General features: G+C 35.4%; 1 long non-coding RNA gene across 1 annotated transcript; it reads right to left on the minus strand.

Annotated features, from left to right (window-relative positions):
* Window positions 1-22,069: 22,069 nt before the first annotated feature.
* LOC309843587 lies at window positions 22,070-98,051 on the minus strand. Its single transcript, XR_014300231.1, has 4 exons — window positions 97,970-98,051; window positions 57,614-57,739; window positions 32,813-32,884; window positions 22,070-22,275 (listed from the first exon to the last, which is right to left on the minus strand). It is a non-coding gene; the product is annotated as an uncharacterized lncRNA (long non-coding RNA).
* Window positions 98,052-144,179: the final 46,128 nt, after the last annotated feature.

Here is a 144,179-nt window from a genome sequence, read left to right on the forward strand (position 1 = left end):
AGAAATCACAAGTCTCAATTGTTAATAAGCTCTATGTTTTCTATGAAAAGAAACAGTTCCCCAAACAGATGGTTGATGGCAAGATTTTGCCACATTTCTCAAATATTCTTTGTAAAGTACTAGCAGCCAGATTTAATTCTGTCTATGAGAAAGGAGCAATGAGTGCATCATGAAATCAGACATCATTAAGTACAATTTTAAAAAAATCAAATGGAACAATGTCTTGAATAATAATTATAAGATATTATAAAAGCTCTCTTTTGAAAAGATTCTTCAAATGTGCAAAGGATTGTCAAGAAAGTGTTAGAACATGACAATAAAGAATATTAAGGTGGGTGACAAAAATTGAAATTGTGTGTGCATGTGACAGGGGGCGGGGGAGAATTTGTATGTGGAACATACTAGGTATTCAGTAAGTACTTGCTGTGCATGATTTTTCTACTCTTGCTGATCACAGATTTGTCCTGAATTTCTTCTTCTGGCAGCCATCTGTAGAGCCCGAGAGACTTGATTACCAACTTTTTCTCTTCCCATTAATCCCCTCTATTCTGGTAGACCCTAGAGCCTTACGGTTTTCCTTTCCTGGTCTATTATTAATTATTTCCTTATAACTCTTTGTTTATTTGTTTGGTTGGTTGGTTTTTGTCTCCTTGACTTACAAACAACCTCAAACTTTCTTCATGATTTAATAAACATTTTTTTTCTAGTTATCTGCTGCTATTTATTAAACAGTACCAGTCAAAAATTAGAAACCTAAACATCAACCATTTTATTCTGCTGTTGGATTTCATGAGTCAGGAATTAGGCAGAGCACAGCAGACATGACTTGCTGCTCAAAGGTGTCAGGGCCTCTGCAAGGAAGTCCTAATATCTGAGGGTAGCTTGAAACTCTAGAGCTAGAATTAATTGGAAGGCTTTTCTTCCCCGCTCCCATGACTGGTGCCGTCTTGGCTCAAAGCCTGGGCTTAGCCGAAACTTTCAAATGAAACATGAATACTTGTCATTCTTATGGACTTGCGCTTCTCATAACATAGCAGCTGGGTTCTGAGAATGAGTGTCTAGAAAATGACAGTCCGAGAGACCCAGGCAGAGGCTACATGATTTTTTAAATATATAGAAGTATTTATTTATTTAAGAAATTGTGAGAGAGAAAGAGAAAGCACAGGGAGGGACAGAGGGAGAGAGATAATCCTCAACAGGCTCCCTACTGAGCAGGGAACCCCACACAGGGCTCAGGCCCAGGACCCTGAGGTCATGAACTGAGCCAAAATCAAGAGTTGGCTGCTTAATCAACTGAGCCACCCAGGTGCTCTGAGGCTGCATGATATTTGACGACCCAGCCTTGAGTCACAGGTTGTCATTTTCATCATCTTCTATTGGTTGTAGCAGTCACCACCCAGATTCAAGGCTAGAGACATAGATTACATGTCCTAATGGGAGATGTGTCAAAAATTATAATCATTTTTAACTGATCATTCAAAACACTATAACCATTATAGCCATATTTTAAACCAATTTTTGTCTGTCTGACTTTCCATTAATTCAAACATATATTTCCTTTAAATAAATTTCCTGAAAAATCAGCTTAGAGTTGCTATCCACATATTCTCACTACAACTCTTCCATAATCCCTAGGGATTTTCCTCTTGTCAGTATTATCCCACTGAACTCCTTTCTAAAAGTCACAGACAGCTTTCCAAATACCAAATCACCATCTCTTCAGTTTGCTCCTTGATACCCGATCAAACTCAGTAAGGTTTTACTATATGCAATATACTCTTTCTTCAGTTCTTATAATAACATCATGAAGCAGGTAACACTCCCTTTTCCTAGGCCATAAAAATAAGACATGAGAAGTTCAATAATTTTTTATAAATTTATTCAAATGATAAATATATGAGACAAGCTGGACCACCTTAGGTTATAAATATTTAGCTATCTCTATCTACTGTAACTAAACAAGAGAAAATTTAACACTCACAATATGAATGAGGACTCACAGCATGAGAAGATAATTCAGTTCTGTTTGTTCTATCTACCGACGGCTCTAAATTTATTATGTATGTATGTATGTATGTATGTATGTAAACTATGTGGATTTTGCCTTTCTGGCTTCTTTATTTTTTCTCTTTCATTTCTTCTTTTTATTTGAATATAATTGACACACAATATTTCATTAGTTTCAGGTGTACAACTTAGTGATTTGACAAGTTTGTATTTTATAGTATGTTCACAACTGTAGCTACTATCTGGCCTATTATGTGACTATTACAATATCATTGCCTGTATGATCTGCCTTTTATTCATAAAACTTACTCATTCCACAACAGGAGGGTCCCTATCCCCTCCACCCATTTTACCTAATCTCCTACCCACCTCCCCCCGGTAAGCCTCAGTTTGTTATCTGTTATTTATAGATCTGATTCTACTTTTTATTTATTCTTTTTTTTAAGATTCTAATTTATGAGTGGAATCCTATGGTATTTGTCTTTCTCAGTCTGACTTGTTTCACTTAGCATAATACCATCTAGGTCTCTGTTGTCTCAAATGGCACAGTTTCATCCTTTTTATGGCTATGTAATATTCCACATTTTGTTTATTTGTGTGTGTGTGTGTATTTTTTTCTTTTGTCTTTTCTTCTGTTGATGGACACTTAGATCACGTCCATAATGCTTCCATAATGCTGTAAATATTGTTGAAATAAAAGAAATATATGTATCTTTTTGAGTTAGTGTTTTTGTTTTCTCTGGATAAATACCCAATAGTGGAATTATTGGATCATATGATATTTCTATTTTTAACACTTTTAGAAACCTTCATACTGCTTTCCACATTCCTACCAACAGTGCATGCGGGTTTCTTTTTCTCTACATCCTTGCCAACACTTGACCTTTCTCATATTTTTGATTTTAGCCATTCTAACAGGTGATATCTCATCATGGTTTTGATTTGCGTTTCCCTGATGATTAGTGATGCTGAGCATCTTTATGTGTGTCTCTTGGCCGTCTGTGTGTCTTCTTTGGGAAACAAAAACAAAAACAAAAAGGTCTATTCAGGTCCTCTGCCCATTTTTTTTTTTAAATAGAATTTTTTTTTTTTTGGTGTTGTGTTGTTTAAGTTCTTTATATATTTTGGATATTAGCCTCTTATCAGATATATCATTTACAAATATCTTCTCCCATTCACTAGGTTGTCTTTTTATTTTGTCAATGGTTTCTTTTGCTATGCAAAAGATTTTTATTTTGATTTAGTCCCAATAGTTTATTTTTGCTGCTATTTCCCTTGCCTTAGGCGACATATGTAGAAAAATGTTTTTATGGCTGATATCAGAGAAATTACTCTCTTTTTTTTTGTTTTTTGTTTTGTTTTGTTTTTTATTTATTTATGTATTTATTTGACAGAGAGAGAGATCACAAGTAGGCAAAGAGAGAGGTGGAAGCAGGCTCCCCGCCGAGCAGAGAGCCCGAATGTGGGACTCGATCCCAGGACCCCGAGATCATGACCCGAGCCGAAGGCAGAGGCTCAACCCACTGAGCCACACAGGCGTCCCGAGAAATTACTCTCTATGTTCTCTTCTAGGATTTTTTTATGGTTTCATGTCTGAATCTTTAATTCATTATGAGTTAATTTTTGTGTATGGTGTTAGAAAGTAATCCAGTTTCATTCTTTTACATGTAGTTGTCTAGTTTTCCCAGTACCATTTATTAAAAAGGATGTCTTTTCCCCCATTATATATTCTCTTTTTATTGATTTTATTTCTGTATACTTACCATACAGTGTTATATTGGTTCCAGGTGTACAATATAGTGATTCAACAATTCTAGGCATTACTCAGTGCTCATCATGGTAAGTATACTCTTCATCCCTCTTTACCTACTTCATTCACCCATCCCCTTACCCACCTCCTGTCTGGTAAACATCAGTTTGTTTTCTACAGTTAAGTGTCTGGTTTTTGTTTATCTTTTTTTTTTCTTTGTTTTGTTTCTTAAGTTCCATATATGACTGAAATCACATGGTATTTGTTTTTCTATGACTGATTTATTTCACTGAGCATTTTACTCTCTGGATCTGTCTATACTGTTGGAAATGGCAAGATTCATCCTTTTTTCCCCCCTAGTATATATTCTTTCCTCCTTTATCATGGGTTCATTGACCATATTGATCATGGTTTATTTCTGGGGTCTCTATGCTGTTCCATTTACCTATATGTCTGTTTTTGTGCCAGTACCATACTGTTTTGATTATTGCAGCTTTATGGTATATCTTCAAATCTGGTATTGTGATACCTCCAGTTTTGTTTTTCATTCTCAGGATTGTTTTGGGTATTTAGGGTCTTCTGTGGTTCTTTACAAAGTTTAGTATTATCTGTTCTAGTTTTGTGAAAAATGCCATTGGTGTTTTGACAGGGATTGCACTGGATCTGTAGATTCTTTTGGGTAATATGGATATTTTAATAACATTACTTCTTCTAATTCATGAACATGAGATATGTTTCCATTTGCTTGTGTCATCTTCATTCCATTTTCTTTCATTATTGTTAGGTTTTTGGAACATAGGTCTTTCACCTCTTTGGTTAAGTTTATTCCTAAGTATTTTATTATTTTGGTGCATTTGTAATTTTTTTTAATTTCTCCCAAAAACAGACATTATTTTTTAAGTTAATGCTATGCACTCATCAGAGTTACTTAATTCTACCTCTGGATACACCTAGGAAAAAAGCAATCAGCGTCTTGTGTTCTACTAACTTCAATGCAAAAGGATCTTGCCTGACTCTTTTTAACCTGGTAAAGTCATCATTATCTTTAGTGTCATTTTCCAAGTCTTGCAAAACTAAGTGGTTACTATTCAAAATGTGCATAAACTTCAAACTTCTACCCCAACATAAACACAGACTCAGCCCCATTTGCTGCTGGCTATTTGATATACTTGACATACTGTTGCAGTTTCTAGAAAGCATTTGGGGGCACAGGTAATGACTTAGATATTTGGTTGATTTTTATTTAGTGGAAAGAGAGTTTTATTTGGATGCCATGGCAGCAAAAAGGATGACTGGCCAAACTCATTTGGAATGACCAATTACAAGTCCTCACTGGTTAGACTTACCAATCATCAGCTGGCTAAGGAGGGGCCACAAGGAAAAATTACATGCTAGCTTTGGCTAAGAATGACAGTTCTTTGTTTTCTGAGATCAATCCTGCAAGTGTCTTTTAGGACTAAAACTCGGGAACATTTCTCTAGTTTTGATCCCCTGTCAAAGGAAAGAGAGAATATAAAAATTTTAAAGTATATTCAGAAAGGAAAAGTTCTTCTGTGCATATGTATATATGCATATCAATTGATAAGAACAAATGAAAAGGTGAAGGAAAGTGAGATTGAAGTTAGGAATGGTGTCCAAAATTATATTCTGAAGTAGACTCCACACAGAAGTACACTTTCCCTCCTTTAAGCTCTTACAATACATACTTGATACAACTTTGTATCTATTTTATTATTTAATTATATAAATAGATGTCTTCTCTGCTAGATAGTAAGGCCCTGCGTGTTTTATTAACCTTCGAAAGAAATGATTATTTTATTTATGTTAACTCCCTAGAATATAACAAATTGTCTTTCACATGGATGATGCACAATAATTCTTCTTCAATTTAATTGGATTCTGTTTTCATGTTTGAAAATTCAGTGCACAATATGATGCCTAAGTAATCAAAATGAACATTGCAAAATCTCTTAAGATTTCCTATGAAAGCTGACATATGGATATTTCAGATAGGTCCAGACATTTCAGATAGGTCAAGGACCTGTTATAGTATTTGCATGAAACAATTTTGTTCTAAGATAGTTTAAGACTCAGTAAAGGTGGTGTTCTCCCTTACTGCATTGAGTATCATAAACATAAGCATAGCTTTCCTAAAACAATTGGTTTGTCTGGTGGTGTTTCACGGGAGTAAACTGTTCACACATTGTTTCTGCCTTTAAGGAACTTAGAAGTTAGTATCTTAACATTTACCTAGATAGCAGTTTATCAGACTTAAAGTGATGGAAAATTATATCCAGTATTATCCTTCTACTATGACTCTCAGGGGCTCCACATCCACTCAGTTATTCAACTACTTGGAATAGATGACTGTGTAAATTAAGGACACATTGTATGTACGGGACTCTATCTGAGTCATATATATGATAATTTATATTTTCTGACCTCAAAGAGATTATAGCCTACTAGAGAGGCTCACATGCACACAATTATAAGAAAAAATGAAACTAATACTTACACTTCAGTATGTTCAGGTAGCAAGGGAAGTATAGAGCATGCCAATGTGTGCATAGACAAATCATGAAAAATGCCATGGAAGGGCTTCTTGAGTCAGAGGTAAGTTAGTAAGAAAGCATTTGAAAAGGAAAAAATAAAACAGTTGATCCTTGAATAATGCAGGGATTAGGGCCCTAATGCCCCCAACACAAATGAAAATTCCTGTATAACATCTGACTCCCCCAAAACTTTACTACTAATCACCTCCTGTTGACTGGAAGTCTTACCGATAACATGAAGAATTGATTAAACCATATTTTGTATCTAATATATCTTAAATATTATATTCTTACAATAAAGTAAATTTGAGAAAAGAAAATGTTAAGAAAATCACAAGATAAAATACATTTATAGTACTGTATTTATTTAAAAAAATCCATGTATAAATGGACCCTTGCAGTTCAAACCCGTGTTGTTCAAGGGTCAACCATATATGCAAGAGATGTAAATGAGCATGCCATGTTTGCAGATTGCAATAGTCTAGATTGTTGGACCATGTTGTATAAAATGTGTGAAAACAGTAGATTCTGGAGGACAACTTTATGCCATGTTAGTAAATTACTATGGTACCCATTAGATAATAGCAATCACCGAAGAGTATTGTGCATGGGACAGACTTGTTCCTCTGCGAGCCCTGTTTTTGTGGCAGCACTCTGGAGGATGATTTATTAAGGGATGAAAGTACAGGTAGAGTGACTAGAAAGCTACCGCAGCAATTCAGAGGAGCACGAAGACAGCCTGACCTCCTAATAGAAAGGGAAGGATTAGAAGAAGAGAAATTGAGGAAGTTGAATTAAGACAGTTTAAAAATTGATTAATCGTTAAGATAAAAATGGTAAAAGTGAAGGAGCAATTATCACATCACTATCAATAGGTGGTTGGTTGATGATTATTGTGCTATTTAGCCGAAGTAATGATGATAGGCAATTATTTTCATAATATATTAGTCTTAAAACATTTTTAAACTCATTATGGACATATCAATCTTATTTGATAAGTCAATAATATTGATCTACTCAACCACATGCAGTTTTCTTTATTTAACTGACTATATAGAAATGGATGGTCATGCAGAGAGTGGTTACTGATGAAGAGAAATGGTGGCTATAAAAGTACTTAAAATAATCCATAGGTAGTTTTTGTATCCATCAATGTCAGCCACTGTCCAGTGTCAATCAGGTCTTGAACTTAAACTTATTGAAAAGATAATAAATAAAATAGGCTATTCCATGATGTCTCCTATATTAAGTTTAATGATCTGTTTTATCATGCTAGTGTGTGATGGCATATTGAGAGGTGAGAAAATCATTTTTGCTCATGCATTCTATTAAAATTTGCACCTGAATATTGTTGGACCAGGTAGAACTTTAAAAAGCAGAAAGGTTGTAAGCTTGGATGGGAGAGAGGAGGAAAGGGGAAGATTTTACAATAGTGAAGTGAAAATGAAACATCAGGTTTACTTTCATGTTAAAGAATTTTGACAGATAGGAAGTCTATAAATTGTTATTTTTACAATTTTGAATTAAAGAATCCTTATATATAAACATTTTTACAATGTGAATTTAAAAATCCTTATATATAAACACTGGTCCTGTGTGCCTCAGCCATTTTTCCTTATGGGTATAAGTGAGGAACCTTTAATTCGTAAGGTAAGAGCCTGAAAAAGATTGGTTACTGGGGGACATGAGAGAGTATTTTCATCAGGCTGCTTCTGGCCAGATGTAACTTGAACTGTTGCTTCATAAACTAACTCTACTGGTGGCAGGCCTTCTAGCTCTTTAATGGATTGATGGAAAGCATGACACTTAAAAATATTTACTTAAAGCAACATTTTTTTTTCCTTCACACTTAGGCATGACTAGAAAGTCACACCATGTCTAGAAATGGCAGCATATATATGTTTTCTTAACAGCACAACCATTTTATGCTCACCGTTTTAAAATTTAGACATTATTATTAATCAGATATAGTGAGGCCAACAGATCAGGAGACAAGTGCCACTGAAAGGATAACTTTTTACTCCCAATTTCTAAGGGGAGGAGGCATACCACATATGTAGGTGTCACATGGGGAAGTCCCAGGGTCAGTAAGGAGGCAAAGGGAACAGGGGGAAAGCATGGACAAAAACCTCTACTGTGGTTTCTATGTGAAGAAAAGGACAAGGCAGGTAAGCAGGTTTAGAATTGGCAAGTGTGCATAATTCCAGTGGACTCTGGGGTCTAGCAGCTCTTTCTAGATGTCTGGTACCGGGCCCTGAGTGCTTAGGGGCTGGGAGCTAGTAGCCTGGAGCTTAAGAGCCCTGGAGAGTGATAGAAGAGGTATTGGGATGTGGGCTTGGATTGGTGGTTCGCATATGAAAGACACCCTTACCAGTGAATCCTTTACTATCACCTCTAGGAATTGGCCACCCTTGGGAGTAGTCTCTCTAGGGTCAGCAAGGCCCCAGGCTTCAAAGCTTCAGAAATATACAAAAATAAATATATAAATAAAACAAAGAGGCATGATTAATATACTTGTCAATGTCAAAGTCTTGATATTAACTCACCCCAAAATAGAAAACAAACAAAAAGCTAAACAAAATCTGTTCTTCCACTCGTTAGTCTCACTAACAACTAGACTTCTTCTTTTTTTTTTTTTTAAGATTTTATTTATTTATTTGAGAGAGAGTGAGAGAGAGCATGAGCGAGGAGAAGGTCAGAGAGCGAAGCAGATTCCCCATGGAGCTGGGAGCCTGATGCGGGACTCGATCCCAGGACTCCGGGATCATGACCTGAGCCGAAGGCAGTCGTCCAACCAACTGAGCCACCCAGGCGTCCCACAACTAGACTTCTGAGGTGGTACTACTGTTACTGTTAAAGCTAAAAAAGTGTAGCTACTAGAAAATTCATAACTGCCATTTGCTTTTGTTTTCCAAAGACTTTAAAAACATGTTATGAATTCAAAAAAACTATATTTAAGGTAAAGGAGTATTTCTTTTCTTATTTATTTGGTGAGATAAGAATATAAGCTGGTATTAAAAATCACCTGGGAGAAAAAAAAATTATAAGGATATTTAGTTTGCTACTTTTGCCTTCAAGCAGAATAATACATAACCTATTTACAGAAGGAGGGGATCCATTTTTTTTTTTAAGATTTTATTTATTTCTTTGACAGACAGAGATCACGAGTAGGCAGAGAGGCAGGCAGAGAGAGAGAGAGAGAGAGAGAGAGAGAGGAGGAAAGCAGGCTCCCCACTGAGCAGAGAACCCGAAATGGGGCTCGATCCCAGGACCCTGAGATCATGACCTGAGCCAAAGGCAGAGGCTTTAACCCACTGAGCCACCCAGGCGCCCCTGAGGGGATCCATTTCACTCTGAAGCAGATAACAACTTTATTATAATATACACATATATAGGGACGCCTGGGTGGCTCAGTGGGTTAAGTAGCTGCCTTCGGCTCAGGTCATGATCCCAGTGTCCTGGGATCGAGTCCTACATTGGGCTCCTTGCTCCACAGGGAGCCTGCTTCTTCCTCTGACTCTGCCTTCCACTCTGTCTGCCTGTGCTCACTCTCGCTTGCTCTCTCTCTGACAAATAAATAAATAAAATCTTTAAAATATATATATATATATATATATAGCAGCAATGTCCACAATAGCCAAACTATGGAAAGAACCTAGATGTCCATCAACAGATGAATGGATCGAGAAGATGTGGTATATATACACAATGGAATACTATGCAGCCATCAAAAGAAATGAAATCTTGCCATTTGCGACAACATGGATGGAACTAGAGCATATCATGCTTAGCGAAATAAGTCAAGCAGAGAAAGACAACTATCATATGATCTCCCTGATATGAGGAAGTGGTGATGCAACATGGGTGCTTAAGTGGGTAGGAGAAGAATCAATGAAACAAGATGGGATTGGGAGGGAGACAAACCATAAGTGACTCTTAATCTCACAAAACAAACTGAGGGTTGCTGGGGGGAGGGTGTTTGGGAGAAGGGGGTGGGATTATGGACATTGGGGAGGGTATGTGCTTTGGTGAGTGCTGTGAAGTGTGTAAACCTGGTGATTCACAGACCTGTACCCCTGGGGATAAAAATATATGTTTATAAAAAATAAAAAATTAAAAAAAATATATATATATATACACATATATATGCAGAAGACTATATGAGACTATGTATCTCTATTTTATGACCAAAAATATAGAAGGGCAATCAACTGATTAAAGACTTCAGGATAAGCTAGGTCCAGTATAGATTGGGTATTTGTGTCCTCTCAAAATTTTTATGTTGAGATCTGATCATCAAAGTGATGGTACCCTGAGGTGGCACTTTTGAAAGGTGATTAGATTAGGTCATGAGGGCAGAGTCATCGTGAGGATGAATGGGATTAGTGCCTTATGAATGAGGTCCCAGCAGAATCCTTCATCCTTTCTGCCATGTGAAGTTATCACTAAAAGAGGGACAGATAGTAAGGAACCCTCACAAGACCCCGAATCTGCCCATGCCTTGATCTTGGACTTTGCAGGCTACAAAACTGTGAGAAATAAATGTTTACTATGTGTAAATCTATTGTGTTTTGTCATAGTAGCCCAAACAGACTAAGTCAAGGCCATGACACAATATTGAGTTTGAAATTTATAGGAATGCTCTGTACAGTTTGAAAACACCTTTTAGTTTTACTATGATTATCTTTAGGATTTTTAAAAATGAATTTTATTTTAAAGGGGGTGTCTGGATGGCTCAGTTGTTTTAGCCTCTGCCTTCGATTCAGATTGTGATCTCAGAGTCATGGGATTAAGCCCCACGTCTGACTCCCTGTTCAGCTGGGAGTCTGCTTCTCCTTCTCTCCCTCCTCCGCCCTCGGCTCTCTCTCTTTCAAATAAATAAAATATCTTTAAAATCGTGAATTTTATTTTTATCTATCTAATATTTTTTTTCTATTCCTGCCAAGAACGCAGAAAGACATTCTTCTTTAATTTTTTATAGTGTTGTTGAGGTATGATTAATACATAAAAAAAAAACTGCACTTACATAATGTATACAGTTTGATGAGCTTGGACATATGAATATACCCATGATACCATAACCACAATTAAGGTGATAAACATATCCATCCCTTCCAGAAGTTTCCTTGTGTTACTTAGCTTTTTTTTTTTTTTTCTGGTAAGAAAACTTAAGATGAAATCTTTTTTCTTAACAAATTTTGAAGTGCACCATACTGTATTATTAACTATAAGTGCTATGTAATAAATACACCATTTGCTATAACTCTTGTTTGAACTATATTTTAAATCAAGAATTTAGTTTCTGTTTAGATGAACCAAAATATCTATAAACATTTAGCCATACAAAAAATGTCTGCTGAATTCTGCATCATGCTTTTTTTTTTTTTTTTTTAGGTTTAGCTGTTGTAGGCATAGAATGATCAATGTTTATTACAAGATCTACTAGTATCCCTATAAAACAAGGAGATCCCTTCTAAATGCACATTTCAACCTGGTTATTCCTGACATAAGAATAGTGAGATATAATCGTAGGGTTTTCAGATCACGAACATAATCTTAACAGTGCACATTACAGCCTAATCCTGGAGTCAATTAATAAATTGGTTGAAATAGCAGTTTGATTAAAATCTCAGATGTGCTAATTCGTGTTCCTAGTGCCCTTTAATTAAGGCTTTAATAGAGTCTGCAATTACCTGCAAATTTTTTCTTTGTCTTAAATATTTGTGCTTTATCCTTAACTTTCAAAGCTCCTTCAATTCACCAAAGCACAAGAACAACTACTCTTAGAAATTGAGTTAAAACGTAGAGAAATAACTACCTTTTCCTTCAGTCAGATGAATAGTACTGTATGACTTTAAAACAGTTATTGAAATTTAAGTTGCAAATGCATACTTAACTTATGGTTGTGTATTTTGTTGTTTTGGTTTTTGATTTGTCACTGTTTTTGTTGTAAAAAAATTACTTGTGGTGAATTTGATAGCATTTTGTGGACTTTTTTAAAAAAAGATTTTATTTATTTATTTGAGAGAAAGAACACAGAGGGAGAGGAGGAGGGAGAAGCAGACTCCCTGCTGAGCAGAGAGTGGGATAGGATAGGTGGGGGGGGGGGGTAGGAGTTCCATTCCAGGACCCTGAGATCATGCTGAGCCAAAGGCAGAAGCTTAACCCACTGAGCCATCCAGGCACCCCTGTGGATATTTCTACTTAAACTGTTTTGGATTTAATATAGAATACTTAACACTCAAATTTATGGATTTTGTGTTGAAATTTTAACTATGGGAAAATACATGACTTTATCTCATCTTGTTTTTAACTAACATTTGTGAGCTTTTATTCTGCACCAAGCATTGTTCTGCTTCACGTTAACTATTTCATTTATCAGTCCAATAATTGAATTCAGTAAATGCTGTTGTTAACCACATTTTAAAGAGAATAGAATTAAGAATAACAGGTCTGAGGTAAGTGGTTTGCAGTTACAGGCATGTAAATGGCAGGATTATAACTGAAAGGCAGGTCTGTTCGACTCCAAAATTTATAGTCTTACCTATGATAAGCTTATCTTAATTGTTGGAGTTTATTGAATTGCTATTAACTAACTAGCACTTGACGGCTCAGGTTTAAATTTCTGTTGTGTGATATGACAAATGTTTCTATCAAACTTTCAAATACAGAGACTAACTTACTGATTACTTCTTTCAAATGGGAAATACAATGCATTGTTATTGTTTTGTGGTGAATCATGACTTCACAGTGAAGAGGTTATTATCCCCCCAAACTTTTCTCAAAAATAAACAAATGAGCAAGTAAACAGACCTCAGTTCTGGGCACTTTTTTTTTTTTTTTTAAATAATTAAATATTCCCACATGAAAAACATTACATTATAAAGCCCACTTTGGATTTGACGGCCATCCAGAACAACTTCCCTCCCACCCACAAAAATGTTCTTTAAGAGAAGAACCGAGTCTGTTTATAGAAAGCATGTCTGAGACTGATTTGCAAAACAGAAATACTGTAAAAATAGTGGTGCTTGGGTGACTCAGTCACTTAGCCTCCAACTCTTGGTTTTGTCTCAGGTCATGATCTCAGGGTCTTGAGATTGAGCCCTGCCTTGAGAGTTCCATGCTCAGCACAGAGTCTGCTTAGGATTTTTCCCCTCTTCCTCTCCCTCCCTTGCTTCAGTCCTCCTCTCCCGCCTCCCCCTCTATGATCCCTTCCCCACCATACTCCCTCTCTCAAATAAATGAATATATATTTTTTAAATACTGTTAAAAAATATGCTCTAGGCCACATGTTGCAAAGTACCAAAGCAATGCAAAAAAAAAAAAAAAAAAAAAAAGTAGTTCCTAGCTTAGTTTAGAGGTATGCAAATAAAGATACCAAGTTATAAGAAACATTCTAGCATATTCATTGATTTAAAATAAAAAAAGGTTATTTCAAAAAATATATTGACACTGCACTTATAATTGGTAATTATAATAATTGTTTGAAAAATTGAAGAAATATCCTTATATGTTTTGAAATCACTAACGTAATGTAGGAAATTAGGTTTAAGAAAATATACTAATAGTTCCTGTTTCATAAACTCTTGAAGTAAGCTCATTGCAACACTGTTACAATCAGATATTGAGAGGAGTTGAAAAGAAATTATAATCACTTTGTATAGGAAAACATGTTTAAAACTCATGTGTTACCAGCTTTTTCACAGATATTCATACTTTTTAAAATGCAAACCTACATATGAGATATATATATATGTCTCATATATGTATGTCATATAAAAATTGTAGGCCAGCTCAAACCCCAGCAGCATTTTCACAGATGAGGGGTTTGTGGAAGGAATTTTGTTAAACGTTGACATGAATATTCAGAAAAGTATTTAAGAAGAAGTTGCTTGTTTTTGTAGGTATTCAGCTCATAAAATAATTTAAGCAATATGGAAATGGGGCAAAGACTGAAAAATAATACAGTGGAAGAAAACTATATATTTCAGAAAAGATCTAGTTTATATGAAAATTAACAATTTTAATAAAGGAAACATTTACACAATAAAGAAAAGTGTATGCCTTTTAACTTAAATTACTTAGACTATATTTAAATACTCAGGAAAATAAATAAAATGTTCATTTTTATTTGATCTACTAATATTCAAATAGTAGGTATTTGGGTTACTACATCTGTTAGAAACAAAATACAGATGAAGCAATTAAGTTTAAAAATATTTTTTGTATTAAATGGTAATATCTGACATTAACCAATGAAATACCTATTATTTAAATATTTTAAATGCATTTCTAAAAAAGCAGTGAGGTTTTTCAGAAAATCTTTGCTATCATGATAAAACTAGCTTATAAAGCAATAGTAAAATGTTGGTGCCAAATCCTCAGAAAACACATATTTCCTGATAATTCTCCTAGCCCTATCCTCTCTTCTCCGGTTTCCTTATCTACTATTATTTCCCATTTTGATTATGCAGTTCAGTGTGGCCCGTCATTTTATGTCTTTATTATTTCAGGGTCTTTCAACACAAATAACCTGTTATCTTTTCTTAGAGTACTTTTGATGTAGATAATTTGTCACCATATTTATAGTAAACAATTAGAAAGTAGTGCTCAGTTTGGCAGTACATATTTTAAAATTGGAATGATACAGAGATTAGCACGGCCCCTGCGCAAGGATGACATGCAAATTTGTGAAGCATTTAATGGCTTTTAGACTTGTCACATTTACTGTGTTGTACACCTGAAACTAATGTAACATTATGTCAACTGTCCTTTAACTAAAAAATAATAATAATAAGGGGCGCCTGGGTGGCTTAGTCGTTAAGCATCTGCCTTTGGCTCAGGTCATGATTCCAGGGTCCTGGAATCTAGCCCCACATCAGGCTCCCTGCTCTGTGGGAAGCCTGCCTCTCCCTCTTCCGCTCCCACTGCTTGTTTTCCCTCTCTTACTGTCTCTTCTCTGTCAAATAAATAAAATCTTTAAAAATAATAATAATAATGAGAAAGTAATGAGATGACATATTTAAAACCACATTTCTGTGTTGAGGGGCTATAGACTCTGTGATTGTAAAAGTAAATATTGAGCAAAGAATGAATTCTTAGAAAATGTTAACTATGGAGGAATTTGTGGATTATCTCCCTAGTATCTACAAATAAAATCTATAAATGCCCATCATCCACCATGGTATTCATTAGAAGGTACTGTTTCATAATAAGCAGGGTGTTAACTAATATATATTGATATACTTTATAATTCTTAGCCTACTTCATATAAAAATAGACATTTCTACATGTTCTATTATAATTATGACATCTTGAATCCCCATTAGTAAAATTAAGTGTAATAAAGTTATAAAATGAAGAAACGGGTAGGTAATTAGGTAGCACTGAATCTAGTAGTTAAGACAATTTCATTGATAGCAATTTTAAAGTAAGAACAGGCAATAAATCCAGACTCTACTCTTCCTGATAAGTTTTATGGGCAGGCTATAAATGCTAAACATCAAAAATGATATTTTACCAGGGATTAGGGGCACCACAAATACTAGTTGACTGAGCCAAGGAAACACATTCTTAGGTAAAGACTCTTTTATACTTTGTAAAACCAGATCTGTGCAAAGGAAGAAATAGGCTGAATTCCTGATAATTATGAAAATTAGAATATTTGGTAGGTGGATAGGGAAGATTAAGAGTTACAAAAACTTTAAAAAAGGATGTTCAGAAACTTTGGAAACACTTCTTAGACCAATGTTGAGCTATGCGGAATGGGCACTTGGAATTGGCAGAAACAAAGGAACTCAATCTGGTGAGGAAAAAGGTCATAGGAACAAAAAGATGTATTGACTGATCTCTGAAAGGAGAAACTGTATCTGTTTTGATTAATGTAATTAGGTGCTCCTCTTCCCTCTAATAAGAGCATTGAGCACATCACCTTTAGAATAGTCCAACTGCTGAAGTTCATTCTTTTGTAAAATAGAGATATATCTGGAACCCAATATCACATGTTTAGCTACGAGATACGGCAGAAGAATCTGGCTTCCACAAGGGCATAATTAAAAGACTGTATTTTAGTTATTCTTTAGTGTGAATGCCACAGTTTCCCTACTTAGGAGAGACACCTGCAAAGGTTTTCATATCTCCTCTAACTTTACTGTTGAGAACAGAAACAATTGAAATTGACATGTTTACCCAGCTTGACTCAGTCCCGAGCATTCTTCATCTGGACTGTTTTAAGAGCCTTCTAATAAGATTCTTTGCTCATGTGATCTCACCACTACCCTTGCACTGTTTTATCTTTCTGAAACAGAGATCTGACCAGGTTACTCTCATAAATAAAATCATTCATTGCCTTTTTACTAGCATAAATAAAACTCCTGAGCAAAGCCCTCCACAATCTGTTCACTTAGCTCTTTATTGCATTTGTACACTCTTGTTCTCCTCTTTTCCACTTGCCTTGGTTCCTGAAAGCCCAAATTTCTTATCCATTGCCGGGAGTCATGCCATTTCCACCACTGAGAAAGCAATTACTTCTTACCCTCACTCCTATCTCGACTTCTTATTCTCAATTGTCCATCTGGTGAACACCCAACTCCTTGTGGTCAAGGACTTCATTTAAATGTTGTCCCCTCTAGGAAACCTTTGCTGACTTAACCCAGCAAATTTTAATGTATCCTTACTCCAATTTTATTCCATCAAGTTATCAGTTTCCCATAATTATTTAGTTACATAAACACTTTAAAAATGAAATGTACCTGGAAGGAAACAGTTTTTTAACTGTTATATTATTTGAATAGAGCTTAGCATATGCTAAATTCATATAAACTTTTTTGACTGAGTAAATGAATAATACTCAACATTTATGAGACATTTATATTTTTCACATATTATGAAGCTACTTTGGACTTCATAAATTTTCTAACTTTAATCCTTTGAGTAAATTTCAGCAACAGAATTTTTTTTGGGAAACAAAACTAAACTACTCTGCTACCCTGCAGATTAAATTTAGTTAGTTATGTAATTCTGCCCACAATTAAATGACCACAGTTGTCTACCTATTAAAATATACTTGAGAACCAGCCTTAAAAAACGTTTTTAGCTCCGCTGAAATTTGTTCACAAACTGAAGTTTCTACCTTTAGAAGTAGAGAATAGTTCTCATACTTATTTTTTACTTAAAATTAATCTGTTCTAAATGTACACTTCCTGCATCCATCCAGTGATTATTGAGCTACTAATATTTAAAATTAATTTGGTGAAGGACATCAATGTAAAAATCATAGCATAATTTTTGCAGTAAGGAATTGATAGCTCAAACAAGATCTTTCCCCTTTCATAATCAAAATGAGCAGAAACTCGAGTGGCTCCCCATTTCCTCTCCTCTCCTCACCACAGGGCCCGCAGTCCTTTCAATGTACCCTTGCATGAGTAACTTTTGAAGTCCCATATTGCCATGATTGTTTTAACTTTCACATACTACACTTTTTAAAAATCCCTTCTTAAAATGAAGCAGCTATAAAGCAATATGCTCTTCTAAATGCAAAGCATGTATGCATTTCTCCATTTACAAATAGAGAGTTTTTTTATTTTTTGTAAAATGCATTTTAGATATCCTTGATTTACGTTATTCTTAACTCTTGCCCCTCCCCTAGAGTATAAGGTGGAATAAGTAGATTTTGCATTAAGATATCTGTTGCAAATACCACCTTCTATTTTTTGTAACGTAGTTTCAGTAGGAATTTCCCCCTCTTTTTCCTTTTTCTCTGTGCCTTTTTCACACTAACTAAAAAATTCATATGATAATCAAAATTTAACCCACATCTTATATATCCCTCTATATGTTGTCTGATTAGTGCAGAGAAAAAATAGAATTATCTCCTCCTCTGCTAGATATCTTGATGCTTGTGATAATTCATCCTATGATTGCAATAGCCTTTTTTTTTTTAGCAACTATAATTTCTTATTGGTTCATACATGCATATCAGCAGTACAATAAGACACACTTTTTAAATGAGTAATAATTGTTTTGCAATATAAAGACTTTGATTAATCAAGGAAAGCATGCATTATCTTGAGTGTGCTCTGAGAGGTTAACTAAGTAAGTGTTTCCTTTTTAAAATACATTTGTTCAGGGGTGCCTAGGTGGCTCAGAGGGTTAAGCCTCTGCATTCGGCTCCAGTGTTGATCTCAGGGTCCTGGGATCAAACCCCGCATCAAACCCCGCATCAAGCTCCGCATCGGGCTTTCTGCTCAGTGGGAAGTCTCTTCCCCCTCTCTCTCTGATTGCCTCTCTGCCTACTTGTGATCTCTCTCTGTCAAATAAATAAATAAAATCTTAAAAAAATACATTTGTTCAACTATTGATTTATTCATTAGCCGTTTTTGAGACATCTATTCTGTGTGCATTCCAAAGGACTTTTTTTCCTAAGTGGTTAGACAGCTAAACCAGGTAATTGAATAAAAATATTTCATTATCCAAGGGAAAGCTCTTATTCTGTTGTTGTGATCTACATCACTATAAGCAAAGAGAATTTTTAGAATTCTGAATAGAGTTGCTTGTGTTTAATATGGCATACTTCATGTAAATTATTTTTTATGATCTTTGTATTATAGAGAACACTAATGAAGAACTTGTTGGCAAGATGGGAAGCAAAAGGGCAGTTCAGAGACTGTAGATTATTGGAAAAGAAACCCAGTAGTGTTGCTTACACATTAAAGATAATCTTACCATAAAAGGAAGCAAAAAAAATTTTTTTGAGAAGACATCCAATCTTCTGTTCAACTCCAAAAAATAGAAATTCACAAACGACTTCTTGAGTCTAGCTTTCTGGTTTGACTGTCCACCTTCCTCCCATACTGATGTTTATTAATCAGCTCTAGTATCAGTTCCATCTCTATTCATACACTGTACTTAACCTGGTTCTTCAGCAATCTCAAAAGCACATTTATATATTTAAAAATATATAATTAAAAGAACTTGTTCCTTATAAGTCTTAGAATCAGGCAGTTGGCTATACTTTACTACCTTTTCTTCTTTTACATATTATGTAAATTTTTGTAGGCTTCCTTAGGTAAAAAAATTTAATTTTCTCCTTTACCACAGTAATTGTGAATCTTAAATTACACTCAATAACAGTATTTCTCCAAACTATAAATATTTGAATTTTTAATTAGGCAAGAATGATATAAAGTATAAAGACAAGAGATTGAAGACACTGAGAAATATTGAGATAAAAGGAAATTTCTAAATCTTTGACTTATAGTCTGTTCTACTCAAAAATTTTGACTCTTGTGAAGGGTGCCTAGGTGGTTCAGTTGGTTAAGCATCTGCCTTTGGCTCAGGTCATGATCTCAGGGTTTGGGATTGAACAGGCCCTGTGGTGGCCTCTCTGCTCAGCAGGGAAACTGCCTCTCTCTCTCTCTCTCTGTCCCCCTCCCCCACCACCCCAGCCCATGTTTTCACTTCCTCTCGCGCACGCAAATAAATAAAATCTTCAAAAAATATTTTGACTTTTGTGTATTTCATTCACAAAAATAAGAAAGGGACTGAAGCCTATGAGAAATCTGAACAAGACTGTGGTTTGACAGCCAATTGATTATGACTGATCGGTGACTTCGTCATTAGCAATTTGATCACTGTTTTCCAGTTCCCACAATCTGCTCATCCAGCTGTCCAAGGAATGCTGCTGAAGTAGGCTGTCTGCATTCTCTCTCCCATCTGCTGTTTTTATTTTTACACTTTAATTATGAAATTTGGTCCAGAAAAATGGAAAATTTTGCAATATTTTACAACTACAGTAAATTTTTCATAATCTTAGGAAAGAGTGGTCAGTCATGTGTATAAGGACACTGGACAAGATCTCACATGACCAGGGTTCTTACTCCTCTTTTACCACCAACTAGCTGAATAGCACTGGTCAAATATTGGATAACTCTCCTTTTCTGTGATTCCATTACTTGAAAGGACTAGGTTGTTGCAGATTATGGACAGAGCAAAATATTAATATTAAATCTTAAGAAATTACTCCCATATAGACCTATTGCTACAAAAACAGATTTAAAAAATCTGTCGCGGGGCACCTGGGTGACTCAGTGGTTTGAATGGCTGACTCCAGACTTGGCTCTGGTCATGGTCTCAGGGTCGTGGAATCAAGCTCTGCATCAGCTTCCACACTCAGTGGGAGTCTGCTTCAGGATTCCCTCTCTCCCTCTCTCCTCCAACCACCTCAAATAAATGAATAAATAAATAAATAAATAAATAAATCTTAAAATAAAAAATATGCCTAAGTTCAGATCTGGCATAATGGACCCCTGGGTGGCTCAGTCATTAAGGGTCTGCCTTCAGCTCAGGTCATGGTCCTGGGATCGAACCCTGCATCAGGCTCCTGCTTCTCCCTTTCCCACTCCCCTGCTTGTGATCCCTCTCTCACTGTCGAAAAAATAAATAAAAATCTTAAAAAAAAAAAAAAAAGAACAGGCATGATGTCAGACATATAGACTGGGTCAGAATAAAGAGCCTAGAAATAAACCCACACATATGTATTGTCAGTTGGTTTTGACAAACGAAGCAATGGGTTAAAGACTATGTCTTTAACAAGTGGTGTTGGGAACGCTGGGTATCTGTATGCAGAAAAATAAAATTGGACCCATATTTTATACCACACAAAAAACTCAACTCAGGGGGCCCCTGGGTAGCTCAGTCAGTTGAGTAGCTGCATTTGGCTTGGGTCATGATCCTGGGGTCCTGGGATCAAGCCCAGTATCAAGTTCCCTGCTCATTGAAGAATCTGCTTCTCCCTCTGCCCCCCTCACCCTGCTTGTGCTCTCTCTCTTTCAAATAAATAAGCAAAAATCTTCAAAAAAAAAATCCAACTCAAAATAGATTAAAAACTTAAACATAAGAACTGAAATTATAAAACTCCTAGAAGGAAACCCAAGGGGAAAGCTTCATGGCTTTGTTCTTGGTAATGATTTCTTGGATATGACACTAAAAGATTAAAAAAAAAAAAGTAAAAATATAGGTGGATAATAGCAAACTAAAAAAGTTCTGCACAGTAAAAGAAACAATCTTTTGAGTGAAAAAGTGACTCACAAAATGGGAAAAATATTTTCAATCCACATATTAGATAAGGTTTTATTACCCAAAATCTATGAGGAACTCCTAAACTTGATAGCAAACAAACCAAGACAACAAATAACTATTTAAAAAATGAGAAAGGGACTTGAACAGACATCTTCCCAAAAAAGACATACAAGTGGCTAACAGAATATGAAAAGATGACCCACATTATTAATCAAAAGGGAAATGCAAATGAAAATCACAATGAAATATCACCTCACATCTAGGATAGCTATTATAAAAAAAATATTGGTGTTGATGTGTAAAAACTGGAACCTTGTACAGTGTTGGTGGAAATGTAAAATGGTGCAGGAGCTATAGAAAACAATGTGGAATTTTTTCAAAAGATTAGAAACAGAGCTACCATATGATCCAACATTCTCACTTTTAGGTATTTATGCAAAAGGATTGAAATTAAATCTCAAGTATTTCCATCCCCATGTTTGTTACATTATTATTCACAATAGAAAAGGTGTAAAGACAATCTAAATGTCCATCAATGGATGAATAGATAAAGAAGATGTGGTATATACTTATGATTAGATTTTACTGTCTTAAAAAGAAGGAAACCTTGCCATATATGACACCATGGATGAACCTTGAAAACATTATGCTAAGTGAAATAAGCCAGTCACAAAAGAACAAATACTGTATGATTCTACTTTATATGAGGTATTTACAACAGTCAAACTAAAAAAACAAAGAGTAGGAGTGCTTGGGTGGCTCAGTCAGTTAAGCGTCTGTTTCTGAAGGGCTCATGTCATGATCTCAGGGTCCTGATCTCAGCCGCACATCTCCCTGCTCCTCAGGAGGCCTGCTTCTCCCTCTCCTGCCTCTTTGCTTGTGCTCGCTCTGTGTCAAATAAATAAATAAAATGTTAAAAAAAAAAAAGAGTAAAAAGAATGTTGCCAGGGGCTAGGAGTAGAAAGAAACGGGAAGATGCTATTCTGTGGGTATAAAATTTCAGTTATGCAAAATGAATAAATTTTAGAATCTGCCAAACAATACTGTGTGTATAGTTAACAACATTGTATACTAGTTAATAATACTATATTATACACTTAAGATTTTGTTAAATAAATAAGTGCTAGGAATATAATGTACAACACAATGACTATAGTTACCACTGCTATACAGAATATAACATGTGGCATATATGATATATATGAAACTTGTTAAGAGAGTAAATCTTATGAGTTCTCATTAAAAGGAGAAATTTTTTCTCTCTTTTTTTTCCATTTCTTTTTTTTTTTAATTTCTACATAAGATTATGTATGTTGACTAAACTTATTGTGGTAATCACTTCATAATATATATGAGTCAAACCTTTAAGCTGTGCACATGAAAGTTAAATAGTGATTTATGTCCATCATGTCTCAGTAAAACTGGGGAAAAAAGGAAAAATACCTAAAAATTTGTTAAAAGGGTAAATAAATCTTGCGTTTTCACAATTCAAGAAGGAGTAGTGTGCGGGAGGAGGATAATAAACCTAAGGACACTGGGAATGGTTCATCACTCATATACCTACTGATAGATTCAAGACACTGGGGCTTAACATTTGCAAAAGAACTGAAGCAGTAACTGGGACCAGCTAGGGGTGGAGGACTTTTGGAGAGAAATCGTAATTATCTTGAAGATAATCTAGAGCCATTGAAGAGTTTTTAAAGTAAGGAGATAACGTGATTAGATTATATTTTAGAGCTATTATTTTTCTTGAAAAACATGGAAAATTGGTTGCAGAGAGCCATAAAACTGGAAAATTAGACTAAGAAGTTCCTATTAATTTTTGGTTTATAAATCTTTCCTTCTAAATCCAGGCAGGAGATGATAATGTTGTAAACTGAGACAGTGGGCATGGCTATCTAGACAAATGGGAGAAAAGAGGAATTCTTAGGAAGTTTAATTGCTAACACTTGGTGATTGGTTTATTATCCTCAGGTTCTATTTCAGAATATTTCCTCTTCTCTCATCCTTTCTTGGAACCTTAGTTCCATGATGAAGATTTAAAATCACCTTGAAATTTATTATTTAAATTCATTTAAAATCACCTTGAAATTTATTATTATTATTATTATTACTACTACTACTAAACTTATTCCAAAATATAAATGTAAATGGATACTTAGCCTTTTGAAAATCTGGATTATCACTGACACAGAAATATTGCATTAAGGTGCTGTTCCAGGAAGTGGATTCTGCACAAAGTAAAGACTTGGTATTAAATGTGAGCATGCAAAACTAAGGAAGTACTTCAGACTGCAGAAAATTTGTGATATGTAGTTTTGGCAACATTTAACCAAAGCAGAACCAAAAAAGGAGTTTGATCGTTATACTACGGTGATATTGGGTGGCATTTTTAAAAACTATAAATGCTGGATTCATAGTTACTATGTGACCGGGAACTAAGATTCTCGAAATATGATGAAGGTGACATTTTTGGAAGAACATCCAATATTTGCAAACAAGGTTTGCCTAGTAATTGAAAGTTGGCTATATATTAAAAAGACTTACCGAGTTTCACCATGAATTTTAGTAGAAGATATAAGCTGTATGTCAGAAAGTTAAAATTGAATTTATTTTCCAAAATGAAATTGTTTTAAATATCGCCTAGTGAATTTATCTCTGAAAAGCATTATCATATAATATTTACTCTTTCCGGACCAGATAATGTAAATGGCTGTTTCCTGCCTTTGAGAATCTTTGGGCCTAAAATGGATGACAAAAACAATAAACATAGAAAAGCAGACAAATGAATCTCCACCATATAGAAATTCTGAGAGGCAATGCCTTGAAAGAAGATAAGTTGAAAGAAAATAAATTCAATAAGGAAGGGCTTATATTTTGTAAGTGACCCTATGCAGGAAATTAAATACATATAAGCAGATATGAGACAAGAATTGGAAATGTTCGTTGGGTATTCCTTTCAACATTCCCAGTGTCTGTAATGATATTCATTGTAGAGCACTTTCGTATCTATTATCCCTCTTTTTAAATCCTTCAAGTATATTAAAAGTTATTTACATATTATACATATTTACAATCCAACTCCCAGGAGTCAGTCTAACAAAGTTTCTACAGAAATTGAATATCAATTACTTAAACCTGAATAACTGTATGCCCAAAGTTGTTTCCCTTTACCTTTTTTATTCTCCTGTTCTGTTCTATTAGTTAATTAATTTATTTCTAGGATGTTTGTCTCTAGGCATTTTATTGCATGTATATGCTACTCAGAGTATATATTTTTGAATTATAATTAGCATATTCTTATTTTCTCCTTAAATACTTTTTCTTTGTGAGTGTAGTTTATTTGTTCTTTTCCATTTAAGTTAGTAGGTCTAAAGTCTTCTGTGCCACCACATTCAGAGGCAGAATTGCTTTATCCCCTCTCCCATCTACTCCCTGCAGTCTTTCTCTGAAGCTTATACATTCTCTTTAAACTCAGCTTCAACAAGATTTGAAGAAGGCCAGTTTTAGTTTTGATTTCCTTCTTCCTCTTAGTTTAGTTTTTTTTTTTCCTAGTTTTTTTTTTTAATTTTTTATTTTTTATAAACATATATTTTTATCCCCAGGGGTACAGGTCTGTGAATCACCAGGTTTACACACTTCACAGCACTCACCAAAGCACATCCCCTCCCCAATGTCATAATCTCACCCCCTTTTCCCAAATCCCCTCCCCCCAGCAACCCTCAGTTTGTTTTGTCTTAGTTTAGTTTTAAAGTTCCACCTCCACACGATTCTTTCCTCATCGCCGCCAATATAGAAATTGTGTCCACTTCTTTCTTCCTTTAACTTTTACTTTCTCATCTTTACAAAAACCGTTTTGAAGATCGGTGCTTCCTTGCATTCTGAACTTTGCCTTCAGCAGAGTGTACTATCTTCACCAGAGGCTCAACAGGAATAGCAAGAATGAGATAATTACCCTTTAGCCAATGTTATCTTCCTTTTAAATGTTGAAATAGGAAAGGTAACCAACTGTAACAGAAGTCTATTGATACTGCCTAACCTCATACCTTCCGTGTCAGGCATGCAACCCTGTCCCACCAGTGCCAGCTACACAGACAGAACCTCCGATGTCAGGCACAGAAGCTGCAGCTTGCTTGATTTTCTTCTGATGTTCCAGAAGGGAGACTCTGAAGTACCTTGCATGGGGTTGATACTCATCATCCATAACTAATATTCAAGACAATTAATACTTGTGTGTATGAGCCACAGGTGATAACACCAGTTTTAAAAAGCTCCGCAGATCAGCATGCTTTTCTTTTCCAAATTTATCTGGTAAACCTTTCCTAACATGTATGACAAGTATTTTTACTGCTTTGTCTTCAACTTTAATACATCTGATGACTTCACCGAATTACTGGATCAAATTTCTGACTTTGCATTTTCTTCTGTTGACTCTCATTCAAAATTCTCTGATTTTTTAGATATTTTAAATATTTTCTCCTTTTTTTCTTAATTAGTTAGAGAATTGTCAGCCTAAAAGCAGGCCTTTATCATGAACATACCTGGCTTATTACTTTCTCTTTTTCATCTTGCACTATACTGCTTTCCAGTGAGGAATGCGTTTCCCCCAGAAGGAACATTCCATCTCTAGTCACAGGAGAAGTTAAATGGCTGCTTAACTTCACTCCCCTAGTGGCTTTTCTCTCTCTCCCGACCCACACATTCAGCTGCAGAACACCTTTTACACTGGCAAACAGAGAGCATTTTTGCACCCAGGACGTCATTCAGCAAAGCTTTGTGTTTTCTTAAGAAGAACATATAGGGTTCAAATATAATAAATAGCCATTCTCGGTTCCCACTTAGAAAAAAACTTAGATTTCCCATCAATCAATTGAACAGCTCTGTTTTTGTCCTTGAAAGTTAACTGCTTCTACTCTAAAAAGTTCTTTAGTGGGACAGACCAACAGTTCTGGGCATAATCAGGATTTAATGATGCTAAATGATGCCTTCTAACCTCATGTCTTCCCTTTCTGAACCATTGAATTTTGGCGCTTTTTCAGGTGCATGGCCAATAAGTGTGGGACTATCTTATCAGAGCCTTAGATGCCTACTTGGTGGGCATCTGGAGCTGTAAACCCTGGTAGCAAGTGTCTACACCTGGTGTCTGAAACTATATACCCAGTCAGCCCCAACTCAAGCAAAGTTTTGATATTTTCACACTTGAAAGTAACTTTCCTCTTTCCAGTTTTTCTCCAGCTGAATTTCTATACACAAAAATATTGAAGTAATACTTCCTAAAAATAGGCAATGTAATGAGCACTTTGTACGCTTTAACTCAGGAGATCCTTAGAACATCCTGTTGGGTAGATACTATTATTATTTTCACTTTACAGATAAAGAAACTATAACACAGAAAAGTATTCTAACTTATTTACTGCAAATAGCTAGCAGGTGACACAAGACGATTAGACACTGTATTGTAGTCTTCTTGTTAAATACTTTATTATGTGTGTAAAAAAAAAAAGTAAATTTTAAATAAATGCAAATAACCCCAAATCTTAGGCAAGTGCATCAGAATGTGTTTGAATTTTGTACACAAATATGAGAATCCTTGTGTAATTTTTTTTTGTTTAGGGTAATTTAGCATATTTGCATTGTCAAATTTATATACTTAATCTTATAATATTGTTCCAATATCTTTTTATTATTATTTTTCTTTTTTTTGGATATGTAAGGTATAATTCTATTTTCTTTCTTCACTATTTGATAGCTATTAAAAAAATCTTTGTCCTACTAGAGATTACTTTAACCTTTTTATATAACAAACTTGAACTGTATTTCTCTTACTATCAGTTACATTCATATGTTATATATTGATTCTTCTCAAAGAACAAAAATTTAGCAAGTTTGTTTTTTTTTCTAATCATAGTTGTTTTCCAGTTTTAATATAATTTAAAATTTTTCAGTTCAGATTTACTTTATTTTTAAATTGTGTTTCTTTGTCCAAAAATTAAGATGGCATTTGTATTTAGTTTGTTTTAACCATTCATTATGTTAACTCAGTGTTCACTTGACATCATGCTGACCATGAGATTTTTCTTATAAATGTTCTTAACTTCTTTATTTTGATTCAGCTTCAAAGCACTGCATATTTCAAACAGGAATATGTCTGTGAAGATTTTTTCCATGTTATAAGTGTGGAAATTACACTGTTAAACCATGTGTGTCTGAGAATTTTCTTCTTTTTCCTTCAAACACTACACAGTTATAGAGTTCTTTTTTGTAATATTTTCCCTCAAAACACTCTTAATTTCAGTGTCTTCTAGAGGTAGTGATATAGAAAAAGTTTAATGTCAAACTGATATTATTTCTTTGTATGTAAACTTTATTGATTTCTGCCTGAATATCCTTTGGAATTCTCTTAATCCATGCACTTAAAAAAATTCACCAGGCTCTCTAGGTATTGGTATACTTACGTTAATAAACCCAGATTCTTTTTTTTTTTTTTAAGATTTTATTTATTTATTTGACAGAGAGAGATCACAAGTAGGCAGAGAGGCAGGCAGAGAGAGAGGAGGAAGCAGGCTCCCTGCTGAGCAGAGAGCCCGATGCGGGACTGGATCCCAGGATCCTGAGATCATGACCTGAGCTGAAGGCAGCGGCTTAACCCACTGAGCCACCCAGGTGCCCGTAAACCCAGATTCTAACTCTCCTTCAGCCTAGGTAAGCTATCCTTTCCAGATTCTAATTATTACTTCTATTTGGTTTCATAAATATCTAATTCTATCCTGTTGTCATATATATATATATGGTATAACTCTTTTTGTTTGTTTGTTTAGGTACTCTGCTTGTAAATAAAGTACATGTTTACTTTCCATAATGTTTATCTTTTCTTTGTCCTAATATCTTAGCATCTTTCTTCTAAATGTTTTGCAAACTATTCAGAATTTTCTCCTAGACTTGCTTTTATTTCTTGCAGAGATCTTTGTGGTTTTTTTTCTAATTTATATATTATTCTATCTCACCCATTTATTAAAAATCTCTTGAATTGGGGCACCTGGGTGGCTCAGTGGCTTAAAGCCTCTGCTTTTGGTTCAGGTCATGATCCCAGGTTCCCTGGATGGAGCCCCATATTGGGCTTTCTGCTCAGCAGGGAGCCTGCTCCCCCCCCCCCACCTCTCTCTCTCGGTCTTTCTGCCTACTTATGATCTCTGTCAAATAAATAAATAAAATCTTTTTAAAAATTGCTTGAATTTGTATCCTATCTCACTTTATTTTATAGTCCAAGATTTCTTGAATTTTATTTTAAAAGTTAAAGAAAATTCTGAAGTCATTTTGTGCTTTCTCAAATAAAACTATACTCAACAATATTCTTTTCTCTATATCCATGATGCAATACTAAGTTTCCCTATATTACAATATTTATTCATGGTTTCCTAAGAAATTTGGTTTTGCTTTTTAATTGTTAAGTACAGAAAATTCTAGCAAAGCCAGCTACTTTGGTATATTTCCTTACCCCCTTCCCCTCATTTACTCATATTCTTTTAGCTTTTATGCTGACATAGAGGTTGAAGAGAAAAACCTTTAGTAAAGTCTCGGGGTTTTATAATTGCTAAAAGATGGAGCTCCTATAGCAGTCCTGTGCTTATCTGACTATGTGGGAGATAATTTATCACTTAATAGTTTGTAGAGTTTCGTAGTTTTTATTTTGTCAGGAAAAATACATGTAAAAGTACATCCCTTTCATACTACACCACTCTTGTGAATCTGCCAATATCTCCTAATTCCTACCATAATCTTCCCATTCTTGAATGCAAAGAGCATGGCTGCCCATTTACTTTTCTGAAAATGCATCCCATTAAGAATAACTAAATTAAAGAACCCCATTCCTGGCTGTGATACAGTAACTGAAGCTAAACTTGCTACCCCACAATGAACAAGTAGAACACTAAAAGAAAAATGATGAAACAAATGTCTTTACATTGCTCAAAAATCAGCCCATTGTTGCTATCCCTGAGAAGAGAAATACAAAATAGATGAGCTCAATGATAACCTAGACTATCTTCCTATAGGCACCTTCCAGATTGCAGGGAAGTTTAGGAAAAAGTATTCAATTTTATTTCTAAATAACAATGAGAAAACACAATTTAAAACATTACTAAATATTAAGGAATGAACTTAACAAAATTTGTGTATAAAGTAAAATGTCGCTTAGGACAATTAAAGACAGCAAAATAAAGGGAGCAATATGTAAGGTTTCTGAATTAAAAACTTGAATTGTTAAGATTATTCCTCCAATTTATGTATAAACTCAGTGAAATCTGATTTAACACCCAACCATCACTCTTTTACCCCCTAGAAATTGACAAGATCCTAAAATTCATATAGAAACATGAAAGATGTGACATAGTTCAACAAATTTAAAATGAAAGAACAAAGTTGAAAGACTTATGCTACCTAAGTTTGTGATCATTATACAACTGTAATAATGAAGACAGCATTGTATTGGCATAAGGGTACATATCAATGAAATAGAATAAAAGTTTCAGAAATAGACTTAACATGTAACTGATCAATTTAATTTTTGAAAAAGGCACCAAGCTATGCAATGGGAATAATGATAGTCTTTTTTAAAAAATTATACTCAAAGCCCTGATATTCTAAATATAAAAATAAAAACAAGTATTGAATTTTAATGCCATATATTGAAAATAACTCAAAATTGATTATAGATCTACAAGTAAAGATGTAAAACTATCAAACTCCTATATAGCTGAAAGTTTTCTTAGATTAAACACAAAAGCAAAAGGTATGAAAGAGAAGACTGCTAAAAATGAAAACAAAATTTTTCTCTGTGAGAGACACAATTACAAAAAATGAAAAAACAACAACAAATGAAAGCAAAGGAACAAACTAAGAGAAATTATTTGCAATATGCATATCTGATGAAAGACTTCTTTCCAGATTTTATACAGAACTCATATCTGAATAATAAAAAACAAAAAAAAAATAAAGAAGTAGGCAAATGGTTTAGAAAATAGTATGTAAAGAGATACGGAGATGGCCAATTTATACAACAAAGATTTTCAGCACCACTAATCATCAGGGTAATGTAATTTGAAGCCACAATGATACACTACTATACAGACAACAGAATGGGTATGATTAAAAAGACTATTTGTTGTTGTTAAAGTTAGTGTATCTTTTGAACAGTGAAACCTATACCTAACACAGGACCTAGCTATTACACATTTAGGCAAGTACCCGAGTAAAATAAAAACGTATATCCATACTAAGACTTGTAAATAGGAACTTTTACATGGCAAATTCATTCATAATACCCCCAAGCTGCAAACCACCCATATGCTTATCAACAAATTAATGGATAAATAATTTGTGGTATATCCACATGAAGTAACATTTCCCATGGAATGCCATATGGCAATGAAAAATAATTCTGCTGCATATTACTGATGTATGTGGCAACATGGATGAAACTCCATGTACTCAACACATTGCATTGAGCAAAGTAGATATCAGAAGTAATCCTTTGTAATTCCATTTATATGAAAGTTTACAAAAAGGTGTGACAGAAAACAGAGAAATAGAGAGAGCTTTTGGTGTGATGAAAATATTTTAAATCTTGATAGTAATGGTGGTTACACAAGTGAGTCCATTTTATTATATTGTCCTAGTAATATCAGGAAAATTGTTCTACAAATTTCAGGACAGACTGTTCAATTTTTGTGGAGCAGGGTGCCTGCATTTAAGGGACTAATATTCAGATAGTGTGAGTTAGTCTTATACAGTTTTCCTTTGACTAGTTTTCCTCTGTCTTCTTTGAAGCTTAATATGTTGCTGATACCTATTACCAGTTTTCAAGGTTATTGAAATTTGGCTTTTTTTTTAACTTTCGTGCACACTTAAAAAAAAAAAAACAACAACAACTGACATTGCTAACTAGCAGTCATTTATACCTCAGTGTAGCCCTCTTCTCTAAAACCCAAGGGGATTTCTTTGCATTCACGTGGACAAAGACTTAATTCTTCCGGGACCTTGAAAATAGCCAGTTCTCCTGTCTTAACTTAATTATGGCATGTAGTTAGTAAGTTTGCATAACTATGACTATTCTGCCAAATATTTACATGCATTTCTGTTTACCTGAAGCCTTGCTGTGTTCTTATTTTTCACACATTTTGAATTTTTGAGATGCTTTTACAGTTTCGCTATGGCTGAATAATGAATTCTAATTGTTATGCTGTGTTTTGCCTGAACAGATAGGTCCTTGAGCCGTTTTAAATCAAACATAAAACTACAAACACCCCAATAGAAAAATTGACAGAACAGGCAAGTTACAATAAACATGAAAGGATTTAACTTGATAAGTAATCAAAGGAATGCAAATTAAACAGTGAGATATCACATTTACCTATTGTCAGGAAAAAATAAAAATATTCATTGTTTTAAAAGCTTCAGGGAAAGACGCTGCTGGTAGGAATATCAATTGCTTTCTTAAAGAGAATTTTGAATGGATATTTTTAAGAACCTTTAAATGTATATTCTGTTTTGCCTAGAAATTCTACATCTAATAGCTTTTTCTAAATAATCATACAAGGGCACAAATATGTAGGCACAATCACATTTACAAATGCTTTTTTAAATCTTAAAATCTCTACATTTCTAATAATGGGAGTAACTGATGGTATATTACATAAATCACATCTGCCTATTATTTGATGGCTCAGAAACTGTTCATCTATAAAGTATTTCATATTGATGTCACAAATTTTGTTTAAAATATATACATATGTAGAGAAAACAATCTGGAAATGAATATACTAAAATGTTAACCACCAGTTTCTTTTTTTTTTTAAGATTTTATTTATTTATTTGACAGACAGAGATCACAAGTAGGCAGAGAGGCAGGCAGAGAGAGAGGAGGAAGCAGGCTCCCCACAGAGGAGAAAGCCAGATACGGGGCTCGATCCCAGGACCCTGGAATCATGACCAGAGCCAAAGGCAGAGGCTTAGCCCACTGAGCCACCCAGGTGCCCCTAACTACCAATTTCTATGTTGTAAGATTAAAGATATATTTCTTATTTTTTTCTGTTGTTTTTTTTTTTTTTTTTTTTTTTTTCAAAATGTCTAGGGGTGCCTGTGTGGCTCAGTCATTAGGTGTCTGCCTTCGGCTCAGGTCATGATCCCAAGGTCCTGGGATTGAGATCTGCATTGGGCTCCCTGCTCAGTTGGAAGCTTTCTTCTCCCTCTCCCACTCTCCCTGCTTGTGTTTCCTTTCTCACTGTGTCTCTCTCTGTCAAATAAATAAATAAAATCTTTAAAAAGAAAAAAGTCTAAAGTCCACATATAGTGCTACTTTTATATTCAGAGTTTATATTCAGATTTTAGGCATATGATTAACTCTATATCCCATGGGCCCATTTCATGCCTCTCAGTTTCTTTGCAGTCTGTCTGCATTTGGTCTCATTTGCATTCATCCATCCTGTTGTCTGGGATATTCCTTAAAAGGGAAAAAAAGAAAAAAACATTTGATTTTTCCATAGGTTTCTGGTGACTTGTTCGTTTCTAAGTTTGTGTAAGTGCATAAGATCCGTAATACTTTAGCTATACTCTGTCTCTTCAGCCTCATCTTCAGTCATTGTCTCAATCCTCATTTAGTCTATATTTTGGTCTCAGAAAATTCCCCAAATCATCTTTCTCAACCTAATGCTGTACTTATATCAGACAAAGTAGATTTAAACCAAAAAGAGTAGTAAGAGACAAGAAGGTTGTTATGTAATTATAAAGGGGTTAATTAAAGAAGAAGATATAACAATGATAAATATTTATTCACCCAATATTTAGGTATTTAGGAATACCTAAATATATAAATATATAAAGCAAATTTTAACAGATCTGAAGATAATTACAGCAATATAACTATAATACAGAACTTCAGTATCCCATTTTCAACAATGTCTAGATTATTCAGATAGAAAATCAATGAAGAAATATTGTACTTAAACTACACATTAGACCAGATGAATTTTACAGACATTTACTGAACATCTCCAAGTGCTGATAGAACATTTTCCAGGATCAATCACATATTAGGCTACAAAACAAGAGTTAATAAATTTAAGAACATTGAAATCTTATCAAGCACCTTTTCCAACAACAATCTTATGAAACCAGATGTCAATTATAAGAAGAAAACTGGAAGATTTTTAAAAATGTATAGATTAAACAACATGCTACTAAACAATAAATGACACAAGGAAAAATATCAAAAGAGAAATAAAAAATATCTGCAGAGGGGCACATGGGTGGCTCAGTCAGTTAAGCATCTGCCTTTTGCTCAGGTGTTGCTCTCTAGGTCCTGAGATTGATCCCCGCATCAGGCTCCTCACTCTGCAGGGAGCCTGCTTCTCCCACTTCCTCTGTCTCTTCTCCCTTCTTGTGCTCTCTCTCTCTCTCTCTTTCAAATAAATAAATAAAAAACTAAAAAAAAAAAGATCTGGAGAAAAATGAAAATGTGAAACAACATACCAAAATTTGTGGGATGCAACAAAAGCAGTTTTAAGAGGGAAGTTTATATCGATCAAGGCCTACATTAAGAAAAAAGAGCACCTGGGTGGCTAAGCTGGTTAAGCAGCCAACTTTTGATTTTGGTTCATGTCATGATCTCAGGGTTGTGAGATGAACTGTGCATCAGGCTCCATGCAGATGAGGAGCCTGCTTAAGATTCTTTCTCTCCCTCTCCCTCCACCCCATCTCACAGATGTTCTCTCTCTCTCTGTCTCTTTCTCAAAAAAAAAGGAGAAAGAGAAAACTCATATAACAACATTCAACATTACCCCTCAGGGAAAGAGAAAAGGAAGAACAAAGCCCATAAGTTAGTAGAAGAAAGGAAATAAAGATTAGAGCAGAAATAAATTAGAGACTAAAAAGGACCAATTACCAAAATATAGATCAATGAAACTAATACCTAAAACATAAACAAAATTGACAAACAGATTCACCAAGGGAAAAAAAAATAGAGCTCAAATAAAATTAGAAATGAAGGAGATAAAACTACAACTGTTAGTGCACAAATACAGTGACCATAAGAGTCTACTATTAACAATTATATGCCAGCAATTGGACAACCAAGAATAGACCCACTGAATCTGGATCATGATGTAGAAAGTTTGAACAGAATAATAACTACTAATAAGATTGATCCCATAATCAAAAATGTCCAACAGAAGTAGCAAGCTGAGACTGCTTCAGCTAGCCAGAGATCAGCTAGATAGCTTATCTAAAGATTGCAAACACCTGAAAATCCATCGGCAGATCGAAGAGAAGAAAAACAGCAATTCTGGAAACAGAAAAACAACCACTTTCTGAAAGGTAGGACCGGGGGAGAAGTGAATCCAAAACGATGGGAAGATAGACCCCGGGGGGAGGGGCCGGCTCCTGGCAAGCAGCGGAGCAACCGTGCACAAAATCAGGACTTTTGAAAGTCTGTTCCGCTGAGGGACATCGCTCCAGAGGCTAAACCGGGGCGAAGCCCACGCGGGGTCAGCGTGGCCTCAGGTCCCGCAGGGTCACAGAAGGATCGGGGGTGTCTGAGTGTCGCAGAGCTTGCGGGTATTGGAACGGGAAAGCCGGCTGCAGAGACAGAGCCGACAGTGAGCTCACAGCTCGGTGTTACCTTGAACCGGTCGCAGGCTCGGTGAGCTCGGAGCGCGGCCGGAGGTCAGGCAGACGGGAGTGACTGGGCGCTGTTCTCTGAGGGCGCACTGAGGAGTGGGGCCCTGGGTTCTCGGCTCCTCCGGGCCGGAGACCAGGAGGCCGCCATTTGTATTCCCGTCCTCCGGAACTCTACGGAAAGCGCTCAGGGAACAAAAGCTCCTGAAAGCAAACCCGAGCGGATTACTCACCCCGGCCCTGGGTAAGGGCGGTGTAATTCCGCCTGGGGCAAAGACACTTGAGAATCACTACAACAGGCCCCTCCCCCAGAAGATCAACAAGAAATCCAGCCTAGACCAAGTTCACCTACCAAGGAGTGCGGTTTCAATACCAAGGAGAGCAGCAGAATTCCAGAGGAGGAGAAAGCCAAGCACGGAACTCATGGCTTTTTTCCTGTGATTTTTTTAGTCTTGCAGTTAATTTAATTTTTTCTTTTTCATTTTTTTTTTTTTTCTTCTCGCCTTCGGGTAAAATTTTTTTTTTTTTTTTTAACTGTTACCTTTTTCTTTTTTAATGATTTTTTACTAGTTTATCTAATATATATATATTTTTTCTTTTTTACATTTTTCTCAGGTGTTTTCTTTTTTTAAAAAATTTTTTTCTTTTTTTTTTTTTCTTTTCTTTGTTCTTTTTTTTTCCCTTTCTTCCTTTTTGAACCTCTTTTTATCCCCTTTCTCCCCACTCACGATTTTGGATCTCTTCTAATTTGGTTAAAGCATATTTTCCTGGGGTTGTTGCCACCCTTTTAGTATTTTACTTGCCCCTTCATTTACTCTTATCTGGCCAAAATGACAAGATGGAAAAATTCAACACAAAAAAAAAGAACAAGAGGCAGTACCGAAGGCTAGGGACCTAATCAATACAGACATCGGTAATATGTCAGATCTAGAGTTCAGAATGACAATTCTCAAGGTTGTAGCCAGGCTTGAAAAAGGCATGGAAGATATTAGAGAAACCCTCTCGAGAGATATAAAAGCCCTTTCTGGAGAAATAAAAGAACTAAAATCTAACCAAGTTGAAATCAAAAAAGCTATTAATGAGGTGCAATCAAAAATGGAGGCTCTAACTGCTAGGATAAATGAGGCAGAAGAAAGAATTAGTGATATAGAAGACCAAATGACAGAGAATAAAGAAGCTGAGCAAAAGAGGGACAAACAGCTACTGGACCACGAGGGGAGAATTCGAGAGATAAGTGACACCATAAGACGAAACAACATTAGAATAATTGGGATTCCAGAAGAAGAAGAAAGAGAGAGGGGAGCAGAAGGTATACTGGAGAGAATTATTGGGGAGAATTTCCCCAATATGGCAAAGGGAACGAGCATCAAAATTCAGGAGGTTCAGAGAACGCCCCTCAAAATCAATAAGAATAGGTCCACACCCCGTCACCTCATAGTAAAATTTACAAGTCTCAGTGACAAAGAGAAAATCCTGAAAGCAGCCGGGGAAAAGAAGTCTGTAACATACAATGGTAAAAATATTAGATTGGCAGCTGACTTATCCACAGAGACCTGGCAGGCCAGAAAGAGCTGGCATGATATTTTTAGAGCACTAAACGAGAAAAACATGCAGCCCAGAATACTATATCCAGCTAGGCTATCATTGAAAATAGAAGGAGAGATTAAAAGCTTCCAGGACAAACATCAACTGAAAGAATTTGCAAATACCAAACCAGCTCTACAGGAAATATTGAAAGAGGTCCTCTAAGCAAAGAGAGAGCCTACAAGTGGTAGATCAGAAAGGAACAGAGACCATATACAGTAACAGTCACCTTACAGGGAATACAATGGCACTAAATTCATATCTCTCAATAGTTACCCTGAATGTGAATGGGCTAAATGCCCCTGTCAAAAGACACAGGGTATCAGAATGGATAAAAAAACAAAACCCATCTATATGTTGCCTCCAAGAAACTCATTTTAAGCCCGAAGACACCTCCAGATTTAAAGTGAGGGGGTGGAAAAGAATTTACCATGCTAATGGACATCAGAAGAAAGCAGGAGTGGCAATCCTTATATCAGATCAATTAGATTTTAAGCCAAAGACTATAGTAAGAGATGAGGAAGGACACTATATCATACTCAAAGGGTCTGTCCAACAAGAAGATTTAACAATTTTAAATATCTATGCCCCCAACGTGGGAGCAGCCAACTATATAAACCAATTAATAACAAAATCAAAGAAACACATCAACAATAATACAATAATAGTAGGGGACTTTAACACTCCCCTCACTGAAATGGACAGGTCATCCAAGCAAAAGATCAGCAAGGAAATAAAGGCCTTAAACGACACACTGGACCAGATGTACATCACAAATATATTCAGAATATTTCATCCCAAAGCAACAGCATACACATTCTTCTCTAGTGCACAAGGAACATTCTCCAGAATAGATCACATCCTCGGTCCTAAATCAGGAATCAACCGGTATCAAAAGATTGGGATCATTCCCTGCATACTTTCAGACCACAATGCTCTAAAGCTAGAACTCAACCACAAAAGGAAGTTTGGAAAGAACCCAAATGCATGGAGACTAAACAGTATCCTTCTAAAGAATGAATGGGTCAACCGGGAAATTAAAGAAGAATTGAAAAAAATCATGGAAACAAATGATAATGAAAATACAACGGTTCAAAATCTGTGGGACACAATAAAGGCAGTCCTGAGAGGAAAATATATAGCGGTACAAGCCTTTCTCAAGAAACAAGAAAGGTCTCAGGTACACAACCTAACCCTACACCTAAAGGAGCTGGAGAAAGAACAAGAAAGAAACCCTAAGCCCAGCAGGAGAAGAGAAATCATAAAGATCAGAGCAGAAATCAATGAAATAGAAACCAAAAAAACAATAGAACAAATGAACGAAACTAGGAGCTGGTTCTTTGAAAGAATTAATAAAATTGATAAACCCCTGGCCCGACTTATCAAAAAGAAAAGAGAAAGGACCCAAATAAATAAAATCATGAATGAAAGAGGAGAGATCACAACTAACACCAAAGAAATACAAACTATTATAAGAACATACTATGAGCAACTCTACGGCAATAAATTTGACAATCTGGAAGAAATGGATGCATTCCTAGAAACATATAAACTACCACAACTGAACCAGGAAGAAATAGAAAGCCTGAACAGACCCATAACCAGTAAGGAGATTGAAACAGTCATTAAAAATCTCCAAACAAACAAAAGCCCAGGGCCAGACGGCTTCCCGGGGGAATTCTACCAAACATTTAAAGAAGAACTAATTCCTATTCTCCTGAAACTGTTCCAAAAAATAGAAATGGAAGGAAAACTTCCAAACTCATTTTATGAGGCCAGCATCACCTTGATCCCAAAACCAGACAAGGATCCCACCAAAAAAGAGAGCTATAGACCAATATCCTTGATGAACACAGATGCAAAAATACTCAACAAAATACTAGCCAATAGGATTCAACAGTACATTAAAAAGATTATTCACCACGACCAAGTGGGATTTATTCCAGGGCTGCAAGGTTGGTTCAACATCCGCAAATCAGTCAATGTGATACAACACATCAATAAAAGAAAGAACAAGAACCATATGATACTCTCCATAGATGCTGAAAAAGCATTTGACAAAGTACAGCATCCCTTCCTGATCAAAACTCTTCAAAGTGTAGGGATAGAGGGCACATACCTCAATATCATCAAAGCCATCTATGAAAAACCCACCGCAAATATCATTCTCAATGGAGAAAAACTGAAAGCTTTTCCGCTAAGGTCAGGAACACGGCAGGGATGTCCATTATCACCACTGCTATTCAACATAGTACTAGAGGTCCTAGCCTCAGCAATCAGACAACAAAAGGAAATTAAAGGCATCCAAATCGGCAAAGAAGAAGTCAAATTATCACTCTTCGCAGATGATATGATTCTATATGTGGAAAACCCAAAAGACTCCACTCCAAAACTGCTAGAACTTATACAGGAATTCAGTAAAGTGTCAGGATATAAAATCAATGCACAGAAATTAGTTGCATTTCTCTACACCAACAGCAAGACAGAAGAAAGAGATATTAAGGAGTCAATCCCATTTACAATTGCATCCAAAACCATAAGATACCTAGGAATAAACCTAACCAAAGAGACACAGAATCTATACTCAGAAAACTATAAAGTACTCATGAAAGAAATTGAGGAAGACACAAAGAAATGGAAAAATGTTCCATGCTCCTGGATTGGAAGAATAAATATTGTGAAAATGTCTATGCTACCTAACGCAATCTACACATTTAATGCAATTCCTATCAAAGTACCATCCATCTTTTTCAAAGAAATGGAACAAATAATGCTAAAATTTATATGGAACCAGAAAAGACCTCGAATAGCCAAAGGGATATTGAAAAAGAAAGCCAACGTTGGTGGCATCACAATTCCGGACTTCAAGCTCTATTACAAAGCTGTCATCATCAAGACAGCATGGTTCTGGCACAAAAACAGACACATAGATCAATGGAACAGAATAGAGAGCCCAGAAATAGACCCTCAAATCTATGGTCAACTAATCTTCGACAAAGCAGGAAAGAATGTCCAATGGAAAAAAGACAGCCTCTTCAATAAATGGTGCTGGGAAAATTGGACAGCCACATGCAGAAAAATGAAATTGGACCATTTCCTTACACCACACACAAAAATAGACTCAAAATGGATGAAGGACCTCAATGTGCGAAAGGAATCCATCAAAATCCTTGAGGAGAACACGGGCAGCAACCTCTTCGACCTCTGCCGCAGCAACATCTTCCTAGGAACAACGCAAAAGGCAAGGGAAGCAAGGGAAAAAATGAACTATTGGGATTTCATCAAGATCAAAAGCTTTTGCACAGCAAAGGAAACAGTTAACAAAATCAAAAGACAACTGACAGAATGGGAGAAGATATTTGCAAACGACATATCAGATAAAGGACTAGTGTCCAGAATCTATAAAGAACTTAGCAAACTCAACACCCAAAGAACAAATAATCCTATCAAGAAATGGGCAGAGGACATGAACAGACATTTCTGCAAAGAAGACATCCAGATGGCAAACAGACACATGAAAAAGTGCTCCATATCACTCGGCATCAGGGAAATACAAATCAAAACCACAATGAGATATCACCTCACACCAGTCAGAATGGCTAAAATCAACAAGTCAGGAAATGACAGATGCTGGCGAGGATGCGGAGAAAGGGGAACCCTCCTACACTGTTGGCGGTAATGCAAGCTGGTGCAGCCACTCTGGAAAACAGCATGGAGGTTCCTCAAAATGTTGAAAATAGAACTGCCCTATGACCCAGCAATTCCACTATTGGGTATTTACCCTAAAGATACAAATGTAGTGATCCTAAGGGGCACATGCACCCGAATGTTTATAGCAGCAATGTCCACAATAGCCAAACTATGGAAAGAACCTAGATGTCCATCAACAGATGAATGGATCAAGAAGATGTGGTATATATACACAATGGAATACTATGCAGCCATCAAAAGAAATGAAATCTTGCCATTTGCAACAACATGGATGGAACTAGAGCGTATCATGCTTAGCGAAATAAGTCAAGCAGAGAAAGACAACTATCATATGATCTCCCTGATATGAGGAAGTGGTGATGCAACATGGAGGCTTAAGTGGGTAGGAGAAGAATAAATGAAACAAGATGGGATTGGGAGGGAGACAAACCATAAGTGACTCTTAATCTCACAAAACAAACTGAGGGTTGGTGGGGGAGGTGGTTTGGGAGAAGGGGGTGGGATTATGGACATTGGGGTGGGTATGTGCTTTGGTGAGTGCTGTGGTGATTCACAGACCTGTACCCCTGGGGATAAAAATATATGTTTATAAAAAAAGTAAAAAATTTAAAAGACAAAAAAAAAAAATTAAATATAAAAAAAAAAAATGTCCAACAGAGAAAAGAACAGGAATTGATGGCTTCTCTTCTGAATTCAAACATTTAAAGAAGAATTAACGCCAATTCTTCTCAAACTCTTCCAAGAAATAGAAGAGGAGGTAACACTATCAAGCTGATCTTATATGATCAGCATCCTCTTATCAAAACCAACAAGGACACTAAAAGATAAAAAATACAGGCCAACATCCATGATGAGCATGGATGCAAAAGTCTTAAACCAAGTATTAGCAGACTGAATTCAATAATACATTAAAAAGATCAAGTGGGAAGTGGGAACTATTGTAGGAATACAAACAAGGTTCAAGAAAAACAAATCAATGTGATGTACCACGTTAACTTAATGAAGGTTGAAAATCACATGATTATATCAAAAGATGCAAAAAATTTTTTGACAAAAATTAAACATCCAGTCATGATATTAACTCTCAGCAAACTGGGTATAGAGGGAACTTATGTTAACACCATAATGACTATACATGACAATTCCACAGCTAATATCATAGTCAGTGGTGAAAAGTCGAAAGCTTTTTCTCTAAGAATAAGAACAATACAACAATGTTTCTCTTGCCACTTTATTCAACATACTATTAGGTGTCCTAACCAGGGGTTGCCTGGGTGGCTAAGTTGGTTAAGTGTCCAACTCTTGATTTTGGGTCAGGCCATGATCTCAGTATTGTGAGATCAAGACTTGCATCAGGCTCCACACTCAGTAAGGAATCTGCTTGAGATTCCTCTCTCTCTCTCTCTCTCTCTTCCTCTCAAATAATAAACAAGTAAATCTTAAAAAAAGAGCTCCTAACCAGAGCAATTACACAATAAAAAGGAATAAAAGACCTCCAAATTAGAAAGAAATAAAGAAATTAGAAAAAAGACCTCCAAATTAGAAAGAAATAAATGTGTCTCTGTCTGAGGAAGGACAATATTAAAAAAACCAAGAACTCCACCAAAAAGTGTAAAAGTAATAAATGAATTCAGTAAAGTTGTAGGATATAAATTCAGGTATAAAAAAATTCTGTTGTGTTTCCAACATTAATGGCAAGCTATCAAAAAAAGAAATTAAAGTAAACCCATTTATAATTTCATCAAAAAGAATAAAATACTTAGGAATAAATTTAACCGAGGAGGTGAAAGATCTGTATGCTAAAAGCTCTAAGAGATCAATGACAAAAATTGAAGAAGACACAAATAAATGGAAAGATATTTCATGCTCATGGATTGGAAGAGTTAAAATGTCTATACTAGTCAAGTCAGTCTCTCAAAATTCCAATAGCACATTTCACAGAAATGGGCAAACAATTCTAAAATTTGTATGGAGCCACAAAAGACCTCAAATAGACAAAGCAATCTTAAGAAAGAAGAAGAAAACGAGAGGTGTTAAACTTTCTGATTTCAAGCTATATTGCAATGATACAGTAATCAAAACAGTATGGTATTAGCTTAAAAGTAGACCATGGATTGGATTAGTACTATAGGATAGAGAACACAGAAGGCATGTAGATCAATGAAACAGAGAGCTCAGAAATATACCCATTAATATATAGCTAATTAATTTATGACAAGGAAACAAGGATATACAATGGAGAAAGGATGGTCTATTTAATGAGAGTGGGAAAACTGAACAGCCACATGCCAAAGAATGAAATAAGAGCACTATCTTACACCATACACAAAATTAACTCAAAATTGATTAAAGACTTGAACAAAAGGCCTAAGCCATAAATTGCTTAGAAGAAAACATAAGGGTAAGCTCCTTGATATTGGTTTTGTCAATGAATTTTTTTGGATTTGACACCACAAGCAAAAGCATCAAAAACAAAAATAAACTAGTGGGACCACATCAAACTTAAACATTAGCAAAGTATTTGTACAACAAAATAAACCATCAACAAAATGAAAAGGCAACCTACAGAATGGGAGAAAATATTTGCAAATCATATGTCTGATAAGGAGTTAACCCCCAAAGTATATAAAAAGATCTAAATGAAACAAGATGGGATTGGGAGGGAGACAAACCATAAGTGACTCTTTTTTTTTTTTTTTTAAAGATTTTATTTATTTATTTGACAGAGAGAAATTACAAGTACACTGAGAGGCAGGCAGAGAGAGAGAGAGAGAGAGAAGGAAGCAGGCCCCCTGCTGAGCAGAGAGCCCGATGCGGGACTCGATCCCAGGACCCTGAGATCATGACCTGAGCCGAAGGCAGCGGCTTAACCCACTGAGCCACCCAGGTGCCCCGCCATAAGTGACTCTTAATCTCACAAAACAAACTGAGGGTTGCTGGGGGGAGGGGGTTTGGGAGAAGGGGGTGGGGTTATGGACATTGGGGAGGGTATGTGCTTTGGTGAGTGCTGTGAAGTGTGTAAACCTGGTGATTCACAGACCTGTACCCCTGGGGATAAAAATATATGTTTATAAAAAAAAAAAAAAAAAAGATCATAAAATTCAATAGCAAAAAAAAAAAAAAACAAAAACAAAAAAACCCCAAACAAACCTAATATGATTAGAAAATGAATAGAGGATCTGAATAGCCATTTTCCCAAAAAGGACATACAAATGGGCAATAAGAACATAAAAAGGTGTTCAGCATCACTAGCCATCAAGGAAGAACAAATCAAAACTACTATGAGATACCACTTCATACTTGTTATAAAAAGAAGAGATAGTAATTATTGGCAAAGATGTGGAGAAAAGGAAACCTTTGTGCACTGTTTGTAGGAATCTTAACTGGTGCAGCCATTGTGGAAGACAACATTCAAGCTCCTCAAAATTTTAAATATAGAACTACCTATGATCCAGCAATTCCATTTATGTGCATAACTGAAAGAAACAAAGTCACTATCTTGCAGCGACATCTATACTCCTGTGTTCATCAAAGATTATTTGCAATTGCCAAGACACAGAAACAGTGTAAGTGTTCATCAGTGAATGAATAAAGTTTGGTTACTGTTGTTATTCAGCCATAAAAAGAAGGAAATACTGCTATTTTTGACAACATGGATGCTAAGTGAAATATGTCAGACTGAGTGCATTATGCTAAGTGAAATGTGTTAGAGAAACACCAATTCTGTATGATCACACTAATTTACAGAAACTGAACTCATAAAAACAGAAAACAGAACAACAGTTGTCAGAGCCTGGGAGGGTAGCTTATGGGGGAAATGGATGAAGGTTGTCAAAAGGTACAAACTTCCAGGTAGAAGATAAATAAGTCTCGGAAATAAAATGTACACCATGGTGACTGTAGTTACTGTGTTAACCATTTCACAATATAAACATATAGCAAATCATTATGCTATACTTCGTAAACAATATAACCTTATGTGTCAATTATATGTCAATAACACTGAAAAGAGTATTAATCAAATATTAGAGCTAGTAATTAGCAGAATAAAATAAAGTATTTAATGTTCCCTAGTCAGTATTCTTTTTCTTAAACTCATTTATATTTGTAAATGTGTTTTAGTGGCACTACGCATATTTAAAAATAAGACAGATTTTTCTTTACTTTTTTTTTTTTTTTTTAAGATTTATCCATCTATTTTAGAGAGAGAGCTTGGGAGGGAGGGGCAGAAAGAGAGAAAAAAAAATCCCAAGCAGAATCCCTGCTTAACTCAGAGCCCAATGTGGGGCTCAATCCCGCCACCCGAAGATCATGACCTAAGCCGAGTCAAGAGAGGAGTGCTTAACCAATTGAGCCACCTGGGCACCCCAATCAGACAAATTTCTGAATGAGATCCATACACTTTAAAGCAATAAATTATCACTTTTAAAAACAAAATTGTAAATAAATCTTTTAACTGACTTCGAGGGCAGCTGTTAGCCACTACATTTGGTTGATACTTACAAAAGTTGTATAGGAGGGAGTTCTGTTTTAGTCCTTAAATCTCAATGATTGAAATTTCTTTCTTTTTGTTCTGAGTAAAAGCCAGATAAAATATGCTGCTTGGTTTTATTGAGGAAAATATTTCCTTCTGAGCTAATGTAAAATATCCTATGATTTCCAGAAATGTATTCACTAAAACAAAATGGATCAATTTGCCAAAAATTAAATGAAGCGATATTCAATCTAACCATCTGGCCAGGATGATATTTGCCTACCTAAACTCTTCTTGACGTTTTCATTGGTTAAGGAATTACTTCTTACTTCACGACTCAAAGTTGCTTATGCTTCAGTAAAAACATCTGCTTAGTCTCTTTCCTGAAGTGACTATTCAAAATTGTAAATGGAACAGTATTTGAAAGTATTTTGTATATTCATTTATAAATTATTTAGAAGTTTCATTCCCCAAAGGTAGGCTTTTTATATATACTTTTGCAATTCCATATACTATATATACAATTTCTCATCACCACACTGTTAAAAAAAATCATCAATGAAAATATGTCCTTTGCAAGAAAAATCACTAATACATAAATATGTTTTTTGGGGGGGAAAAAGGCAATAATCCCTTTCAATATCTGCAATCCAGTTCTTTTCCCCCAGAAATGAACACAGTTTTGGATTGATGACATCCTCCAAAAATAATTTTGTATACTGATTAAACGTAAAATCTATGCCTATATTATAATTTCCTTAAGTATTCACATGATATGGTGTGTGTCACAATTTGATTTTCTTCAATTAATATTTTTTTAAACTGTAAATAAGAATGTATTGTAGATTTTTTAGTCATTCTTCTGTTGATAGAGATTTAGGTCATTTATTTACTTGTTGTTTCTGTCTAATACTTTTTTTTTTAAATGTCTAACAGTTTTTGAGGCCTTTCTCTGTGCCCTCACCCTATATGGTCTAAGTAAATAATTTATTTTTCACGAAAATTCAGTAAATAATTTGTTATTGTCCCTACTTTCCAGACAAGGACCAGAGAGAGAACATAATCTCCTCCAGGTCACACTGCTGGTAAGATGTAGTTTCAGGGATTCAGCTTCAGGAAATCTTACCCCAGAACTGTGCTCTTTAGTGCTATTTTGTGGATTTTGGTACTGCAGTTTCAAATGTTGGTCTTCAGTTTTCAAAAGATCACCAGGAAAATCTGGCAGGTTGATTAGATTGACTGTAATAAGAGAGAATATCAAGTTGACATGGTTTTAGGCATGAACTTGAAAAGGGAATCAGGATTTTAAGTAAGTTTTTAAGAGGGTAACTTTTTAAGAAAATCTTACATGGTAAAGAACTGAGTGGGATTGAGCAGAGTGTGTAACACTTTTGGATTGGTGGGAACAAAAGTGAGGTATTGGAAACAATTTTGACACGAAATGTTATTCTTGATGAGTAAGCTTATATAACTGTTTCTTTGTCTTATCTTCTTGGAACAAGTATCTAAGGTATTTAGCCTATTCTTGATATTGTTTAACAACAGGACAGGATGGTACATTTAACTTCTCACTAATACTGCTGCAATAAATAGAGTTTTGCATGACTCTCCATGTAGGTAGATAATACTTTTCTATGACAGATCTGTAGACGTAGAAATTTTGAGGCTCTATGTTTGTATAGTTTTTAAGTTAATAAGTACTGTCAAATTGTGTTCCAAAATGCTATAATAATTAACATTTCCAGCAAAGGTATATGATGCTCAATTCCCCATACCCTCACTAACACTATATATGATCAAGCTAATGATTTTACCAGTGTGGTAAGAGAAAAGTGCTGGTTTATTTGGCATTTTAATTATAACTTCCTTGATTTTTTCCCCTGTATTTTCCTAACAAATTTGAGCATTTCTTTTGGTGTTCATTATATTTTGTCTTCTGTTATGTGTTTGTTTATATCCCATGTTATTTTTTTCTACTGATTTGCAGGACTATTTTATATAATATGGATTTCTTCCTCATGTATCTAAGGGGTGGTTTGGTCAGCTGTAATAAAGGCTGCCATTGAGTTTGGGTCCATTCCACTCATACAGATTTTGGGCTTTCGTTGAGTTGACAGCAGAAATTGGGAACATTTTCTTTTCATGGAGGAAATGGAAGTTCCCAGAGAGATGATTGGAAATATGGAATTTCTCCTCAGGGTTAATATACCTTCACTTCAATCCATATTTTACTGTAAACAAATCACATGGACGAGCTTCAAATAAATAGGGTGCTGAATTTACTCTTTCATAGATATCAGGGGAAGAAAAGAGTGGAGTATTGATGGGTAACTATGAAATGAAAATTTTTATTTATGATTATGATAGTGTACATAGGGAGATAGTGATATGGGTTTGATTCATCAGGCTGAAGTTTCACAAACCCTGTAATAAAGCAAATTCCCTTGTTTTTCTGGAAAAGGCTATATAACACAGGAATTTTCTGTTCCTTCAAAGTTTTGTAAAACTCAGCCACATAACGTTTGGGGACTAGTGTATATTTTGCATAAAACATGAACTACATTTTTCCCCCTATGGTTATTATGCTATATGGATTTTTTTCCTTGATTCGTGAATAAAAGTAGATAATCTGCATTTTAATATATTATTAATTAGATAAGTAATAATTAGATATTATTAATTATATTCAGGTACCCTATTGATATCTATATTTTCTCTGTAGATCTCTCCCTCTTTTCCAGCACTGCTCTGAGGTATTCTACTTTTTAGAGCTATAGTTTCCATGGGTTTGGGGGATGTGAGATAAGCCTGTCTATCTAGATTATCAATCTGATTTCCTTTGTTCATTCTAGCAGTGAGACTGGATAGACAGCTTGTTAATTGTATTATCTTTGACGTGTCATGTCTTCAAAATTTCACACTAAGTATGCATACGTTTTAGAAATCAAATGTTTACATTTCCAAGAAATTGTAGTAACTTCCAATGAGCCTTGTAATAGTTCTTGACCATGATTATAGCATGGAACGTCTCTTTGATTCCAGATCATTTTCCCTCCTTTCTTTCAGCTAGAACTTAGTAAGAAATCAGAGGTGATGATGTTATCATTTTTTCCTCCATTTGCTCTGTAGTATACATTCCATGTTTCATTGTTTTAAGATTCATGAAAATTCTTCACGTTCACACAATTTAGGCAATGTGGCCAATTTGCAAATTGAAATGGGGTATGAAACTTAATGTTATCTGGCCAATTCAGAAAATACTCTTCTTAATTTTGAGATTCATATTTGGACAAACTAAAGTTACTTCATTCCGTATAACTGAAGTTTATTTGAAAATTTTTATATACATATTTTACACAGGTTTTAGTAAATGTTTTTTAGGATTACTCCATGTATTACAGATATTTTACAAATAATCTAGTTTTTCCATGTACACCAAATTATCTGGAGTTTGGAGCCTTACATTTTCTTCTAAGATAATTCCAATTGTATTTTATGACTTAAGTGAAATTGGGAAGATAAAAAAGCTATCATATGAAAAACTTAGAAAATTGAGCTATTCTAAATTAGAAACATCTGAGGTGTTTGAGCAATTTGGAGAGTTAGCTTTTCTAGTGAGTTTGCTCTTGACCCAGAACTAATAAAAATTTACCTAATTAAAAAATGTTTATTTTAGCCATTCTGACTGGTGTGAGGTGATATCTCATTGTGGTTTTGATTTGTATTTCCCTGATGCCGAGTGATATGGAACACCTTTTCATGTGTCTGTTGGCCATCTGGATGTCTTCTTTGCAGAAATGTCTGTTCATGTCCTCTGCCCATTTCTTGATTGGATTATTTGTTCTTTGGGTGTTGAGTTTGCTAAGTTCTTTATAGATTCTGGACACTAGTCCTTTATCTGATATGTTGTTTGCAAATATCTTCTCCCATTCTGTCAGTTGTCTTTTGATTTTGTTAACTGTTTCCTTTGCTGTGCAAAAGCTTTTGATCTTGATGAAATCCCAATAGTTCATTTTTGCCCTTGCTTCCCTTGCCTTTGGCGTTGTTCCTAGGAAGATGTTGCTGCAGCTGAGGTCAAAGAGGTTGCTGCCTGTGTTCTCCTCAAGGATTTTGATGGATTCCTTTCGCACATTGAGGTCCTTCATCCATTTTGAGTCTATTTTTGTGTGTGGTGTAAGGAAATGGTCCAATTTCATTTTTCTGCATGTGGCTGTCCAATTTTCCCAGCACCATTTATTGAAGAGGCTGTCTTTTTTCCATTGGACATTCTTTCCTGCTTTGTCGAAGATTAGTTGACCATAGATTTGAGGGTCTATTTCTGGGCTCTCTATTCTGTTCCATTGATCTATGTGTCTGTTTTTGTGCCAGTACCATGCTGTCTTCATGATGACAGCTTTGTAATAGAGCTTGAAGTCCGGAATTGTGATGCCACCAACGTTGGCTTTCTTTTTCAATATCCCTTTGGCTATTCTAGGTCTTTTCTGGTTCCATATAAATTTTAGAATTATTTGTTCCATTTCTTTGAAAAAGATGGATGGTACTTTGATAGGAATTGCATTAAATGTTTAGATTGCTTTAGGTAGCATAGACATTTTCACAATATTTATTCTTCCAATCCAGGAGCATGGAACATTTTTCCATTTCTTTGTGTCTTCCTCAACAAGTCAGGAAATGACAGATGCTGGCGAGGATGGGGAGAAAGGGGAACCCTCCTACACTGTTGGTAGGAATGCAAACTGGTGCAGCCACTCTGGAAAACAACATGGAGGTTCCTCAAAATGTTGGAAATAGAACTGCTGTATGACCCAGCAATTGCACTATTGGGTATTTACCCTAAAGATACAAACGTAGTGATCCAAAGGGGCACGTGCACCCGAATGTTTATAGCAGCAATGTCCACAATAGCCAAACTATGGAAAGAACCTAGATGTCCATCAACAGATGAATGGATCAAGAAGATGTGGTATATATACACAATGGAATACTATGCCGCCATCAAAAGAAATGAAATCTTGCCATTTGCGACAACATGGATGGAACTAGAGCGTATCATGCTTAGTGAAATAAGTCAAGCAGAGAAAGACAACTATCATATGATCTCCCTGATATGAGGAAGTGGTGATGCAACATGGGGGCTTAAGTGGGTAGGAGAAGAATCAATGAAACAAGATGGGATTGGGAGGGAGACAAACCATAAGTGACTCTTAATCTCACAAAACAAACTGAGGGTTGCTGGGGGGAGGGGGTTTGGGAGAAGGGGGTGGGATTATGGACATTGGCGAGGGTATGTGCTTTGGTGAGTGCTGTGAAGTGTGTAAACCTGGTGATTCACAGACCTGTACCCCTGGGGATAAAAATATATGTTTATAAAAAATAAAAAATTAAAAAAAAATGTTAAGGGGCGCCTGGGTGGCTCAGTGGGTTAAGCCTCTGCCTCCGGCTCAGGTCATGATCTCAGGGTCCCAGATTAAGCCCTGCATCAGGCTCTCTGCTCGGCGGGGAGCCTGCTTCTCCCTCTCTCTCTGCCTGCCTTTCTGCCTACTCGTGATCTCTCTCTGTCAAATAAATAAAATCTTAAAAAAAAAAAGTTAAGATGGAATTAGTGGCAAAATAATCATCACAACTGAACTGTAATACCCAAGCCATCCTTATTAATAACTAATAATTCATCCAAAAATCTTGCCATATTTCTTACTCTTACAGTTTTATCAAAATATCTCTCTACTGGGGCGCTTGGGTGGCTCAGTGGGTTAAGCCGCTGCCTTCCTCTCAGGTCATGATCTCAGGGTCCTGGGATTGAGTCCAGCATCTCTGCTCTCTGCTCTGCAGGGGGCCTGCTTCCCTTCCTCTCTCTGTGCCTGCCTCTCTGCCTACTTGTGATCTCTCTCTATCAAATGAATAAATAAAATATTTTTTTAAAAAATCTCTCTACATAAGTATGTAATATAGCTGGTATAAATACAACCTCAGCTCAACGTTATTTGGTGAGAGGTTAACTAAATTAAAGTTCTATTTACTTTCTCACTGAACGACTTTGGGCTGAGGTTGGATTTATTCATTGAGTAGCTGCACCATTGCCAACCAACTGGCCCATAATGAATTAGCCTGCTGTCTAATATATCTCAAAAATGAGATGAGACACATATTTTAATGTAACCCCAAATGTTCTTTTTAAAAATAGACAGAAAATCTCAGCTTCAAATTCACAGTTTATATATATGAAAATTAAAAGGACATAAGTGAGATTTTAACAAATTTGTACAGATTGGGAGGTTTCAAGCTATAATTCTGTTTTAAAACTTCTTTGTATGAACAAAATTGCTATTAAAAATGATAATTGCATGTCTCAAATACCAATATAATTCCAAACATTAAAAAAATACAACGCATTCCCACTCATTATTTGTGCTTCAGGCATAGTGCTGTTCATATTCTAATTAGTCATTATCATGTAATTTCTAATTATCTCAATTTTAAACGTTAAAAATTAGAAGATCAAACTTTTAAATGATAGTAGCAATGAATTAGCCACCAAGAGTGTTGAGAGAATTGAATTCAATACAAGAAAAAAAAAGCCATTATTTTCAAGTGGTATTTTTTTATTAAATGAATTTTACTTTATATTACTTGAAAAACCATAACCAATAATTTTAGAAATATATTGAAAGACCCAATTATTGAGGAGAAAGATCAACTGATTAACAGGATGATATTTCAAAAACTTCTATTTCCTCTAATGATACAAAACTGTAAAATATTAATATATTTTTGCTGCCAACACATCCCAGAATAATTTTCAATTTTCTAAATGACAGAGTAATGATAATCATCTGTGAGATTTTACAGAACAAACCTCACCAAAGTGCATAATCTCTTTCTATGTCACAGGGATGATCATAGGAGATCAAATCAAATTGAAAATTTATAAAAATGCTAGTTAAAAGAACTTTAGATCTGACCAAAATGAATCCCATTTCAACAAGTGTATGAGGTCCAGTGATATAGCACTGTTAGGTTGTGGAGGAGAGTAATGTTCAAAATGCTTTAGGTAACATACAGTCTTGGGGGTAAAATAGTTTCTTTTCTTTTTTTTGTTTTTTAGATTTTATTTATTTATTTATTTGAGAGAGCCAGAGATAGTGAGAGAGAGGACAAGCAGGGAGGAGAGGGAGAAGCATGCTCCCTGCTGAGCACGGAACCCATGAGGCGCTGGATCCCAGCATGACCTGAGCCGAAGGCAAACCCTTAAGGAACTGAGCCACCCAGGCATCCTGGTAAAATGGTTTCTTTTGGAGTTTCAGTGTTCTAGTACAGAAAGCAAATATGTATCTCAAATTCACCTAAATAAATACTTTTCAAATATTAGCTAAAAGTTAATTTCAAATTCAGAGAATGCAAACTCAGGTTTCATGGTAGAGGAGTGGAAATAAAGAGCTAATTTAACAGATGTACAAAAATGTAAGAGGATGGAAATCTGCACAATTGTAGTATGAGAGGCAGTTGAAAATTGGGACAGACCAAAGGCGTCCATGGTTCAGTGTGAAATTTAAACATGATTAATTGGAAGCGATGAGTTTAAACCATGTTTTGCCATCTAAGGCACTGGTGTTAAGTGCAAGGTTAAATGAATGAGACGTTTCCAACAAAAGATTATTAAGATCGAGTCTTATTTACATGAACAATAGTTTAAATATTAAGGTTATTGGTCTTGTCTTCTTATAGATGGGGTAGAGAGTTTAAAGGATGAGTGAAGGGCAAAATAATTCTCTAGAAAATTGGAAGAAAGAGAGAAAAAGAAAGAAGAAAAGTGAAGAAAAGATAGGAAAAGAATTAGATCCCAGAGTAAAATAGGTGTGTCATAGGAACAATATAACATAGCAAAATAATTATACTTTATTTTTCAGGGTACAGGCCCAGGACAGAAAATTGGGAAACATACCTGGAGTTATAGATTTTCAGGTATACAGGTATTAAATCTATTAATATGTAGGGGATTAGTTCTCAGATCTAGAATAATTTTAAAAAGTTATTTTTAGAAAGCACTATGTTACTCAAGGAAATATAATCAATTGTTAAGTTGCAGAAGGTAAGAAATTTGAGGTTTTATGGAAACACACAAATCTCATTTGGATAAGTCTTGAAGAAGAAAGGAGAGGTAATTATATTATAGTAGTGTACCACTGTCTTCATGGAGAAAGAGGGTACTGGTGTTTTTCTCTAATAATGCTTATAGAACCAGTTCAGTGGGAAAATGTATAGGAGTGATATATAATACAAGGATATAAGAAATGTTTCACTTTTCTAAAATCAAATTTCCATGAGACCTTAATTTGCCTTACTGAGCACCAAAAGGATAGAGAAACAATGAGGCAGTGCTTTTTGAGGTTTCTTTCATATCAACAAGGAAGAGCTGGTTCATAGATTGAAAATGATAAGAATTGCAGTGGGCATTGACCCCATTATTCCATATATGTAAAACTGAAGGACATAGTCACATACAAACTAGAGATCAACTTGTTTTCTCCTTTGTGATTCTCCAATGATAAGAACACAATTACGTTGAACAGGCCTTACCTGTTAATATTCCATCTCCCCAGAGAGACTTTGAACTTTTCAAAATCAGCAATAATATTTTACTCATCTTCCTTAATGTATAGCACGATATTTCTTGTTTGGGAATTTAATATAGTTGATTCTCATTATTAATGGACTCTGTTTACAAATTTGCCTACTGACTAAAATTTATTTGCAATCCCCAAATCAATGCTCATAATACTTTCACAGTAATTTGGAGACATGTATATGTCCAGAGAGGTGAGAAATGTGAATCACCCAAGCTAAGATCAAATCAGGAGATAATTTGCCTTCTTATTTTGGCTATCCCGCTATAAGCAAGCATACCTTTTATGAGTTATTTATTGACATCTGATTTTTCATCTTTTCATATTTTAGTATTGATGTCATTGCTTAAAATGGCCACCGAGCAGAGTGTTCAGTGCTGTCTACTGTTCCTAATTACAAAAGGTTGTGTTGTGCCTTACTGAGACTGTGTGTGTTGGGCAAGCTTTATTTAGGCATGAGGTATAGTGCTGTTGACTGTGGGTTCAAGATTAATGAATCAACAATATGTATTAAATAAGGTGTCTAAACAAAAGACATGTAAAACAAGGTTACATGTGGAAAATGTTGTGGCTATGTCTTATAGGTATCTAGCACTGCTTTTTTTCAAGGAGCAATGATTCAGGGTTTGCTATCTCACTGTTTACAGCAACTTTACAGAACATAGCTATAATGAATAATAAGAATCAAATGTATATATTTTCTTGAAAAAGTGTTCTTTCAAAGATGTATTTATTATTCACAAAGCTAGTTAGATTTACTTTTTTACATAAATTCTCTTTCATATATTTTAGTTATTATGTAATTAAATAGATTCAGGTTTAGGTATTCACTAGTTGAAGTTCTTGAATTTAATTTATATCTCCACCAGTTGCATTCCAAATGACATGCTATAACTTTACATTGTCTGTAACTTCTTTGAGTTTTTGCCTTCATTTGTATAAATAATTTCCTCATGAGGCAGTTATAAAGACACAAAGGGCTAGTGTAAAACAAAACAGTTTTTTGTACTTTAAATATGCTGAACAAATAATTTTTATTCTTTGTATAGATTTGATCTATTGAGACAAATTAAACTTGTTTAAATAATTACTACTAGCATACACATTTTACTCAGTTTTTCTTTTTTTAATTGACTTAGCAGCTACTAGATATTTGGAAGGCATCATCTTTGGGGCTGTGAGCATAAGGAATGTAAAAGTGTTAAGATTCCTATACTCAAAAGAGCTTGTAGTGTAGGTGGGAAAATTTAGCATTCATACATTTTAATAGCTATACAAAGTAGTAAATGATAAACACAAAAAGTCAGTTTCCATTAGGGCACTAAGAAGGGTGAAACCTTAAATAAAACTTCCCACCGAGAGACAGTATAAGTGACAGTTCTTTCACATGGAAGCAGGAAAAAAAGGAAAGAAAAAGTTTATATTTTTGGCATTTTATTTTTCTGATTTTAAAAATTATTTAATATCTGTGAAGAAAAGTACTCCTAAGAAACATTCCTATACAATAATTTTTACCTAGAGAGAAGTACAGTATGTTTGAAGTCAAGTTTGTTCCAAAAGGTGATTGGGAAAGTCACGTAATGCACTTTTTTTCTTGCAAAAAACTTATAGGCTTGTCTATGCTTGTATGCTTTAATGATGTTTACTAGCAGTGACATGATCTCTACTTGGACTAATTACTAACTGCTGTAATTATACAAATCATGCTTATACACACTAATTTACTTAAGATGGTATTTAAACAAACAAATAAACAAACAAACAAAAAACATTTTTCTTACCTGCAGCGGGGAAGGATGAGGTGCTGAGGTGTATTAAATAAGGATGTCAGGAACCACAGAGGTAGCATGAGTGAGGCAAGCAAGTTGGTGGCACCATGAGGCAGGTGTTCTTTACCTGTGCTAAGAAGCGTTCTCCTTGTTTCTAAAGCACTTTCTCATCCCCTTAATCACCAGTGTGAAACCCACAAACATTGAGGATCAAATAAGAAGGGATTATCTTGCTGGGTGATGTAACAATCCATCCCAGATGCTATTTCTTTGTAACCAGATTCTGTGGACCTATTGCAGCCTCTACTTCTCTAACACAATATTTTGAATATTGTTAAACACATCAGTAAATCAGCAGCTAGTAGCTAGAGGAGGCTCCTAAAAGCCCACTTCTTCTATATATTATTTATTAGAAAAGAAGACAAAGAATGTATTAAACCCTGATAACTTATTTTACTTTCAATATTCCTTTTGATTGTCATCACAATCTGATGAGATTTTGCCTATTAAAAAATAAGCTGATTTCAATGAATTGTTTTCTAAATTTATGTGAAGAACCCTGACTCTAATATCTATACCTGTTCTATTTTATATTGTATCAACAGTACTGTAGGACAGTTGTTAGAATTATCTTAAGGCACAGGTGTACAGGTCCTGCCCTTCAGACACAGTTTGGCTGTAAAACAAGTCTGAAAAAAAACTTCTTTTCTCTATGATAAAAGCTGATATATGTTTGTTCCATTACTTTTCTTTTGATTCTGGATCTTGCTTGCCTGTGCCATCGGTTCCCACTAGGATCTGGGTCTCTGGCTCATAGTGCTGTTGTTGTTCCCTTCTCTAATGCTATTGATATTCAGTATGTCCTGCTTATTATAGAACAGAGATCATGGTATCAGCAGTCATCTTGATAAAATCTTCTCAGCCTTAGTGTTGGAGGCAAAACGTTTGGATTTATATTACTACTCCCAAATAGTAAAGTGTACTGTATCTAGAAGCCATACAGAGCTGAACAGGTTTGGTTTGGTAGTTGATATCAAAAAGGCAGAAGAATTTTTTTTTAAAGGACTTGAGGTTAGAAACTGAAAAGTGAGCAAGAAGACATGGAGAACTATGGAATATGGATTCAGTTAAAAAAAAAAAAAATCAGCTTCTGGGACACCTGGGTGGCTCAGTCAGTTAAGTGTCTGCCTTCAACAAAGGTCATGATCCCAGGGTCCTGGGATTGAGCCCTGCATCAGGCTCTCTCCTCAGCAGGGAGTCTGCTTCTCTCCCTCTCTCTCTGTGCTCTCCGTGTTCTCTTGCTTGCTCACTCTCAAATAAAAATAAATAAAATATTTGAAAAGATCAGCTGTTTATACCATTGCATTTTACATATACTCTGTAGTACTCATTTTTATTTACTTGAGTAGAGTTGACATGTAATGTTACATTAGTTTCCAGTATACAACATAATGCTTCACCCCCTCTATACTTTATGCCTTGCTCACCACAAGTGTAGCTACCATCTGTCACCATGTAACTCTATTACAGTGTCCTTGGCTATTTTCCCAATGCTGGGTCTTTTATTCCATTACTTACTCATTCTGTAACCAGAAGACTGTGTCAACTAACTTACCTGCACACGTTTTGCTCATCACCTGGACCTACCACCCTCTGGCAAACACCAGTTTGTTCTCTATAATTGTAATATAACCCTGCCTTTTGTTTCTTTGTTTATTCACTTGCTTTGTTTGCTTTTTATTTATTTTTGTTTGTTTATTCCTTTGCTTGATTTTAGACTCTACATATGAGTGACATCATGTGGTATTTCTCTTTCTTAGCCTGACTTATTTATTTCACTTAGCATAATACCCTCTAGATCTTCCATGTCAACTCAGATGGCATGATCTCATCCTCTTTTATGGCTGCACAGGATTCCATTGTATATATGGATACCACATCTCCTTTACTGTTATCTCCACATCTTGGCTATTGAAAATAATGATGCAATAAACATAGGAGTGCATATGTCTTCTCAAATTAGTGTTTTTGTTTTTTGTATTCTTCGGGTAAATACCTATAAGTGGAATTACTGGACCATATGGTAGTTTTATTTATTTATTTATTTAGACAGTTTTACTTTTAATTTTTGAGTAGCCTCCATATTGTTTTGCACTGTGACTGTAACAATTTATACCCCCACCAATAGTGCACAAGGGTTCTTTTATCTTTATCTTTTTTTTTAATATTTTATTTATTTATTTAAGGGGAGAAGAGAAAGAGAGAGAGCAGGAGTGAGTGGGAGCATAGGAGCAGGAGGAGGGAGAAGCAGATTCTCTGCTGAGCAGAGAGCCCAATGTGGGACTCGATCCTAGGACCCTGAGATCATGACCTGAGCCAAAGGCAGATGCTTTACTTACTGAGCCACGCAGGTTCCCCAAGGCTTCCTTTTTCTCCACAACCTTGCCAACACTTGTTATTTCTTTTTTGTAACAGCCATTCTGACAGGTATAAGGTGATACGTTGTGGTTTTGATTTGCATTTTCCTGAAAATTAATGATATTGAGCATCTTTTCATGAGAGGGAGAGTTGGGGGCGGGTGGCAGAGGAATAGGGAGAAGGGAAAGGGAGAAACTGAACAGGGAGCCCAATGCAGGGCTTGATCCCAGGACTCAGATAGTGACCTGAGCCAGACAGACATTTAACCAACTATGCCACCCAGGCTTCCCCCTTTGCTAATTTTTATTTTATTTTATTTTATTTTTTTGGTGTGTGTGCGTGTTGAGTTGTATGAATTTCTTACATATTTTAGATATTAACCCTTTATTGAATCTATGGCTTGCAAATGTTTTCACCCATTTCGTGGATTACCTTTTTGTTTTGATGAGTATTTCCTTTGCTATATAGAAGCTTTTTAGTTTGATGTAGGCCCATTTGTTGTCTTTTGCCCTTGTTTCCCTAGACTTTGGAGACAGATCCACAAATATGTTGCTAAGAGTGATGTCAATGAGTTTACCACCCATGTTTTCTCTAAGACTTTTATAGTTTCAGGACTTACATTAAAATCTTTTATCCATTTTGAGTTAATTTTTGTATATAATGTAAAATTGTGGTCAAATTTTATTCTTTTGCATGTGAATGTCCACTTTTCCTTAAATTTATTTAAAAAACTGCTCTTTCTCCATTGTATGTTCTTGGCTCTCATGTCATAGATTAATTTTTCTCATGTGTTAACTTCTGGGCTCTCAATTCTGGGCTTTTGTCTGTGTGTCTGTTACTGTATTAATACCATCCTGTTTTGATTACTATAGCTTTTATGCATAGTTTGAAATCAGGGAGTATGTTATCTCCTTCTTTGTTCTTCTTTCTCAAGATTACTTCTACTATTCAGGATCTTTTGAGGTTCTCTACAAATTCTAGAATTATTTTTTCTAGCTCTGTGAAGAATAATGCCCCTTAAATTTTGATAGGTATGAGCAATTTCATTAGTTTTCTGAGTCAGCCTTTTATTTCATAAATGTGTCTGTGTATACATGTGTGTATGTTATATGCATTATACATATTTATATATGAATGTACTGTGCATATACTGTACACATAGCTTATATTACATTGTTTCAAAATAGAAAAACTAATATTACATATATTTTTTATAGTGAGATACTTGTTATTAGGGTCTTAAATATCCATGAAAACACCATAAAAACTATTTACAAAATCCTATTCCATCTAAGTTGCAGCTATAATCAAGTGTTCTAATGTTAGTTCATTTTGCCTTTTTTTTTTTTAATGAAGCTTGAACAGCATGAAATGAACCTGTTACAGTAGATGAGATTTAGTATTCCTAATTAAAATATATATGTATAGTCTTTAGAATAAATAGCTTTGTAAGTTGTCACATTTTTCTCTAAATTTTGCTAGAAATAAAACTAGTCTTTTAGGCTTTATTTTACATTTGTATTGGCTAGCGCGATGAAATTTTCTAGCATTCTGTTTCTTCAGGCAAGTATTCCAACTCTTGAAGAAGGAAATGAAATGTAATTATCTCATATTTCACCACTATATTGCGGGCATAGAAACCCAAGATATGTAATATACTTATCAAACACAATTCCCACTGTTTATCTGTTTCCTCATTTATGAGCTCTTTGAGGAAAAAGACCAAATTTTTAATATTTTTGTTTTTCCAGTGCCTGGCATAGTACCTGAACATAGTGGATTTTGGAGTAGTTTATTTGTAAAACTTTATATGAGAAGAGGTGGCTAGGCCAAGAACTAGGGACATTAAAAAAATAATAATAATAATAATGGTGACTTCACTTCATCTGTCCCCCTCACCATGTCTATCCCTACTAGAACACCTAGCCCTTGGTTGTTAAAATACATTGGTTGCATTTCATCTAGCATTAGTTAAGTCTACTTCAGGAAGAGGAAATATCAGTGTAATATTGACTGTGGGAGTGGGTCAGTTTGTATGTTGGTTGCTAACACAAAGACCAAGAACTGTGGTCTTTTGTTTTGGGGTTTTTGTTTTGTTTTGTAAGTGTACCTTTGAAAGAATTCTTCCTGTCTTCTTTATTCCAAATCTGTGCGTGGGTATTTCCTAATACGATGTTGACCGCCCTGACAGAGAGATGGTATTTTCTTTCTAGTCAACAACTGGTCTTCTCCCATATCTGGTAAAGTATTAAAGATTTTAAGTATTCACATTGATAATTCATTAAGCTGACCTCTAGCAAAATATGGATTTCTGAAGTTTAGTCTGTTTCTGTGCACAGACTTCCCCATGGTTTATATGTTTTACAATGAATTCTACTTTCCAATCTTCTTGTCACCAATTTTATTCTTTCTGATCAGTCTTATCTGTTGCTCTCTCTGGAGTCTCATTTCAGTTGGCCTCATAAAAAATATATTAGTTATCATCCTAAAAGACTCCCAGCTTCTGTTTCTGTGCCCGTCTGTCTACATGCAGACTGCTTTAACAGGCATCAACTAGCTCTGCTTGCTCAAGTTTACTGGGGTCCAGGATTATTATTCAAGGTAGCTTCTCCAGGCCCCAGTGAACCCCTGGCCTTGTGCTAATGGGTTTTTCTCCTGAAGATGCAAATAATGGCTGCCTACAGTCCTGTTTTAATTGTCTCAAAATGAGGCAATCTGGCATCCTTGCAGAGTCATCAATAATCCTCTGGAACTACTTACAGAAATACTCTATCAAGATTTTTTTTGAGACTTGTAGTAAAAAATGTGCAATACCAAATAGCCACCATAAACCAGATCACATCTGTAGGAGGACGTTTGCTGAAAGAAGCTTCTGAGTATCCCATTTCACTGTAGATATAATTATAAATCATTAGTATTACTCTAGTGTGAGGTTTAGGACTCAAACATACTATCCAGAGAGCCAATGTAAAGTTAGGACTTTAGGAAATTGAAAAGTGAGGCTTATTTGTGCCACAGTCAGATCAATCATGCTTATTATTTTTTTTTTTTTGGAAAACTGGACAGCTATATGTAGAAGAATAAAACTCGACCATTCTCTTACACGGTACACAACGATAAATTCGAAATGCATTCTTATTTTTTTTAAACCATACTGGGTAAACTACATTCTATCACTATTTAAATGTATTATTTCAAAACTACCCAGAACTGCACTCCAAGCACTTTGATAATTTATACCTAGGATTAGAAGAGTAAATACAGTAAATTAGAGTAGTAAAGAGTTCTTGACAAAAAATTCAACTTCACTACTACATATTAAATAGAGTGTAGCTAACCCATTATGGAAAGTTAAATGCAGAGAATAAAGGTGTTAATGTTAATTATTTTTACTTATTTATATTTATTTTTGTAATTATATATTGTAAAAAAATTGTAATATTTATATTTATCATTATATACTCAAATGTAGTCTCTGAATCATAATAAGAATGAAATAAATATTTATCAAACACATGAATTAATGAATAAAAATTTTAATATCATCCTTAGTTTCCTTTATAAAAACATTGCATACAGTTTCATAGGCATCCACCTCGGCAGTAATTAGTCATTCATCCAGGAGTCTAATTTCCATAATCTTAACCCTCTGGAAAAGAGTCAAGAGTCACGCACACTGTATGTGAGAATATTACACAGCTTTTGGTGTTCACAAATGAGTAACTCTGGTACTACAGATATCAAATAGCATTGTGCTTAAGAATTAAATAGAAAAAAACATGCAAAACACAGCTGCTTAACATTTTAGAGTGCAGATAAACAAAGAGGTAAGTTTCAGTCATACAGAATATTCATTTTTACTGAAATCTTATATAATGCCATTCCTTGATAAATAAGTTATTTTTTTCATTAAGAGGATTTTGATGAAAAGAAGATTGTGGAGAAGAAGAAGGGTAGGAAGAATATGTGTCATGATTCATCATTCTCAAAGTGTAGATGGTGACTGGATTATTTAGTGAGCCAGGCACACAGAAGGCTAATCAGTGAAAATAGAAATTAGCTGATTAAGCATTCTTAGATGACTGAGAGAAAGCATGTTATAAAAATAGAGAAATTGGAAAAAAATCATTTATCCTGTTCAGCATTATTCTTCCAGAAAACTTTATTTAAAACATTTATGGAGGAAAAGTTTCTTCCTTATTTCCAGGGGAAAATAACGTTAGAACAACTTCTCTTAGTAACCTATATTATCTCTTAACAATCTCTATTCTCAAGAGGCACTTCCTAATTTTGAATCCAAAATTTTGCTGAGTGACAAGCTGATAAATTATCCATACAAATATTGAAATATTTACCAGCTTATTTTTCAACTTTTTATTTCTTTTCATGGTTCTCTATTTAATGTTTACACTTTTGGGGGGCACATTTTTCTGCATTATTTGAATCAATTAATAAGAGTTTCTGAGCCTCTTAAAGAGTACCTGAATGTATAATCTGCTAAACATGGAAACAAATCAATTCAAAAATAATTACTGATTTTAATTTTACATCTGTATGAAATAAAAAGTCTTATGTCCCTATCTCAAACCACAGGAGAATAGGATAAAATATTAGAAACCATGTTTTTCAGATATTGGGCAACAGATAGCATAGGATGCTGATCCTAAGTGACAGAAAACAGATGAAGTAAACCCTCTGATCACCTCAGCTTCCTGCCTAGAAGAAGTTTGGGGGTTGTGACGGGAGAAAAAGAAAAAAAAAACTTACAAAGAATGTGGTGGTCATTAATATGAGGAGACATAGATCAAAGTTTATGGAAGCTATGGTGCCTATAATTTGTGACTCAATATTGAAGAGAGGTTGTTGCACAGAGGAAGGGTAAAGAGATTTGAAGAAGATCCCTCAACTCTTCGGCTGAGTACAACTCAATGCATGTGATAAAAGGAAGTTACAAATGTTGGGGAAAGAACTTCCAGAAAAGAGAAAACTGAACAATTTCCAAATCTCACACATGGCTAGGAATAGTTCATATTACCACCAGCCAAAAATTGAAAAATCTCAATAAATAAAGCATCAGACAGAATTCTCAGAAAAAATCACCTTAGTAATAAAGCTCAATTAGCCCTGGATTAGACTGCTCTGCAATGACCAGCAAAGCTTAAAAGTAAACGTCAGATGTATTAAACAAATTCCAAGTAACTTAAACTACCTGTAAAAAAAAGTCCAACACTATTTACATGAATGCAATAATACCAAGAACTCAAAAATGTAAAATTCATACCGTTGAGCATCCAAATTTCCAAACTTGCTTGGAAACAGGAAATTTGGTCTCATAAGGAGGATAAAACTCAATCAATGCAAACTAAAAAATTACATAGATGAGGTAATTTTTAAATTGTAAATTCTAATTATAATTTTACTTAAAACAGATCCAGAAAAATAAAATGTGTTCCATATATTCAGAAAATTGAAGGGAAAACACAAACCTGTTAAGAGAGTAAAGTGAATAAAAACCAAACAAAATATACAAATGCAAATTCTAGAGAGATAAAATTCAATAGTGATAGTGGAAAAAATAATGAAATTAGTGATGATTAGATATTGAAGAAATCAATATACTTAAGGACTTAGAAACTACCAGTATGAAGCACATAGAAAAGAAATATAAACAAAGCAATTAGCAGGTCAGTGACCTGAGGAACATTACTAAATGTACTGTAATATTCATAATTTAATTCTAAGGGGAGGAAAGAAAAGAAAGAGAAGAAAAATCTTGATGAAAAACTAAAAACTAAAAAATAAATGAAAAGAGGGCACCAGGGTAGCTCAGTGGGTTAACCCTCTGCCTTCGAACTCAGGTTATGATCTCAGGATCCTGGTATCCATTCCCACATCGGGTTCTCTGCGAAGCAGAGAGCCTGCTTCCTCCTCTCTCTCTCTCTCTCTCTGCCTACCTCTCTGCCTACTTGTGATCTTTGTCTGTCAAATAAAAAAATAAAATCTTTTGAAAAAATGAAAAGAAACTGATGGAAACTATAAAACCAAATATCCTAGAAACTCTAAGAACCCAAAGCAGAATAAGCATAAAGAAAACCACACCAAGGCACCAGGAAAAGAAACTAGTCAGAGAAAAAAGGTAAGAACAGAGAAGGATTAAACACTTTAACATGTAACCAGTGTAAAAATTAGTGAGTATTTTACATTTTTTGTACTAAATCTTTAAAACCCAGAGTGTAGTCTATACTTACAGCATCTCTTAGTATCAAGTGCTCATTAGCACATGTGGCTATTGGCCACCATATAGAACAGAATAGATATAAGTCCTGATTGTGGTGATGATTATATGATCTAGCACATTTGTCAAAACTTACCAAATTATGTGCTTAAATTTGATAATATACTCAGCATAAGACCACCCAAATCACAGTACAATATTTCCATCATACTTGAAAGTTCCCTCATGACCTTTCCAGACAATCCCAACTGTACCCATAAAAGTTAGCACTATTTTGACTTCTGTCACCAAGCTTAGTTTTGCCTGTTCTTGATCTTTATATATGAAATCATATATCATTTATTCTTTTATAACTGTCTTATGTTATTTGACATGACATATTGAAGACTCATTCATGTTGTGTATACTGTTTATTATTTTTTTACTACTAAGTAGTATTCCACTTTATGAATACAATTTAGATATTCATTTTTCTCTTGGCAGACGTTTAGGATGCTTTCAATCTTTAACCATTATGAATAAAGTCACTATGACATTCTTGTACACAGCTTTTTGCATATATAACAGTATTTTTTCGTAATACCCAGTAATGGAATTGCTATGTCATAGATATTGCATTCAGCATATGTGTTGTGTTTACTAGAAAATGTCAAATAGTCTTACAAATTTTATATTCTTACCAGCAATATATAAGAATTACATTTGCTTCACATCAGTGGTGATATTTAGTATGGCCAGTCTTTATAAATTTTAGTCATTTCCAAAGGTATGCTGTAGTATCTCTCTGTAGTTTTAATCTTCATTTCCCTAATGAATGATAATATTGAGCACCTTTCCAAACATGTATTGATCATTTTGGGATGTCTGTATTTTTATTACTAATTTATAGAAGTTCTCCATTCTTTCTCTGATCATTGAAGTATCTCTAGTCTATTACTTATCTTTATGGGAGAGCATGTCAGATTTGTTTTCCATACTACTTGCATGTTTATTTAGTTTAATCTCTACTTTCTTAACTATAATGCGGATACTAATTTATTTTATTTTATTTTCCTTAAATAAGTGTGTTTCATCCATCTCACTCCCTGTCACATTTCTTTCTACATTAAGTTATGTCATCTCACCTTCCTTCTCTTATTTGATAAGATAATTAATTCAATATATTGAAAAGGAAAAAAAGTGATTTAAAATATTTACTTCTTTAATAACAAAATACTGTTCCAAATGATGCTTGTCTTTTTTTCCTTGTGCCAAAATTATTTAGCAGAATATTTTTCAATGCCATGTACTTTCCCCCACATTTTAGGCTGATAATGCTTCTTAAAGCCCATATGGCAAATGTTTATTGAATATTTTCAGTCTCCTACATTTCAGACTGTAAGCAAAAGGACACATTGAGGGAAACAACCGCAGACCAAATTTTTCTGCTCTAATGATGATTCTGTTAGATAGAGGAAAGGGCTACTATTTCCAAGGACTGATGACTGAGAATAAGTCTTTCAGGTCTTTCTTCGCTAGGCACTGTTCTTGAAAAGCTGCCACACAGAGAGTATACTACTCCCTTGGCTTTTATCTGTGTTTGCAGTTTTTCTTAATGACTTCCCAACCTATAATTTTCCTCTGCTATTTTGACCCTGATATTTTTTGCATCATTATGATATGTGGGCACCAATTTGATTTTTTAAAAAGCACAAGATGAGAGGTTATTGACTTGGCTGCCTCAGAAAGCAGATCATGGTCAATAGGTAAAGTGGCTTCTGACTGTGTACTACATCAAATGGGTTTTGTAATACTTATCATATCACATTAGAGTTAGCTTATTATTTTTTTTTAAGCGACTGCTGGCTGAACTCAGAGCTTGTTCATAGGCTGCGATAATTACCTGAACTCTTTTTGCCAACCCTTGTATTAAGCGTTCACAAGCAGTATTTCTTTTAATTCTCAAGCTAACATTTGAGGTAAGTACTATTATTACCTCTGTTTTACAGATAAGAAAACGACTGACTAAAGGTGTTAAGTTTATTGGCCAAAGTCACACAGCAAGGTGAAAATAAATGAAAAGCAAAAGTCTCAGTAGGTCTTTTAAGGGTATAAAAAGCATATTGGTAGAGTCTCTCCCCTCTGTCTTCATCATTTTTTTGCAGACTCAACTCAATATTGTTCAAGATGAGTTGCCTGAGTAAGACTTTTTATGGTGATTAATTTGTATCCTATGCTTTCCTGAGCACTGACATTCTAATGGTGACAGTAAGTCATCATGGATAAAGAGTACACGGATGGTGACACAGACAGAATCCGAATCTCTCCTGTCCTAATGCTCTGATTTCCATTTTTTTTTTGATTTGTAAAACTATTTAATAATATCACTTGTGGTGCTCTTCAAAATTCCAAAATAATAATGCAAATTCATATGTAATTAATTATTCTTTTTTTTTAATTACTGAAAAGCAAGAGCTAATTAAAAAAACTGCTCTGTGAAGTGACTCTTTTTCTACTTTTAAAATTACTCACAATATCTTAATATAAGTGAATAAAATGAACTTTTTTGTTAAAGACATTGTATAGGCAAAGTAGGGAAAACATAAACCTTTCAGTCTTAGAACATTTGTACAAGTAAAATATAATCACTTTTATTAAACTAGACAGATCAACAAAGAAGTAAGTTTAAAAGAGCTGTCCTGAAATCTCAGTACCATGCAGTTCTTATCTTACCATTTTTTTCCCATAAAGACATGACAGGAAGGATAAAAATAAAATAATTCCAGACATTTACTGGTGGAGGTATGTGGGGTGGGCGAGATGCAAATCATTCAGCCACTCAATAGAATCTACCCCGTTTTAATGAATGCTATAATGTTCTCTAATGCTAGACATTTTACAGCTTCAAATACCTTAAGTTCTTATTTATATTCTAGATGTGAATTTCTTGACAGTTCCTAATGATTTTTCCAAAAATCATCTGATTCTTTCAGATAACATACCCTGCTAAATGGAAATATTTTAGAGTACATAAAAGGCCTACTAATAGCATACCTCAAGGTTGACAAACTTTTTCTGTACAAACCCTGGTAGTAAATAGTTTAGGCTCTATGGATCATACAGACTCTGTCAGACCTTCAGAAGTCCTTGCTTTGCAGGGTAAAAGAACTTTAAAAAGTAAAAGGTCCTGAAAACAATAACTATGCAGACTATGAGACTGCAAAGCAATCTCAATAATTAATGGGTAAATTATGATTGCTCCGTAGCCTTTAAAATTTTTGTCAAAACACCAAATAGTCATAGCCACTTGTAAATGTACAGGAAATTCTAAAAAATAGTAGAACCAATGTTTATCTAGAATACTGTGACTTCAGACATTGAAAATGTAGACAATTACATTTTTTAAAAAATTATTATTCTGTTTGTGATAGTATATTATAGTTTTGGAAGATGTTTACCATTGGATAAAGGGCACATGGGATCTGTCTGATTATTTTTTAGCACTGCATGTGAATTTACAATTCTCTGAAAAGACTGAATAAAAAAAACTTAGAAGTAGTTTGAACAATACTTGCTCTCTTCTTATTGTATAACTAAATATATGGAATGAACATTTTCTCTGTGCCTTGGTAAATTGCCATACTTCTTTCTAAGTTTGCATCAGCTGCCAATATTTTATCTTTTGCTCTTTCAATTTCAATAAAATATCTCCAAATTTTCTTTGGTTATGAGTTTTTTGCCAACATCACTTCCTTTGAGATATCTTCATCATTTTCATCACACCCACTTTACTTACTATGTTGATAAATTCTCCTTCATCAAATTCGTCTCTGACTCTATATCTAGAGTATCTCTAATGACAGTAATGTTAACATTCTCATGGTCCTCTATTGCTTCTCTAGTTTTATTTATGTTATACTCAAATTTCACATCAGCATTATTAGTTTCTATTTCTTCAAACACTTTCATCTTTTTTGGCTAAGTCTCTCTCTCTCTCTTGATTATCCATTTAAAAAAAAATCCCACATGAGTTTATCACTAGAAAAGTAGGTGGTAACACAACAATATACTTTCTATCTATGTATCAACTGAATAGTTGATGCTCAAAGATAATTTGTTGATTGGTCATTGATTATGATATGTATTTGTTATTTATACAGTGATTTGGGGACTGAAGAGCTAGCAGAAAAGTTTGTGCTTGATGGAATTACAGTTACTATAACATGGTAACTGAAACTTGAACCATGTTCTTGGGAGCTTGGTGTTATCTAAATAAACTGTGGTCGCTGAAATTTGTACACATCAGAACCATGCAAAGCAAGGCCTGCCTGTATTTAACCCTGACATTGCAGGGTGAAAGCAGCTGTGCATAATGTGTAATTATATAGGCACCGTTGTGTTCCAACAAAACTTTATCTACAAAAACAGCTGGCAAGATTTGTCTTGAGTGTCATAGTTTGAGTCTGCTGTGTTAAGTGGCCAAACTAGCAAGTCTTCTTGCTTTGCAGTTTTTGCTATCATTTGACCTTGTTACAAAGTCCTTCTTGCACAGCCCCTCATCCAAAGCTGGCTTCTGCCTCACCAACTAAATGAATAAGAACAATATTCCCAAGTGTGGAATATGCTGTCTCCATAGCCTCAAGAAACCAAATAAAGGCAGTCCTTCTTTCTTGGTAATGGGAGATCTTAGTTGCAATAATTTATTCTTTGTTATGGATGGCATATTTTGGTATATTCCAGTTCACTGGACACATAAACACTTCACTAATATCGGTAACTCCTAAATCTCTCTAGGTTTTAAACTCCTATTTCTTTACCATGTGTTGTTGTTGTTTTTTTCACCGAAGTAGACAGCATGCTACTTCTTACTCATCATGTCCAAATAACACAATGCCAACCATATTACTACAATTCTACAGAATATCCATTGGATCCTGGTCCTTTTGGACTATCATATTATAGAAAGAAGGAGAGTTAACATACATATCACAATACATACTTTTTTCATTCTATGTGATTGTTAGCGACCTCTGATTCACCTTCCTGATAGAGAGGGAATAAAATATTTTCTTCAAATAATGACTACATCTCATTTACCTAAATTTACACTAATGTGCTTTAACTACTCCTACCAGGAAAACAGCAGTTGGGTTCTATTTCTTAGTTGAATTTTTGATAGTCTGTTATTAAACTTCAGGATCCCTCTGGCTTTTATAGTGACTACCCTACCTAGTAAATTAAATGAGAGCATGATAACGACTACCACTCCCATGTCCTTTAAGACTACAAGGGTGACACTGATCTACCATTCCTTTTAGATTTTAATTTACTGTCTTGGTCAAGTTGTTGAAGGGACAGTTCCAGGAACTTGCTATGGCCTTTCCTATTATAATTTACCTCACAGGATCAATGGGAAGGCATGGCAATTCTAATAACATTGCTTCAAAAATCTTTCAGACTCCACCTATTCTGTCTCCTTTAAATCTTGGTAGTCTGATCACTAGATGATGCAGTGAAAGTAAAGCTATATGCCTTTCAGGGCTATGTCAGAAAAGGCCATGCACTATCCACCTATTTCCCATGAAATGCTTGTTGGGAAAAAACAGCTTTCATGTAAGAACTCCAAATGCCCTAGAGACTTAACATATACTATTATAGATAACATCCTCACCTGAGCTCTTAAACAACAGCCTGTATCAGATGGTATCCAAGTGAGTGAGTTATCTTGGATATCTAATCCATTTGAGTCTTCAGAGGACTATGGCCTCAGACAACATCTGACCACACCAGCATGAGAAGTCTTGAGTAAGAACTGCCCAACCAAGTTCTTGCTGAATTCCTGATCCTCAAAACATGAGATATACAAAATGTTTATTTTAAGCCACTAAGCTTTGGGATAATTTGTGATATGCAATAGTAACCAGAAGAAAGGATTCTATCAACTAACAAATATGGTGCTCATTTTGATTGTATGTTTGAGGACTTAGAAAATTACTAACTGGAGTGTCTGTGGAACAAGTGAAACCAGAGTGAAATGAACCTGAGCCAGATTCACTTATTATACATTTATTATCTCTCTGCCATATACTGCCAGGAAATGATTATTGAGTTAATATTCAGAAATTATTTGGGGGAAGAACTAAGACAACCATTGCACATTTCCTATGCTGTTACAGGGTGCTAGAGACTCAGCTTCCCATTCACCCTGTGAGTTCCAAGTCTATAAACTGACTTGAGGGTACAAACTGGGCAAGGCATCATGACTTTCATTAGGGCTGCTTTTCTTGATTTCCTTTTCAACCAGTATGGATAATGCTTGCTTGGCTTTGTTTTATTTTGTAAATCAAGCAATGTCACTGTTGGCTACCATATAGCTTTTTCGCAAAGCACTGTGTTCTATTAACAGTTACCATAGTGATGGCCAATTCAGTCCCTGGCTTCCACTCTGACTTTGATACATATTTCAATAATTTCACTCATCTTTCTCCTGACAATTAAGTCTTGCCACCTGGCCTCTATTAATGTGGCATTCCATCACCTTTCTTTCAATCAGATAATAACATCTTTTAAAATCATTCCTAATCTACAGGGGATAGCCATCACAGATATTTACAGTACTGGTGTACCCCTCACTAACACTTTTCTTCCCACTTTGCTAAATGAGTTGCATTCAGGGTTCCCATAGGGTTTCACAGGTTTATGTTTTTAGGTACTCCTATTGTCCATGTTTGTGAACATTGTATCTTTTCCCCACTGTTTACCAAGGTATCTCTGCATTTCTCTTTATTTAGTGAAAGGCAAACACTTTTTCCAGCCTTTCACAAGCCACCCAGTAGTGACTAGCACCATCTCCCCCTGTCCTTGTCAAAGGGCTCAATTCTTTGTGACAAAAAAATGTTCTTATATGAGAAAACTGTCCCTGATTTAACCATATCGTTTGTTATCCTTGCTCTAGCACCCTCCAATCTAATCCCGTGTGAAATTTCCAGGGTCCTGTCTGTAATCTTGGCTAGGTCCTACAGTTTCTTTGGCACTTAATGATTTTTTTATCCTTTAGCAGACCCAGCACTTCCTCAGCCAACTTAATCTAGCAAGGAGCAGAAGTGGAGGCATAATCTGAGAAAAGAATGTGTTGTTTTGCAAGCAGAGGTGTCTGCATCATCATTAAGTATAGATAAAAAGGTAGTTTTTGAATAGGGGGGAGTGAGACATTTCTGAAAGCTCAGAGAGTTTAAGGTTATCTGAAGTGTCAAGGTTCTAGGGATCATTGACCATTGATGCAGATATCAACATCCTTAATCTCAGGATTCTACTCTACTCTATCGAAGCCCATGTTCTCTAGCTTCAGAAAATATGAATATTTTGTGCGTATTTCTGAAGAGACATTGTAACTTTAACATATTGCTTTACAACAGTGATCAATCAAGAGTCTTTGTCTTTTTCTAGTACATTGATAGTTCCCCATGAGAGACACTGAATTCCTACATTATAATGACTACTTATTTTTTATTTCTTAAATGTTTGAGATATTGTATTCCCTAATGCAGTTATTTTCACTTATTCACTACTGGTGAATTGCATTGCTCTAGCATACCAGGGCTTACCAGTACCCCCTGTACTATCAGCAATAGGATTCACCGTGGTGGCCAGCCAGTCGCCTAGCTCTAATATCCCATTTTATAGTTCACTATTTAGAAGCGCTCTTGACACCAATTGGCTTAGATCACAGTCTTCAAAAACAGTATCTAGGATAGGAATTTGTGTGCAGAAACTGCACTGGGGAAGACATACTGGAACAACAGCTGTAGGAACGTGAAGGGAATAGGACAGGACAGAGGAAGAAGTTGAATTGTAATGCAGATGCAACAGAAGTCAGCCATCCCCGTGGGCATCTATGGAATGAACTGTCCCCTCAAAATTTTCCCAAGTAGTAACAAGGCCGAGACTTCACAGATATGCATGATGGTGATGGTGGCAGAGTGAAAATATGTAGGAAGTAGAGTACAGATAACCTGTTTAACTAAACTAGAGTTAGATCACAGTAACTCTGGCCATTCCCATTAATAAGTAAAGAAAAAACAGTAACATTTTAAAGTTTGTTATACAAAGCAAAACTTCTGTACTTAAGGAATGTTATTGTGAACAAATGCAAAATATAACAACCAAAAGTTGTCTTAAGTAGTAATATGTCTTGTACATGACAGGATAAAACAGTACGTATACCAGAGATGAAATAATAGACTTGAGCAATTCAAAGAGAAAAGGTAGCCCAACAAAAACTTTAAAGAAATGCAACCCTTAGAGCTCTCACCATATACTTTGTGAAAGAGAAATCAGAAGAACCTTACTGAAGGATATAACCAAAGAGAAATGATTACAGTCCTCTTCCACCCATAGCGTTTGGACAGGTGTAATTATCATCATATATCCATACTGAACAATCCTCAACTTAATGAATGACTATAGAATACCTATATTTAGCAACCCTGCTAAGCCAACTCTGCCTGGTTGTGGCAACCAGTATTTTGTGGTCCAGGTAGACAAAAACAGTGGCCTCTATGTACAGTTATAGCTTTCCAAGCGAGTCTTATGCTTAATTCTGTCTAGACTGACTGCCTGCAAAAACCATTGCCCCAGTGACAAGAATTTTGATAGAATTCAGCTGTTAACAGGATTAAAAAGTGAATTTGTAATGAAATTTTTAAAAATAATCTACATTGAGAGAATCAAAAATACTTTATTAATATAAAATTTATAAAACATTTTAATTGGCAAGAAATGGGAGAGAGAAAACATTAGGCTCTTTCAGTGTATCTAGATTATAAGCAATTTGGGGACAAGAAATGACTGTATCATGTTCACTCCTAAAGTCCCATTAATTAGCAGGTTTGATACTCATTGATACTTGTTTAGTGAAATGAAAATATGCCTAAAGAGTATTTCAATTTAATTGTCTTTGGGCCTCTCAAGACTTGTGCCTCTGCGTTTTTTAGTTTTATTTTTTTGTTTGCTTTTAATTCTAAAAATTGTCTTGCTTTGACATTTGGCTTTAGGATTGTCATACCCCTCTTTCCCTTTCTGTGGCTTGTCTTACCCAGCTCTGGACATTTAATGTCATTTCCTACCTCCTAATGCCTGAGATAGGTCTTCCTTCAGTGTTCTCCTTCTGTCCTAAATTCAGTTAAATCTTTTTACCATACAATGTTGACCTTCAAATCCATGCGGTAGAGCCCTTTTTCTTCTTACTGACTAAAGGCAGAAGGAAAAGCATTTCCACCCTGTCAGCTCTTTGCTCTCCTTCATGGATTTCCATTGTTTATAACTTTAGCTGTCCAAATTTAAAGTCACACTTTCAACTCCAAAATTCAAAAAGTGTAAATGAAGTCAGGGTCACTTAACTAGTAAAACAGTTTATTAAGAAATATCAACTTTTGATGATATAAACAAGTAACAGTTTTATGTATCCAAATACTACTATGCAGTGAGTCCATTAATATCTTGGGATTTTCAATAAACTTAGTCATTTCTCAGTAATTAGAAGAGTTTCATTTCAGTATTTAGTATGCTGTCCCATTATTTAATAAGCATTCACATTAAATTAGAATCAAACTTTTATTCTTCCTCCCACCATCCCAGGCAAAGTCTCTTATGACTTCAGTGTTTTGAAAGAGGAGCAGGAAGAGGGAATCTGACAGGATCACTATTTACACACTTCCCTTTCTAGGGCTACTTAGAAGGAGGAATAGAGAGAGAGAAATGGGAGTGTTCCTTGTACTTAACCAGGGCTGATGGCAATTTGGCTAGGTTGATTATAGTTGTTTCTCTAGAAAACTGAAACTGGTTATTCTTGCTTTTTATATAGCAGTTACTTAAATACGGGCTTTCTTGGAAGGACACCTATTCGATGTTAAGATTCCCTTCCAAAGTGGTGTTAAATAGCACAGTTTCTTGATACCAGAAATAAGGCTCTGACTAGACCTATTCCAATGCCACTCATTTCCCACTAACATCAATCTACCCCAGATCTCTTACTGATGTACTTCTTTCTGTCTGTTTACAACACACATTGACAACTGGTGAAGGATAAGGAGTTCCATTCAGCTCCATCTTTCTTAGCTCTAGCATATATTTCTAATTCTCCCTTTCTGCCTCTCTCATACTGTGGCAAGTTCACTGCCTAAGCAGACAGCCATTGGGGAACAAAACTCTCTCCCTTTATTCTGGGCATCCATTCTTAAGTGGGTGATCCCTTGGCTTTGGAAAGGAGAATAATTTTCTCTAATAATATTCACAGCATTCCCTAAGGGTTTGTCTCATTTTAGTTATTATACAATCTCCTCTGATTGGGTCTCACTTTTGGAAGACAAGGAAAATCCTACTTAGCCTCATTTGACATTAATAAGAAGTACAACCAGCACTAAAAGTTTCCACTCCTTTGTCCTTCAAGGGAAGCACAGAGGGGAAGTCCCACCAGGCGTAGTTCAGGAGGATTCGAGTGGTGGTGAAGCCGACAGATCTTTTCAAATCAAGCAAGCCGAGAAGATTGGCTGAGATCTAGAGTCTGGCCAGATAGCAGTCAAAGCAAGAAGAGATAGTGGGAGATAACTGCTGTCAAAGTTTGGATCAGAGTACAGTGATTTAATGTGAGAAATCAAAAGGAAGTTCATTACTTAGGAGAACCATATATAATACATAATATAAAACATATATATGGCAATTTATATAACCATATATGTTACTGGGGAAAACCATATAATATGTATATAATATATATAGCAATTTTATAAACTCATGAATTTATGTTTTGAATAAATCTGGATACTCATATATTAAAAAAAGGATTCCTTGGGCCACAACAAATTAAGTGTGATATAATTAGAGTAAAAGTGACCAGTAAACAATAAACTCAAGAGCATGAATAAAGTTGAAACTTTCTGACATGTACTTAACTTGGAATCTTTACATGTAGGCCTTTCTAAGTCTTTCAGAGTTGTATGTAGAAAAAGTGCTGTGAAGATTTTTGTATAAGATCAGAGCAGCAGTATTGGGTTTGTACCATTTGCAATTATTTTTATTATTTTTTTATTTATTTTTATTTTTTTTAAAGATTTTATTTTATTTATCAGAGAGAGAGAGGGGGAGAGAGCAAGCACAGGCAGACAGAATGGTAGGCAGAGGCAGAGGGAGAAGCAGGCTCCCCACTGAGCAAGGAGCCTGATGTGGGACTCGATCCCAGGACGCTGGGATCATGACCTGAGCCGAAGGCAGCTGCTCAACCAACTGAGCCACCCAGGTGTCCCTGCAATTATTTTTAGATGGCACATTTTTCTACGGCTGCCTCTGCAGCAAACCTCATGTACCATATGCAGTGGCATGAATGCAGCGCTAGTCTGTCCTGGTTTCCAGGCACATTTTCTGCCATTGTATATATAAATATTTTGCATTTCCTTTGTAACCATTGCTACAATGTACTTTTCTATGTTTGATCGTAAAAGCAGCAATGCTTTGTGCCCTTTGTTTTATTCAGAAGACTTAGCTATACAGTACTTTAACTATCTCAGCCTCCTTCATTCCAGATTTCTTTGCCTTAATCTAAAGGTGCTGATGTGGGAGAAAAAAATAGTGTGTATGGATAGGTGATGCTGAGATTGTCTTCATACACATCCCACTTTAGACTTCTTGTCCTTTCTGATATGCTGCTCAGAGTGTGAAGAGTGACCTAATAATGAAGCAGGTTAGCCATCTTAGTCTTGGTGACATTGTAATAGGGATCTACTTAGCTACCATGCATCATCTAAAAATGACCTTAGTTGATCTGACCCTACAAACCATATGAGTTCATCAGACTTTGCAACCCAGAAAGCTTTAAGTCTTCACTCTGAGCTCTGTTTCTCACATATATCCAGTTTCTTTAAAGTAAGGTACATATAAACACACTTTAAAAAGCAATATAGTGTATTTCAAAGGCCAAGAACATACTCAGTAAGGAAAGAGTCTAAAAATAAAAATGAAATAAGGTTCTGAAAAAGAACAACTAGGCCAGCATATTTCAAACATACTTTTCCCTATAAAGTGTGCTGTCAAAATAATTCCCAGCTGATGTTACAGCTTGAAAGCTTTTTTCCTATTATTTTTCATATTTTTTCTAATAAATCAAAAAATCATTTGGTTTTATTCATTTGTAAAGTCAGTCTTGTCCAATTAACAAAACTTTTCCAATTAATTATTGTCAGCTGACAATTATTCTCTCAAAAGAATTAAGATCATGGAAAATGGTTCCTAATCATTTGGTGTCATAAAAAAAGCATTTTTTCCAAGGCATCTTTTAAAATATATTCCTCTAAAAGAATATTCCTCTTCCTACATGTGCTTATTTTGCTGATTTATTAAAGAATGTGGTTCCTACACTTAGTTCATTTACATCATTTCCTGATGTGACTTAGTAAGCAACCTGAGACTATGGCTTCTGATCAGGATGAAAGAACTTGGAAATCAGTTTTATGAATAAAATGCCTATTGAAAAACAAAGAGGGCAATGGTAAGAGAGAAAGTCGTCCTATCTGTGTTTCGACACAAAGCTTTACTCTTCCTCTTCCCATTCCATTTTCTGATTCATCTTGAAAAGTTCAGTCTTCCAACAATAAAAGTCCATGCCAGGGGTGGGGGCACAGTGCTCAGTGTGGGGTGTTATAATCAGTGTGAATAAAGTGGATTTTCCAAGAGGAGATGGTCCAATGGGGAGGATCAAAACCCAAACCTCTTTAGGAATGCCCACTAAGAGGCAGCTTGACCTGGGATGTGAGAGCCAAAACATGGTGAGAAGCATGTCCCCATGAACATATGGCTGATATTTTAGGATTTCTGATATAAGTAGTGTAGAAGGATGTTCATGTGGTGAGTAGAGGCTGGCCCTATGCTAGATGTTGAATCTCAAAAGTAATGAGGTGAATTTCAAGCAGGGCAGAGGGTGGTGGGGAGTCTTCAGGGCTCAAGCAAGGTAAGAAAAGGACATGTAAATGTGGGAGTTACAGCATGGCCTGGCATGGGTGTTGGAGCCTGAGGGGCATGTGAAGAGGTTAATCCAGTGCAGTGTCCATGTTTGAGTGACCTAAGGAGAACATTCCAGCTTGTGTAGGAGGAGAGAATCTTGGCATGAAGGATCAGATTATGAACAGTCTGAAGATGTCATCCCCAGGGTTATCTCTTCACTAGGTGTGCAAGTCCAAGTGGGTTGAGAAGGGCATCTGTGTGGAATGACTGTCCAACATAGTTATCATCACTGTAGCCAGCAGAGAGTATTTCTACCTAGAAGACCATATCATCAGGAGGTATTGGACCCTAAGTGGGGTAAGGAGGATGGAGTGAGAATATTTTCTGTATAGTAGGGAAACCCTGTCCAGGAAATGGGAGCAAAGGATGGAGAGAAGGGTATTCATATGTGGTGGGAATAGTGCAGCCTGGTGCAAAGCGTTGGAGCCAAAGTGGGATGAGAGAGGAATCTGTGCATAAAGAAGATGGCAGCAGTATTAGGAGATCAATTGCACAGAGGGCGATTGATCACATAAATAAATATATCAGGTAGGGATAATAAGAACTGGATTTTTCACCATCAGAGATGGAAATTACAAATATGGAAATAGGGAAGCTAACAAGAACTTAGCAGTATCATATTGAAATTAAAGACATTAATGAAAACCTGTGATTTTCAGTATAGGAATAAATAGAGATGTAAATTTGTATGTCTTCATATATGTTCTTTCCTAGTTTTTTTTTTTTTTTTTTTTCATGTGGAAAGTCTGGAAACAAGGGCATCCCAATCTTAATAAGCACATTATGAGCCCAGATGTTGTTTCTAAATTCTGTTCTTCCCCAAAATAACTAGGAATCCTTGCAGAAAATCTCATCCCAGAGGTAGGCCAGAAAAGGACAACATGAGTCTAGAACACCATGTACTAGGAATAATAAAAGTCTCAAACAATGAAGGGGCATAAACAAAAGAACATAGAAGGCAGCTTGAAGGACTTCCACTGGACAATTGTGGGACAACTGAATATCAAAATAAATAATGATGTTAGTGGATTACAGCCTACTGAATAAAATAGGGAACCATGGCTCATAGTGATACAGAAAAATAATGAATAAACTGTAAGTTTGTGTAGTGGAAAAGCACGGTAGATATCACTTTCACCAAGTGATCAAAATTAACATTACCAGTAATAAGGCAAACTGAAACCTTGTTCAATCTAATAAGATGCCATGGGAACACAATATTACTTCTGTGATATTCCTAAAATGTACAGTCTGAATCTAGTTGTGAGGAAACATCAGATAAACGCAAATTGAGGTATGGTCTATGAAATTTTTGGCCTGTATCTGTGAAGATGCAGTGTGATGAAGGCTAATGAAAGATTGATAAAAAGTTTCATATTGAAGAGGAAGATTAAATACAAACACCATCCCCCTACCCCCCACCCCCCCACAGTTTTCTGAATTGTATTCTTTTGCAGTTAAAGAACATTTCTGGAACACTTTGCAAGACTCAGATGGCAGCTTGGATTCAACTTTGTTGAGTAAATGGTAGTGATGTGTCATTGTTAATTTCTCTATTTTGATGATTCTGTTGTGCTCCATAGAAAATATGTTCTTGTTTTATTTATTTATTTTAAAGATTTTACTTATTTATTTGACAAAGAGAGTAAGAGCACAAGAAGGGGGAGCAGGAGGCAGAGGGAAAAACAGAGCAGGGAGCCTGAAGTGGGGCTTGATCCAAGAACCCTGGGATCATGACCTGAGCTAAAGGCAGATGCTCAACAGACTGAGCCACCCAGGTGCCCCAGTGTTCTTGTTTTAAAACTACACACGTGGGGGATCATTGTAAATAACTCTTTCAAATGATAAAGGGAAAATTATTTGTTTATTCTCTTGCAATTTTTTGTACCTTTGAGTTTGTTTCAAAATTAAAGATTTGAAGTTTACAAAAATAAAGGCAAGGCATTTTCAACATATACTGATATGAGAAAAGGAAAAAGAAATTTGATGTTCTTTCCACTCTGCATATGACAATGTAATGCAGAGAAGGATGTAAAATTTTAAATATCCTGAATTTGGACCAGATAGCTTCAGGAACTACTCCAAATCTTACCATGTTGAACTTGGAACAAATCTATTTCAGGTCTCGTGTTTCTTCACATAGTATGTGATATCAATGCTTACATTATTTACATCAGTTCTTTTATTTGAGCTAGGAGGCTCAAAGGAGTTGTTGATGAAGACATGTTATAGACAGTAAAGCAGCCTGGAAGAGTCAGCTCTTGGTGACTAAGAGCTGTGTGATTGAGCTGTGCTCAGTCTATAGCCTTAGCGTGTATTGCACTCTAAGTCCAAGTTCAAAGTCCATCAACTTAATTCTGATTCCATTGTCCCTTCTGTTGGTCTGACACAGATCACACTCCATAGCTGTGGCATCTGGTCAAGGGGGGCTGTAAGTTTGAGGCTATGGTATTCCTTGCAGTTCTGTTCAGCACAGTGCACTAAAGCTGCCTCACTCTTACTGTCGGATGTTGGTGCACGAACTCAGCCAAGCAAAGCTGTATTTCTGCAAGTATTTGCTTTCAGATCGGTGAGCTAGCTAAGGTCAAAACTTTTTACTGGAAAATCCGTCTTAACTTTGAAATTAAGAACACTTATATTTGAAGTCAATAAAGGTCAGGCAATATATATATATTTTTAAATTTCACAGTGTGGTACCCCCTAAGATTAACATGGGCGTTTCTGTTTGTATTTCTTGTTTGTTTGCATAGTACTATTTCTATCCATTTAAAAGATTAAGATCTTGAAGACAACTGGTTTCCCTAAGGAAACTCAGAGTCAGACAAGAGTCTGTATCCTCTCAGGTATTTGTTTGGACTGGCCAACTATAACCTGACCATGAAGGTGGACTTCACCGTGGCATTTGTTTCCAACTTGTTTTTGCGGGGAGCGGGGGCAGGGGATGAGCTAAAGGAAGTGGCAATTCTCCCAGCTAAGTAACAAGTATACATTTTAAATGGGTATACAACTAAAGGGTGTGGACATAGTTTTTTGTTTCTGTTTTCTGTTCTTTTTTTTTTTTTTGTCAAATCATAACTTTTATCCAGAACCAGTGAATGCATCATTCTGAGACATATTAAGAACTGAGGAAAAAGAAAAAAAATGAGTATGATTACTGAGATTTTGGGTGCCTCTTTAAATTTTGTGCTGAGACAAGTAACATCATTGTATCACCCTAGTCCTACCCTTGGCCCTTGAAAAAGTTTGGTTACAAGACAAATTGTGTGTGTTACTATTGTTATTCCATGAAATCTAGATTTTCAAAACGGTATCATGAGACCTGACTGCACCCTGACGTCATTATCTCCATGGCTGCTGAGACCTATGCAGGCATCAGCATGCTTTTGTGTGTGGATTCCTCTGCAGAAACTGAAGGAACTGTAAGAAAATGTTTCCATTCTCACCCAGTCATAAGAGAGATGAAACTGAATGCAAAGAGCCTGAGAAAGCATTCCCGTAAGAATCCATCTTTTCCTGTTAAATTGCAATAATCACCCACTAATCCAGTGGTGCTCATTCCTCAAAGGAATTTCAAGGACATTTGTACCAATGTACTGGCTTAGATTTGTGATCTAACTTCCTCTCAATTTCTGTGTCCTTTTTCCTTGTTTTAAGCCTTAGAGAACTCCATTTAGACATCCATCTTCTCATTCATTCAGCAAACGTTCCCAGAGGACCTACAGAGCTCATGGAATAAACTTGGAGAAGACTTTTAAGAAGTGACATTTGAGCAGAATGTTTGGAAAAAAGTATGTGGTCCTGGATTGCATAAGAACAGGAAAATCATTTAATGCATTTAATGCAGAAGTGAACACATGAAACTATAAATTAGTTTTCCTGAATATTCTAGTTGTATAAAAAATCTAGACAATAGTGTATGATATGACTCTGGAGAGGAAGTCAGAGGTCAGTGTATGAATGGAAATGCAGAAAATGAGAAGGAATTTACAACATTCTTCTTGTCACATGGATCATGAACAGTTAAAGCAATTGATTATGATGCATCTTGGAGTGGTTTCCTTCATGTTTCTTCACCTGGATTTCCGTGAGCTTTTTTAATATGTAGGTTGTAGCTTCATCAAATTTAGAAAGGCTTTGACCATTGTTTCTTCAAATATTTTTTTCCTGCCTCTGACAGCTCTTTCTCCTCTGCTGGGACCCTAATTCATAAATATAGGCTGCTTGATTCTCTCCCTCAGCTCACTATTCTCCATTCAATTTTTTTTTAAATTTATTTATTTTTAAAAATTTTGTATTGTCATTTTTTTTTCTTTTTTGATTTTATTTATTTGACAGAGAGAGAGATCATAAGTAGGCAGAGAGTCAGGCAGAGAGTGGGGGGAGAAGCAGGCTCCCTGCTGAGCAGAGAATCCGATGCAAGGCTCGATCCCAAGACCCGGAGATCATGACCTGAGCCGAAGGCAGCGGCTTAATCCACTGAGCCACCTAGGTGCCCCCATTCAATTTTTTAAATGCAATATGCAGTTTAGAATTCTCAGTTTACAGAAAAGTTGCAAAGATAGTACAGAGAATTCTTCTATACCCCACAACTAGCTTTCCCTATTATTAACATCTTACATTATTAGTATGGTACATTTGTAAGTTATGTTTTCTGTATGTTTTTCATCTTATATAGTTTATTTTCATGTGTATTTAACTTCCTTTATCTTTTATTTGCAGAATATAATCTACTATAATCCTATCCAATGCATTTTTCATTTCAGATGTAATTTTTTATAACTGGAAATTAATTTTGGCCATTTTTATATCTTACCTGTCCTTACTTTTTATATTCATGCTTCCTTCTTTATCTTTCTGCATAAGTGAAGCATATTTATAATAGTAGCTTTATTTTCCTTATCTACTATCTGTGTCTCTCTCCTTCATTTGTTCTGTTTCTGTTGGTTAAATTTTCGTCTCGTTATGAGTTATATTTGCTTGACCTCCTCATATGCCTGGTAATTTATTCCTTCCCTCCCTCCCTACCTCCCTTCCTTCCTTCCGTCCTTCTCTTTCTTATGCCAGTTATGGATTTCATGATTGGGGTGCTATAATTTTTCTGTGCCTTTATGTATCTTAAAATCTTATTCTGTGTGCAGTTAAGCTAGTTGGAAGCAATTTGATTCTTTTGAAGTTCACTATGCTAGGTGGATCTAGAATAATGTTGTTTTAATATGGCCTTATTAATGAAACAACAATTTTCTAAGATTCTACTCAAAGCACATCATTTGAAGATCTTTCTAGTGAGACTAAACTATTTTCTAATTAAAACTAACTGTTTCTATCTGTGTGTAAACTCTGAGAATGTTCTGTTAAGTTCTTTTCCTAGCATGTGTTGATTATACTCAGGTGAAGTCTCAACGGAAAACTGTATTTCTCTAGATCTCTCTCCCTCTCCCTTGCCCTCCATCTTCAGCTCTGTCCTCTATAATATTCCGTCGTGCAGTTCTACTTGCCTTGGCCTTCTTGAAATCCAAACTGTGTCTCTCAACTCACATTTCTAAATATGCTGTCTACATAGTATCCCAGAGCTATCAAAGAGCTCACTTCTTTTTGTTTTCCTTCTCTCCAAGATTATTATCCTGCTATGCCTGTGGTCTAGTGTCCGTCATTTTATAGATTTTTTTTTTAATTCTTTAAAGTAGAAAAGTAAATCTTGTTTCTGTTATTCTGCTGTGTCCATAAGAAAATATATAGAGAGAGATTTTAGTTCTTCTTTTAGTTCTTTTCATACTAATACAAAGAAAAACTTTAGATGTATTTGACAACTAATCCATTTCTTTCACTTTTCTTTTCAATCAGTTGATGTCTATTCTTTCTTTCAGACACATAAGAGAGGGACCCAATGTGATTTTTTTCTTAAACTAGAATCTTAAGAGAAAGCAGGTGATATAGCAGGGTGGCTAGGAATGTGCAGATACTGTCGATGTGGGAGAAGAGTAGAAAGATACGACTCTGGTTTGTTTTGGGTGGTTTTGAATCGGCTTCTTCGTGCATCACTATCTCTATTTGTATTACTTAAGAATGGTTGATTGAAAGTGAGTCATTTTATATCTATGAACTCTGGTCCTTGGTGAATTAGAAAACAATCCACATTCCTCTCTGATTTTAATGCTGCACTCTTCTATTTTTAATTTATAATCTTGAGTAGGAACTTATGCCACTGAACTACCATAATTATAATAATTCTTCGACATGTGAAACAGTTGACTCATATTGTTTTTTACTCAAATTAGCTCTATATATAATCTGAATATATTTTCTGATGCATTTGAAATACAGTCAATAATCAAATTGTTGTGTGATGCTGTGTAATATTAAGGCTGAGACTCTATTTTGATAAATAATAAAGAACTCACATTTAAAGATAAATATGGAAAGTAACCTCATACTTATAAAGTGATTCTAGAAATAAAATAATATAATTATTTTGAGAAACTCAACTCTATTTTCTTACCATACAATATTTTCCAAGTTGCTTTATGAGTGATTATTAAATGATCAATCTGGTGGGTGGTTATATATATTTTTCCACAGAAGATAAACCTAATATTGCCTTCTAATTTTATTGACTAACTTCTATAGCAGTTTCAATTGTGTCAGCAATGATAGGGATGCAATTACCTTTGTCTCAAAAATGTTTATATCATTCAAAAGGTGAGAAAGGGGTACCAGGTGATGGGTATTATTGAGGGCATGGATTGCATGGAGCACTGGGTGTGGTGCAAAAATAATGAATACTGTTACGCTGAAAATAAATAAAAAATAAATTTTAAAAAAAGGTGAGAAAGGAAGGATATTCCAGGAATCTGACCTTGTAAATCTAAATGATTATTAATTAGTCTGCCAAGTTTAATTTTTGATCAAGAAAGAAAGGCAACACATGAGCTCATTTTAATTAGCAATGATTTAAAATTTTTCCATCATTGCCATTGAAGATCTGCAAGTTGAAGAGATTCAAGAAGTGATGGAATTTATTCTCATCTCTGCAGAGACATGGTCATTTAGATGATTGTGGTGGATAGCACAATATATCCAGAAGGCATTTGTAAAGAAAGATTATTTTTTTTTACCTCTAATCTTTGATTTGCTGGCGTCCATATTAAGAACTGCAAACTGGATTCCACTTACCCTAAAATCTGTGCTGTCACTTGAAATATTTCAGAAAGTTTTCTTCTTCTGTTATGCGATCCCGCAAAGTTTTACAAAACAGCATGCTTTCATTCACAGTGTTTTCCAAAATATATCTTACAAATGCCAACAACTGAGCACAACCTGAAACATCTGTGGATTTGTCCATTTATGGGGCAAAGTAATCACTTTTCATACTCTTTAAAACCAGCTGTTCACAGGCATTAATTGCCATGTCACTTACACGCTTTAGAACAGCAGCATTTGACAATGGTGCACGTGTTAATTTGTTTACCACATCTGGTTCTTTTTCAGTGAATTCTGTCTTCATGGCAGATGGCAATAGAAGAGTTGTTGCAATTATGTAGTTTAAGAGGGCTCTGAGTTGAGATGGATACACTATGCATTTAAGTGACTACATTTTTATATTAAAATGCATATGTAAATGCCTTCAAACTTCTGGCTAAGGACTTCCATAACCTAGGTTTTGTTTTATTTTTAGAAATATACATGTTTTCTGTAAAATGACAGAATGCAGAATGGTTTTAAAGACCTACTACTTTTATATATCGGATCTTCAAAATATATACCACTTCTGTCTTAAAAGAGATATACATGTTGGCGTCTTGTTCAGGTGATCGAAGAGCATTAAAGCTCACTTATAGAGAGAAAGATTAAACACGGCCAGTTTCAAGCACTAAGGTTCCTTTTCTCTTTCCTCTTCAGTTTATGTACAGGCACACACACCCTACCCTGAAGATCCAAGTGGCCTGGGAGAAGAGATTGATTTAAGAATTCTACCAAATACTTACTTTCATGAAATCCCCCTGGAATTAATATAAATCTCTTATAGCTTCTATCCCTTGGCCCTGTCTTGGTTTGACTTCCTAAACTATTCTGCATTCTTCTTCCTTTTTTTTAAAAAAAAAAAAAACTATTATATATTCCTGATGCATGATTTTGGCAGTCTTCTGTCTTACTCTGTGTAGTGGCTAATGAATTCTCAGATTTTGTTTAATTCTTCATATTCTTCCCTTTAAATATTAGTGCTTTCAGCAACAATATCAAAAGACAAACACTGATATTAATATTTGCAGATTTGATGACAAATGAGTAAGTCTAAATATATCTTTTCCATCAGCCATGCCGTAACATCTTTCATGTCAAAACAAAACAAAACAAAACAAAACAAACAAACAAACAAAACCCTTCTATAACCTCACAGCTCTTGTGCTATTATCAGAGCATTTCTCTTCCTGCCATTAGAATAAATGTGTAGTTGCCTATTTTGCAGTCACCAGTTCTTTTCTGTCATTTTTTTGTCCATAGCACTCCACCATTCAGCTCTCACCAAAAGGTGGTCAATGCCTTCTATCTTGCTAAATCTAATGAGATTTTGAAGTCCTTATTATTTGTAACTTATAAGCAGCCTTTGACATAGTTACTCACTCTTCTTTCTTTAAAGACTTTCCTCACTTTGCTCCTAGGATAGCACTTTCTGCAGGTTCTCCTCTTCCCATGTGACCCCCCACCCCACTTCCCTTTTCTGGATTGTCTTCAACTCTAAGATTTCTCATGTGTGGTGTGTCCTAAAGCTCAGTCCTCAGGTGTCTGCTTTCTTGTGGACCTGCACTTCCTCATTCCATCACCACTCAGGTAATAGCATACTGCTTGTATGCTGAAGACTTAATGAGTTACATTGGTGGTCAACAGTTCTCAATTTCATAATTGCACATAAAATTGCCTATTTGAAATCTTCACTTGAAGTCTAAGTGACATCTCAAACTTAAATGGATGTTTCAATAAAGAAGTAAATTTAAAAGCTAAAATATGTATTAAATTGAATGTAAAAATCCCACTCTATCCCCAAATTTGCACCTGTAATGTTCCTCATTTCAGTAATTTTAGGAATTTTTTTTTTAAAGATTTTATTTATTTACTTGTCAGAGAGAGAGTGAATGAGAGCAAGCACAGGCAGACAGAGTGGAAGGAAGAGTCAGAGGGAGAAGCAGGCTCCCTGCGGAGCAAGGAGCCCGATGTGGGACTCGATCCCAGGACGCTGGGATCATGACCTGAGCCGAAGGCAGCCGCTTAACCAACTGAGCCACCCAGGCGTCCCAATTTTAGGAATTTTGTTATCCTATTTGCCTTGATCAAAAGCCTTGCAGATACTATTGTGTCCTCTCTTTATCTGATGTTTCACAGACAACTTAGGAGCAGATTAGGTTAATTCTGCCTTTAAAATACCCTTAGAAGCTCACTACTTCTGTCTCTTTCACTTTTCACTTTCACCATCATCTTGGGCATGTGGGTGGCAATTGTCTCTTAATTGGTTTTCTTGCTTTGCTCTTCCTATCCACCTTCCAGCACAGTCTATCTTAAACACAGGAGTCAGAGAGATCCTCTGAAAACAAAAATCAGATCACATCTCTCCCTTTTTCAAAGCCCTTCAGTGACTTCCTGTCTTTCTAAGGGTAAAACCCCAAGTTATCTTTTTTTAAAGATTTATTTATTTACTTGAGAGAGAGAGAGAAAGCAACAGAGAATAGGGGCAGTAGCAGAGGGATGAGAAGAGAGAAAGTCTAAGCAGACTCTGTGTTCAGCATGAAGCCTGACTCAAGGCTCTATCAGGACCCTGATAACCTAAGCTGAAACCAAAAGTCAGACCCCTAAAAGACTGTGCTACTCAGGTGCCCCAAAAGCCAAAGTATTTTTTGGGGGGAGTATACGATATATTTTTTTTTCTTTTTACCTGTGGCTCTCAATTCTGGCTATACACTAAAATATTTTGGGAAGCTTTCAAAATATATATGAATTTTAGAGCCCTCATCCACAGGTTCTGATTTAATTTGAATGAGATGAATCTTTGATTTTTTTTTTTTTTAAGATTATTCACCCTAAGGTGAAAACAACTGTCCCATGGCCCATCCCATAGCCACCACTCTGGCTACCTTTTCAGCCACTCTTCCCCTTGCTTGTTCCACTACAGTATGTTGGCCTCTTGGTTATTCCTCTGACATGCCAAGCACATTTTCCTCCTTAGAGCCATTTTACTTGCTGTGATGCTCTTCCTATAATCTCCCAGTTATCTGCCTGACTCTTACTACCTCATTTTCTTCAAGTCTCTGCTCAAATATGGCAAAATAGATGAAGGCTTATCTCACCACCTTATATAGAACAACAACTGCATCACCATTACTTCTGACCTTCTTTATGTTCTTGCATATAATATGTTTATTTATTTACTGTCTGCTCCCTTTCCCCCCATTAAATGTAAGTTCACGTTTGCTGGATTGTTCATACATAGTCTATAAAGCCCAGAACAAAGCCTGACTAAAGTAAGTGGAGAATAAATATTTCTGTAATAAATCAATGAATACAGAGTTATTTTTTTAAATGAGGGAAAAAAAGGTGAATTTTTGAAAATTGAAGGAATGTCTGTAAAGCTATCTCAGTTAAGGTAATTAAAACATTCAAGACATTCAAGATATCACAATAATAAAGAGGGTTTTTTTTTTTAAAGATTTTATTTATTTATTAGACCGAGAGCACAAGCAGGGGAAGCAGCAGGCAGAGGGAGAGGGAGAAGTAGGCTTCTTGCTGAGTGGGGAGCCCAATGTGGGGCTCGATGTTATGACCCTAGGATCATGACCTGAGCGGAAGGCAGACGATTAACCAACTGAGCCACTCAGGCAACCCACAAAAAGGATTTTGTTATGAGGTATAGGTGTAGGGGAAAAACATGACAAAGGTGCAGACCCCCAGGTTTAATAAAATTTCGGTTAGTCCCTACCCCAGGCTCTAAGGATTGAGACCAGGAATAATAGTTACCAGAACCTGGATGGACAGAGAGTTATCTTTCGGGTAAATTCCCAGTAGTGCAATTGCAGGGTCATAGGGAAGCTCTATTTATAATTTCCTAAGGAATCTCCACACCTTTTTCCAAACTGGCTGCAACAACTTGCATTCCCATCAACAGTGTAAGAGGGTTCCCCTTTAAAGTGTTGCCAGTCTAGTCATATTCTAAAACCTAAATAAAGCAAAGGATTAAAAAAGGGAGAATATAAACAATTTAACCCCATAAAACACAATTTATAGAGAAACTGTTTTTATAGTTGATCATAAGATTTATGTTAAATAGCATAGCTGATTTCTTCAACTCATTCCAAGTCATCTTATCCTCTGTCCCCAGTTTATCTAAATGGGTTCTCTACCTGATTGTGTGACTCAAATATTTACTCTTATAAGATCTGAATCTTTGGGGCCCCTGGGTGGCTCAGAGGGTTAAGCCTCTGCCTTCGGCTCAGGTCATGATCTCAGGGTCCTGGGATCAAGGCGGGATTGGACTCTCTGCTCAGTAGGGAGCCTGCTACCCCTCTCTCTCTGCCTGCCTCTCTGCCTATTGTGATCTCTCTCTCTGTCAAATAAATAAATAAAATCTTAAAAAAAGAATCTGAATCCTTGATTATTTTATCTCTATTGAATTGCTGCAGATTTCCAGTGATCAGAACTATTTATCAAGGGACTATCAAGATGTACTCCAAATAAATTCCTTGAGTTTCAGACATAGCCCTCTTACAAAAAAAGTTTATAGCAGCAACTCATTGACCTTTAATAATTAGGATCAACCCTCTTAGCCAGTAAAATACTTCTCTTCCTAGTGGTTCAGTTTTGTAAAAGGTTATATTATCTGAAGATGGTCTCAAATTCCAATTTATGGAAAATACGGACATGTCCACTCACAGAAACATTACTTCCTTGGGCATAAGAACTGCCAAATTCATTGAATCAAAACTCATGAGGAAAGGGGAACAAATTCTTCTGGTAAGCCATTATTACCTCTACCATTTGCTTCTTATATCTGGGTTTTAGGGGAAAGGCGCAAAATATTGAGTAATAGTTTGAGATATATACTCCAGTCTCTAGGATTTCACCCCAAACTTGCTTAGTTGGGTCATCTAACTAAGCCTTCAGCAGCCCAATGAAACTTTCTACCAGGCCAGTTGCATGTGGATGATGGGACATATCTTAAGGCCCACATATTACGTAGGACTGAGCCATTGCCACATGCTCTTCTCTCTCTCTCTCTCTCTCTCTCTCTCTCACACACACACACACACACAAACACACATATACACATTCATTCACATGTCTTTTGCTTAGATGTAGTGTTGTATGGAATACTGTGTGAAATCCATAGTTAGCAGAAGTTTTTTTGAGAAATGAGGCCAATCTGTATTGAAAATACCTGATTCAGGTATTTTTAAAAAGGTTAATATCTTGAAAGAAGTTTCTGTGGCTGATATCGATGAGATTATTGCCTATGTTCTCCTCTAGGATTCTGATGGATTCCTGTTTCACATTAAGGTTTTTATACATTTTGAGTTTTTTATACATTTTGAGTTTATCTTTGTGTACTGTGTAAGAGAATGGTCGAGTTTCATTCTTCTACATATAGCTGTCCAGTTTTCCCAGCACCATTTATTGAAGAGACTGTCTTTTTTCCACTGTATATTTTTTCCCATTTTGTCGAAGATTATTTGCCCATACAGTTGAGGGTCCATATCTGGGCTCTCTACTCTGTTCCACTGGTCTATGTGTCTGTTTTTATGCCAGTGCCATGCTGTCTTGGTGATCACAGCTTTGTAGTAAAGCTTGAAATCAGGTAACGTGATGCCCCCTGTTTTATTTTTGTTTTTCAATATTTCCTTAGCAATTCGGGGTCTCTTCTGATTCCATACAAATTTTTGGATTATTTGCTCCAGCTCTTTGAAAAATACCAGTGGAATTTTTATAAGAATGGCATTAAAAGTATACTGCTCTAGGCAGTATAGACATTTTAACAATGTTTATTCTTCCAATCCAAGAGCATGGAATGGTCTTCCATCTTTTTGTGTCTTCTTCAATTCCTTTCATGAGTGTTCTGTAGTTCCTTGAATACAGATCCTTTATCTCTTTGTTTAGGTTTATTCCCAGGTATCTTATGTTTCTTGGTGCTATAGTAAATGGAATCGATTCTCTAATTTCCCTTTCTGTATTTTCATTGTTAGTGTATAAGAAAGCCACTGATTTCTGTACATCAAAATCTTCTGCACAGCAAAGGAAACAGTCAAGAAAACAAAGAGGCAACCCACGGAATGGAAGAAGATATTTGCAAATGACACTACAGACAAAGGGTTGATATCCAGGATCTATAAAGAACTCCTCAAACTCATGCACAAAACAGACAATCATATCAAAAAATGGGCAGAAGATATGAACAGACACTTCTCCAATGAAGACATACAAATGGCTATAAGACACATGAAAAAATGTTCATCATCACTAGCCCTCAGGGAGATTCAAATTAAAACCACATTGAGATATCACATTACACCAGTTAGAATGGCCAAAATTAGCAAGACAGGAAACAACATGTGTTGGAGGGGATGTGGAGAAAGGCGAACCCTCTTCCACTGTTGGTGGGAATGCAAGTTGGTGCAGCCTCGTTGGAGAAAAGTGTGGAGATTCCTCAAGAAATTAAAAATAGAACTTCCTGAAAACAATCTGAGGGTTTTGAAGGGGTGGGGGTGGGAGGTCGGGGCACCAGGTGGTGGGTATTATAGAGGGCACAGATTGCATGGAGCAGTGGGTGTGGTGCAAAAATAATGAATACTGTTATGCTGAAAATAAATAAAAAATAAATTAAAAAAGTAAATGACAAAAAAAAAGGTTAATAAAATCTGCCTTTACTAACATGGAATGAATTTTGTGACAAAATGATAAAAGGAAGTTGCAGAACAGGTAGTAAAATATGCTTCTATGAAAGTAAACAAAAGTATATGTAAGTTATCCAGCTATTACTAGAAAATTTTATAAAATTCAGCCATGATCTAATTCTGTTATCTGGAACATAAATGTCCTCTCCACTTTATCTAGTTCTCATGTTTTTTTTTTCCCCCCATCTCTGCCCAAGCATGAAGATAGATTTGAAGTACAAACACACACACACTGTGAAGTTTTTGTTTTGTTTTGTTTGTTTTAAACTATGAAAGTTTGAAAGGAGGTAAAAAGAGAAATGTTAAGTCCAGGGTCCCAGAAATTTTAGCCATCATCCTTGTTTCTATCCCAACTTTTTTAACTTCTTATTTCCTCAGAGACACACACAAATTATTCCTCTTCTTCACTGAAACTCCTTCTTCATTTTGCTCAGACTTCAGTTCTTTCAGTCTCTTAGGGGATCTTACCTTCTGTGGTGAGTTGTCAAGTGAAAGATATTTTCCAGACCAAAAATCTTGATCTACCTGAAACTCCGGCAAATGCCATTTTCTCTTTACTTATTGAAACTATGGGTTTGCATATTCTTAAAATACATATTCAGAGATATTTACAGAATAGTTGACAGTAGCTATATATAAGACTAGTTTGGGTAGTGCACAGTAGAACATTTATTATTTTTCCAACAAATATGTGTCTCTTTTATGAATTAAAAAAAAAAAGCTTTTATTAAAAGTATTGGAATGCCCCAGAATTAATCCTAGTTCACATCTCCTTCTCTTTGTTTTTTTTTTTTTTTAGTCATCACGTTTTATCCAAGGGTTTTACTTACTTTCTGGCAATGATTATAAATCCATATTTCCATTTAGATATTTTTTTCAAGCCACAAATAACTCTATGGCTTGAAAAAGGAGATTCATCCTTTCATGGAGATTTTTGTATTACATGCCTACTACATGCTGGGTGCCATGATAATGGACAGGCACAGAGTGGCTAAAGCGGAGTGACATAGTCCCTGCATTCATGCAGCTGGAAATCTTTGGAAGTGCTAATACAATAAACAATCAAACAAATGAATAAATGTATGTAACATGTTCTAAGCAATGCCTTTCAGAAAGATAAATACAACGCTATAATAACAAAATTAGTTTTCAATTAAAAAGAAAAACAACTGGGTAGCCAAGGAGGTTCTTTCTGAGGAGATAATATTTAAGGTGAGGCCAAATGGAGAATTGTCCAGGCTTGCGAAGAGTAGCTTCAAGGCACAAGGACAGCAAGTGGGAAAATCTGAGTTGGGAGAGTGCTTGCTGTGTTCTCCAAATGAGAAAAGAGCAGTGTGATTTAGACATAAGAAATTCAGGAGGGATGAGGCATAAAATAATCCGAGAGATATAAGCACAGGAACTCAATCATGACAATCCTAGACCATATGGAAATTTTGGACTTTATCTTAAAAGCAATGGGATTCATTGGAGCGATTTAAGTAGATTAGTGATGTGCTTTGGTTTATATTTTTAAAAATTCTCTTTGTTCTATTATTTATGCTGTAAACGGAGGTCAGAGAGGTAGGAAAGAAGCAGATCATTAAGAACCTGTAAGGTATTTAGATTTTCCCTATTAGCATTTTCCATTTTCCATTTCAGAAATCTGGATATGTTTGACTTCTCTATGCCCTTCATTTGTTCTACCATCTCTAATCAAACTTTGGCAATTTTAGATTCTTAACAACTCCCACAGGTATAATTTTTTTCTTTTTCTCAACCTCTACTTCCTTAAATTGGTGCTTCATAATCTTTTATCTGGACCATTACAAAACTATAGTCTTCTCAACATATTTCTGTGCCTACTATCATGCAAACTGATGCCTTAGTTATCTTAATAAAATAAAAACTTAAGTATGGTATTCTACTACTTATATCATCATTGGATGTTCACAATTAATTGCATGTATTTATTTATATAGGAAATGCCCTTTATTGAACACTTCTGTGGGCAAGGTTAATATATCACATATTTATAACAGCCTCATTTATTGGGTTTTGTTATTGTTCTTGCTTTATATCTGAAGAAACTGAGTGTTGGGGAGAGTAAATGACAGTGACAGTGAGTTATTTCATCCATTGCAGAGTAATACCACTCTTAGAAACTACTTGATTGGTAGATTCCAAGTAACATTGAGTTATTTTGAGGGGAGCTCTGCTGCTCAAATTTATAGATAAAATGCATCCTCTTTAAGACTTTGAACTGTTTTAGATTCTCTGGTGTGGATCATCTTGCCAGGAACTTGGTATGTTGTTATTGGGAATTTAAGACTTTAGAAAATTATAATAGTTCCTGATTAAAATTAGTAAAATATTCTTTGTGGTGTTTGGCACAGTGTCTTATTTGGGTTTTTTATTGACATTAAAGTTTTTTACCTACATACTCATAGGAAATTTCCCAAATCTTGCCTTTATGATTAATTTACTCAAATAATTCAGCATAAAAATTTCAAATGATTGATTTTTAAGATGAGTAGAAATATATCTCATTTTTTTTACATGGGGATAATCTCTATATAATAAGGGGTATAAATTTCTGTCAACTTCTGAGTCATTAGAATTGAAGCTCACTTTATCTTCCAGCCAAAGACCCTGAGCCTGGTACACTCAATATCTGTACTTTATTGTTCTCACTTCTCTCTCCACTATACCATCATCCCTCTAGAATCAGCTTCATTTCCTGGAGAAGGTTACCACCCAGTCCAACCAATATTGGTCCCAGCAGGCTTTAATAAAGCAAGCTTTAATAAAGAAGATAACATAAAGTGACAACTATAGAATTACACAGAGAGCTAGTCTGTTATCAAAACACACATCAGTCTCTCCCATCCCCCACCCTTTAATGCTTTCCTTTTCCTCTGATAGTTAAGAGAAAAAACTGAAAGTGATCTGTAACTTTCGGTTCAGGGTTTTCTTTCCAATATGAGGATTTTCTTTCCATACAATCATTGAGGCAATAATCTCAAAATCTTTATGAAGATTTTTGGTTATTCTGAGATTCCATCCAAACCTAACCCGTGGGATGAAGAACATTAATATTAACAATAGATCTCTTTTGTCTAATTCTGAGTGTCGCACAATTTTTTATTGACATCCCACAAACTCATACCTTACACATATCTCATACATGTAAACAGTGGTTAATATATCTCATAATATATAAATATACTTTCGCTGTATTCAGAAATACTTGTGGAATTAGTTTGTCTAGTAGCTTCCATGTACATGACATTTAGGACAGAACATCCTGGATCCTGGGTGATTCTCCTCTTTCGTTATTCTGGTCAAAGTGTGGGTTTCTGAGGCACCTGGGTGGCTCAGTGGGTTAAGCCTCTGCTTTCTGCTCAGGTCATGATTTCAGGGTCCTGGGATCGAGCCCCGCATCAGGGGCTTCCCCCTCTCTCTCTGCCTGCCTCTCTGCCTACTTGTGATCTTTTTCTCTGTCAAATAAATAAATAAAATCTTTGGAAAAAAAAGTGTGGGTTTCTACCATTGTCTAATCAGCTCATATTCAGAAGTTTTGGTATGCCCAGATGAAGCATAAAATCATCATTCCACATATACGCAAACATCAGATTCTCATAAAAATAATGAGACTGCTTATACACCTCAATAAAATGGATGAATCTATTTCCACACATACAAATCTGTTTTGAATTGTATTACTTCTTTGAAAGAATTAAATTCAATTTTTTTGTTGTTGTTGATTATTCTTTCAAGTAAGCATAAGGATCCTGACAGTTGGAGGTGAGGAGGGAGTATTATAGGAGACATATAAACGGGATTTAGAAAAGAGAGGTGTGAGACAATTATGAAGCTTTGCCTATTCTGTGGGATTTATTAGACCACTCCTGCTCTTAAGCCATATACTCCCTGATTTTATTCATTGATAATCTGATTTATTTTTAACATCACATGGCAATACTTTAAATTTTTTCAAGACCCCTCTGATAATCAGCAGAAGGCTGAAATATTATGTAAAAGAACTACTGAAGAGGTAATTTAACCAAGGTAAACTTTAACACATCTTTGTCAGACTTTCTACTTCTTCCTCACAGTCTATTTTTACCATTTTGCCCTGAAGTCCAATGTTAGGGACACACAAGAAATGCCACATCCTCTAATCCCTCTTTCCCAAAGGTTATGCTGTCAACATGGACCTCATTTGCTTTTTCTATTTTAAATCAAATTTTCCCAACAAAATGAAACATTGCTTAAGTTTCTCTAATGCCCAGTTTAAAAATCAAAGGGAGATGAAAATTTGACTTCGCAGTGTTTTGTGAATGACAGTAATGAGTGTGGGGGAGATGAAGAACATGAACTTTTCAGAGTGCCTTAAAAATGACATTGTTATTTAACGTGCTGATCACTTTGTGATTTGAAAAAAAAAAATGTGATTTTCTTGCTTCACCAAGAGAAGATTAAGCTGTGCTTTTCATTGCACTTTGCTCCAAAGCACTGGAATTATTCTCTTTGTTCAGTCCTTGCCCAGCTGCTGCCCTAGTAAGCCCCATAAACTTGGCTTCACAGCTGTGCTGGCTGTTCCAGATTTTGGAGTCAGAATTTTCCTCTCAGTAGTCTTGGTGATTTTGTCCCAGATTTCAGGTGAATATTGTGATAATCCACTGAAAAGCAATTTTTGTGAAAATCACAAAGTAATTTTGTTATTTTATTTTATTTTTTGTTTTGTCTGTAGGGTTCTTTTGGCATTTTTATTTGTTTGCTTTGTTTTTTGCTGTGCTTTACTCAGTGTTGTTGGAAATATTTAAATAAATATACCAACTTCTTAAAGAAAGCTCAGTATATGTAAAGGTGTTCAACATCACTAATCACCAGGGAAATATGAATCAAACAACAAAGACATATCACCTCACATCTGTTAAGATGGCAATTACTTAAAAAAAAAAAACAAGTAATAATTGCCAAGGATGTGGAGAAACTGGAACCCTTATATACTGTTGGTGGTAATGTAAGATGATATGACTACTATGGAAACAGTATGGAGGTAAAAAGTTTAAAATAGAATAATCATATGATCCAGCAATCCCATTGCTGGATATATACAAAATAATTAAAATCAGGATTTCAAAGAGATATTTGCACTCCCATGTTCATTGCAGCATTATTGACAATAGCCAAGATGTAGAAACAATCAAACTTCACAAATGAATGGATAAAGAAAATGTGGCATATACAGATAATGTAATCTATCATTGTCTCAAAAAAGGAAATCCTTCCATATGCAACAACATGAATGAACTGGAGGACCTTATGCTAAGAGAAATACACCAGGTCATAGAAGGACAAATACCACATGATTCCTCAAATATGAGGTATCTAAAATTATCTAACTCCTAGAAGCAGAGAGTATAACGGTGGTTGCCAATAGCTGTGGGAAGAGGGAAATGAGTTGTTTTCCAACAAGCATAAAGTTGTAGGGGTCTGCTATATCGCACAGTACCTGTGGTCAACAATACTCTATAGTGCACTTAAAATTTTGTGAAGAGTGTAGATCCCACGTTAAGTGTTCTTAGCACACAAAGATATGCACATACACAATAAGGCATAAGGAAACTTTTGGAGATGATTGATATGTTTATTACCTTAATTAAGGTGATGTTTTCATGAGTATATGTCCAAAATCATTAAATATGAGCAGTTTTTTGTGTATCAATTATACTTTGATAAAGCTATTAAAAAAAAAAAAAAAAAGCTCGGGAATGTGAAGCTAAATGGTCTGCCATTTCTAGTGACCAAGTGAAGCTGAACACCGGAGTGATTTTAAGAACTCTACTACAGCTCTCAACTATCTCCAAATGACTTTGACAGTATCCAAGGACACATATGCATCAATCTCTATCTTGGGCATATCATCCTGGATTCCAAGGTTTTATCCAGTCTCACTGACATCTCTTCTTTTACCCCTTTCCTTCATTGAGCTTCCACTCAAGCTAAAGAGTGTATTTTTTCTCTTTCTAATTTCTGTTTTTATCCTCTCAGAAAACACCTTCTGCTTTGAGTCCTTGCCCACCCTCACCTAGAAAACAATATATAATTATCTTTTTTTTAATTCCATAAGTAGTCTATTTAGTACAAGGTCAAGTAACCTATAAATATATTTAATATACTATGATATTGATGCATGATAGATTATGACATTTATTCTCTCTGTATTAAAGTTATATTTGTGCTCTTTTGTCATTTACCAGATTGTGAGTTTCTTGAGGGCAAAATTATGTCTCATTTATTTTTCTGTCACTGAAATTAAGCAATTGGTTTCTTGGTAAATGTAAATTCTAACCTGAATTAAACATCTGAACTTCACTGGGGCTTATACTATCCTGAACCAAACTTTAGTATTAAAATAACAATTAAAAGCAAATTTAAAACTAGAATTATGAATAGTAACAACTTTAGCCACTTCTTTACCTTCTAAGAAGTAAAAATGTTTTGTTGCTTAGGACCCCAAATTTTATTTTGTTGTTGAGTTGACCAGGTTGAGTAGAGTCTAACTGAAAAGACCTCAAATGGGCTAGATTGAGTTTTACTGGTAAGATCTGAGAGCTACTAATAGATAAGAGCTAATTATGGGATCTGGAGTATAGGCTCAATATGCTCAGCAAATTCAGACTTTTGAAGAGGTTTTATGTGGAGTTTAAAAGATTAAAAATGAAAAAAAAAGATTAAAAATGATAATAACAGCAATGAAAAACCAGAGTGGAATCTTTCTCAGTATTTGTGAGATTTAAGTCAAGAATTACATTCTCTTCAAGGTTCCGTGTATGTGTGTGATTGTGTTTCAATAAATTTTATTCATAAAAAACAGAAAGTGGACCAGATTTGGCCCAAGGACAATAGAGTGCCAACTTATGGTCTAGAGGGAATCAAACACTTATTAGAAAGTATACTAGGTAATCTATCAAATTACTTCTAGTTCAAATGTTTTATGAATTTTGTGGTTAAGATGTATTAGGACTACATGGAAAGTTCTTAAAGGAATTATGTAAATGAGACAAATTATATAAAGACAAATACTACATAATATCACTAAAATGTGAAATCTGAAAGGCTGAATTAATAGAAAGAGAGAAAAGAATGGTGCTTACCAGAGGCTGGGATGAGGGAGGAGGTACTGAGGAGATGTTATTAAAGGGTAGACACTTGTAAGTGAAAGATGAATGAGTTCTTGAGTTTATTTTCACTGTCGGTGTTCCTTTTGTATGCTGTCTCATGCAGGAAACAGACTTAAGGAAAAAACATGTTATGTGGTAACTCAACTTCTGTGGCAAGGCCAATGGCAATGGTGGGAATGAGGAAGTGGTGGTTTTGTGACCCTCAGATCATACCACATAAATGACCATGTAAACCTGGTTTAACTCGCCCTAAAATCCTTCTGAGATATTTTAAGCATTTCTTAAGAAATAATTCAGTTCAGAGATATTCATTGCATGAACCAAATATTTATAATTTCTACATTTATTGAACAGATATTTCATCTGAGTACCATATTTTGCTAAATAACAAGTTTTATGTTTTATTATTTTTCTTTTATATAAATGACAGACACATATATGTATATATACTATTTTTTTAAATGATATAGGGTGTGGTCTCAAAGAAAGGTATTTGGTCTTTGTCTCTGGTTCCTGGCATCTCCTAAAACCTCTAGAGTTTCCTTAGTGATAAGGCCGATAGAATCTGGGTCACATGGGTGGCTCAGTCGGTTAAACATCTGCCTTCAGAACAGGTCATGATCTGAGAGTCCTGGGATCCAGCCCTGCATGGGGCTCCCTGCTCAGCTGGGAGTCTGCTTCTCTCTCTTCCCCTGCTTATCCTCTCTCTCTCTCTCTCTCTCTCTCACACACACACACACACACACACACACTCCCTGTACCTTTCTCTCTCAAATAAATAAATAAATAAAATCTTTATTTTAAAAAAAGGTAATAAGATCTTGTGTTCTGATGAGGTTCCTTTGATTACTACTATAGCTTGAGGGTGGTAGCTGATGTCCAGAAAGACCAAGTCTTGCTTGATTATAAGTTTGAAACTTTCAGCCTCATTCTTCAATAAAGAGAGAGAAACTGGAGATTGAGTTGTCACCAATTGCTGATAATTTAATTAATCACACTATATAATAAAAACTTTATAAAAAACCCTAACGCTGGGATTCAGAGAGTTTGTCAAATTCATTCAAAGGTCAGGAGCATGGCACACCCCAACTTCAGAGCAATAAAAATTCCTGTGCTTGGGATCCTTTCAGACTTTGGCCTATATACCCCTCCATTTGGCTCTTCAGTTGTATCCTTTACAATAAACCAGTAAATGGGAGTAAAGTACTTTTTGTCATCAAATCCTAGGAGGTAGTTGTGAAAGTCTCCAAATGATAGCCAGTCAGAAGGGGGTGGGATTATGGACATTGGGGAGGGTATGTGCTTTGGTGAGTGCTGTGAAGTGTGTAAACCTGGTGATTCACAGACCTGTACCCCTGGGGATAAAAATATATGTTTATAAAAAATAAAAAATTATACAAAAAAAAAAAAAAGAAGAAGTATCGTGTCTGTACTTCCAGCATCTCAGGCAGGATGCAGTTTTGTGGGATGGAGCCCTTAAACTTAGGAAGTCTGACTCTAATTCCATGTAGTTAGTGTCAGAATTGAATTGTAGGACATTCAGTTGTTATTAGAATCAGTGTTGGTGTCAGGAAGAAAAGGAAACCTCTCAGAGAGACGAAAAATCAGAAAATGGAAACACAATCCTTCTCACACCCCAGATAGTTAAGATAAGATACATAGATTGGTATATAGATACACACTTGTATATTTACTCTTTTTTCAAACACATTTACAAACACAGATTATAGCATACAGACTTTTTCATTGTCAATGCATAGTTTTCTTTAATGGACTAAGATGTCATTTTATTAATACATATAAACTACCTAATGTCAATTATTATATTTCAAGATAGTATGAAGAGTCATTTTAGTGTCTTATAAGTATAACATCTTGGACAAACTATATTGAGAAAATATCTCACTCCAAGTTGTAGCAAAAAGTAGTAGATTATGACTGTCCATAATACTTTTTATTTTCTTTCCAGCTAAAAAGAAACCTAAGATAATGAAAATTTTTATAAAATACATCTAATAATATGAAAAAGCAGTTATTACCTAAAATATGGAGTTTCTGTGCTCCAAACTAGCTTTTAAAGTTTCTTTTATTTATTAAACCAAGTTTCATTGGAACAAAACTTTCAATTTATTTGAAATGGAATACACAGGAGGATTTTGGATGACTGAATCTTTGGATAAGCTGAGATAGTGTATTAATCAAAAGAGACAAAAGGAGCATAAATCAAATTCCTCATATAAACTAAAATCAATAGGATTCTGTCAGGCTGAATTAAGGAATACTGTATTATTAACTTCAAATATTTTCTTGTGTGGTTAAATGATTTTATTTATTTTTATCTGAGTTCATTTTTTCTTGTACATAAGAATCTAAAGTTATATAATTGTTGAGCACAGAGAGACACCCAAACAATACATGGGTTGGAGTGCAAACTCATTTGGAATAAATACTGTATTTTCTTCATCTTCAGTTCAATACAGTACTTGCATAAGTGCACCTAATTTTTAAAATTTAATTGAATTAAAAATAAGGAAACTATGTCCCAACAAGTTAAACAACTTATCCAGTGACTAATAGGGACTTAGGTATAGTTGGGCTTTAGAGTTTATTTTTTAATCCTAAACAATAGTAATAGTAGTATGCCATACTTCCTCTCTCATTATGAATTTCTTTAATTATTGAAATGTATTGGGTATGGCAGTTTTTATCTAGAAAAATTTTATAGTGGTATGGGTTTATTTATATTTGGGTTTACTTACGGAAATGTACATGAAGAATAGGACAAATAAAGAAAAGAATATGTCCAGTAGTGGGTGTCTGATATACACTAAGTAAATGGAAGTGGCTATGATAAATTGAACAACTCAAGTCCTCTCTAAATAAGGTTTCTGCCTCTCAATTTGATGAAATCTTAGATATCTGTTTATCAGTATTGGAGGTGGGTCAAGAAACTATATCTTGCTCAATACTCAAAACAGAACCAAGGCGGAGTTTGGGTGTCATTACAGGAAAGACTCAGGGATACCTAAGACAAAACCCCAACCCCAAGACCCAGGAACACAAAGTCTGTCTAAGATGATGGAAGAGCCAAGGGAGTAGAGAAGCCCTCCCTTGAACACAGATGTTTATAGCGTTTTTATTCATAATTGCTAAAACTTGGAAGCAACCAAGATGCCCTTTAGTAAATGAATAAATAAACTGTGGTACGTCCAGACAATGGAGTGTTATTCAGCACTAAAAAGAAATAAGCAATCAAGTCATGAAAAAAACATGGATAAACCTTAAATGCATATTACAAAATGAAAGGAACCAATATGAAAAGTCAGTATATTATATGATTCTAATATGTGACTTCCTGGAGAAAGCAAAACTATGGGGACAGTAAAATGATCTGTAGTTGCCAGGGAGGAGGTAGAGGAGGGAGGGATGAATAGGCAGAGCAGAGAGGATTTTTAGTACAGTGACAATACTCTATGATATATAATGATAAATACATGCCTCTAAAAATTTGTCTAAATCCATAATACGGATTCACCAAGAGGGAACAATAACACAGATTATTGACTTTGGGTGACTATGTGTCAAAGTAGGTTCATCAGCTATAATTAATGTAACACTCTAGAAGGAGATGTTGATAATGAGGGAGGCTATGCATGTGTGACGGCAGGTTTATGTGCAGAATCTCTGTACTTTTCCCTCAATTTTGCTGTGGGAATATATGTAGGAAGTAATAAGGATTTTTAAAACTAAAAAAATCAAGAAAGAAAGAAATTAATAAGAGAAGCTCATAGGTCAGAAGTATTATCAAGGAAGCTAAATAGATGTATAGAAAGAAATGAGCAGAGCTAGAAAAAGAAAAATACATAAATAATTATAATCGATATATTCTTTAAATATACTATAAATGATAAGCTACACAAATACTATAAATATGTATTATGGGATTTATACACATGTAAAAATAAAAGGTATGCCAACAACAGTACCAGGAATGAATGGCTCTAAAATTCTTATACGGTATGGAAATAATATAGTATTATTCAAAATTGCACTATAATTACCTTAGAACAGTTTTTGTCAGATGAATATGATTGCTCCTCCACCTCCTGACACACCCACATACACTACACACTCACACAAACATACACAGGGTACATTTAGCAATGTCTGAAGACATTTTTGGTCATTGAAATTGAGATGTGCTCCTGTGTCTACTGGATATAGTCCAGGGATGTGTTATACATCTTAGCGTACAAAAGATGGACCCTACAACAAAGTGAATTGTCTGACTCAAAAATGTTGTTGGTAATAAGGTGGCAAATGCTGTCCAAGAATTATCATCCAAAAAAAATTTTTTCAAGTAACATATACGGAAAACCAATAGTGGTGATAAAATGGAATATGAAAAGTTATGTCCAATAAATCCAGAAAAAAGACAGGAAAAGAGAACAAGAGGAATAAAGAATGGATAGGAAAAACAGAAAACACCTTGTAAAGTGCCAGATTCAAATCCAAATATAATTGCATTATGATGCAATTTAATTGACATTAAATTTGAATGCTTTAAACAACATCTATTTAAATACAGTGATTTTCAGATTGCAAAAGAGAGCAAGACCTAAATCTGTACTATATGAAACTCAATTGAAATGTTAATAGAGATTGGTTAATTTTTGAAATGTGGGATATGTCCCATGTAAGTATTAATTAAAAACAAAGTGGGCTGGTTATAATAATAACAAGAAAAGTAAAATTACAACAAAAAAATATTATCAGGTATAGAGAGGGGCATTATATGATATAAATTTTAATTAACTTAGAATACCTGGGATCATAAATGTGTATCAGACACAGTTTCAAAATATTGGAACTGAAAATGGTAAAGCAAAATCAGAAATAGGCAAATCTTGGCTAAGTCAGTACCCCACTCATTAACTGATTGCAAAAGCCTATGAAAATTTAGTAAAATATAGATAAAGATAACTTGAACAATACTATCAACCAATGTCATCTAACTGGTATTTATACTTCCCACCAAGAACTGGATATGCATTCTTTTTAACTGCACATGGAACATTCACCATGATATGCAGAATTCTAGGACATTAAAAAAATCAACAAATTCAAAAAGATATAAATCATACAATCAACTGATGGTATTCAAATAAAAATAAATAAAATCCACTTCTACGTAATGCATGTATCAAATAATATATCACAAGGAAAATTAGAAAATAATGTAAATGAAAATAAAATAAAACATTAATATTTGAGGGACTAAGCTAAATTTTGAGAGAAAATTTGTAGCACTAAATGCTTATATTAGAAAACAAAAAGGTCTAAGCTTCTGCATTAGGAAAGTAGAAAAAAAGGAGGGCAAACTAAACCCAAAACAAGCAGAACAAATAAAACAATTAAGATGAGGGGCGCCTGGGTAGCTCAGTGGTTTGGGCTGCTGCCTTCGGCTTGGGTCATGGTCTCAGGGTCCTGGGATCGAGCCCCGCATCAGGCTCTCTGCTCCGCAGGAAGCCTGCTTCTCCCTCTCTCTCTCTCTCTTTCTCTCTGCCTGCCTCTCTGCCTACTTGTGATCTCTGTCTGTCAAATAAATAAATAAAATCTTAAAAAAAAAAATTAAGATGGGAACAAAAAGCAATGAGATTATCAAGAAACCGGTAAAGAAAGTCAGGAAACAAAACACAGGTTATTTGTAAGACAACAAAATTGATCAGCCTCTAACTAGACTAGACCAAAAAGGGGAAAAAAAAGAGAGAGATAGAATACCAATAATATGAAATGTTGGGGGTGGGGAGGGAATGTCACTACAGATTACATAGACATTTACGAATCAAAGTTTTTTATGTTAAAAAATGTGTCAAAAATGTGATGACTTAGATGATAGACATTTTCAGAAAGTCACAAACTACCAAAGATTACACAAGAAGAAATAGATACCCCAAGTTACTTCTGTTTTTAAGTAAATTCCGTTTTTCCTTAAACATTTATGATTTCTGTCCCCCAAAACAATAACAACTCCATGCCAAACGGCTTTACTGATGAATTCAACCAAACATATAAGGAAGAAATCGTATCAATTAAATGGAAGCATCTCTTCATTATATACTTACTACAAAGGAAAAAAATCAAAAACTTCACAGCCAAGGAACCCAACTGACATCATTTTAACCAAGGGACTGATTAAAGTTAACTTTATCAGTAATAGGACAAATCCACACAAAGCGCATCTTCATGTGATGCACCAAGAAGAAAGTATTACTTCTTTACTATTCCTGAAAAAATGTATGTAACAGAATTAAGTCATATTGTACAAGGTAATTATCATGTTCTCTACAAAATTATCAATGTCATGAAACACAAGGAAAAACTGAAGAAATCAATACCTCAATTCAGCATGCCTGGAATGAAATTGACTATTTCTCCCCAAACATGTTATTACATCTGATTTTTTAAATTATAAATAGTGGCAATGCCACACACCACAGTTCCATAGAAGATCAATCAGAGGATGACATTTTATTGACCGTCTTATTCATTAACATCTAAGTTAATGAATTACTAAATTCTGCTCATTTTACTTCTGAAATATTATTCAAATCCACTCTTCATATTTTTATTTATTTTTATTTTTTAAATTTAAATTCAATTAATTAACATATGGTGTGTTAATTTCAGAGGTAGAGTTCAGTGATTCATCAGTCTTACATAACACCTAGTGATTGTTATGTCACATGTCCTCCAGTTACCCCAGCCCCTACCCCACATGCCTCCAGCAACCCTCAGTTTGTTTCCTATGTTTAAGAGTCTCTTGAAGCTTGTCTCCCTATCTGATTTTGTCTTGTTTTATTTTTCCCTCCCTTCCCCCATGATCCTCTGTTTTGTTTCTTAAATTCCACATGTGAGTGAAATCATATGGCAATTGTCTTTCTCTGACTGACTTATTTCACTTAGCGTCTATCTATGTCTAGCTCTATCTACGTCATTGCAAATGTCAAGATTTCATTTTTTTAATGGCTGACTATATATATGTATGTATGTATCACATCTTCTGTATCTGTTCATTCATCAGTGGACATCTGGACTCTTTCCATAGTTTGGCTATTGTGGACATTGCTGCTATAAACATTGGGATGCAGATGCCCCTTCGTATCACTATGTTTGTTTGTATCTTTGGGGTAAAAACCTAGTAAAGCAATTGTGGGGTCTTAGGGTAGCTCTATTTTCAACTCTCTGAGGAAACTCTAATAATTTTCCAGAGTGGCTATACCAGCTTGCATTTCCACCAGCAGTGTAGGAAGGTTCTCATTTTCTCAGCATCCAAACCTGTTGTTTCCTGACTGGTTAGTTTTAGCCATTCTGACTTATGTGAGGTAGTAGATATCTCACTGTGGTTTTGATTTGTATTTCCCTGATGTCAAGTGATGCTGAGCACATTTTTTTCTTTAAGATTATTTTTTTTAATTTATTTATTTGACAGACAGATTACAAGTAGGCAGAGAGTCAGGCAGAAAGAGAGGAGGAAGCAGGCTCCCTGCCGAAGAGAGAGCCCAATGCGGGGCTAGATCCCAGGACCCTGGGATCATGACCTGAGCCGAAGGCAGAGACTTTAACCCACTGAGCCACCCAGGCACCCCTGTTGAGCACTTTTTGATATGTCTGTTGGCCATTTGGGTGTCTTCTTTGCAGAAATGTCTGTTCATGTCTTCTGCCCATTTCTTTATTGGATTATTTATTCTTGGGTGTTGAGTTTGTTAAATTCTTTGTTGATTTTGGATACTAGCCCTTTATCCAATATGTCATTTGCAAATATCTTCTCCCATTCTAACAGTTGTCTTTTGGTTTTGTTAACTGTTTCCTTTGTGGTGTCAAAGCTTTTGATCCTGGTGAAGTCCCAATAGTTCATTTTTGCCCTCGTTTCCCTTGCCTTTGGCAGTGTTTCTAGGAAAAAGTTGCTGCAGCTGATGTCAAAGAGGTTGCTACCTGTGTTCTCCTTAAGGATATTGATGGATTCCTTTATCACTTTGAAGTCTTTCATCCATTTTGAGTCTATTTTTGTGTGTGGTGTAAGGGAATGTATGTGGCTCTCCAATTTTCCCAACACCATTAGTTGAAGAGATTGTCTTTTTTCCATAAAATATTCCTTATTGCTTTGTCTAAGATTAGTTGACCATAGCATTGAGGGTCCATTCCTGAGTTCTATGTTCTGTTCCATTGACCTATGCATCTACTTTTCTGCGAGTACCATACTGTCTTGATGATTACAGCTTTATAATAGAGCTTGAAGTCAGAATCATGATGCCATCAGTTTTGGTTTTCTCTTCCAACATTCCTTTGGCTATTAGGTTCTGTTCTGTTTCCTAACAAATTTTAGGATTATTTGTTCCAGCTCTCTGAAAAAAATCGATAGTATTTTTAAAGGGATTGCATTGAATGTATAGGTTGCTCTAAATAGTATAGGCATTTTACAATATTTGTTCTTCCAGTCCATGAGCATGGAATGTTTTTCCATTTCTTTGTGTCTTCCTCAGTTTCTTTCATAAGTGTTCTATAGTGTTCAGAATAAAGATCCCAAAATCAAAAGACAACTGACAGAATGGGAGAAGATATTTGCAAATGACATATCAGATAAAGGACTAGTGTCCAGAATCTATAAAGAACTTAGCAAACTCAACACACAGAGAACAAATAATCCAATCAAGAAATGGGCAGAGGACATGAGCAGACATTTCTGCAAAGAAGACATCCAGATGGCCAACAGACACATGAAAAAGTGCTCCATATCACTCGGCATCAGGGAAATACAAATCAAAACCACAATGAGATATCACCTCACACCAGTCAGAATGGCTAAAATCAACAAGTCAGGAAATGACAGATGCTGGCGAGGATGCGGAGAAAGGGGATCCCTCCTACACTGTTGGTGGGAATGCAAGCTGGTGAAGCCACTCTGGAAAACAGCATGGAGGTTCCTCAAAATGTTGAAAATAGAACTGCCCTATGACCCAGCAATTGCACTATTGGGTATTTACCCTAAAGATACAAACGTAGTGATCGAAAGGGGCACGTGCACCCGAATGTTTATAGCAGCAATGTCCACAATAGCCAAACTATGGAAAGAACCTAGATGTCCATCAACAGATGAATGGATCAAGAAGATGTGGTATATATACACAATGGAATACTATGCAGCCATCAAAAGAAATGAAATCTTGCCATTTGCGACAACATGGATGGAACTAGAGCGTATCATGCTTAGCGAAATAAGTCAAGCAGAGAAAGACAACTATCATATGATCGCCCTGATATGAGGAAGTGGTGATGCAACATGGGGGCTTAAGTGGGTAGGAGAAGAATCAATGAAACAAGATGGGATTGGGAGGGAGACAAACCATAAGTGACTCTTAATCTCACAAAACAAACTGAGGGTTGCTGGGGGGAGGGTGTTTGGGAGAAGGGGGTGGGATTATGGACATTGGGGAGGGTATGTGCTTGGGTGAGTGCTGTGAAGTATGTAAACCTGGTGATTCACAGACCTGTACCCTTGGGGATAAAAATATATGTTTATAAAAAATAAAAAATTAATTAAAAAAAAATCATAAATAAATAAATAAATAAATAAATAAAATCACCAGTTTATTATAAAAAAAAAATAGAATGGATGCTGTACTTTGTCAGATGCTTTTTCTACATCTATTGAGAGGACCTTATGGTTCTTGTCCTTTCTTTTATTAATGTAGTGCATCACATTGATTGATTGATATTCAGATGTTGAATAAGCTTGCAGCCCAGGAATAAATCTCACTTGGTTGTGAGGAATATTTCTTTTAATGGACTATTGGGTCCTGTTGGCTAGTATCTTGGTGAGAATTTTGGCATCCATGTTCATCAGGGATATTGGTCTATAATTCTGATTTTTGCTGGGGTCCTTGTCTGGTTTGGGGATCAAAATAATGCTGGCTTTATTAAAAGAATTTCAAAGTTTTCTTTCCATTTCTATTTTTTGAAGCAGCTTTTGAAGAATAGATATTAATTTTTCTTTAAATGTTTGGTAGAGTTCCCCTGGGAAGCCATCCAGCCTTGGGCTCTTGTTTAATGGGAGATTTTTAATTACTTCTTCAATTTTTTTGCTAGTTATGGGTCTGTTGAGGTTTTCTATTTTTTTCCTGTTTCAGTTTTGGTAGTTTACATGTTTCCAGGAATGCATCCATTTCCTCCAGATTGCCTAATTTGTGGGCATATAAGTTGCTCATAGCATGTTGTTATATTTGTTTGTATCTTTTCAATGTGGGCTGTGATTTCTCCTCTTTCATTCATGATTTTCTTTATCTGGGTCCTTTCTCTTTTCTTTTTGATAAGTTTGGCCAGGATTTTATTGATCTTATTATTTTTTTTTTAAAGAGCCAGTTTCTAGTTTTGTTGATCTGTTCTATTGTTCTTTGGGGTTCTATTTCATTGATTTCTCCTCTAATCTTTATTAATTCTCTTCTTCTGCTGGTTTGGGGTTTATGGGTTGTTTTTTCTCCATATCCTTTAGGGGTAAGTTTAGGTTGTGTATTTGAGACCTTTCTTGTCTAGCCAGTGATCTATTCTGAGCCTCTAACTCGTTGTTTTTAAGAATTTGTGAATATTTTAAATGTGTTCAACTCATAATTTTCCTGCCCTTTGAATTCCCAATATGAATTTCCCAATATGCCTTTATCTGGAAAGCAAATGCTGATGAGAAAAATTTGATTTGACTCTATAAAATTATATTTATTTCCTTTATTTGCCTTAGTATTTTTGAAGAACCTTTCTCTTCTTCCTCCTACTCCTCTTCACCATTTTATCAACATATATCAATAGCAATAATAAAATAATAATAATAATATATCAGTATTAAGTACCTTTTATGGGTCAGAACTCATTTTAGGTGTTTTACAATGTTCTTCTGTCACTAAACTATTACTACAATGAATGGCATGATGAAATGAATATTATCAAATTCAATTTATCAATAAGAAATTGAGAACCAGAGATCTTAGATAATTTATCCAAGGTTTTATTGTTAATAAACGGAGAAACCTGGATATGTGGAAAGAAAAGTCAGACTTAAAACCACATTTTATAGGTCTGTATTTCCAGAATATATTTCCAGAATAGATTTAATTAAAAACAAACAAACAAATTCATGTATATTAAGGATTTTCAAGTGAACATTTTATTATAAAATGTTATAGAATTTTAGAAGGCTGAGTCCAAAATTACAAAAGCAGAATGTAAGGAAAGAAACAATTTATTAAACTATATAGAATCTAAATTTGAGTCTCTGTCCATGACAACACTATCTAGCCTTACACTTCTCTCATTCAGTGGATCTCTCTGGGGCTCAGATTTTTTCCTGTTTCAAAAAGGAAAACATTGTTTACCTGCATGAGTTTTGTAAAGATGATAGTTGTTGCCGTTATTTCTACACAAAATTTTAAACCAAGAAAGTACCAGAAGATGTTAGTAAACCATGTTAACTTAATATATATATATTATATATATATATATATATATATATATATATATATATATATACAGGATCAAAGTTAAAATTTTTTAATTTACTTCCCAAAAAAGTCATTCAACTAGTTTTTCACAAGGTGATTTTTCTGAAGTATTATATATCAATACATACTAAGAAATCAATTAAGAGACTTCTAATCTGGACAAGATCGTTTACAGTTGTTTTTCCCTGCATCTCTCCTCTAAAGACAACTTTATACCCTGGAAATGGTATGAGATGAACTCTGAAGAATGGTAAGAAGGACACTGGGATTGGGGGAAAAACACAGCAGCAGCAAGGCATCTTGGTTCCCCACCCAACAGAAGAAGGCCACCCAGACCCAGCATTTCTCAAATCTAAACTGGCAACAGAAGGTAAGTCATTTCTCCCCAAACAGAATTCCCTCTGACAAAAGCAGGGAAGCATAATACTACTAAAAAAAGATGGCCAATTGGAAACCCTACCCCAAATAAATAGCCAGGAGAGGTTTCTCATTTCCCACTAGGCCTGAAACTCCCCTTATCCACCAAGAGGTAACCAAGTGGGCAGGCAGAGTTGGAAGGAGAGCCAATATACTGCAGGTGGTCTGGTTCAGGAAGCCTTATTGTACCTGCTGTACCCACACTCACCTTCTCTGCCCAGCAAAGGGGAATGGGCAACTGGAAATGGGAAAATGGATGTAGCCACAGTAAGTGGCCTTCCTTCAGGAAGTCTTTTTGCTTCAGTGGAACCTAGATTCTTTCTCTCTGCAAGAGTCACTGGGTTGGGCTAGTGGGATAAAGAACCCAGCTACATCAAGGGCTCAGTGTGAGAAGCACCTATATCCCTGCAGGCACAAGACTTTCCTCTTCCATCCAGAAATACCCTGGAATAGAGGAATCCCCATAGGACAGTCCCACAATACCTTCCCTGCTGAGAGATACCTGGCAGCCAGGACTAAGGAAATTTCTTCCCCTGCTGAGGCAGCACAAACAGGAAATAGCTTGGAGACACTGTAGCAACAGCTGAACCAGATTGATCAAAATAATACCACAAAGGCTCTGATAATTAAACTGACATTGGTACCAAAGCCCACAAATATGGACCAAGCCCCATGTGTTAAATCTGTCCCCTAAAATTAAAAAAAATAAAATGTCAAATAGACCCCAGATTCTCCTAATATAAGAAACAGAAGTTCTAGGATACAAGTAAAAAAAAAAAAATTACCCATCATAGCAAGAACCAAGAAAAAGCAACTTGAGTAAAAAAAGGCAATCAATCGATGCCAACACCAAAATATATCATATGTTGGAATTAGCTGACAAGACTTTTAAGGCAGCTGTCATATAAAAATATTTCAACAGACTATTATAAAAACTTGAAACAAATAAAAAAATTAGGAAATCTCAACAAAGAAATAGAAGCCATAAAAATAAACCAAATTGAAATTATAAAACTGAAAAATGTAATGAATAAAAAATATTGGATGGGCTCAATTGTAGAGTGGAGATGATAGACAATAGCATGAGTGAACAATATAATTGATGCAATCTAAAAAATAGAAAATAAATAGAAACAACAGCAACAAAAACATAAGCAGAGACTCAGGGACCTGTGAAACATAATGAAAGGTTCAATATTTGTATCACTGAAATCCTAGAAGAATAGGAGAAAGAAATTTGGACTGAAAGAGCATTTTAAAAAATGATGGCTGAAAACTCCCCAAATTTGGTAAAAGACAAACCTACAGATAAGAAGCTGAACAAATTTTATACAGGCAAACCCAAAGAAATCATGACAGGACACATCATAACTGAACATTTAAAAACTAAAGAAAAAGAAAAAGAATTGAAAACAGCCAAGATGGATGGCATATTACCCATAGGGAATACCATTTTGGATTAGAGTGGATTTCTCATCTGAACATGTGCAGTCCAGAAGAAAGTGCCACAATATTTTCTAAGTACTGAAAGAAGATGACTGTGGTTACTAATCTTATAATATCTGGTAAAACTATCATTTAGGAATAAAGAGGAAATAAAGACATTCTAAAATGAAGCAAAACTAAATTTGTCACTTGCAGACAGACAGATTGGCCAAATGAAGTTTTTCAAACAGTAAGGAAACCATAAAAGAAGGAATCATGGAACATCAAGAAGAAGGGACAGTGGGGAGAGAGAAAATAGGGCTACATACAATAAGCCATTCTTTTTTTCTTGAGTTTTATAAATCACATATGATGATTGAAACAAAAATTATAATACCATCTCATATTCAAAACAATGATATTTAAAATTGAGACCTAAATGGAAGTGAGATTTCCACACTTCACTTGAACTGGTGTAATGTTGATGCCCGTAGCCAGCTATAAGTCACATATATGTATTTTAATACTCATAGTAACCACTATGGAAACTATACCAAGGGATACTCTCAAACACATTTTAAATAAATCAAGATGGAATCTTAAAAAATATCTCTACAACCCTACAGTAAAGCAAGAAGAGAGTAATGTGGTATAAGAACCAAGAGCAACAATTAGAAAGCAAATAAAGCAGCAGATTGAAACTCTGATATATCAATAATTATCTTAAATCTAAATGCTCTAAATACAACAATCAAAAGACAGATTGGCAGAATGCACACAAAAGGATGACTTGAACTATATACATGTTTTTTCAGCAAAGGGTTAACAGCAGGTTTGAAGTGGTTATCCTTAAAAGAACCAGCTTGTAAGACTGTCCCCTACCTGATGTCTGGAAACTTGGTTTTCTCTAATAAAAATGTTCCTCTGTGCTCAAACTATGTAAACAATATGGTCTGTACCAAACATCTGCTTTTTTGAGGGGTGGGAGGAGACTGGAATTTTGGTACACACCCAGCAAAAGATGCCTGCATGACCAGTTGCCAATAAAAAAACTCTGGGTGCTGAGTTTCTAAGGAGGTTTCCTGCTGGAAAACTTCCCACACTTGTTACCATAACACTTTGAGGGACTAACCAGTGTGTTACTCCACTGGGAGAGGACTTTTCTTCAAGAGCTGCACCTGATTTTTTTCTGGATTTTACTTCGTGACTTTCCCTTTGATGAATAAACCCTTTGCTCTAATATATCATAGCTGTGAATCTGACTATATGCTGAATCTTGTGGATACTGCTAACAAATCATCACATAAAGGTATAGTGTTGAGACACCTGGACACATGCTGCTTACGAGAAATGAGCTCAAATTCAGCAACAGAAAGTAATTTGAAAGTACAGATCTCTCTCTCTCTCTCTACACACACACACACACACACACACACACACACACCCCTCATGCAAACATGAAGCAAGAATAGCAGGAATAGGTATATTAACATATAATAAAGTAGATTTCAGAGCAAAAAAGTATGAGAGACAAAGAGGGTCATTACATATTGATGAAATAATTAAAATACCAGGAAGTCATATGAACCTAAACATAAACACATCAACCATTGGGAGAAACTGGGCAAAATATTCAAGAAATCTCTGTATATTTTCTGTAACTGCATGCAGATACACAATTATCTCAATAAAAGTTTTAATTAAAACTAAAATATAAAAGTCAGTCCAGAAGGCATGTCATGAAAAATATTTTGGGTTGGAAATCCTTGCTCAGTTAGTGTTACAAAGAAATAACTTGATTCATTTTCTTTTTTTCATTTTCTTATAAGAATAATGCTGGGTTCACCTGCAGTGAATTTGTCCCCCCACCCCAACACAAAATTTTAGGATTTCCTATGTATCTAAGTTTTGATAATTTTTCATTCACTGTGTTTGATTCGGGCCTCCGTAATGTGAAAGTATTTAAGAAATTTTCTTGTATCGATACTATTGTTATTATTAATAACTTTCTCTGACCTTTCTAATAGTTGAAATTTTTTTTTAATTTTTTATTTTTTATAAACATATATTTTTATCCCCAGGGGTACAGAGTGACTCTTAATCTCATAGTTGAAATTTTTTTATCTTTTATCTTTTATGTGATATTTTTACTTAAATTTATTTTTATGTCTTACATTTAGGGAGATTTCTTCAAACATATTTTTTAGTCTTTTTATATTTTGCTTTTAGTTTCCAGGAAACTTATTTTGTAACTATTTCTTTTTCATAGTACCTTTCTTACTGGATGCAATATATACATATATATGTATATGTGTATATGCAAATATATATTCTCTCACTCTATCTGAAAATTTAAATTAGAATTTTGGTTTGTGTTATTTAGTTTTATTTATTTTTTTCTGTTTCCTAATTTTTATCTGCTTCAGAATTGGTTTTCTTTTGTTTATCTTGGTCTTTGTCTTTCATGTTAGGATCTTATGACAGTTAATTTTTCATATTTAAATGAGCCAAATAAAGGTTGATTTACAGATATGTATACTTGTGTGAGTTTTGTCATCTGGAAAATCTATCTTCCGGATGAGGGTTAGGCACAAGGTCATTTTGCTAGGGAACACTTAAATGCAAGAATAGGAATGGAGGCACTAATGCCCATTAAGTCATCCTAATGCCAAGTAAGTCATCCCCAATTTAGTTTTATTTAAAGCAATGAAACCTAATTTTAGATTGTCCCAGTTGTGTGGTGGAACTGTAGACAGGCAGGGACAACCATTCCTATGAACTTGTAATCAACACTACTTTGCACTCCTGCCTTTGTAGCCTGGCAAGGCAGTTCAGCTAGCTCATCAGTTACAACCCTTTTTGCTTGTCAACTAAACTGTGGCTTTCTCATATCATCAGTCAATACTATGTCTACTGTTTTCTGTCTTCTAGAAATTTACTAGCATTTCTCATTTTTTCACGGCCTCCATTTGGTATTTTTATAGTAGTGGTTTATACTAGTTAGTATTTTACCATTATTTTAATGATGTGTCCAGATAAAGAGGAAATATGCATTTGTGTTGTCTGCAATTTTCAAACATTGGTCACCATTAAAGTAGTCTTGACATAAAAAATATAACTGTTGTACATTTTACCAATGGTAATTTAAAAATCAATAGAAATTTCTCTTTACCCACAGAAATATAATCAAAAACTAAAGCCATAATTAGATTTTGCCAAGCTAACAAATAATTAAATCATGGATTTCTTCTGCTTTACAATTCATGTTTCATGTGATTTTTAGCTACTAGCTTTTCGTGATTAAAATAAGTAAATTCATTTTCTTCCAAAGTGTTTTAAAATCCTAACTAGAAAGAGCTTTGTTTATTTATAGAAAAGTGCTTTCCTATATTGTATTTTACTAAGTCAATGCTAGGCATGCAGTATTCAATCAATTAATACTTCTTTGTATAAAAGCACAACTGTGATTTTTAATGTGCAGTGATGTGCAGTTTTGTGTTCTGTGAATCTCAGTTGGTTTTCCAACATCATCCCTCCCACCCCAAAATCAATCTCCCTTCCAACCTTGTCATAAGTTTCACTGACAGTAAAGTCACTCATCTCATTGGAGCAGAAAAGTAAAAGCAGAATCATTGTTTGGAACTACTGGCACATTGTACATTTATTTCATTTAGCTCAAGAACCAAAACATCTAAGTCATCTTAACCATGCCCATAATAGCAAAATATCTTCTGAACCCTTCAATCTCTTAACAGCTACAAAACTTCAATTATGTACTTTTTTCCCCCTTCTTCCTGACATCCTATTTCTCACTGAGGCCATTTTGCATAACTGTGTTCCTGATTAGAAGATGGAAACAAAGGCAATGATGAGAATAATAACCGAGGAGTATACTTAAAAATACACTCCTGATTTAACCACTTTTCGTGAAAGCTTATGGTAGCATATAAATTTATTTATCATTTGGAGAGCTACTATTAACATTTAATTAGCAGTGAAGGAAGAGGAGAACAGAAATTTTGTGTTAAGGCAGCTTGACTTTGAGTAACTAAACACTGACATGGTAGCTTTCTCTTATTTCTCTTCATAGTTACAAAAAAAAAATAAGGAGGGGGGGGGAGTGAGGTTTCTCCAAAAAAAAAAAAAAAAAAGTGTAAGGCAAAACAGTAAGTTAATATAATCTTGTAGTTATAAAATCACTGTGAAGACCTAACTCTCTAAGTCAGCCTTAAACCAGGGAATGGCTTATTTTCCATGGTGTGGATTATAGAAAAATAAAATCCTAATTTAATTTTATCTTGCCAGTAGACCTTATAGTTTGGAGGAATCAGGGTGGGGTAGTAAAAGTGTCTAGGTTATTCTAATATTTCTTAAGATTATTCTTTTTTAAAAACATTTATTTATTTATTTTAGAGAGAGAGAAAGAGTGTGAAGGGGGGGGGCACGGCAGAGGGAGAGGGAGAGAATCTCAAGCAACACCCATCTGAACACATAGCCCAATGTAGGGCTCAGCCTCACAAACCTAGGATTGTGACCTGAACCAAAACCAAGATTCAGGTGCTTAACTGACAGAGCGGCCTGGTGCCCCAGGGCTTTTATTCTTATTTCTTAACTACCACAACTAAATGAATAGTTGTTATTTTTGGCATTATCTCTGTTTTTATATCTAGAAATTTTATTTCTTGCTCAGGTAATAATTACACTAAAGCCTCTTGTTTTCATATAAACTGTGTTTTATTCAGAGGGGCCAACTACTATTAATAAACAATCCTAAAGTATCCTAAAGTATATTATCCTAAAGTATAATATACAAAGAGAAAAGTATAATATACTTTAGGATAATATAAAGTAGTATCCTAAAGTATAATATAATAAGAATTTATTTCTAACTAATATCACAGTCCTAATCATGGGGCTTTGCTCCACTGTGTTATTCAGGGGATCTTTCTTTCATCTGGTTTTGGTTTTGTTTTGTTTTTATAAATACATCTTTGAAAGTGGTTGAGGGGAAGAAGGGAAGTAGCTGTTTTGATCATTAACATCATTCTTAAAATAGTTTATTGCTTATTTCAATCTGATAAACAGGATAGCCAAAAATCTAGCTCTGTAACAAAATGCTATAATTCTAAATATGCTTTTTTTTTTTTTTTTCTCAGCTGTATTTTCAGTGTCAGGCCATGGTCAGCAGGATTATGAACTTTCTCCCTTTATTCATTTAAAAAGGGAAGAAAAGGGATGGGAAGGGATGGGAAGGGAGAAGGAAGGAAGGATGGAAGGGATTAAGGGAGGGAGAGAGGAAACAGAAAAGAAAAGAAAAAGAAGGAAAGAAATAAGAAAAAAGGAAGGGAGGGAGGAAAATAAGAAAAGAGAAAAAAGAAAAGAAAAGAAAAGAGAAGAAACCAGTCTAGGCCAGCTTCATGGGCTTACAACCTATGTAGATGGAGAAGTCTCCCCAGTCAAAAAGGCACTGTGCTCAGTTCTGCTTTTGACATCCTGAAATTTTTAAATATTTTGTCTGGTGTCATATAAGGTAAGTCAAAGGGCAGGTGGAGCAAGTGCCCAGACAGAGCTTTGATGTACCATATGTGTGCCTCTTCCTTTTCCTAGCAGCACCTTTCCATTCACACATTGTTCATAGTGCCCAGGGAACACAGAATTATTCCTGTTAGCCGGGAGAGGAGTCAAGATGGCAGAGAAGTAGCAGGCTGAGACTACTTCAGCTAGCAGGAGATCAGCTAGATAGCTAATCTAAAGATTGCAAACACCTGCAAATCCATCGGCAGATCGAAGAGAAGAACAGCAATTCTGGAAACAGAAAAACAACCACTTTCTGAAAGGTAGGACTGGCAGAGAAGTGAATCCAAAGCGACGGGAAGATAGATCCCGGGGGAGGGGCCGGCTCCCAGCAAGCGGTGGAGCAACGGAGCACAAAATCCTGACAGAGCATATTTTCCTGGGGTTGTTGCCACCCTTTTAGTATTTTACTTGCTCCTTCATATACTCTTATCTGGACAAAATGACAAGGCAGAAAAATTCACCACAAAAAAAGGAACAAGAGGCAGTACTGAAGGCTAGGAACCTAATCAATGCAGACATTGGTAATATGTCAGATCTAGAGTTCAAAATGACAATTCTCAAGGTTCTAGCCGGGCTTGAAAACGGCATGGAAGATATTAGAGAAACCCTCCCGGGAGATAGAACAGCCCTTTCTGGAGAAATAAAAGAACTGAAATCTAACCAAGTTGAAATCAAAAAAGCTATTAATGAGGTGCGATCAAAAATGGAAGCTCTCACTGCTAAAATAAATGAGGCAGAAGAAAGAATTAGCAATATAGAAGACCAAATGACAGAGAATAAAGAAGCTGAGCAAAAGAGGGACAAACAGCTACTGGACCACGAGGGGAGAATTCGAGAGATAAGTGACACCATAAGATAAAACAACATTAGAATAATTGGGATTCCAGAAGAAGAAGAAAGAAAGAGGGGAGCAGAAGGTATACTGGAGAAAATTATTCCAATATGGCAAAGGGAACAAGCATCAAAATTCAGGAGGTGCAGAGAACACCCCTCAGAATCAGTAAGAATAGGTCCACACCCCGTCAAATTTACAAGTCTTAGTGACAAAGAGAAAATCCTGAAAGCAGCCCGGGAAAAGAAGTCTGTAACATACAATGGCAAAAATATTAGATAGGCAGCTGACTTATCCACAGAGACCTGGCAGGCCAGAAAGAGCTGGCATGATATATTCAGAGCACTAAACGAGAAAAACATGCAGCCAAGAATACTATATCCAGCAAGGCTATCATTGAAAATAGAAGGAGAGATTAAAAGCTTCCAGGACAAACAAATCAAAACCACAATGAGATATCACCTCACACCAGTCATAATGGCTAAAATTAACAAGTCAGGAAACAACAGATGCTGGCGAGGATGCGGAGAAAGGGGAACCCTCCTACACTGTTGGTGGGAATGCAAGCTGGTGAAGCCACTCTGGAAAACAGCATGGAGGTTCCTCAAAATGTTGAAAATAGAACTGCCCTATGACCCAGCAATTGCACTATTGGGTATTTACCCTAAAGATACAAACATAGTGATCCAAAGGGGCACGTGCACCCGAATGTTTATAGCAGCAATGTCCACACTAGCCAAACTATGGAAAGAACCTAGATGTCCATCAACAGATGAATGGATCAAGAAGATGTGGTATATATACACAATTGAATGCTGTGCAGCCATCAAAAGAAATGAAATCTTGCCATTTGTGACGACGTGGATGGAACTAGATCACATCATGCTTAGTGAAATAAGTCAAGCAGAGAAAGACAACTATCATATGATCTCCCTGATATGAGGAAGTGGTGATGCAACATGGGGGGTTAAGGGGGTAGGAGAAAAATAAATGAAACAAGATGGGATTGGGAGGGAGACAAACCATAAGTGACTCTTAATCTCACAAAACAAACTGAGGGTTGCTGATGGGAGGGGGATTGAGAGAAGGGGGGTGGGGTTATGGACATTGGGGAGGGTATGTGCTTTGGTGAGTGCTGTGAAGTATGTAAACGTGGCGATTCACAGGCCTGTACCCCGGGGGATAAAAATATATTATATGTTTATAAAAAAATTTAAAATTTAAAATTAAAAAAAAAAAAAAAGAATTCCTGTTAGCCTTCCCAGCTTAGTGGACCCAGCATTTCTTGGGACCTCTGCATCCTAACTGGATCCTCTAATTCTTGGTAGCAAATGATAAAAGAGAAACAGAAGAATTGGGAAGTTTTTAACTTAACTTAATTATTTTGTTTTAGTGTCCATCCCCCAAAGCAGCATATATCATCTCTTTCAATGTCATTGGGCAGGCCCTGGTCCTATAGTTTCAACAGGAACATCTACATAATTTGGGGGCCCAGTAGAAAATGAAACTGTGGGGCCTCTTGGTCAAACATTATTGAGAATTTCATGAACTATAACAACAGAGCATTAGGCCAAGCACATGCCCTTCTTAAGTGCAGATCATCCAAGACTGTATAGTCCACATGCTCTTGTAGATGGCCCTAAGTGTCACTTAAATTCCAGGGAATCTGAGAAATGTGGTTCAACTGTTGTAACCTAGTGATGGAGTTTGTAAGTATATTACCAAACAAAGGATGCTACAACAAAATTGCCACAAACATAGTGGCTTCAATAATACAGATTTATTATTTTATAGTTCTGAACGACAGAAGTATGAAATGAATTCTACTGGGCTAAAATCAAACTGTTGGCAGAACTGTGTTTCTTCCTGGAGTTTCTAGGGAAAATCTATTTGCCTTTTCCAACTTCTAGAGACCAGTGCATTCCTTGGCTCATAGGCTATTCTTCCATCTTCCAAGTTTTCATCTTTCTCGTGATCCTTCTCCAGTCATATCTCTTTCTGACCATAGTTGGGAAAGATTATAAAGACCCTTTTGATTCTATTTGCCTACCTGGATAATCCAGAACAATCTCTTCACTTTAAGGCCTTTAATTTGATCACATTTGCATGGCCCTTTTGCCAAGTAAAGTAACATACTTACAGGTCCAGGAGATGAGGGCATGTATCACTTGGAGAGCCAATATTCTGCCACCACAACAAGCTTATGGCATTGTTTCCATTACAGCTTGCTAGCTCATGAGAGTTAGTATAAATTATTTCTTTATTGAATTCTACCCAAAGAAGTTGAGTTTCTGAAAGTGATTAGTTCTGTTTAAGACAGTATTTCATCATGGAAACTATGGCTCCTCTGATGGTTCTGGTACTCTTTCCTTTGTACATTCTCCCTAAAATATTTTCCTTTTCAAGATCAGATGACTGCTATTTTTTTTTTAAGAATGCCTGTGAAATCACTCAGTCCTAGATCTATTTCTCTACCTTTGTTGTGCCTAATCTTATTTCTGAAAAAAAATAAAAAAGCAAATAAACAAAACCCCCCACAAAACTCCAGCTATCTGAATTACACAAAGATTGACTTACTGAAGTGGAATCTAAGTCCAAGAGTTAAATCTTGTACCCAAAAGTATTTTCTTAAAATAATCTCTTTTCTTTATGTTAAATGCAGTTGTTTTGAATTCTGATAAAAATGTAGCCTTCCAACTTATGCAGAGATTTTTTAAATCAGTTCATTTGGTGCCCCTCAAAAGCAATAAAATTTCCGGTAACTTTCTTCTCATTTTTTAATTAGTAGCAGCAAAATTTGTGAGATGTTTAAGGGCATGTGCAGACAATGTAGTGGGGTTACAGTGAGAGGAATACCTCATTTTTATTCTTCCTTGGGCAACTTTGATTTAGTTCAAATACTTCTGAAAGAATGAAAGTCCCACTTGAATGCCTTCTGCTTGATTTCTACTATGCTTCATCTCTTGTTTCTTTATTAATAGGAGAATTTAGAGAAAGGATGAGTATTCACATTTAAAAAGGAAGAGAGAAATTAGAGGAGCAGTTCTAGACATTTTATTCTCCCCTCATTTCACCTCACCTGTGTCAGAAATAACAATGGGCACTCTGTAGGACGAGTTCACCAAATACAATCTCTGGTAATGGCTAAAATGTACCTGTAGGAAAAAGAAGAAAGATGACCCTCAGGTGCAAGTACATTAAAGACCATGTTTGCTTATCAAGAAATTTTCATAGCATCAGATTAAAAAAAGGAAAACTTTAATTTGCATAGATTTGTATTAGGATAAATCATTTATATACTTTAGTATTAGACAACTTTTGCAATGATGATAACTAACCCTAACATCTTTTGTTTTTTTTTTAAAGATTTTATTTATTTATTTGACAGACATAGATCACAAGTAGGCAGAGAGGCAGGCAGAGAGAGAGGAGGGAAGCAATCTCCCTCCTGAACAGAGAGACTGATGCGTGGCTCAATCCCAGGACCCCAAGATCATGACCTGAGCACAAGGCAGGGGCTTTAACCAACTGAGCCACCCAGGCGCCCCTAACCCCAACACCTTAACAGCATATAATCACATTAGTTCGATTCTTGCTTGATATGTCTATGGCTGTCATCTACTTAACCTCTACTTTATATGCCATCACCTTTCAGAGCAGAGTCTAACTAGAGAGCCCCATCAGAAACATGCTATTTTCATGGCAAAAGGAAAAGAGAAAGATAGATTTAAAAAAAAAAAAAACGATTTTATTTATTTGTTTTATTTTAAAGAGAGAGAGAGTGTGTGCAAGCAGGGGGAGGGGCAGAAAGAGAGGGAGAGAATCTCAAGTAGACTCCATGCCGAGCATGAAGACCAATTAGGGCCCTGAGATCATGACCTGAGCCAAAACCAAGAGTCAGAGGCTTAACTAATTGGCCACCCCAGAACCCCAAGAACAAGATAGTTTGTGGAAACAGACAATAGCACATGAAGCTTCCTCTAAGAATAGACTTGTGCTATGTCTAGCTCATTTTATTGGCTGAAGTAAGCCACATGGACACACTTAACACTGAAGAAAGAAAATACATTTTACCGGGCACCTGGGTGTCTCGGTGGGTTGGGCCTCTGTCTTCGGCTGGTGTCATGATCTCAGGGTCCTGGGATTGAGTCCCACATCAGGCTCTCTGCTTAACTGGGAGTGTTGCCCCCCTCACATGCCTCTCTGCCTACTTGTGATCTCTCTCTGCATGTCAAATAAACAAATAAAATCTTAAAAAAAAAATACATTTTACCTACAGTGAGCTAATGCAAGACATATAGCAATGTGCCAAGATATGTAAACCTCTAAGACAAAAGGAGAAAGAGATGCAAATGATTTGGAATCACAATGCAGTCAACCACACAAGTAGTAAAAAGGAAGCTATTTTCTTTTTCTTAAACTACTGAGTTCCTTCAATTACATCCCCTATGTTATAAAAGTTACAGAAATTATTATAGTAATTAGAGTAGAAACATTTGTTAATTTTTTATTAATTATTTTTATTAACATATAATGTATTATTTGCCCCAGGGGTACAGTTCCATGAATCATCAGCCTTACACATTTCACAGCACTCACATCACATACCCTCCCCAATGTAGATAACCCAACCACCCTCTCTATACCCCTCTCCCCCCAACAACCCTCAGTTTGATTTGTAAGATTAAATTCTCTTATGGTTTGTTTCCCTTCCAATCCCATCTTCTTTCATTTTTTCCTTCACTAACCCCAGCCCCCCCACCCTGACTCTCAAATTACTCATATCAGGGAGATTATATGATAATTATCTTTCTCTGATTGACCTATTTCACTCAGCATAATACCCCATAGTTCCATCCATGTCATTGCAAAGTCAAGATTTTCTTTTGATGACTACGTAGTATTCCATTGTGTGTGTGTGTGTGTGTGTGTGTGTGTGTTTGTGTATACCACATTTTCTTTATCCATTCATCTGTTGATGGACATCTAGGCATCTAGGTTCTTTCCACAGTTTGGCTATTATGGGCATTGCTATTCTAAACATTCGGGTGCACATGACCCTTCAGATCACTGCATTTCTATCTTCAGGATAAATACACAGTAGTGTGATTGCTGGCTCATAGAGTAACTCTATTTTCAACTTTTTGAAGAATCTCCATGCTGTTTTCCAGAGTGGTTGCACCAGCTTGCATTCTCACCAACATTGTATGAGGGTTCCCCTTTCTTCACATCCTTGCCAACATCTGTCCTTTCCTGACTTGTTAAGTTTAGCCATTCTGACTGGTGTGAGGTGGTATCTCATTGTGGTTTTGTTGTATACCTTGGATGCTGAGTGCTTTTTCATGTATCTGTTGGCCATCTGAATGTCTTCTTTGCAGACATGTCTGTTCATATCTTCTGCCCATTTCTTGATTGGATTATTTGTTCTTTGGGTGTTGAGTTTGATAAGATCTTTATAGACTTTGGATACTAGCCCTTTACCTGATATGTCATTTGCAAATATCTTCTTCCATTCTGTCAGTTGTCTTTTGGTTTTGTTCACTGTTTGCTTTGCTGTGCAGACACTTTTGATCTTGATGAAGTCCCAATAGCTCATTTCTGCCCTTACTTCCCTTTCCTTTGGCGATGTTCCTAGGAAGATGTTGCTATGGCTAAGGTCGAAGAGGTTGCTGCCTGTGTTCTCCTCAAGGATTTTGATAGATTCCTTTCTCTCATTGAGATCCTTCATCCATTTTGAGTCTATTTTTGTGTGTGGTGTGAGGAAATGTTCCAGTTTCATTTTTCTGGATGTGGCTGTCCAAGTTTCCCAACACCATTTGTTGAAGAGACTGTCTTTTTTCCTATTCTTTCCTGCTTTGTCAAAGATTAGTTGACCATAGAGTTGTGGGTCTATTTCTGGGCTCTCTATTCCGTTCCATTGATCTAGGTGTCTGTTTTTGCACCGGTACCATACTGTCTTGATGATGACAGCTTTGTAATAGAGCTTGAAGTCCAGAATTGTTATGCCACCAACTTTGGCTTTCTTTTTCAATATTCCTCTGCTATTTGAGGTCTTTTCTGGTTCCGTATAAATTTTAGGATTATTTGTTCCATTTCTTTGAAAGAAATGGATGGGATTTTGATAAGGATTGCATTAAATGTGTAGATCTCTTTAGGTAGCATAGACATCTTCACAATATTTATTCTTCCCATCCATGAGCATGGAACATTTTTCCATTTCTTTGTATCTTCCTCAGTTTATTTCACGAGTAATTTATAGTTTTCTGAGTACAGATTCTTTGTCTCTTTGGTTAGGTTTATTCCTAGGTATCTTACAGTTTTGGGTGCAATTGTAAATGGGATTGACTCCTTAGTTACTCTTTCTTCTATATTGCTGTTGTGTATAGAAATGCAACTGATCTCTGTGCATCAACTTTATACCCTGACACTTTACTGAATTCCTGCACAAGTTCTAGCAGATTTGGAGTGGAGTCTTTTGGGTTTCCCACATAAAATACCATATCATCTGCAAAGAGTGAGTTTGACTTCTTTGCTAATTCAGATGCCTTTTCTTTTTTTTGTTGTCTGATTGCTGAGGCTAGGACTTCTAGTACTATGTTGAATAGCAGTGGTGATAGTTGACAGCCCTGCCATGTTCCTGACTTTAGGGGAAAAGCTCTCAGTTTCTCTCCATTGAGAATGATATTCGTGGTGGGTTTTTCATAGATGGCTTTGATGATATTGAAGTATGTACCCTCTATCCCTACACTTTTAAGAGTTTTGATCAGAAAAGGATGCTGTACTTTGTCAGATGCTTTTTCAGCATCTATTGAGAGTATCATATGGTTCTTGTTTTCTTTTATTAATGTCTTGTATCACATTGATTGATTTACGGATGTTGAACCAAACTTGCAGTCATGGAATAAATCTCACTTGGTCATGGTGACTAATCCTTTTAATGTACTGTTGAATCCTATTGGCTAGCATTTTGGTGAAAATTTTTGTATCCGTGTTCATCAAGGATATTGGTGTGTAATTCTCTTTTTGGATGGGATCCTTGTCTGGTTTTTGGATCAAGGTAATGCTGGCCTCATAAAATGAGTTTGGAAGTTTTCCTTCCATTTCTATTTTTTGGAACAGTTTCTGGAGAATAGGTATTAATTCTTCTTTAAACATTTGGTAGAAATCCCCTGGAAAGCCACCTGACCCTGGGCTCTTGTTTGTAGAGAGATTTTTGAGACTGCTTCAATCTCCTTACTGGTGATGGGTCTGTTCAGGTTTTCTATTTCTTCCTGGTTTAATTGTGGTAGTTTATATGCCTCTAGGAATGCATCCATTTCTTCCAGATTGTAAAGTTTGCTGTCGCTCATAGTATGTTCTTATAATAGTTTGTATTTCTTTGGTATTGGTTGTGATCTCTCATCTTTCATTCATGATTTTATTTATTTGGGTCCTTTCTCTTTTCTTTTGGATAAGTCTGGGCAGGGGCTTATCAATCTTACTAATTGTTTCAAAGAACCAGCTTCTAGTTTTGTTGATTTGTTCTATGTTCTTTTGGTTTCTATTTCATTGATTTCTGCTCTGATCAATATGATTTCTCTTCTCCTTCTGGGTTTAGGATTTCTTTGTTGTTCTTTCTCCAGATGATTTAGGTGTAGGATCAGGTTGTGACTTGAGACCTTTCTTGTTTCTTGAGAAAGCTTGTATCACTATACACTTTCCTCTCAGGACTGCTGTTGTTGTGTTCCATAGATTTTGAACAGTTGTGTTTTCATTATCATTTGTTTCCATGCATTTTTTCAATTTCTTTAATTTCCTGGATGGCCCATTCATTTTTTAGTAGGATGCTCTTTAGCTTCCATGTATTTAAGTTCTTTCCAACTTTCCTCTTGTGATTGAGTTCTAGCTTCAGAACATTGTGGTCTGAAAGAAGAATGATCCCAATCTTTTGGTACTGTTTGAGACCTGATTTGTGACACAGGATGTGATATATTCTGGAGAAAGTTCCATGTGCTCTAGAGATGAATGTGTATTCTTTTGTTTTGGGATATATATATATATATATATATATATATATATATATTCCATCTGGTCCAGATCTCATTTAAGACCTATATTTTCTTGTTGATCTTTTCCTTTCATTTCAGTGACAGGAGTGTTAAAGTCCCCTACTATTATATTACTGTTGATGTGTTTCTTTGATTTTGTTATTAATTAGTTTCTATAATTGGCTGCTTCCGTGTTAGGGGCATAGATATTTAAAATTGTTAGATCTTCTTGTTGGACAGACCCTTTATGTATGATATAGTGTCCTTCCTCATCTCTTATTAGAGTCCCTGGCTTAAAATCTAATTGATATGATATAAGGATTGCCACATCAGCTTTCTTTTGATGTCCTTTAGCATGGTAAATTGTTTTCCACCAACTCACTTTAAATCTGGAGGTGTCTTTGGGTCTAAAATGTGTTTATTATAGACAGTATATTAATGGATCTTGGTTTTTTATCCATTTTGATACCCTGTGTCTTTTGATTGGGGCATTTAGCCCATTTACATTCACGGTAACTATTGAAATACATGGCCTTAGTGCCATCGTCGTATTGCTTCTAATTTCACTGTTACAGTATATTGTCTCTGTTCCTTTCTGATCTACTATTTTTAGGCTCTCATAGTTTAGAGGGCCCCTTTCAATATTTCCTGTAGGGTTGGTTTGGTATTTGCAAATTCTTTTAGTTTCTGTTTGTCCTGGAAGCTTTTTAATCTCTCCTTCTATTTTCAATAATAGCCTGGAGGGATATAGTATTCTTGGCTTCATATTTTTCTCATTTGGTGCTCTGAATATATAAGGCCAATTCTTTCTGGTCTGCCAGGTCTCCATGGATAAGTCTGCTGCCAATCTAATATTCCTACCATTGTATGTTACGGACTTCTTGTCCCAGGCTGCTTTCAGGATTTTCTCTTTGTCACTAAGATTTGTAAATTTTCCTATTAGATGATGGGGTGTGGACCTATTTTTATTGATTTTGGGGAGGGTTCTCTGTGCTTCCTGGATTTTGATGCTTGCTCCCTTAGCCATATTAGGGAAATTCTCTACTATAATTTGCTCCATTATACCTCCTGCCCCTCTCTGTTTTTCTTCTTCTGGAATCCCAGTTGTTCTAATATTGTTTAATCTTATGGTATCACTTGTCTTTTGAATTATCCCTCATGGTCAGTAGTTGTTTGTCTCTCTTTTGCTTAGCTTCTTTATTGTCCCTCATTTGGTCTTCTATATCACTAATTCTTTCTTCTGCCTCATTTATCCTAGCAGTAAGAGCCTTCATTTTTTTAATGCATCTGATTAATTATTTTTTTTATTTCATCTTCATTAGATTTTATTTCTTTTATTTCTCAAGAAAGGGATTTTATTTCTCAGAAATGGTTTCTCTAACATCCATGCATTTTTTGAGCTCAGTTAGCACCTTGATAATCATCATTCTGAACTCTAGTTCTGACATATGATTTTCCATATTGATTAGGTTCTTAGCTGTCGGTACTGCCTCTTATTTTATTATTCTTCTTATTATTTTTTGTGGTGAGTTTTTCTGTTTTGTCATTTTATCCTTATAAGAATATATGAATGGGAGAACAAAATACTAAAAAGGTGGCAAAGTCTCCAGTAAAATGTACACTACTAAATTAGAAGGGACCCAAATCCTGGGGAGAAGAAAGGGGGAGAAATGGAAAAAATATATATATGCATACACACACACACACACACACACACACACACATATATGTATTAGACTGGTGAATGGAAAGAGCCATCCACTTGATTTTGGCTGTATTCTGGTTTTTTAGAAGAAACCACCTCCCAAAATTTTAAAGAAAGAAAATTTATATATATACAAAAATAAGGGCAAACATGATGAAGGGATGGAATATGACTGTAAAGCTGAAAATTTTTTAAAAAGTTGAAAAAAAGAGATTGATAAAATTTGTTGGAGAAAAAAAAAATAAAGAATGTGCTCAGGCTGGAGACCAGAAAAAAACAATGTGCTAGATTTAGGGTATATTTTGATCTACTAGAAGAAATTGTATCCCAAAATTTTAAAGAAAAAAAAATGCCCTATATGTATACAAAAAATAAGGTTTAATACAATGAAGAGATAAATATGACTATAGCAATGAAAGTTTAAAATTTTGTTAAGATAAACTAGTTAAAAAAATTAAAAGAGGAAAGAGGAAAAGTTATAAAGTAGAATAAGAAAAAAACATAACATTTTAAAAAATTTAACTTTGCAAGATTAAAGGATCATGGGGAAAAAGCCATGAATTCTATATATTGCTTTCCCCTAGCTCTGGAGTTCCACTGTTCTCCTTGATCAGTGAGCTTGGTTTTGGCTGGATGTTCTTGCTCATCTTCTGCAGGAAGGGCCTGTTGCAGTGAGTATCACATGTCTTTGCCCAAGGTGGAATTGCACTCCCCTTGCCAGGGGCCAGGCTAAATATCTGCTTGGGTTCACTCTCAGGAGCTTTTGTTCCCTGAATGCTTTTCGTAGAGCTCTGGAAGACGGTAATGAGAATGGTGGCCTCCCAATCTCTGGCCCAGAGGAGCCAAGAGCTCGGGGCCCCACTCTTCAGTGCACCCTCAGAGAAAAGCTGTCAATCCCTCCCGTCACCCAGGTCTCCAGCCACACACTGTGCTCACCTGGCCTATGAATGAGCATTTCTATCTCTGGCACACAGCCCCATTTGGAGTCTCCAAACCCAGTATATTCTTGCTGTGCACTCCTGTTCTGCTCCTCCTGGAGGAGGAAGTAAGGAATCTCTCTGGATCTGCCAATTGTGGGGTCCCTGCTCAAAGAGTGGTGGCCCGACTGTACCTCAGATCATGGTTTATGGTAACCCCTATTTGAAAGCTCACCCCTTGGCTCCATCTCTGTAGCCAGCTTCCCCGCTCTGATACCTGGGAGTTCCACCACACTGAAACACTCCTGATCTTTCTGTGACCCCACAGAACCTGAGACCACACTGTCCCTATAAGGGCTCCACCCCCGCTTAGCCTCTGGAGAGATGTTCCTCAGTGGAGCAGACTTCTAAAAGTTCTGATTTTGTGCTCTGCTGCTCCAATGCTTGCCAGGACCTGCCCCTCCCACCATGGTCTATCTTCCCCTCCTTTTGGATTTACTTCTCCACGCCTCCTACTTTTCAGAAATTGGTTGATTTTCTCTTCCTAGAATTTCTGCTCTTCTTCTTTCTTATCTCCCATTGAGTTTGTAGGTGTTTGGAATGGTTTGGAAACTATCTAGCTGAACCCCTGGGACCTGATGTCATTTCAGTCTGCTACTTCTCCACCATTTTGCTTCTCCTCCAGAGTAGACACATTTTGATATGTTTAGGGTAATTATAAATTTAAAAAGCTAGTGTAAAATTTAGAGAAAGCTAGAATATTCATTGCAATACTACTGTTTTCCACCCTAGGGAGAAAAATACTTTAATACTTGCTCAAATACTTGCTCTTCTTTAGGAATGAATTACTAATTTATTGCTTGACTGTGAGCCCATGGAAGCAACTACATTTCTCAGACTTAATTGCAATTAAGGTGGCCCATTAGGTGTAAGTGGGTGGTGACAGATGACACTTAAAAATTCCTTGAGGATGGGACAGAGGGCTAATGTGCACCTTTTTGCCACCACTCCCTTGCATTTCCTTCTTCCTATCTAAAACTAAGAGCTGGTGGTGAAAATCTGTAGTTATTTTGGGCTTTGACTTTGAGAATGGAAGCTGAGTGCTAAATTCTTGGGGCTAACTATTAAAGGTGTGTTCATCTTTGCTGGCAATAAATAGCCTTCCTATTAGTCCTGGAGGGCTTACCTTTGTACTTCTTTTATGACAGGGCAATATAAACTTCAATTTTATTTGATTTACTGTGATTTTCCATTTCTCTTACTAGCATCTGGGCACAATTATTATATGTTACAAGACTTAATTAAAGAATATTGATTAAAAATTGAGACGAGCTCACTGCAGCTTTTCTCACAGAGACTTGTACGTATGGCTTAACTGGGAAATAAAATGATGCAGAATAAGAGGCCAAGGAGAACAAAGCAAGAGTATAATGTCCAAGACCAGGAAAAAGATTGAAACAATGCTATTGTTGAGCCCAGTGAGTAAAACTAAGGAAATGGTATTGTAGTAAGTAAGATTATGTCGGTGTGAACCTTAAACATTTAGCTGTAATGATAGACATAGATATAGTCTTTTGTTATATATGGATACATATAGATTCAATATATAAATAAATAAAAATCTCTTATTTTTTACAGATAGGGTCAAATCAAAATGACTCCTCAGACACATACAGTGGGACACTGTAGAACTATGGGCCGTTAGTTAAGCAGATTGATATAATGTCTTTGGGCCACTTGGCACCACTGTCAGCCATTTGTTTTGCTTCTATAGACTTCTCAACAATAGCTTCTCCCAAGCAATGGGCACTGTTCAAATGGGTCTATTGGTAATGGGATTGGGGTTCACGAACACATGAGTGCCCGTTTTTAAAAAAATCTATTATTCCAGCATTTTTTTCCCCTATTAGTTCCTATGAGATATAAAACAAGAAAAAAAAAAAAAAAAGAACTTCTCATTCCATTCTGCAGAATCTCTGTTCTAAGTATTCAGGATCCTTTCGAAACAGTGGGCTAAGTGGGCCCATCTCAGTATTTCTTAACTCCTATGATGTGCTGTCTTTGTCTATGCCCTGATTTTGTCCTCTCTCATTTATTCATCATCAGTTAAAGACAGCAAATCTAAGAGGCCTCTTAGTTGCTAACAATTTTAACTGTTTAAATCTGCCAGAGCATGTATCTGAATTTAATATAGATTGAGAGAAAGAGCAAGGAAAAATATTCTCAAATGTCATGTCAGGAAATATAATACACAAGCATGATTTAATCTAAAGCAGGTGTAATCAGCGCACATAAAGTGATAGGTCCACAGAGGATGTTGACAACAAATTATACAGTTTTTTAAAAGATTTTAATTAATTTTAATTGCAGGCAGAGAGGATTCATGGTAAATCCTTGTTTTAGTTTTTCATAATCAGAGAAATATTTCAATGTGTCCAGGGAGGTATTGGAAATATTTGATTGGTTGAAGTAAAGTATCATAGTGTGTGGGGTTGGAGCATGAAGAAATGAGAAGAAGCAGGAGCAAATGGAGGTAGAGGAGGAGGAGAAAGAAGAGTATGTGAAGTTGTGTTTCAAGCAAGTGAGAGGGTGAAATGAATAAGTGTTGGAGGTGAGCAAGTGAAAGTTGGCTGAAGACCATAGGGTAATAAAGGAGCTGGACTTAAGCAGCTGGCTAAGGCCAATAAATCAGTGTGCTTTGGCTACTTGAATATTTGCATTAGTTTCTACTGACTGGAATTAGAAATTCACTTAAATATTTCAAAGAGGATGTGAACTAACACAGGGTTTGGCTAGTATTAACATCCTGGTTATGTGGAGATGTTTAGGTAACATCTTGGTTTTGTAGTGTGCTTTGGTGTTTTTATCTTAATGACTAAATGTACAATACTTTTGTATAATTGCCAAATAGTGGTAGATTAAAAATATTAAATAATTCTTAAAATGAATCTCTTGTCAGTCAATTAAATATTTTAAATCTTTTTAATATAAAGAAGCTAATGTTTTATTTGTACTTACGTTCCTTTTTCTCCTGGGGAAAGAGGAAAAATTATATATTTTTCCTACTTCAGAATCTGCCTCTTAGAAGTGTATCAGTTGCATTCAATTTCTTGCAGCTAAATGTGTCCATTTAAAGTTATTTTCTGTATTTACATTGCTGATGCTACTTAGCAGAATAGCTGGGTATCTTGTTGAAATAGAAATGTCCACACCAGACTCTTTTTTCCTTTCAGAAGTGATTTCAAGCCTGATAAAGAAAGAAATAGATAAAGGCAGCAAAGCACTTGTCATTTTTTTGTAAGTGCTGCACTTGTTTCTTTCAGGCATTTGGGAAAGGAATGAATATATATTATTTGATTTGTTTTACTATCTCTCGAAGTACATTTGGTTTTGTGTATTTTAAACAGAGAGACAGAAATGACTTGATAAACAATATCCATCAAAACAACTTGGAAACCACTTAAGACGTTGGTCTTTGTAAGAAGTCAAGATAGCTTTTCCATCCAAGTGGCTCTGAGTGCTTCTGTTAAAAGTATCTAGCAGGAAGGAGATGAGGATGGCGGTAAAGCGAAGCAGAAAGATTTAAGTTGGAAGTGGGATTTTAAATACTGTTAGTGCCTTTCAAAAGACACTCCAACCAGTAAGCTCCTTCTTGATAGCAATAGATTGTCAGTGTTTGGTCTGATGTTAAAGCACTGTTGAAAAGCTCATTAGCTAAATAGGAAATTCTGTTTAAAATAACAAACTTTCAGATGTTGTAGTTGATTCAAAGTGTCTTGCTCAAGGAAGATACTCAATTTATGTACATGAGATTGCTTTACTGCTTTTCAGAAGACTAATGAGGACTTTCCATGTTGGAATATATGAATCAGCTTTGAAATATATCATGGCAAATATTTAACAGGAAAACACTGATTAATAAAGGAAAAAAAGAATGGATACTGCTTCAGTAAAATAATGGAGATTCAGGAATTTTGTAAAGAATGATCTAACTTGAAATTTGGCCAGAAAACATTGCCTGACATACACCCACACCCTTCTTTGGCAATATGTTCTCTGCTATTTTAAATGGCCAGGAACAGCTGTAACATTAGTTTTGTAGCTAAGTGATGAGAAAAGGATTGTAAAATCAGTGCCCTGAATTCTAATCCTAAGCTTCCTATTTATTTTGTTTATGGGGTTATTTAAGTTCTGGACATTAGTCTATTTTGTGGAGGTCTGAGGGGCTTAATTGGTGTAATATAATTATTAAATTTTTCTGCCAAGTCCCAGTAAATTAGGATGGCTAATCCATATGTAGTAATGACCATGTCTGATAAGAATAACACGCATGATCAAGAGTAGATGGATAGGGCGCCTGGGTGGCTCAGTGGGTTAAGCCTCTGCCTTCGGGTCAGGTGATGATCCCAGGGTTCTGGAATTAAGCCCTGCATCAGGCTCTCTGCTTAGTGGGAAGCCTGCTTCCCTCTCTCTCTCTGTCTGCCTCTCTGCCTACTTGTGATCTCTGTCTGCCAAATAAATAAATAAAATCTTAAAAAAAAAAAAAAAGAGTAGATGGATAAAGAAGTGAAAGGAAACTCAGTCCTTTATCCTACAATTGGGGTAGAATTCAAAGGCAAACCCCTCCACTATCTCTGGAACCATCACAAAAAGTAGTACTGCCCCCCATGAAAATCCTATTTTCAGTTGCTGCAGTTCATCTCAGTGTGTTCTCTTCCCTAAATCAGCTCCCCTCTTGGGCACAGTAATTCTCCAAATTTTCATGCTAAACTTTTGACCATGAGCGGCATGCTAGGCAGCAAAGCAGCATGATGGCCCCTCAACCACCCACCTGATGGACAGCATGATTTTCTTTGCAAGAGTAAGTGTGGCTCATTTTTGCAAACTGAGAAAATCACATTTTAAATGTCTCATCTATGGGCTGTTTGGAGCTAATTTGAGACAGTGCACTTCTCTAAGGCTTAAGACTTAAGTAAACCTTAAAATTATCCAGCTGACTTAGAGCACTGATAGATTCTGCCTTGTGCAAACCAGTAGTCTACACCCTTGATCATATTCTTTTATTCCACCCATCTCTAATTCATGTCTCTTAATAAACAAAACACTCGATTAAAGAAAAAAAAAAAAAGAGAGAGAGAGAGAGAGAGAGAGTAAGGGAGGGCAGAAATAACGAAGTTACTCCAGCAGCAAAAAAAAAAAAAAAAAAAAAAAGATTTCCTGTTATCTTTAGGTTAATATTTTCAGTGGCTATTTTAAAGTCTATTCCTTAATTTGAATTCACAGTAGCATTAGGTACTATTAATCCTTCTCTCTCTCTCTCTCGAAATTCCCTTGGCTTTCATGAACAATATACTCTTCCGATCTACTACACCGCCCACCTTTCTCACCCATCCGTGTTAATCTTTACTACTCTCTTCTTTTTTTGTAATTTATGTTTTTAAAGATTTTATTTATTTATTTGAGATAAGGCACACAAGCATGAGCGGTGGGATGTGGCCTAGAGAGGGAGAGGGAGAAGCAGATTCCCTGCTGAAGCAAGGAGCCCGATATGGGACTTGATCCCAGCACACTGAGATCATGACCTGAGCCAAAGGCAGACGCTTAACTGACTGAGCCACCCAGGCACCCTTCTTCTTCTTTCTTTTTAGATTTTTAGATATTAGAAGGCCCTAAGATTTGGTCCTCTTTCTCATCTTTTTATTGTATTCTTTCTTCCTTGGCAATCCCATTGACAACCGTGGTTTTGCTTTTTAATTTCTTTATCTCAGAGATCATTTCTGAGTTCTAGACCCATATTACCCTCTTTCTGTAGAGCAACTGAATTTGAATATTTCAAAGGCAACTCCATTTCATTATATCCAAAGTTGAACTCAGTTTTTCTTTAAATATCATGCCCTCCTCTGACATTCTGTATTTTAATAAATGTGGTCATGCTTTATCAAACTAAGAAAATTAGAAATTCAGAGGTTCTAATTCTTCCTCTTTTTTAATTCTCCATACCAGATCTATTTCCCTGTTCTGTGTTTATATTTTCTAAATATATGCTCCATCGTAACACCACAACTCTGGTTAAAGGCTCTTATCTCACCTGGACTACTAAAATAGGTGCCATCTCATCTTCCCCCTTCCCTTCTGGACCACCTTGAATCTGTTCTTACATGGAAGCCACAGTGATATATTTTAAATATAAACTTATTTGTCTTCTTTTCTACTAAAACTCTTCAAAAAATGACCCATTATTCTTGTGACAAATATGCATTCAAAATTCAACTCCTGACTACCTTTTAAGATAATTTTAGACCATTCTTCCTCTCTTTTTCTATATTTCATCTATAAAAAAAATCTTTAAATCTAAAAATTCCACTTTGATCTTTCTGTTCATGCCATTGCACCAGCTCCAGCCATCTTCTCAGATCCAACATTTTTCCCAGGTGAACCTAGCCCCTAGCACCTTATATAGCTCCATTCTAGCCTCTCATGACTCACAGTCATTTCTTCTTTGTCACAATTATTATAACTTATAATTATACATGCATCCCAAATTAGAAAATGAGCTCCATAAAGTGATATTTATATCTACCTCTATTCACCTGAATGATAACCCACTGCCTGAAATACACATATTAGACACTGAAGAATTTTTTTTTTTTTGAATGTCCAAAGGAACAACCTGGTTTATTTTGTATATCATCAAGATGAATTGCATCAATACATTTGTTCTGTTTGTTCTGTGTTCTCTCTGTTCCCCCACTTTTTCACGTGGTAACTTTACTTTAATAGCATCTTTCTTCCAGTGCTGCCTCAGTGTCTTCAATGATCTATGAGGGAGCATAACACAAGTTTAAGAATATGTTCTCCAAAGAGGGATGTGTGGTTCAAATGACTTGTCTCCTTTCCTAGCTTTGGGAAACTTAGTAAACTACTTAGCTGCTCTGTTTTAAGTTCATCTGTAAAAACAGGGATTAATATTGATTAATATTGATTTATAAGATTATGTGAAAGTTAAATAAAATTGTATTTAAATCCCTTGGAAAACTACATGATATATGTTCAATAAATATTATCAAATGTTTTCAATCATATTTTTCATGTATTGGAAACTCTGAAGGGATATACAGGGCAATACTGGGGGGCAGATACTCTATTTTTGAGAAACTGGTTGGCACAAACAGTTTCATAGTAGAAATTTAGAATCTGTTCAAAACACTAATTTTACAAAATTATTTTTTTCTCAGTAACAATGCAGTTTTCATAAACATTAAGGGGAATACAGGAAAAAGATACTATCCTATATTTTTAGGCCCTACTAAGGAGAAAAATGACAAAATACTGGTCAGCAATTCATCTTTTGTATAAATGCCTGAAGTTTATGCTTAAGTTGTAGCCTTGACTTGGTTATCAGACTTACAGGAAAAATTACTTAATTGGTTTCTATAAAGAACATGCTTATTCTAGACTTGATTTTTAAATAGAATATTCATTTTGATGAGGATTATTACAGTTGCAGAATTTTCTAGCTTACTTCAATATGTTTCTGAAAAAAAAATTACAAAGTCTAGAAATAACCAGAATAAGAGGCAGTTTATATAACAGTTGAATTATAATAAAACATGGTAGGTATTTTGCATCTTTTCTCTGGTAACACTGAAAATTATTTACTCACAATTATCTTGTGGGTTTTTTGGGGTACATTTTGAATTGGTTATTATAGTTAGTTCTTGCAAAGAATTTTGCACTGCAGACCAATAATATAGACATACAGGAAAATACTTAATACTTCCCTTGTTCTAAATTTAAATAGCACCCGAATCTACTATAGTCATCATTTGGTTGTACTATTTTCCTTTACCTTTTATAGCAATATTATAGCTTGAAGGCAGCTTCAAGTGTCTTTTGCAGAGATAGAGACAATATAAAAAATAAGAGTATATGACAGTCACGGACTCCACTGAGATTTTTGTCTTGTCTCAAATATATACTGCAAGGTACCAAAAAGTTACAGTTTTAAACAAAGCTATAGGCAAGAATAAAAACAAGGTCAACTATGGAAATACTATGAATGTTAAAATATTTTGGTTAATTTACATATATCCATATTAATAATTACTAATAAATTTATATGGCCAATTAACATATAAAAAGATAGTCAACTTCACTACTAAAAACATGTTTACAAATTTAAAAAGCAATATAATTTTAACCTAATATGTGAAAATATGTAACAAGATCATAATATACTGAGTAGAGGTTTATATGTACTTACAAACTCAGTTCATGTACATAGTACAACCTACTAAAGGACAATTTAAAAATACATATTCAAGGAGCACCTGGGTGGCAGCTTAGTTGGTTAATTGTCTGACTTCGGCTCAGGTCATGATCTCAGGGTCCTGGGATCAAGTCTCATACTGGGCTCCCTGCCCAGAGGGGAGTCTGCTTCTCCCTCTCCCTCTGCCTTTCCACCTCCATCCACCTGCTCATGCTCACTGTCTCTCAAATAAATAAAATCTTATATATATATATATATATACTTATATATATATATATATAGTGTTATATATATATATATATATAAATATGTATATATAGTGTTAAAATATATGTGTATATATGTATGTATATACATTTAAACATATATATATTCACAGACACACATAAAGTATTTCAAATGTGAATGCTCTCACCCTCATTTTTTATTCTTAGAAAATTTTAATGAGTATTTTTAGTAGTAGGAAATACTTATATAAGAAGATTTTTTTAAAGTTACAAAGATAGAGTTCCCATACATCTCACACCCATTTTACCCTATTATTAAGATCTTCCTTGGTGTGGTGCATGTGTTAAAATTAATATTGTATTGTAATTAATATTGTACTTAATATTGGTATTTAATATTGTAATTAATATTGGTGCATTGTGATTAACTAAAGTCCATATTTTATTCAGGTGTCTTTGGTTCTTTTTTTAAGATTTTGTGTATTGATTTATTTGAGAGTGAGAAAGAGAGAGAAGGATTGGTGGGGAAGGGTAGAGGGAGAGAGAGAAGCAAACTCCCTACTGAGCGGGGGGCCCAATGTGGCCTAATTCCAGGACCTTAACTAAGATCATGACCTGAGCTGAACGCAGACGCTTAACTGCTTAACCGACTGATCTATCCAGGCACACCCAGATAACCTTGTTTTTTTATCTAATGTCTCCTTTCTTTTCCAAAATCCCTTCCATGTTATCATATTACACTTGGTCATCATGTCATCATGTCTCTTTAGGCTGAGTCTCTTGGCTGTGAGTTTCTCAGGCTTTTCTTATTTTTCATGACCTTGATAGTTTTGAGGGGTACTGTTAAGGTATTTTGTAGAATGTTCCTCAATTAAGATTTGTCTGATTTTTTTTTTCCATGATTAAAGAGGAGTTATGTTTTCTTTGAGAGGAAAACCACAGAGGGAAAGTCCATTTTCATTACAAATATATGTACTGTCGGCACAACTTATCACTATATGTTAAACTTATAGTGGATGATCACCTAGATGAGGCAGTGTTAGTCAGTTTTCTTTACTATAAAGTGACTCTTTTTCTTCTTCCCATATTGGACTCTTTGAAAGGAAGTCGCTGTGTACAACTCACCTCCTTGATGATAGGCATTTACATAAATTATTTGAAATCTTTCTGCATGGAAGATTTGTCTGTTCTCTCCCATTTATTTATTTTTTCAATAATTTATTTACATTAGTACGGAGTCATGAAAATTTCATTCTAATATCATTATAATAACACAATTTTGAAAATACTTTAAATGTCCATCATTAGGGATTGGTTAAATAAAGTATGAAATTTTAGGCAATGGAGTATATCAACATATATATTGACATGGAAAGATATTATAATAAGATACTTATTCTTAGGAAAGTACATTTTTTACCAAAAGACAAATAAAATAATATATATGAATGAGTATATTTATATGCGAGTATATTTTTAAAGATCTGAGATGAAAGAAAAATGTTGAAAGTGATTATATCTAGATGTTGGGATTATGGAAATACTTTTAACTTTCTGTATTATATAATTTTAAATATTTTTGTTTGGATAATTTTCATAGTGAATACATCATTTTTGTCTTTAATATTTTTTCCACACTGAATTGTTTTAAATGCCCATTACTATTCACCTTTGCACAGTTTTACTTTCTTCTTGCATTCTATATAGTGACAAATTATTGCCTTAGTCCTGTTTTATTTAAATAAATCTATCCACCCATGGAATGGAAAGATCTGCTATTTGCTGCGTGTACTAAGTGACATGTCCTTTGCATGCATCCTCGGACTTCATGATGCAAATAGCCGTGTGTCATTAACATCATCATCATCATCACAGGAATGAAATTCCTAAGACTAAAACTTGTGATGAGTCCCACAGTTAGTAAAAGGAAGAGTAGTCAAGTTTTGAACAAATACATGTTTAAATCCAAAGTTCATGTTCTTAGTCATTACATGCAGGAACACTTGCTCCTATAGAAGACTGCCCCCACTCACTTATTTAATGCCACCTGCTCTCTCTACCTTGTCTTTACACTTTATGTCAAAATGCTCTCCTTGAATCCCCACTCATTTAGTAACTCATCCAAAGGAGTCATCGTTGTGTTTTCCCTTAAATTTCAAATGTATTCATGAAGAAGTACTGCCCTCTGATTCCACACACCTATTGTTATGAGTTGGATTATGTTGCTACAAATTGGGGCAGTATCAGACCATGTTATTACAAGTCACATTCATAAAAGCACAGTCTGTTGTACTGGTATGCTATATTTGTGATGCACCTAGAGTTTTTCATTAGCTATTAATATTGATTCCAAAGAAAGAGAAAATATAACCCTTACCCCTTTAAAAAGGAAAACATAATTTTTAAAAATGAGTTACCCCTTCAAGAAAGAATTCTGTTTTAATTAAAGGCTAAGTATGAAGTAGTCACTCATTCTTTTTGTTTGGCCAGGTTTAATAAATTGTCTGTGCACCTGAATATTTTAAATACATTATGATCACAGACCTTGACATCTGGTGCAGTTGGGTCATGAGCGAAAGTCTTAACTGAGGTTGCATTATATAATACTCTACCATACTTCAGCGAGTTTTGCGTGTAGTTTTTTCCTGACACCTGAGGCCCTAGGAGACATGTCTCTCACTCATATTTAAGGACTCTGTATTCCTCTTACCCCTTTGTAAATACAAGTTTTAAATTTAAGTTTTAATGTTCTTCAGTTGTTGTTAACATGTTTTAGGTTAATTGCATGAAGTCATAAAACATGGCCAGTGTAGGAGATAGTTAAATTTCAAAAAATGAAAACTGCTGTTAATTACTCAAAATGTAAGTTCATAGGGAAATAGCTAGCTAGCTTTCTTTTTTTTTTTTAAGTTTTCTTCCCCTATTAGCTCCCCCTCCAACACAATATCTTGACGTTACATAATTCACAAGTCACATAACACAAAACTCAATGTTATATCTAATTTTGAGATATTTATTCATTTTCCTAGCAGTGGAGGTGATAAGAATCTTGTATTATTGAAAATGCTACTGATCACAATGCGTTTGCTCTCATTTTATGAGAGAGTGGGAGTGTTATTAGGTAATATTTTATATTGTCAGTTTACCATTGATAATAAATACGGTTGTTCCTCTCAACCAGTCACACACCTTAGATCATGTTTTACATTAGACATATGATGTTCATCAATACTTTGTGGAGATGGCCTTTGAAAAAGTGCTTAATTGTTGTGAACAATAAAAGAATAATAATTAGACAAGGTTCAACCCTTGTCCACTTGAGTCCACTTAAAGTTTCTGTCAGTTGAGGAAATCTAAATGTATATTAAATTTGTTATTGGAATATTTATGAATTATGCTCAACTTAGTAAAGAAGTTTAACAACACAAAACCAAAACAGAAACCCCAACAAGCTATGAAGCTCTGTAGGACTAAAGCATGATAACACTGAAATTATAGCAATTATCTCTTCAAATTGTGCCCCCAAAATGGCAGAATACAATCTTCCATGTGGAGGCAAGAAACAGGAGAGTTGCATATTTAACATTATGCAGAAAACATGTTAATAAGTAAGTTGCAAAATGGCATGAGAAGGCATTTAATCAACTAGTGTCAAACAATATGCTGTTGTGGTTCAGAGCCAAGAATTTTGAAGTTCATCTCATTTAATACTCATGACAATTAAGGGAAGTAACTGCTATTACCTTTATTTTACAAATGAGAAAGCTGAAGCCAAAGGTCATTCTATGTAAAAAAAAAAAAAAAATGGGTCAAAGTGTTAAGGAAACAAATCTTGGCAGAGGACGTCAAAAAAAAGGAAAAGGACCTCTTAGAGATTTCTAAACTTCTAGAGAAAAAAGTGTCTTTTTACTTTTATTTTTTTGTTAAACTGAGAAACTTGATCCTCAGAAATTTACATATGTAGAAATCAGCAATTACTAGATAAAAACAATTCTTCCAAGAGCTAAAAATCACAAGCCTCTATGAAGTTTCCTTAAAAGTTGCTTAAGTGATTCTGCCTCCCGTCTTAAGACCATGTGGCCACAAGACGTTTAAAAACAAATGAATCACATCATTGAGTAAGAAGTCTCATTGATTACAATATTTTTAATGCTCCAAAGCATGTCACTTTGGGCCCCTTCCTCTATACCCACTGTCACATAATTACTCTACTGAAGTTTTTCTACTTGTGCTGTTACTTCAGGGAATGAAAATAAATGAAGTGGAAATGCATTGATGGCTCTGGTTAGTGAAGAGGTCAAATGAACTCCTGGCTCTGCACTTTGCAGCCACAGAAGGCAGTGGCTTTCACAGCAAATAGTCCTATTAAAAAGATCTGTGACACAGGAAGTGGATAGTTGGTTCCTTGGGGGTTCCAGGAGCAAAAAGAAATGTTAATATCGTTTTCATCATTTCTGTATAAATGATCTTCTTACTGTTAATTAAGCAGGAGAGCTACAGAGGCAATGATAGGTTTGGCAAAGATAAACATTTCCTTTAAAAATATATGTAGTTTTAAAAGAATTACCATGTTTAGGACTGCCAGATTTAGCAAATAAATCTATAAGATACCCCGCTAAATTAGAATTTCATATAAACAATGAATGATTTTTTTAAGTATAAGTATGCCAAAAAATATTTAATAGTACATACTTATATTTTTGAAAATTATTTATTGTTTATCTGAAATTCAGATCATCTAAGGATTCTATATTTTATTTGTCAATGCTACTAGAAAATGTATCGACTAGAAGACATTTGGAAAATACGGAAAATAAGATGATAGCTCAATAACACTTCAGAAACAAGAATGGATATATCAAAATAAAAATCAAATATATTAGCCTATGAGTTACCATTTTCAAGGCCAAAGCCTATTAGGCATGAAGGAAATGTCAGTTCCTTGAAATAAGGGTGAGGTGGCTTCTCTCTTCCCAGTTTTGTAGAGGTAAATGCTGTCCTTTCCATAAATGATGTTGCTTTACTGCTGAAGATACAAAGGCTCACATATCATGTCCATTGCATCTTCTGGGTTTTCTAATCTTTATTACTGAGAGGTATTGGCTGATACTTAATTAATTTTGACTTCAGACTTAATTTTGGTCAGTGTTTTTATGTATGCATAAGGTTTGTTTTAAAGGACTTAAACTTAGAAATTAAATGGCATTCCTGATTTTTTGTGTATGGCTGTGCCATTTACATTTTGTAATTTTGGCAGATGAAAAAATGAACAAAAAGGCAAATTTTCAAAAAACTCAATGAACCTTGTAGCTTTAGACTTCATAAGAATGGGGTTCAAAATATCAGTCTAGCTGGAGATGAAATGACAAAGACTATCCACTCATGCTTATGAACATACACTTACTTGCTAAATTTAAGAGCAGCACCTTGCCCACACCCCCATTTTCTCATTGGCAAACTGATAGACAATATAGAAAGAATGTCAAAGCTGGGTACATTCCATGACATTCATGGGTTTCTCTGAAACATTCACAAGCGCATGTCAGAGAGGCAGGACAAAAAGGTGGCTTGTTACAACAATCTATATAGAAGACCAGGACTTCATGCCTCAGAGATTGACAAGCATTCAGCTACTGGTCTGGAGAATGAGGTTTGAAACTGGAACTAAGTTTCCCTGAATCCCTAGCCATATGTATTAATTAACTCTGTCCCCCTCTAGCAAGAGTCTCAGAAGTTTTCTATCCTTCAGTTTGAGATTTCCACAATTAAATCATCTTCTACCCTGTTGTTAGGCTATACTTTTATTTATAAATGGTATTCATGTTTGGGTATTGTGTTAAAAGCTACACAAAAACACCAGGCCTATTTTCTCTCATTCATCATAAGCAAAAGTTGTTATATCTTGTGAATATTTTTTGCCCTCGTAGACCTCATATAGAGAGACATGTAAATGGATACACACATAAAATTCCCAATTTTATATATGCATGTTTAGTATAATTACATTTATAAAAATATTTATTTTCAAATGATTTTGCTGAATTCCTAAGATGATGCAGACAATAACTCCATCTTGGAAATATACTCCTGTTTAGAAGATTGAGAATGCACATTTGTAAATTTGTCACACTTTGGTCACATTCTTCTGTGCCTCATTTGGTTGGTGTTTGCCTAGTAAGCTGCAAGTCTCCAGCAAGAGCATGAGGCTTTCCTTGGGCAACTGTAGGTGCTCAATGAATAATTAATCACCAAATGAAGCTGCAGCAATTACCAGGAGGTTAGCCACCAGGCATCTGCTACTATCATGTGCTAGCTTGAGAGGAAAATAACTGACTGACATGAACTCGGGTAATTTCCAATGAAATTAGGACCTTCCTTTAAAAAAAAAAAAAGTACTGCTGCTGGAATCATTCAATAATAATAATAGTAAAAGGAACAAGAGAAAAATAATCAGCATTTTTTCCCAACTTTTATGCAAGTGAGTTGATAAAAAGCCATTTGCTATCATTCATAAATGCATTTCCAGACTTTATCATTTTCTCAACTTCCCTGATGCTTTTTTGGCAGTTGTATTCTCCCCTCAATACCTCCCCATCCATTGTAGCACCTTACTATACTGTAACAGTTTTGAGTTACTGTGTCTTCCTGAAACATTGATAATTTCCATCTCATACATTGTAGTGCTTACAACTAGGAAGGGAAAATTGTGATGTGTCATCATCTTGTCTTTAAGAGATTTCATTTGCAGAATTCTCTTAGTGCATACCTTCCTGTTATACTAAGTTAGACAACTGGAATACCACATTATAACCTGGCAAATCCTAACATATTCTAAATTACTAGCAAGAAGATCAAATAAAGGATACATAAGTTAGCTAGTCTGTGGATAAATGGGGGAAGAGGGGGAAGGCAGCAAATATAGAGAAATGATAGAGGTTAGAAATTGTGTTCTTTGAATAAAATTGGCACAACTGTGTTGGAACATTAAAACGCACTGGAGATACAAAAAGGCCAGACAAAGGAACACTGGAATCAGATAAATCTCTTCATCACATAACCAGAAAATGTGAAAGAACTGATGCTGAGGTATGTCAAAATATATTGAAGAGTTGTCTGAAACTTTTTATCACCGCCAATCCTATGATTCCTTTGAGTTCTCTGGTCATCAGTTAGTCTGTTGTATGGGTCACATTATGTCACCTGATCTTCTGTCTTCTGATCAAGTAGATTTAATTTCTAAT

This window comes from Mustela nivalis (assembly GCF_964662115.1).
Source record: "Mustela nivalis genome assembly, chromosome: 11".
In the NCBI taxonomy this organism is placed as follows: Eukaryota; Metazoa; Chordata; class Mammalia; order Carnivora; family Mustelidae; genus Mustela; species Mustela nivalis.